We start from the raw sequence: 138,170 nt of genomic DNA, 5'->3' as shown, positions 1-138,170 counted from the left end.
TGTTTAGCACATATTATTATATCAATAACTGTGCAAGGAGGGAGACGAAGCCTAGGGCTTGTAAAGAGCTCCACTCCTTCTAACCCCCAATTCCAACCCTTAATGCTGAGTGCCAAGCAGGAAGGCAATGGGTCCCATTTTTACAGTCTTTGGTATGACCCGGCCGGGGATGTTTGTTCCGATGTCTCTGCTGGGCTGAGAGTAAAGGCTAAGTCATTTTTTTTGCGGGCCGCTTTTAGTCGTAGCTTCTTTCGGAGGGCCATTGGACTGTCAACCCAAATCAATGTATGAGAACCTCCTATTATATCGAGTAAAAGCTACAAAACAAATTGACAAATAACTTGTTTTCAAATCAGATGAGTAAAAACTGGTCAAACATTTAGAAAAGTGAAGACAATTTGCAATTCTACTAATGACACCCGAATTGATACACAACTTGTCTTCACGGGCCGCATCAAATGATGTGGCGGGCCCTATCTGGCCCCCGGCCGGCCGGGCCTTGACTTTGACAAAATAGTAGCAGATTTGTTTCTTTTAATTCATGAGCAAAAATGTTCCGTTTAACTACTTGTAATGGAATTCAAATAAACATTTTGGATTCCCGGCCGGCCTCATCAAATCCAATGTTTTTTTTTTTTGTACAGAAATATCCCATCATGTGGCAAGGTCTTTTGGCACTGAAGAACGAGCAAGCCGCTGTCCAGCTGCACTTTGTTTCTGGCAACACTTTATTGGCTCAGTGCTCACTGCCGCCGCTAGAAGGAGGACCTCTTCTTCGCATCGTTCAGAGGATGAGGCTGGAAGTGTCTCAGCTTGACAGCGTGGCGCGCCGAATGACTGTAAGTCCCTTTGGGTTCAACTATCCGGGAGAATAAAAATGACACTCCGTATATCATCGATGACAGGTGGAGAATGATTACTGCCTACTCCTGGCGCTGCCATGTGGTCGAGACCAAGATGATGTCCTAAATCAAACGCAAGCCTTGAAAAGTGGCTTCATTACGTACCTGCAGGCCAAGCAGGCAGCTGGCATCATCAATGTGCCCAATCCTGGTTCCAATCAGGTCTGTTTGACCCTTTCAAGTCTAACGCTGAGCTGGAATTCCCAACGACTTACTTTGATTGATTCTTAATGCGCTGCCTTGGCTCTTGTTTGAGTTCCTCCCTCTTAACGTGGTGATGTTTGTATTCGCAGCCCGCCTACGTGGTGCAGATTTTCCCACCTTGTGACTTCTCCGAGAGCCATCTGTCCCGCTTGGCCCCAGACCTTCTAAACAGCATCTCCACTATTTCACCTCACCTCATGATCGTCATTGCCTCCGTTTGATTGATTGATTGATTTTTTTTCTAAAGCGAAGCCAACACCAGCTGTTTTTTGCAAACTGGAATTGCCTCATTTTGTAATGGAAATCTCAATTAAGCATTTAAAGCAAAGGTTTTTTTTGGGGTTCACTTCACCAAGTCCTTAATTTACTCAATGGTGTTGAAGTCCAAAAATTTTACTTTTGAGGTACGGGACTTTTCTAAAAGCATTTCTGCTTGAATATTTCAACGTTGCCATGTTTTTGGAGGCTGCGGACTCAGCCTTTTGGAGATTCTTGATGCTTTTCTTTTTTTTCTTTCTCTTCATCAAATGATTGTGATTTTGTTCTTAAGAGAGACGTGAGGAGTCATTGCACTATGTATAAGAAAAAGAAATGTGAAGTCTGTACAGATTTGAGTGATTCATATTAGAGTATAACCCAGACATCAAGAATCATTTTAGTCCGCTGCTTTTGCTCCGTGCTCCAAGTTGAGAGTTGTACAGTTTACAGTCTTAATTTAGTTTGCAGCATCCCTTGTGGGCCATTGTGCAACTGTAAATATGATACATAGTTCAAGACTGATGCAATGTGGAGAGACCAAGTGAATTTATTAGTATTATTTTACAGATGGATCCTCAAATGTTTTCAGTGTTCTTCTAACATTTGACAAAAAGGGTGTCATACACCAACCAGTTTTTTTTTTTTCAATTTTATTTCCGTGCCAAAATGTTGCGCTTTACATGAAACAAAAGAAGAAGGAATCATAATCTATTTTAATATATAACTTTGTATTTTTATTCCTTTTTGTGGATAAACGTTGGGAATTTTCTTTCAACTTGCTGATTTGGTCCCTTAACTGCCCCCAAACTGACAGATGTGCAACGAATGTGACTTGAACTTGCCATCATGCCGCTATTGGATGTGTTTCTCGTCTGTCCCCTGTGGATTTGTCTTTCCCAAGCAAAGCTGTAAATAATTCCACGCGTCCGCTCATATTTCTCCGTGTCGTTGTCGTCTGAGGAAAGGGACTCTTGTGTGAAACCGATGCTGAAAGTAAATCACGCTTGTCAGTCTTGTTTGATGACTGCAAGCTCAATACTGTCATTGTTATGTTGAAGGCACTTACCATGTTTTGATAAAATAGAAGAAGAAGAAGAAAAAACAGTGATTGATACAAAACTGTCTTAATTTGGGTGTATCTTGCTGCTCCTCCATGAGGACATTTTTAACTGTAAAATAATTTTGTTGTTTAACTTCTGAAGATCATTAAATGGTCCATGACTCTGATTTTTTTTTTTGTATATTTTTGCCCAGGCCAATTTGGAATTTCACCCCAGCTCCCTCCCATATTAAAAAATAATAATAATTCATGTTGTTAATTGAGACGTATCTTCCGCTTTCCAGAGGTCAGCGAGGCTTCACCCGGACGAGAAGGACGAAAGATGGATTGCTTCAGCAAGTGCCTGCAGTTCACATAATGGCCAAAAGAGGTCAGTAGCTCCCCAAATGAAGGCTGCTAAAACGTCATTTGAATTTGGGAACTATGTGCACTTGGCAGCCGGCCACTCGCAGGTTAGTGAAATAACCCAATTAGTAATTATGTGACTAAATTGCGTACGATTTGTAAATTGGCTCAAATAAATTTTTTTTGCTTGTATTGTCTCAACCCTCCTTTTGGATTTGTTATTCAGCAACAGCAACAAGGCTTTACTGATTTAGTCACCAAATTCTTGAATACACCAGTTAAATTGATTATTTCAGCCCAGTTTTAAAAGAAATCCGTCCATCCAGGTGAAAAGCGGAAGTGAAGTTGACCTGTGTAGGCCGCATCACAAAAGGCTCAAAGGGATTCACAAGCCCACATTTGAGCAATATTGACGGAATCCTTTCAAACAAAAAGTCAGTCGAAAAACATTTTTACAATCTGACCATGACTAGTCTCAACATGATGATTAATATTGCGTTTATGGAACAAGGCGACTGATCTTTTGTGCACTACCGCCCCCTGCTGTCGACTGAAAGTGACGTCAAACTGTCCACGGATCGCTTTGCACAATTTCCAAAATTCTTACAATAAATCTTCTATTCTTAAATACTCGTGAGCCTTGAACTACATGCCATCTGGCCTTTTTACCGTTGACTCATTATTTACAGACAACTAAGATTAGATTACAATCATAACTACACTAAGACTTCATCCCTTAGTTACTATAGTTCAAAGTCACTATTTTATATATTTATTAATATATAATAGTTAATCACTGGTCAACTAAATGAACGAATTATAGATATTGAACCGGCAACGGGAGCATTTGAGTTGGTCCACATGGACACTCTTTTCACGTGGATGGATCCTCTCCCTCCGTGTGGTGTCTTCAGTAAGAAGAGAGGAGTAGGACTGCTTCTGTGATTTAGTGCCACCACTGGGAATGTTAATTGATGCCTTTTTGCAGGCTGACAAAAAGCAGAGACTGAGCCTCTGCAACTCATGAGAGGTCCTCATCATAGGGCCGTATTTATTTGCCCCCCTATTTCCCATTTGGAAAAACATCTGCTTTTAGCAGAGAATGGGAAAGAATGTTGTTGTTTGGTGTGTGTTTTCTTGTTCCCAACATTCCATGCTGCGCCATACATAGGAACTCTGAGGCAAACAAATTCAGCAGGCTTATTTTGGTACGGTGATTGAACGTAATATTTCTTTGGAGACCGAAAGCCACGTCCTGGGTTGGACTTGAGTCTCCTTAGAACAGCAACATTAACGCGAGTGTTCTGTTCGAACCAATTTCTTTTTTTCTTATCCCCCAAGTTGTGAGCCTGAATGTCGAAGCCTCATTTGTGGGTCAAGCTGAATACTTGTTGAAGATTAGGCAAACGTGCTTCAAGGGCTGTGTAGCTGTGCTTTTCATTTGGTCAATTGCTCTTGGGGCCTCTTCGGTACGTAACCATCCCATCATCAATGATGAATATTCAGTGAAAAGAGTCAAAATCCAGTGTCTGAGTAATGAATAAATGAATAAATAAATAAATAAATAGATAAATAGATAAATAGATAAATAGATAAATAAATAGATAGATAAATAAATAGATAAATAAATAGATAAATAGATAAATAAATAGATAAATAGATAAATAAATAGATAGATAAATAAATAGATAGATAAATAGATAGATAGATAGATAGATAGATAGATAGATAGATAGATAGATAGATAGATAGATAGATAGATAGATAGATAAATAAATAGATAGATAGATAAATAAATAGATAGATAGATAAATAAATAGATAGATAGATAGATAAATAAATAGATAGATAAATAGATAGATAAATAGATAGATAGATAAATAAATAAATAAATAGATAGATAGATAGATAGATAGATAGATAGATAGATAGATAGATAGATAGATAGATAGATAGATAGATAGATAGATAGATAGATAGATAGATAGATAGATAGATAGATAGATAGATAGATAGATAGATAGATAGATAGATAGATAGATAGATAGATAGATAGATAGATAGATAGATAGATAGATAGATAGATAGATAGATAGATAGATAGATAGATAGATAGATAGATAGATGAATAAATAGATAAATAAATAGATAGATAAATAGATAAATAAATAGATAGATAAATAGATAGATAAATAGATAGATAAATAGATAGATAAATAAATAAATAGATAGATAGATAAATAAATAAATAGATAGATAGATAAATAGATGAATGAATGAATGAATGAATGAATGAATGAATGAATGAATGATTGAATGAATGAATGAATGATTGAATGAATGATTGAATAAATAAATAAATGATTGAATAAATAAATAAATGATTGAATAAATAAATAAATGATTGAATAAATAAATAAATAAATAAATAGATAGATAAATAAATAGATAAGTAGATAGATAAATAGATAAATAGATAAATAGATAGATAAATAAATAAATAGATAAATAGATAAATAAATAAACGAGATGTTTAGTGTATTGTAATTCTTCATTCTGGGGGCAATTTAATATGAACAGCGTTAGATTTTTTTAAAAATGCCATTTAAACAGATGATTGCCCAGGAATGGTCATTGGATATAAATGTGGCGCCATTTGCTTCAGAATGTTTTAATCAGGACGCTGACATGTATTAAACGTATTTAAGATAGATAGATAGATAGATAGATAGATAGATAGATAGATAGATAGATAGATAGATAGATAGATAGATAGATAGATAGATAGATAGATAGATAGATAGATAGATAGATAGATAGATAGATAGATAGATAGATAGATAGATAGATAGATAGATAGATAGATAGATAGATAGATAGATAGATAGATAGATAGATAGATAGATAGATAGATAGATAGATAGATAGATAGATAGATAGATAGATAGATAGATAGATAGATAGATAGATAGATAAATAAATAGATAAATAAATAGATAGATAAATAGATAGATAAATAGATAGATAAATAGATAGATAAATAAATAAATAGATAGATAGATAGATAGATAGATAGATAGATAGATAAATAAATAAATAAATAGATAGATAGATAAATAGATGAATGAATGAATGAATGAATGAATGATTGAATGAATGAATGAATGATTGAATGAATGATTGAATAAATAAATAAATGATTGAATAAATAAATAAATGATTGAATAAATAAATAAATGATTGAATAAATAAATAAATAAATAAATAGATAGATAAATAAATAGATAAGTAGATAGATAAATAGATAAATAGATAAATAGATAGATAAATAAATAAATAGATAAATAGATAAATAAATAAACGAGATGTTTAGTGTATTGTAATTCTTCATTCTGGGGGCAATTTAATATGAACAGCGTTAGATTTTTTTAAAAATGCCATTTAAACAGATGATTGCCCAGGAATGGTCATTGGATATAAATGTGGCGCCATTTGCTTCAGAATGTTTTAATCAGGACGCTGACATGTATTAAACCCTTTTAACACGAGTTGTAGGAAGTACTGAATGTGACAGATAACGTGAAGTCGTACATGCAATCAAAGGTCATGTAGATAAATAGACAAAGTAGAACATTCACCAAGGCCTAGCATAACTTTGTACTCATAGCGACACGTCCTTTTTTTTTTTTTTTCTTTAACGCCATGTGCATTTAATTTTATTACGATGTCGCAGGAAGCTCTGGGTCATGATGTGGCTCGGCAAACCTTTTTTTTGCATGCATGTTCACTTTTCAGGGGGAAAATAAGAGACAAGCCTGTGTGTTTACATCTTTCTTGCCATCCATCTATTTTAGATTCGGCCACTTCCCCGTCCGTCTCCACAAGCCAGCCTGTGGGCCGACGTGAATGACTGAGACGTGGGCTGGAGCCTTTGGGGTGGCTGATGTACGTTTGAAAACAGTCCCCATGTATGTGCCTTACTCACTCGGAGGCGGCGCTGGTGGTGTACAAAGAGCCATTATGTCGTGTGCTCTGCCTGCTCAGCGCCCTGGCGGCCCTCGCTCCCACACAGGAAATGATAGGTTGGAATTTAGGGGGGGGAGGTTGGAAAATCCAAAAGCGGAATCAAGGAAATGTAAGAAAACAAAGATGGGCCAAGGACAATTGGGACTGATCATTGTTTGTGTTTAGCACATGCAATACTCTTTGGGTGCTGGACAACAAACGAGATGTTTGCAGCAAAACATCTGGAACATAAAAGTCAACATGAATGCTGACTTTTATTTTTTGACACTTGATTTACATATCACATGACCTCCTCAGGACATCTGACTGATGTGACTTACACAATCGCATGACTTGCATATATCATCAGATTTATACACCATTGAAGTCAGCTCTGATCGCTTCCATGACGGCGCAGACCTCCCTTTTTTAGATTTGCGGGCCTGTGCTGGCATCCAAAATGATCAACACGGGCTCTGACTTGCCTACGCGTAGTTATGCCGCTCCAGATTTACAAAAAACAAGAGGGCTTCATATGTCGTTAGCCCCCCCCCTTCAAGTGTGAAGTCCGAGGAGACTTCATTAATTGTAATGTGTGGGTCAATGCGCAGAACCAGTTAAAGGTGCACAGCCGCTAACGACAAGCAGATGCTGGCTGCCGACTGACCGTTCCGTTCTCGTCAGGTTTCCCTTGAAACCGAAAGTCCGGTGAAACTGTCAAAAGTTTTTGCATTGATTGACATCTCAATAAGTCCCAGACCTGACTGAAGGGAAGTACAAGCCAAACCACAAGCTGGCTTTCATATTCCAAGCTCGACATTAAAACTGTCATCTTCCACTCAATGGCAATGGCATGATCATGTATAGCTTAGCATACAAGTAGCACACTCATGTTTGGGTGACAAAGAAGCTAATTCCATCGAGGAACATGTTAAACCAGGACCAAGACAATTGCTTGTCAATATTGCCAGTGATGACAGTTTCTTTTCACTTGACAGTTTTTTGATGAAGGACTTAACAAGCGATAGCAAGCCTCTCTCTCTCGCGCGTGCAAAGGAGCAGCTGGGCCTCAACTACTTCGCCAGCAACAGCAGCAGCAGCAGGTCAGAGCTAATGGTTCTTATTCTCTAATCTTTCACTTGGGGACTCAAAAACATGAGCAATTTTTTAGTCCTTTCACAAATAAATATTCTGATGAGAGATTAAAAAGAACTTTTTTAGTAATGACTGCGAGCATTTCAGTAGTCTTGTTATTTCAGTAGCTCACGAGAACTTAATGAAGCTTCGGTCGTGTGTTGGAGAGTGTTTCAGTGGTGCGTGACCAAAAAAAAAAAAAAAACTGAAGAAGCTCATGTTCCCACACCTCCACTTAGCAAAACACATCTCCATTTCCTCCCTTTGGTTGTCCTATCTGATCCCACTCCAACCCAGTGGGGTCACGTGGAACTGAATCAACAGGTGGTCCTGGAAGGGGGCTCCCCCCCCCCCCCCCTCCCTCTTCCATGTTGACTTTAGCCCAAGAGTCACCTCTTGTGGCTCCTTCCGCCGTGCTTCCTTAAACGTCCACAAAGGCCTTTGGCACGGCGGTCACTTGATACGGAAGGAGGAGAGCACGGATGCGCCTTGAGGAGAAGCTCATTCTACTTGGCTGAGCAAATGGGAACATCTGCCACTCCTCTTTTTGACCTGCATCTCCAAACACACACACACAGAGCGGCAGCGGAGGCGTCGTCTGAGAATACGAGCATGTTCCAGTTGAGGGCATCGGAATGCTGAGATAAGCAGGGTGTAATGAATGGGCTTGATTTTGGATGAAGATGCACACCGGGAGGGAGGGTGCACTTGAATGTCTCACCGTTTTTCAAACACTTTTGAGCAGCTTTGGAAAAAAGTTGCCTCATAAAGGACGTGAAGGTCAGGCTGTGCTGACGTTAGCCGCTAAGTAGCTAGCTGCTGTTGCTATTCTCAAATGCTGCGTATTTTATAGATTGATTTTTTTTTTTCCCCCCATCTGTCCATTTGAACTTTTAATAGCATTTTTGGTGAGCTGGAGTTGATCCCAGGTTCGTTTTGGGATACACCTTGGACTGGTCACCATGAGGCAATTACCGTATTTTCCGGACTATAAGGCGCACCTAAAAACCTAAAATTCTCTAAAAAGCCGACAGTGCGCCTTATAGTACGGTGCGCCTTATATATGGACTAATTCCTAAATCAAAACTGGCCTGAAGCATTGTCATGAAATCAATCATAAGTGGCCCGCTGAAGACTATGAAGCATGAATCAAAAAGACTATGGATCATTATTTTGTGATTATAAAGTAATTTGTTGCGTCTGATTTGATTTGGATTCAAAATCTGAAATGATGCATTAATGGTGCGCCTTATAGTCCGGCGCGCCTTATATAAGGACAAAGTTTTAAAATGGGCCATTCATTGAAGGTGCGCCTTATAGTCCGGTGCGCCTTATAGTCCGGAAAATACGGTAAGTGGGACATAAAGACAAACAATTAACACTCACATTGCAGCCATGATATTTAAAATGAACCATAAACAATGAAAAATGAAAAAAAAAAGCATGAATTCTTGATTTATTATTCTTAATCCCAAAGACAAAATAGTAATAAAATAATAATAATAATAATAATTTGTCAATGATGCGGTAAAATAATGTCAATAATGACTTTTGTATCATTGTTTGTTGTATTTCATCAGTTAATTGTGTGGGAAATAGTTAACATTTCAACAAACTGGGATTCCACTAATGCGACATATCAAGCATGTTTCCAGTGTTGAACGGGAACCAAAAAATGTAAAGTAAATGTCGAATGACTCACGCACATCTATTCTTCCACGGCAAATCCGGGTTAACCATTCTTAAGTCAAAACAGACATGGCTTGCTTTGTGTGGTTGCTTGATATTTGTCAAAAGTCAGCTAAGGAGGCTTTCAAGGAACACTCCTCCTCCTCCTCCGCAGCTTGGAAATGGAAGAATGTCAATTGATTTGTGGATGGCAGTAAGCACGACACGGAAACAATGAAAATGCCTGCGGATTTATTTCTAAAATATGCCGACATGGTCGAGAAAAGCTTCGGGAGGAAAGTTAACGTTCATCACGCACTATGACTTTAGCTTCAAATCGAAGCGAGAGCACATAGGAACGCTTTCTCGTACGACTCACTCGTTTAGTAACTAAATATACAGAGCGGGGCCACCTGCCTTCGCTCACTACCACATAAATGCTGTAACTCATAAAAAAAAATCTTCTTAACCCATCCTGCCGTTAAAAAGGACTCCTGTTTAAACCGGTCAAAAAAGCAAAATGAAATAATGCAACAGATACATTTGAATACAAATATCAGCTCATTCTTTTTTTAGATTGCGAGTATTTTGTCACATGCATCCAGTTTTGGAGCTTATCTTTAAGAACCGTCCACTTTGGTTAAAGGTTGATCAAGCCCATTGAATCCACATTCATTCAATCAAATTCTCGTGCCCACGAAGCAATTCACCCTCCCACCATGTCGACGACGTCGCATCCAGCGAGCGCTGATTGTTTTGTGGAAATGCTTCCGATTACGATTGCATTGGGCTTCACCGCGGGAGGTCACCATACACAATATGAGGCCGGCCGGCCAGCCAGCCGGGGTGTAATCTCACGTGAGGGCTAATCAGACTAACAGATGATCAGCTTCTGTGTGTGTGTGTGTGTGTGTGTGTGTGTAGAACAACATTTGCCCGGCTGTTTACACTGTGCTGCTGCAGTTGCCTTACACCTGTGCTTTAATGCCCCCCCCCCCGCCCCGTCTGTACACACACACACACACACACACACAGCGAAAGCAGCAAGCCACCTTAGTTCTCATTTTACATCCTGCATTAGCGCTTAGTGCTGCACCACAAAGAACAATCCATATTCAACAGGCGTAGCAAGCGGGATCACGCACATACGGGCCCCCCTAGGGCACGACCTCTTATCGTTTCATTCAAATGGAGCCTATCAAAGAGCCACCCCCTCCCTTTCCCCTCCTCATCCGGAAAGCAGACCCGAGCGGGGCAAAGTGCAGGAGAAAGCTTGTGAGCACCATCAAGGTGCCCTTGAGCAAGACTTTGTATACTGCTCGCCCGCCCACCCGCCTCACTCCGACATCTCTGCCCTTGCGCGGCATATTTGTTTCTTATTCTTTGCTTTGAATGGCGCACCCTCAAATTCCTGCAAGCTCCTGGAATGCGATAACTCCGTCTCCGAGGTCACACACATTTGATGACACAACCATTGTTAAACAAGTCATGTCATCATACAACCTTGACTGTGCGCACAGGCTTTTCAAAAATATTCTCAAATGTCATACGTCTGTAAAAATGAGTCGAGAAAAAATTAAAACGGCACGTGTCATGGCCTGTGTTTCGGCAACTGCATTTTCACTTGACGTTTTGTTTCGTGTTTGGTCATGTCAAGTCTATTCTTAGTTCTTTTCTCGGCAGGCCTGTTCCTCCTGTCAGCCAATCGCTTGTGTCTTGTCCAGCATTTGTCTCCCGATTGAGCCGACGCTGCTACGAGTGAGTTCAATGGAGTTTTCAATTTACCGTTTTTTTCCATGTATAATGCGCCCCCATGTATAATACGCACCCTAAAAATGGCATGTTGATGCTGGAAGAAAGCCTGTACCCATGTATAATACGCACCCAAAATTGGACTCCTACTTAAGTCCGTGAACGTAAAATTATTTCAGAAAAAAGATCATCTTTGGGAACAACCGGATGTGATTCTGCCGGTCAGTATCACTGCGCATGCGCTAGCAAACTCGATAGCGAAGAAATGTTTCGGATTTGTGTAGGGTACATTGTGACAGACAGCAAACGAGCAGGTGATCGAGCAAGCGTCTGATACGAGAGCATTGTGTTCGGATGGAGCGGGTTTGAAGTGAACAGCAGAGAACAAAGCGCATCTGTAATGGCGGCCTCCGTACCATATCCGGATTAAAAAATAATAATAATAATAAATTGTACCCATGTATAATGCGCACCCCAGATTTTGGGACAATAAATTCGTTAAATTTTGCGCATTATACATGGAAAAAAACGGTAGTTTTCTTTTGCATATCGTCGGAAAACGTAGTAGAAGAACTAACTGTATGCTGCTAGTGAGGCAAAACTGTGAGTGGAGGTGACGAGTGTGTGAGGCGTGCGGGGGTTTCTGGGGAATTTAGAGGGTCCTGTGCTTTGGGGTGAGGGGCTTTGTGAAACTGGAGACATGTGAAGGGGGAGGTAAAACGGGGGGGGTGAATGCGCCTATAAAATGTTGCCCCTGCCTGAGGAGGTTCACCTACTTTCCCGCAGTCAGCATCACAGGTGTGTGTGTGTGTATGCGGAATCAATGCCACACTGTATTGTAATTATGGCGGCGAGGGTGAGTAAACACAGCAGTGGAGGCAGATGTCCCAAAAGTCACTATACACTTGTATTTTTATTTTTTATTTTTTCATTTTAGGCATGAGCATTTGACAGCTTTTTGCCTCCATTTGCCAATTTTTGTAAGCAAGCCATTTCCTTCCCCTTGGCTTGTCGACACATATTACAAAGTTGGTTGCACACTGAATCAGGCGTTTGTTGAAGGCCATCAACTTGATCAAAAGTGGCACTGAGCTTTATTCAAGGACAGTTTTTTTTTTTTTGCCAGGCAGGAATTTGTCAACGGATGGGCCAAAAACGGACACCCTGTACTTTATTTTGAAAATCTGCAAATCTCCACTTATCAGAATCCGTCCCTGCACTGAGCAGATCTTGACATTCAGAACCAAAACATGAGCAATCTGTTCTGGGCTGGCAATCATCAAAGGAGTGTTCACTTTAGTAGGATCGTTAGTGTGTTTGAAAAACTGGACCTTGACAAAAAGCAACAATCATTAATCACACTTTTTTTCTTCTGAAATGGAAAAAAAAATTCTTACTATTTTTTTGTAACCCTCACACCTTTATGACACTTTTCCCACCCTTTTTCTATTTCTTTGCTGTTAAAAAAAATAAGAGTGCGGACTACGTTAACTACGATTTTTAGTGAATGCAACAGTTAGCTCATACCAAACAATTTGATTTCGTGCTGTTATCACGCCGCCTCACAGACCAAACTGTTAATTCGGCCTGCATCGACAGTCCGTGATTATCTGTGTGGGTTTGCCTAAACAATTTTTATCAGCTTTAGTGAATGAGTGCCAGCAAATAAATGATACAATTGTTTATGTCTGAAATGTTAACAGCTAATCCTCAACATTCCATTTCTTCTCAACATAGCTGGTGGCTTTTTATAAGGCTTGAAAGTGAAGATTAGTTAGCGTCTTCAACAGAATAGACAATACCGACTTGTTATTTATTACATATTATGATTAAAAAAAGGTTTTGTATTTTCTAATAATGTTACTACTAGCATGTGAAAAGTGAGATGACCCTGATTGTAAGGTTCTCCAGGTGGCAATTATGAAGGCGAAACAAGATAACTAATCCTAATCCCTGTTAAATGACTCGTTTCTGCCGGCTATATGTCAGGCTAATCTTTCTCTGGCGAGGATTTAAACGCGTAGAACATGACACGCGATGTATGTAAGCCTACTTGCTTTCAAAACAGATAGACCATTGCAAAAGCGGCAAAATCATAAAAAGAAACGCATGAGACGTTTTCCTCCAATAACAAGCTGCTAGCTAACTAGCTAGCTGGCTAGCGATAGCATTGCGCCAAAGAAAATGGGTAAAATGGCCTCTACAAATTGACATGTTGCACAATTTATTTACTGAATGATTTGAGTCAACTGATTACCGTTTTTTTCCGTGTATAATGCGCCCCCATGTATAATACGCACCCTAAAAATGGCATGTTGATGCTGGAAAAAAGCCTGTACCCATGTATAATACGCACCCAATTTTTTTTTTTTTTTTTTAAGTGTGTTTGGCAGCATGGCTGAATGCGATGCGCGATTGACAACAAACAAGAAGAAAGGTGATTTCAAGTTTTATTTCGAGGGAGATTTGTCATGTCTCGTCCCCAGTTTTGCTATGTGTCTAGGTTGCCATAGTTTCTGTTGGCGTCGCCCCTCCCTTCCTGTGTCACCTCAATCAATGTAACGTGTTTTGTATTTAAGTCCTGTCTGCCCCTCGCTCACCGACGGATGATGTCATGATGTCTGTTTGGTTTCTGTTCCTGTCTTTGGTAATGTCACCCTGTCTTTTTGTTCCACGACTTTGTCGGTCAGTCCTGTTGTTGCTTTTGTTGTACCATGATTTTCTTAAAAAAATAAAAAAATAAAAAATAAAAAAAAGATTTGTACCCATGTATAATGTGCACCCCAGATTTCAGGACAATAAATGTGTTAAATTTTGCGCATTATACACGGAAAAAAACGGTAAACAAACAAATCGTAATTTATCGGCCCTTATGATTGCTAAGCTTTTAGATCTGTTGCGATTATCTTCCATTTCGCTTAGGCCGCTGCGAGAACAAACGACAGGTCTCAATTGCCCCCCCCCTCCGAGCGATAATTTGGGCTGTGGTGCTTTGCAAGCTAGGACAGTTCTTGCTCATGGCTCCCACGTTCCCTCCTGCCACTGGGTCACGAGATGATGCCTTTTCGGGGATATCTCCCGTAAATTATGACAGGCCAGCTGCTGTTGAGAGCGTCCATTATGCTGGTATGAATCCATTTCTCTGCGCCTGTCACTCTGATTGTGCCTCTGTATGTGGAGACGAGCAAAAGAAAGCTCCATCTCCCGCCGCTGGATCCTTTCACGGTGGCAAACAGTTGCGCAGGCATCAATCCAACTATTGTCCTGGCCATTTTAGAGGAATACTGTACAAAGCGTGCAGTTGGGATTCAATACAAACCTCTCTGCATTTTTTAATATTAAATAATAGTGGGCACAATTCAAGGAAGCGATTTTAGAAAAAGAAAAAACTCTTGAGACGAAGATAAATCATTTCAGTACTTTTCCCACCAACAGGCAAACAACCAGTTTTTTTAATTATTATTTCCAATGAGAGTGGGGGTAAGAAACAAGCAGTTGAAATAATGTCGTTGCAAAAGTGTGCACACCCTATGTGGCTGTTCTGAACTAACCAATCATATTGACACTCCTGTTAAATGAGACTCAGCTCACACCTGCCACCAGTCTGATGACCCCCAATTAAAGTTCAGCTGTTCTAGTGGGCTTTTTCTGCCCATTTGTTGCTTTTGAGCAGACATTGGAAGGTTTTGAGCTGTTAATTAATTGAATCTTTTGTGAAGATTTTGCTGCTGGTGTATGCTAACGCAGTGTTTCCCCATCTTTATCAAGTCAAAGCAGGTACCGTAATTTTTGCACTATAAGTCGCGTTTTTTTCCCCATAGTGGGGGGGTGACTTATACTCAGGATCGACTTATATACATATATATGTTTTTTTTCACTTTTTTGGGCATCTTATGGCTCGTGCGATTTATACTCCGGTGCGACTTATAGTCCGAAAATTACGGTATTTCGCAAAATCTCACGGCGCACCACCAAACAAAAATAATCACAAAAAGTATTCATCCTGAAATAATGTTGATTCTGTCTCAATTTAAACAAAATCTGCCATCACTTGTGAGTCTCCAAGCATATCCTGACTCATCTTGTGGTATGAACTGTATCTTCTGGCATCTAGTTGGAAAGCATTTGATGTTTTTTTTTTTTCTATCCCTATCTCTGGCATTTTTCTGCAGTCCCATTTGAGGCCAACAAGAGCAGGCAGGCTTTTGAGAGGGCACAAACATGACTCCAAACAACATGAATCAGCCCTCACATCTGATAATGAACAAACAACCTTAGTGTTTTGACCCCAAACAATCCACTTTGACCACTTCTCAAGCTAACCACAATAGCGATAGAATCAGCTCATAGGAGCTGAAGCGTTGATAACTCTTGTTTACGCACAGATAAGCAATTTCACCAATTATTGTTGCTTCATGTGAACAATCTTATGCTCTTGGTTTTGTTCCTCACTTCAGCCGCAGGAAGGAAGGGTGGGGGACTGAGTCATAATACACTAGGTATCCTTGGAATGCTGTGCTTTCCACCTCATTAGCATTTTTCATTCATCAGCAGGGCCTTTCATGGTGATTTCATACCATATGAACCGATTGGTTGGCTGTTGTAGTACCAGGACTGACCTGTGAGGGGCAGCAAGGAGACGCAGGGCATCCAGACAGCTGGGGCAGGAGAAATGAAAGTGTTTTTGTTGTAGATCACCATGAATCCCACTGCACAATTCTCGTCGTTTTTTTTTTCTTGCCAGCACTTTAGACAATAATGGCAGCGTGTTGAGTTATTTTGAGGGGACAGTAAATTTACAAGATCACATTGTTGCAAAGTGTCATTGCTTTACTTGCTGTAGCATGGAAATATGATATTTAAAACAGTGTAGAGGGGTGTACTCGACTTTCTTTTGTAAGATACTCAGGACGCTGTTTGACCTCTACAGAAAATAAAATAATATCATACTATATTTCTTTTTGAAAACTTGAAATTGTGCCCCACTTTTGTTGGATCAGCACTTTCCATTCAGTAGTACCAACAGACATGAGGCAGGACGACACCTTGGACTGGTCAGCAGCCAATCACAGGGCACGTATGGGCTCCAAAGTTTTCAATGAACCCTAAGATGCATGTGAGAGGAAGACGGGGTACACGGAGAAAACTCACACAAGTAGCAGCAGATGCAAACTCCTCAGTGGAAGGAGAGAGTCTGTTTTCAAACCAATGACCTCTGAACTGCGAGGCAGATGTGCTAACCAGTTGGCCACAGTAGCGCTCATCTTTTACTATTCTATCCTTTGGTCAGCTCGCTATGACCCCGTGACCCTAATGAAGCGGTGTTGAAGATGGATGGATAATTACTTGGACCCCACTTTGGGGGGGCATGATAACTACATTGCACTGCACTTTTTTTTTTTTTTTAGAATTAACTATTTTACAAACGCATTTGAACTTAAAAAAAAAACCTTTTGTTGAAAAGATTATTTTTTCAACTATTTGAACTTTTTTTTAACTTCACCTACAAATGATCTGGGTCACGTGTGGTTTGAACTATCAACTACAAAACGTTTGACCACCTCTGCTTCTGTGCCACTTTCTTTTGACGGCAGTGACTTGAAATTCCCGACGGTACCTGAATGCAGCAGCAGCAGCAAAGGTTTCTCAGGAGGAGTTTTCCTCCTCCCTCCTCCCCCTCCTCCTCCTCCTCCCACGCACCCACGCGCACATTCCAGCATGCAGGCGTTCCTGCTTTGTGAATGAGTGTGTGCGCGTGCACGTGAGGGAGGGTGTGCATGCAGAGCGGCGCTCCACAGTCAGTCAGTCAGTCGCAGCTCAGGAGCGCAAAAGGAGCGAGCGGGCGAGCAAGTGGAGCAAATGGAATTGATCACAGGAGTCCGACCGTTGTTAATATTCACCTACGTGCTCATTAATGGCATCCTCGTCACCCTGCAAAGCAAAGAAGGTGAGTTGTCAAGTCCTTCTTCAAAGTTTCCCCGGACTCGAACACGCGGAGTACGTACAAGAAAGTGTCAGCGTTTGAAAACGACCTCAAACACTTTGATAATAACATTTATTTTAGTTTGTAATTGACTATTATAGGTTTTATATTTTGTACGAGTTCCAGGGTGACAAAAAAAGAAATGTATTTAAATTGAATTTTGTTTTAATTTTGACATCAATTTTCCCTTCAATAGTATTCATAGCTGCATTATTTTCTCGAACCACTGATTTGAAATGTCTTTTTATATTCGCAATGACATGATAAGAGGCCCATTTGTGACCATACTTTATGATCATCGCAATTTTAAAGGCCTTCTGAGGGAAATCGTAACTGCCATGTGACCCGCAATAAAAAAATAAAAAAAGACCGACACTTATCCAACTTTACAACACATGATGACGTTGCGTGGGTGTCTCCCTCCCTCCCTACACAGAGGTGCTTTTGGACATGAAGGCCACAGGAGGTGAGCTGGGCTGGTTGACTTGGCCTTTCGAGCAAGGAGACAAACCCGGGGTGAGTATCTCTTTCGCACACACACACGTTTTACACACCTGGAATTTGCCCGCACGGAGACTTTGCACAGGAAAGGGCCAAGCCTGGCTTGTGTGAAATATTTGACCATTTGAGGTCTGGGCCTTTTGCGTCAAATGTGCCACTTGCCGGCCGGGCTCACGAGAGGGAAAGGGATTGAAGTCACCCGCCGAGCATGTCTGGGCTCTGCCAAAGCGGAGGCAGACAGAATAGCAGCTCCTCCTGAACTGGGAATACTTGTGGCTTCTTGCGGTTTGGAGGCTCGGCCTGCGCAATTGTATGTTAGCAAGCAATTAACTTTTTCAGGCCGGCCTCTTTTTTTTTTTCTGGGGTTAATGCTCACAGATATTGCTTGAAAAGTGTGTCACGGAAAATTGTCTTTGTTGTTCCGCATATTGTCGTGCTTATTATAGTACCGTTTTTTTCCATGTATAATGGGCCGCCATGTATAAAACGCACCCTAAAAATGGCATGTTGATGCTGGAAAAAAGCCTGTCCCCATGTATAATACGCACCCAAATTTTGACTCCTACTTAATCTCGGTTAACGTAAAATTATTTCAGAAAAAAGATCATCTTTGGGAACAACCGGATGTTATTCTGCCGGTCAGTATCACGATAGCGAAGAAATGTTTCGGATTTGTGTAGGGTACATTGTGACAGACAGCAAACGAGCAGGTGATCGAACAAGCGTCTGATACCAGAGCATTGTGTTCGTATGGAGCGTGTTTGAAGTGAACAGCAGAGAAGAAAGCGCATCTGTAATGGCGGCCTCCGTATCATATCCGGATAAAAATAAAAAAGAAACATTTTTCTTTTTTTTTGTACCCATGTATAATGCGCACGCCAGATTTTAGGACAATAAATTAGTTAAATTTTGCGCATTATACACGGAAAAAAACGGTAGAAGAGGTGTGTTTGTCCTTTTTCACACTAATTGAGCGGTGGTCCAAAAATGACTCCAAATGTGTGGTCCTTCTTTAAATGCTCTTTTTATTCCACTTTGTATACCCGGCCGGCGTGCTCACACACATTTTACGCAGCAACTCTGTGTACACAAATTGCAAACCTAGCTTGCCTTTAAAAAGCCCCGTGGGGCTAGTTGTTCCTCCAGCCAAGACTGTGTTCAAACATGTTGCGGCTTTTCCAGAAATATTTGTGGCAACTTTTAGTGTAGAGTGTAAGCGGCGTCGGAAAAGTGACTGGAAATATTGCGGGATCTCGCTGAGCGTTCTCACGCTGCTTTGCTTCGGCAGAGGATTGGCGTTGGAGCAAAATGAATGAACGCTATTCACTTTTGCGTGTTGGCGCGACCTTAATTACTGCTGTGAAGGAAATGAAATCCAGGTTTAGTCTGTCGTGATTGAACCATTGTAAGTCGTACTAAAGTAGGAATCCGATCCACACCTCAAAATTAGTGCTTGTAATGGAAACGGGTGTCATTGTCATTGAGGCGCTGACGTGACATCAGAGGTGGAACAAAAATGACCTCTGCTATGGAAACACGTCCTGGCAGCTGCTTAAAGGGGACATATTGTGAATTTTTTTTCCCCGCAATTTAAAACCATTCCCAGGTGTCTTAACATGTCTGTGACATGATTTTGTCACAATACCCAAAGAATCACGATTAACTAGGGGTGTAAATGGCGGGTTTTGTCACGATACGATATCATATCGATACAAAGAACTACGATACGATATTTGCCGATATCTTAAAGCCTGCTGCGATTCATTCACGATATATCACGATATAGTGCTCTACGATCGATTTTTATTTATATTTTTTTTAAATAAAAAATATAGAACAATATCCTGATTTATAACAATTCATACGCAAAATCAACAAGGTACTGCAAACTATTTATTTAGGAAATGACAAGAGTATTGTAGTATACAACGTGCTTATTTTAACACTCAACTTTGATGTGGTGTTTTTTCTCGAAATGTGCATCGAGATTTGTGCTCCCTGAATATTTGATCACCGCATGGCAGGATTTACAAACTGCACGTGTCTTGTCCGTTGAGCCATCTTTTCTTTGGAATCCAAAGTGCTTCCAAACGAATGACTCGAAGCCTAAAGGGGAGCAAATTTCCTCGTCTTTTTGGACACTAGCCCTAGCACCAGCCCAGGAGCCGCGTACTAGTTGTCGCCTCCCCTTTCACGTGCGTGCTCTGCTCACAACACAACACGCCGCCGCGCCACTGCTCCCGGAAAGAGGAAGCAAGCAACAATGAACTGGATTCCAAAATAAAGTTGCGTCTAATGTCCGAGGTCAAACACGGCGATATAAATCGATGTTTACGTTTAGCATCGATGCCAATAAATCGTAGAGCATTATATCGATTAATCGATGTGTATCGATGAATCGTTACACCCCTACGATTAACAGCAACATTGCATCGTCGCCGTTTTGAGAAATCGAGTCTAAAATTAAATGTATGGATTAGGCTTTCCGATCAGGATTCTTGGAGCTGATCATCCATCGGTTTTAAAAAGATCACCGGTTTGATGAAAAGATGGACCAATCTAGTCAATTAAAAAAACGACTGTACAGTCGACCTATTGGACCAGGCGTCCCTTCTAAAGTCTCTGCGTTGTCTTCCAGTGGGAGGTGGCTCAAAAGACCCTGAACGGCTCTCAGTTCTACGCGTACTCTGTTTGCAACGTGGGCGAACGCGAGCAAGACAACTGGCTGCGCACCACCTTCATCCAACGGCGAGCGTCCGCCTCGCGGGTCTTGGTGGAGCTCCAGTTCATCGTACGCGACTGCAACTCCTTCGACGGCGCCTCCATGACCTGCAAGGAAACCTTCAACCTCTTCACTTCCGAGTCGGACGTGGACGTGGGCACCACCTTCCGCAAGGGTCAGTTCAAGAAAGTGGCCACCATCGCTCCGGACGAGATCACCAGCAAGAACGAGCTGCACATCAACACGGAAACGCGGGTGGTGGAGAACCTCTCTCGGAAAGGCTTCTACTTGGCCTTTCAAGACATCGGCGCCTGCGTGGCTCTTCTGTCGGTCAGGGTTTACTACAAAACGTGCCCCGCCACAGTGATGAGCCTGGCCTCCTTCCCCGAAACGGTGGCCGGCGGCGAGAACCAGGCCCTGAGGGAGGTCAACGGGAGATGCGTGGATAACGCCGTCAGCGAGGAGCTGCCTCGGGTCTACTGCACCGTGGATGGAGAATGGGTGGTGCCCGTTGGACAGTGCCAGTGCAAAGCGGGCCATGAGAAAATCCAAGACGTGTGTCAAGGTAAGCGCTCGTCTCCGGATGCTGTCCGTCCGTCCGTCCGTCTCTTTGCGCTGACCATTTGGCTTGACTGTTTCTTTGGGTTGCGAAAGCGTCATTTGCCGCCTATGTTTGTCATGGACGTTATTAGCGTCGCTCGGTGGAATTCCCCCCTCGGCTAAGCCGGCCGGCTCCTCCGCGATGGGAGGAATGCGACGTGTTCCGACATCGTCTTTGACCTGGCAGCACAAGCTGACAATGAGGATGTGCGTGCCTTCTGCCCTCGACAAACTTTCATCCAAGTGCAAGTTCTTGGACGACAGAAGGCTGTTTTAGGATCTTCAAATGCACTTTAAAGTAGTATGAAAAATATTTACCGTATTTTCCGGACTATAAGGCGCACCTAAAATCCTCAAATCTTCTCAAAAGCCGACAGTGCGCCTTATAGTCCGGTGCGCCTTATACATGGACTAAATTCCTAAATTGAAACTGGCCCGAAGCATTGTGTCATGAAATCAAGCATAAGTGGCCTGCTGAAGACTATGAATCATGAATCAAAAAGACTATGGATCATTATTTTGTGATTATAAAGTCATTTGTTGCATCTGAAGTTGAAATAGATAAAAGATAAAATGGAGAATGATTTGATTTGGATTTAAAATCTGACATGATGCATTAATGGTGCACCTTATAGTCCGGTGCGCCTTATATAAGGACAAAGTTTTAAAATGGGCCATTCATTGAAGGTGCGCCTGATAGTCCGGTGCGCCTTATAGTCCGGAAAATACGGTATTTGGAGGGAGAGCAAGAAAAATAAGACAAAAATATTGAACCAAAAAAACATCACTATGCACTGATCAGTGCAATAAGATCAATAACAATGCCCAAAGCTGTACTGTATCAAATGAATCTACTATTGCTTTGTGTAGGCCTAAAAAGCACAATGCTTGAGACATTCAATAACCTTTCTAATCTCTTCAGCAAAAATTAGCCTTATCGTCAAATACTTCGATCGTGGGTCGCCATCTAGTGATCGAAAGTGGAATTACATTCCCACCTTCACATGAAAAAATCGCAAAACAAGAGCCCATGGACCAGGAATGGTTACTGGAGCGAGGTTTACCATACAGCAGTTTAGTTTCGGCTGCAAAAAGGAAACCTTCTCATTTTCAAGTGTGCAGCACGAAAGCCTATTTCCATCCCTGGCGTGGGCCGCTGCTTTCAGGTGTGTTGCGCAACCGCATGCACCGACAGGCCTAAACACCTCATGACTCTCATTAGTCCAAATGATTCGTTTTCTCGAAAACCTCGCCTCGTCAATCCTGCTTCCCTCTAATAGATTCACACTTGGTTTGGCATAAAAATGCTCAAGTTTACTACCACTGTATCATTTTTAGCTGCCAGGTGGGATGATGAGGGAGTGGCGGCGTGTCGGAATGAGAGCAGAACTCGACCAAAGTGAGCAAGAGCTTGTATTTAGAGGAGGGCTGTGATTTTAAAACACACTGGAATGTAAAGGTAGGAGAACAATGAGGCGCTGTGTTTCCCACTCACCTCCCCAGTGCATTCCTCATCCGTTTGCCGGAGAGCAGTACTCCTTCCCAGGCAGCGCTCGGTGGCGGTGCTAATGGTGGGGGGGGGGGGATGTCGATGTTGGGTCAAGACCTCCCATAAAAAGGAGTCAATGCGGCAGATCCAAGATGAAGAGCTCCGAGACGCACACAGGAAGTTGGAGACGAGCGTGGAAATGTCTGCTTGTGCTCTCCGTCAGCTCTTCAAAGGTTTGAAGATGGCTCAAGCGCGCATTCGCTCCATAGGAAATCTTTCTTGGTGGGATGATGATAAAAGTCCACCGATCGACCGCCGAGGAATTAATCGCTTTTTATGAACTGTGACTTACGTCTGTCAGCCAAATTGTTTGGAATGAAAACACGCGGCTTATTTTGGATCTTACCATCCGTGACCGCCGCAATGTAGATAAATCAGACGTTGACTAAATGTTTATTAACACTCCTCACAAATGTTTAGCTTTTAAACTTGGCAGCCCCGATCGTCACAATAAATAAAGAGTAACACATCGGAGTTTTTAAAGCTCATTTGGTTACCCATAATCCTTCCTGCTACAATAAAAGCTCTTATCATTTGTGAGCTGGCACATGGACGGGCCTCGGCTGCTGGACTTTGGGATCGCGTTTAGCCCTCCGGGCCCTGGGCTCATCAGCCTCATCACACTTAATCCCCGGTCAAGGTTGTTATCCTGGAACACACGATGAGACCTATTTGGACCGCCCAGCGCAGAATTAGCATCCCGGATGAGTCGGAGCCTTCCAGTAAAGTGATTATTGGTCTCGCCAGAAAGTTCCTGTAAACTATTTTCTGCATCTCCTAATTTTCCACTCAAGTCTCCACGCTCATTCTCGGATGACGCAACGACAAAGTTTGACTTGCGTGGTGAATGATGTGAATAGCTAGTAATTGACTTGGGTGTGTTTGAGTAACTACTGCTTTTGTGCCCCCCCCCCCCCCCCCCCCCCCAAGTCATCTCTGGAATATACCCAACCTCATTTTGAAGTGTCTAACGCAAAGACATGCGCTGGCTGGCGCCTAAGGCTAACAAGCTGCCAAACAAAGTTTGCTGGTTATTTTGGGGCCGGGGTGCAGGAGTCCTGAATATGACACCAGCGGTGTTTGAACATCACTTGTGCAGACCTGATGGGAACATTTAGCGGACTTTTGAAATTGGGGTTATGGAAGGGGGTAGATATTTAATGCCAATTCCCCGGAAATTAGGAAATGTTCCCAGTTGGACACTTTCCATCGCAATTATGGGAATTAACTGGGATTGAGGGTAATTGAATGGAAAGGTATCGTATTCGAGTCGAAAAAGAATCGTATTGTTTTGTCACAAGCAGACGTTTATACAAAATGAGTTGCGGTGTGTCTGAAGCTCACTCGCTTCTTTGTACTCACTTGAGAAACTCACAAATTCTGGCTCGCACAGTGAAGCATAAAAATGATGCGACGTGACTAGTGATTCCAGTTTCCATCCTTGAACATTACTGGAAGCTAGCAATTGTAATCTGATTTATATTTGACATTTTCTCCAAAGTATTTGCGTTTCATAAAGTCACGACTGAACACTTGTGTTGCTTCTATTAAGTTTGAATTTGGTTCGCTGCTACTTCATGTTTTTCTCCCCCCCACGGCTGTTAGCTTAAAGGAAACCAGTATTGAGCAACTTTTTATGAGGTTTACTTCTAATCTTGTCTGAGTTCTGTTTGAGTCCAATTGTTAGGCAAGAAGGAGCGCTGAATGAATGTACGAATGGCTTTGTTAGCTTCTTGTGCTAGCCGTTGGCGAGCTTTGTAGATGCGTGCCGCCTCACAACTGTGATGCCTTTTCATCTATTTCGGTTTCATTTGAGACTTTTGTGACAGTTAATAAAGTTAATTGACCATTTAAATAGTTTGAATACTGAGCGCCATTATGTTCGAGTGAGACGTGAACTTCCTTTTGAGCTTTTTTTTTGTTTGTCCTGTGATAACTGTGGAATTTAAGCAAGGTGTGGTGATTCACGGCCATTTTTTTCTTTCCTGCTTAGTCCCAACTGTGTATTTGTAATCCCCTTAATGGTATAAGACCCAAGTCTTACACCATTTCACTTTATCTGCTCAGGCGTGAACATGGCCAATTGGATTTAGTTGACCTGTGGTGGATGTCACATGTCAAAAAATTGACATTTCTGTCATGGCGCTGGTCATTTAGATGGAGGTGTTTTTTTTTTTTTTGTTTGATATATTAGCACAGTTTCTTCAGATTTGGTGCCAAAGTGGAATCTGGCCGACGGGCGAGGGAGTTCCTTAAATAATGGGCGCTTTCAATTCATGTCATGTTTTGACAAGAGAGGTGAAACAAAGCTGTACACAAGCCAACAGGAAATACTGTAAACTGGTGCTTTTTTTTGTTGCTTTCTAGTTGAGTTGTGTAATCATTCGGAGCTCCAGCGTGACAGAGCAAGGTGTACCTGCATGACTAAGACCGGAAAAAATGTATTTGATGATATGCCATGAACCCACAACAGAGGACCGATGATCTCAATTTGAAAACAATTTTTCCCCCATGGGATATCGTCTCTCTGTTCCTGAACGCTTTATCAACCAGAGTTGCCATGTGTTCCGATTTGTCCATATTTTGTTACAGGCACTTGACTCGATTTGTTCCACAGTTACGGATTAAGTGAAAAATGTTCCAGAGAGGAGTGAGCGAGTAGGTGCTTGACACGTACTTTCCGATTGGCTGACAATATAGCGACTCTTTGGTGTTTGTTGCTTATCTTATCTCGTATTCCTCAGTATAAACAATTGCTCGATTCGGTTTTTTTTTCCAAATATGCCGCTAAGATTTGCAATATATTTTTTTTTATTAAATACCTTTGCCAAAGGAGCACGCAGCCCACTTAAAAATATTTACATCATAACATTTTTCATCAAATCTAATTTTATAATTAAAAAAAAATCACTACAAGTGAAGACAAAACCTGAATCATTAAAAAAAAACAAAAAACAGCACAATTGCTAATTTAGTCTAAATTACATCAGCCGGTTCTACTGATTGTGAAGGCTCTGGGCAGATTAGACTGACATGGCAACACGGAGAGGCTGAAATTCGATTGGACCAAAACAAAACACAAAAATCAAGCATCCATAACTGCAAGCAGTCCAGCCAAAAGAAAATTGGTGTAAACATATATAAAATGACACACAAAACCCCCAAATCCCTCTGATGTGTGAGCTGAGGTTTCACGAGCTTTGTTGTTTTTTTTCTATAGAACAAAGTTGATGTATAGCTGTGGTTTAACCAGTACAAATTATTATTGGCTGTGTTTTTCTGCTAGAAGGGAACTTGGGAATGGTATGTGTATTTGTGGTGGTGTAGCCTGGTTGGGGGTCGGGGGGTTGGGGGGGGGCCCGGGGGGTCACTACAATGTGAAGCGCATTGTGTTCTTCTGTTGTGCGAGGTGAGCTCAGCACTTTCCTTCCCAGTGTGTCATTCATCTCCTCATCTGACAACAGCCAGCCAGCCAGCCGCCCGTCCGTCCGTCCGTCCCTGCCAACAGGACGAGCGGAAACCGGAGGCCACCTAATCCCTGGTTGACTCCCCGACCCGTTTGGCTCAGAGCTTTCTATTGTGGCCCGGCCACACTCAGCCACTTTCATAGATTTTTTTTTATTGGTGCATTTCACCAGGAAGTCGAGAGCATCGGGGGGGGGGGGGGGGGGGGGTGCTGTGTTTGCCACCTGGCTATCCTGCTTGTTGACTTTTCCAAATAAGCAAGAAAAAAATCCCACTCCTAGTCATTTAAATCTAATACCAAAGTTGCTTTCTTCAGCACCGACGCCGTCGCTGCATTCCATGGACAAGTTAGAACGTGTGATTGCCAACAAGCTTGTCTGCTTAGACAAACAACTTTGAAAAGATACTTTGTTATGAAAAATGGAAAAGTTGAGTAACAGATTTACTCTTGGTCGTTATTACTGTTATTTTGACTAAGGCATGGACTGTGTTGTCCCGGTATACAATCCAGTCAGCCTCGACAACTGTAGGTGGCGCTATGTTCCCTAACTCACAACTCTCTGCAATTTGAGCCATTGCTTGGTGGACTTTTTATTCGATCATTTTAAAACAAGCTGGTAGCTGGTTCAAATGATTCATCTCTCGACAGTAATATATTAATATATTAAGATTACCCTGCAACTTTTGCAGCTACTTCCTTTTCCAAGTCTTGGTATGCTCAAAAACTCCCAGAAGAGCCTTAACGAAGGCTTCTCGTCTTACTCTGGTTTGATGTACTCTAGACAAGCTGCAATAGCTTGACCATGCTTGTTAGCTTCACAATGACAATTTCTTTTTGGACCATTTTCGTCAAAAAGTTCAAAAGTCAAGCTTTCGGCCCGCATCAAGTCAGTCATCCTATTGTTTAGTCCGCTTCAAAGGCGACTTAACTTCAGAACCTCTTTTCACTGGGTGGATCTCATCCATCCCCTGTTACCGGTGGTCCGAGAGGAGAAAAGAATGGATTGTATTTGTTAACAGCCACATGAAAGCCCGAGTGCAATTGTGAAACAGATGTAATGCCCTCACAGCTGCTAATCCTTTTGGCTAATAATGGCCGACGGGCCGACCGGCCGGCCGACCCCCTTTCATGCACACGCTTCCGCCGTCCTCTACCTACCTACCTCCCAGCACCTTTTACCTCACCCAACAGAGCCCCCCATTGTTCAAAATGCTAATTCCGTGTTGTCACCCTGCACGGAAGCCGAACATATTGCCGTCATAGTCAAGTAGCTGAAAAACGGAAAAGTCACGGCTAATGATTTACACATTTATTTGTTCTCATTCATTCACTCTATTTTTGTGTCCCTTGGCTATACTTCTAGCCGTTCCTTCCCTCCTCGCTGCTAACATGATTTTGTTTGACTTGGCCGGTGAGTTTCGGGAAGCCACGCACACTTTAACTCACTGCTGCCCTCAGGCACATATGACCTTACTGCCAAACTCCATTGTGCCCCCCCCCCCCCCCAACCCCTACCACTTAGGCCTCAGGTCTCGGGGCCAATTCCCCCCTGTCAAGTCCCCATGTTAGCCATTCATCCATCTATCCGAGCACGCATTCATCACTGTCACCATCTCATCCATCTTAACTTGTGCAGACGCACCGACCGGGAGGGGCACGTCGTGGCTCCGGCTCCTGGACTAGAGGGCCGGGGGGGCTCCCAGAATGTAACCGGCCCCTTGCACTCTGCTTCAATAAACAAACAGAGCGGCTGGAAGTTGGCGGAGGCCTCTCAAATGACAAACAGCACTTCAAGTTTGGAGCGCTAAGCGGGGGAAAATGGGTGCCTTAAGTTCATCACATGTTTGGAGTCTTTTAAAAAGGCTTTTGTTCATGGTCATATCTGGAGTCTTTCATTTTGTGTTGTCGCCAGGTCAACGCTAAGCTCGACTCAAGGCTGGCGCTTCTTGGTCACGCTTACGGTGTTTTCTTACTTTCATTGAATCCTTGACGGAGGAAGGAAGGAAGGAAGCGCTGCGTCAAACTCACGCTTCCTGCCATGTCCCCGAAACAATCCGCCTTCTACGCCGACTCGGGAAGCAACTGTTGTCCAACTATCCTCTTGCGAAACAACTCAGTGGTCATCTCCTGCTCAAAAAGGGCTTGGATAGACAAAGTAGTTAGTAAGAACACGTATTTAAGAGCACAAACACTGCTGTTAAAAACTGATTGCTGGAGTGTTTTGATTAGCGTAGCTGAGACGCTAGCAAGTGTTTTGATTAGCGTAGCTGAGAAGCTAGCAAACGCGTGACATATGTCTCGGCATTTCTTTTGCTTGCCTCATACATTCTTGATATTCCAAGACAAGCTTGTGGCTAAGGTGGTGGAGCAAATTGCTCATGTTGCTACTTTAGTCCGGCAACACTTGCATAAAATGTTTATTTGGTCTGGCAGATTTTTTTGGGGGGGAAGTAAAAAACAAAAACTTCCAGTTTGATACAGCTTCTCATTCTACTCTGTCATCATGTTCAAGCAGCTCTGCGGCTTCCATTTCGGAACGTTCAGTCTCCGTTCTAGCCATGTTTACCTTGACTGAACATTATATTGTTTAGCTTCACCACACCTTGCAGTCAGTCACACCTTGCGCGTTTAAAAGCTCAGCAGTGAAAAGGATCCAGTGTGAACCGGTACAAAATCAAACCCGGCTAACAATAGACAACAATACCTCGTTGTGACGAGGCTTAAAAAAACATCTTACCAAAGGTAGAATGTCAAAGTATTGTCAGCAAGTTGAGACAGAGAGCAATTGCAAAGGCGAGTTACAAAAAGACAGAATTAGTTCATTCATGCATGCATCATCTCAATTTTGCAATTCAGCTACTTTTTCGAGAACAAAGTTGCGAGTCAAAGAAAAGCACTTACCGTAATCTTCGGACTATAAATCGTGGTTTTTTTTCATAGTTTGGATGGGGGGGCGATTTATACTCAGGAGCGACTTATATATGTTTTTTTTCACTTTTTTGGGCATTTTATGGCTGGTGCGACTTAATACTCCGGTGCGACTTATAGTCCGAAAATTACGGTAAGTTCATCTGTAAAATGTGTTGGCCTTTTTTTGAACATGATTACTATCAAAGGTAGCCTACGTACAAATTGTGACAAATCGGAATCTTTGATATCAGCTTCAGCCAACATTTCTCGTCAGCCGGAGAAAAAAAGATTTTGTTTTTGCAAAACGCAGTGCTTGGTTTCATTTCTCGACAACATTGAATTCCACCTCATGGAGACAACCAAGTCAACAGCGAAAGGAACTGAAAGTGTAGCCGTGCGCCTTGTTATGGTTGGGACCTCCTGTCGCGCAGTGTTCACTGGAATGCATTTCCATGTGACTGGAAGGTCGCGCGGCGAGATGCATTGCAAACAGAAAAGCCAGCCTGTCGTTTTCCTGTCTTTCTTTTTTTCACTTGCCATGTGGCATTTGGGTAACTCCCATCCATCCATCCATCCATCCATCCATCCATCCATCCATCCATCCGCAAGACTTTTTCCCTCCTCCCTTAGCACTTGAATGGCGTGGCATTCTCCTCGCCTGCTGCTTGCCGGTGAATAGCAACGTTAATGGCTTAGCTGGGGAGAGGGGAGGAAGGAATTTGGGGATTACGAGTGTGGAGAGGTAGAGCTATGAATGCCACTTGCAGGGCAGCAGCTGCTTTGCCTTCTCAAAAGCCCGACCGACCGAGTCAGGTCTGCCCTGTGTCTTTCTTTTTGTCAATCCTCGGCGGGAGTCTCAGTTTATGCCAGGGCACCTCTCTTGGCCCGGTTAATAAGTAGAGAAGCAGCTGGCCAAGGCAGAGAGGAGCTTCTGTCTTATCGGGAGGCTTGAGTGACACGCCGGCGCATTCTTTTCACGCCAACGAGTCTTTTTTTTTTTTTGTTCCTGTGTCCGCCCTTTGAGTTAATGTACTACTTGACCTCTTGGCAGGAGCTGGTCTGTTCTACGTCAAGGAGTCAATCTTATTGATATGATGCGGAGTGGAGTGGCTGCTCTCTTTTCTGCCTTCTAGATACAATTGAGGCTTGAATTGTTTTTTGGATTTGAGGAGCAATTTAGTCATTGAGATATGGTTTTTTTTACACCAGGCACATAGGTTTTATTAAACAATAAAAATGTCAGGTTTAATTCGCTGACGGAATAACTGTTAAGAGAAGAGCAACAGCAAACAAACCACAAGTGAGACAGAATATTAAGTCTTTTCTCGCGAGGAGTGCAGTACAGATAGCTTCACAACAATCTCACTACACTAAATATCTGTATACACTCCCGCTCTTTTTATTTGGATTTGACCTACCCACAATCGTGAGACAGAAAGCCCCTAAAGGGGAGGGGGAAAGCATGTGGGCTTTGCCTCGTAAGGAAAAATCACTAGGTGTTTCTAACAAAAAATGACAATAAAAAGGAGTTTTTATGGAATGCTATAGCTATCCAATATTTTAGCATTCAGGTATCGTACTGGAAATGTTATAAAAGAATTGTGTGTTTTGGTAAGCTCTATTTTGACTAATAATAGATTTCCCTCGCAGTCATGAACTTTATTTTTGAAATTTCTGTCTAAGGCGCAAAATGTTTGTTTTGTTGTTCATCTTATACTCACTTTATGCGGTACGGCCAGTCATATAAACACAAGTTCACCAGTGAAATGTAGAAATGTGTCGATGAAAACAGATAAAAATGGACATGCAATGAAAGTAAACTATAATAACTCTTGAAGACACAAAACGCTCATTTTCACTCGCAAATTGCAATGCAAAAGCGCTCATTTTGAGCCTTGTCGTGGAATGTGATTTTCAACTCACAATAGCTCCAATTTGGGGAGGAGAAAAAAGATCCCATTCAGCCAATCGGTGGCTTTGTTTTTCTATAAATACGTATATATTTTTTGGTGTGCAACTGAAAAGCAGTATGTCCATTCGTCAATGAGGTTTTATGATTTTTTTTTTTAAGAACATTTAACAGCTGTTCCCAACTTTTTTTTGCACCACTGTAAAAAAAACGTTTGAAAAGACACCTCACCTCTCCTCTGATGGTAGTTCAGTCGGCGTACTGCACAGTTCTCTCGTCATCTCGTGTTTTACACAGAGGACTTTCGACTCGCTCGTCTGCTACTGGCGTTATAGTCTCGCGACGGCAGCAGATCGGCGAGTCAAAAGTCTTCTGTAAACTGGCTGTTTGGAAGACACGCCATGAGTCCAATGGCTTAAGTCAGCTTGACGGTCCTCGCGTTCATTTGCAGCTTTCTGCCACGTGTCTCACGAGTGGGACAAGGGGGCAACGTATGTTGGCTGCCTCGTGTGAACGTGCCACGGTGTGAAGACTCGAGCAGCGGCCGCCATCGCTGCCGCCGCCGCCGGGCCCCATCGTTTTCACTTTTTATGGATGGCTCTCTGGGACATTTCACGCCGTATTAAGTTCATATTTCATCAGGCCGACGCACAGCGGGGGCAGGCAGGCAGGCGGGCGGGCTACCTGCAGTTGTGTCCACTAAAGCCAAACGTGTGAGAACAAGTGTCACCTTATCTGGGCCATACGCTTTCAAAAGCATGAAGAATGTGCCAGAATGTTGAGTGGCCTTCATTCATCACAACTTGACAATTCAGTTGCTTTTCAGATGTTTACAAAACATTTCTCAATCATTCAACAAACAAACAAGTCAATAGTCATTTCACCATCATCATTAGTTTCGTCACAATATGTTCTCGACCAAGTTTTTGTTTTCATGACACCCCTAAAAACGCTGGTTTCAAAACAACCCAATTTGGGAATTTCCTGGGTTGGTTTGCTCGAAGCAACCCAAAGTTGGGTCAATTTGACTTCCTGGGTCGATTCAAGTTTAGACCCAGCGGTACTTTTGGCTTTCAACCGGTTTTGTCCAAGGGACTAGTACTATTATAACCAAGAAGTAACTCGGGGACCAATGCTTTGACGGAATATTATTTTATTTTGCACCAAAATAGGATAGGCCTATACAGGCCATTGATTTGCATCGGTCTATTTTGGCAATCTCAGCTACATTTGACATCATTTGGATGGGAAAATCAAAATTAGCTGGAAAATAAACCAAGTTGAAAGAATAAATCCATTTTCTTTTGAAAAATGTTACAATTATTGTCCAATTTTGCAGACCACTTGCAATACCGCCACGGCCCACCGGTCGACAATCCCCGATACACAGGCTGAGTGTTTCATATAGCACAGATGTCCTCGTCAGATGGAATTGATTTGAAAGTTTCACACGGGATGATGCATGACTGGAACTTGTAGCCTCGCACGGCACTCATCTTGCCGCCGTGGAATGCGGGACGACCGGTTGCCTTTGTTGCAAGCGAGGCAACCGTTTGCCGTGTTACAAGACGTATCGGTGGCAGTCTTGCAGCCGTGGCGAGATGTAATGACTTGAGTCCACACTGCGCAGCCCCTGTTTTCCTTCTCATATCTCTGTCACCTTTGACCTTTAACTAATGAAAGGTTCACCGAAGCTTGGTGTCTCACAGACAAGAGGTAAAAAGTTCACGCTGGTGAAATGTTCAAGGCAGCCGGACCGGCTTGCGTACGTCCCACGTAATGTTTGCCTCAAGTCACACTTGCAAATGTCTTTTTCTTCTTTGCAGAATGTCAGCCCGGCTTCTTCAAAGCGGAAGCTTCCGGTGAGACGTGTCAGCCGTGTCCTGCTAACACCCAAGGCTCGGGCTCCGGGGCTTTAAATTGTTCCTGCATGGCCGGCTTCTTTCGGGCCCACAGTGACCCCCCAACCGGACCCTGTTCAGGTGATGACACCCACGCCCTGATCTCCTTTTTAACAAGTGTGACCTCATAAGTATTGGGACAGGAATTACGGCTCGCTAATGTTTTGTTTGGCTCAGTCTTGCGAAAATAAAAAAATGGAGGCTTATACAAAATTTCTAAATCTTTTTCCAAAAAAAGTTTACATTTTTTTTTAGAATAGTTTTTTTGTTTCAAAAAGTTTTTCCTCCAAGGGTCACAAAGAAAAACAAGTGACGCAATAAGTCGGCCATTTTGTTGTGCGACAGCCATTTTGGGAACATTTCAGGGCTCATTTTCTATTTTGACAAACTCATAATCGAGAAATGAGATCCAATCTGAAGTGGGGGAGTGTCCTGGGTAGATGTTAAATTGTGACATTTTGATCCGCATCAGTGATTCAACTAGTGGTGCCATCGGATTGTCACTAGCTGCAGCAAAATATTCGATTTTTCTTTGCAGAGGATAAAGAATATATGCCTATATGAGTACTGTGTTTATAATAAAGTGACACCAAGGCTAATTCATTAGACCTTCATATCGTTTTGGATTACTCGTTAGCATTAAGTAAGCCAAGTAAATAACTAACTTTAGTAGACGCTGCCGGGCCTTAAATTTGCCAACCCATATTCAGTAATTGAATCTCTTCCTTCCCATGCTCAGGCCTCCCCTCTGCTCCCAAAGACCTCATGGCCACCACCACACAACTATCCGCTGGAAAACTCCTGCTTTCCTGGAGCCCGCCAGATGACAGCGGAGGTCGAACAGATTTGACGTACAGCGTGGAATGCCAACGCTGCGAGGGCGCCACCTGTCAGCCGTGCGGAGACAAGATCCACTACGACCCGTCCAGCTCCGGCCTAACCGACACCAAGGTGTCAGTGAGCGAGCTGGACGCTCACCTCAACTATACCTTCATCGTGGAGGCTCGCAGCGGCGTGTCCAAGCTTGCCAGTCCGGCAACGCCTTCCACCAGTGCTCTGACTACATCTCTGCACTACACAGGTGAGGTGTAGTCATATCATTTCTTCTAGAACTGGGAAAAAAAACTGAAAGTCCCCCCCCCCCCCCCCCCCCCCCGTTTCCTCAGAACCTCCAAAAATCACCTCCGTCCGAATGGTGGAGAGAACGGCCACCAAGTTGTCCATCTTCTGGGACGTGTCCCCCCGACCTCGTTTCCAACCTCGGCCCTTCCGCTACAAGCTGACTTATCGCAAGAAGGTGCTTTGCTTCTTCCATTTCAAGTCACACTATTGCAACAGCACATTTGTCCTTTCAAGTGAAGAACTTGTTTGCAATTTCTATGAATCAAAGTCAAAGGTATGCAGAATAAAGGGGATTATTATTATTTTATTTTTTTTGATGCGTTCAAATCTGCACTACTAAGCACCGCAATTTTAAAATAGGTTAGACACGTTTCAGTAAATAAAGAGAATATGTACTATAGTTTTATTGTGAGTGTGCTTGCTGTATAGCAGGGAAAAAGTCCCAAAAAGTTGAGTGGAGGAATTTTGAAACTACACTGAGAGCAAATGTAAATGTTAACTGGAAATCATTTGTATCATCTTTACCATGAAAGAAGATATCAACGTCATCATGTTAATTATATGTGTCGAAAATGTTTTTTGCAATCCCCAAAAATTCTTAGAAAAATGGGCTAACATAAAACCGGAGTGCCACCTTAAATTGATATTTTTTAAACAATTAAAAAGAAATCTGCTCCAACTATGATAGTGTACACAATATTCAATTAAAATCTTTGACTTGATATTATTTGTGAAGAGTAAAAAACAAGTTCCTTCCAGTTAAAAGCCAAGAAATTCATTATTTTAATTAATTATTAGTCAATTAATATAAATGAATTGAGACGTAATAATACCAACACTTACCAATAAATAAAAATGTTGCAAATTTGTCTGAATTCCAAAAACTATTTTTCTGCTACACGTGTCACCTGCCAGATAAATTGACTTTTGAATTATTTGTCAGACATTTGTGAAGCATATTTGTTGAAAGCAAATCGGGCTTACTTGAATGACTGGGTCCTCCCTCTCAGGATGACAATCTGGATGTGACCACCTACACGGTGCTGATCCTGGAGAAGAGTTCTGTCGAGATCAGCGATCTGGCCCCAGGCACGGCCTACCTGTTCCGGGTGCAGGCCGTCGGCAGTGACGGCAGTCCCGCGGGTTCCAGTGTGGAGGAGCAGTTTGAAACCTCATCTGCAGGTAGTCATCACTCAAGTCGCTTTTGCAACGGCGTGACTTTGATTCATGTTTCTTTTGTCTTTGCAGAACCGCTGACTCAGACCAACCCGGCGCTCATTTTCGGCGTGCCCATCGCAGGCGCGGCTGTCTTGTTCATCCTGGTCCTGGTGGTCTTCCTCCGCAGACGGTCAGTAAGCGTTCCTCTTCCTGGCCGACAGGGCCTCCAAATGCATTCAATGGCTTGTCACCTCTTCTTTTCTTTCCTCCTTTCTGTCAACTATTTGGATCCGTTCCAACCCTCGAGGGAACAAAACCAAAGTGTTGCACGTTCATGGGTTCTATACTCGGCATTGTCGGCCGGGGGCCTTTTCGAAAGGGAATCGTCGGCGACAAGACGGATAGGCCTGTGAAGCGTTGTCGTAGCGTTCTGAAGGTTGCGCTCGTCCACCTTCCTCAACCTTCCTTCTGTCACCTCTTTGAATCAATGGCTTGGGCAAACACGGCCCATCGTTAGCGCTGATCAAAGAGGTGCTTTGTGAAAGCCGTGACAAAGGTTGCTATGTGCCATTCATATTAAAGCGGGCAGGCGGGCAACCAGGCGAGCGGGCCTGGTGTATGGGGAAGCGCAAGATACACCCAACCCCCCTCCAGACACTTAGCTTTCTTATTTTGTACGGCGATGAACGACAGATGACGTACAATGGAATTTATATTATACTTGCACAGTAAAAAAATACAAATTTTAACCCCCTTATAGCCAATGGTTTTCCTTCCGTCCTTTTTTATGAACAATTAAAGAATAGCACGAAGCCAGCACATGTTCTATATTTCGTTATTTACTCTTAGGTGTTGTAGGCACCGGCGGAGTTAGAGGTGGGCTGTGGGGGCACTGCCCCCCCCGCCCTCTGAAAAAAGGCTAGAACCTTCAGGATCCAGGCCAGTTAATTGATTTCTGGTTATTTGCCAATTTGTCAACATTTTCAACATCTATCTATCATATCTATCGTATCTATCGTATCTATCGTATGTATCGTATGTATCGTATGTATCGTATGTATCGTATGTATCGTATCTATCTATCTATCTATCTATCTATCTATCTATCTATCTATCTATCTATCTATCTATCTATCTATCTATCTATCTATCTATCTATCTATCTATCTATCTATCTATCTATCTATCTATCTATCTATCTATCTATCTATCTATCTATCTATCTATCTATCGTATCTATCGTATCTATCGTATCTATCGTATCTATCGTATCTATCGTATCTATCGTATCTATCGTATCTATCGTATCTATCGTATCTATCGTATCGTATCGTATCGTATCGTATCGTATCGTATCGTATCGTATCGTATCGTATCGTATCGTATCGTATCGTATCGTATCGTATCGTATCGTATCGTATCGTATCGTATCGTATCGTATCGTATCGTATCGTATCGTATCGTATCGTATCTTATCTATCTTATCTATCTTATCTATCTTATCTATCTTATCTATCTTATCTATCTTATCTATTTTATTTATTTTATTTATTTATTTATTTATTTATTTTCCATTTTTGTTTTGACTTGAGTCAATCAACTTAACAGGAGGTCCAAAACAATCTTCCAATTAGCTCACGTTCAATTTGTGGTAAATCAAAGTGATCTTTTGTGTGTCTTATTCAGGAAAAGAAATTCTCACTCCAGACAAGGACCGGAAGACGCATACTTCTCTAGCTCAGGTACCCGAAAATAAGCAAAACAATCTCTCTTTCTTCTCACATCCTTCATGTGGTGTGACCCTTGGTGTTCTCCGACCCCTTAGAGCAACTCAAACCCCTGAAGACCTACGTGGACCCGCACACCTACGAGGACCCCAACACAGCCGTACTGAAGTTTGCCACGGAAATCCACCCCAGCCACATCAGTAAACAGAAAGTCATCGGAGCTGGTGAGTGAGTGACGGTCGGGCCAGCACGCTGAGTGATGTCGCAATCCCCAGCGGGGCTGTTTACACATCACCTTTTCCACCAGTTGACTTGTCGACTGACAGCGGCTTAGTTCGCTAAAGATAACAATCTACCTGTCCTGTAATGGCGCCTCTTGTGATACATCGGCCCCTCCCCATCTCCCACGCGTCAGATGTTTATTCAAGTGGGAGCTTGACGGTCGGTTCCCATGGCCGAACCCCCTCCCTGTATCCTCCCACACCACAGGCCACCCGCCGCTTTAACAACACTCAACCTTGAACACATCTCAGCGGTGCAGCCTCGAGCCAACACACACCCTTTCTTTTTTCCCGGCATCCATTTTACCCCAATTTTGAACAGACGTCCGTTTTCTGACTTTGCTTCTATATACGTTGTGTTTGACAGGAGAGTTTGGCGAGGTGTATCGTGGTATTCTCAAAGTGCCAAGCAGGAAGGAAGCGGCCGTGGCCATCAAGACGCTGAAGCCAGGCTACTCGGAGAAACAGAGGCAAGACTTTCTGGGCGAGGCTTCCATCATGGGTCAATTCTCCCACCAGAACATCATCCGCCTGGAGGGGGTGGTCACCAAATGTACGCTTGACTTTTTGCACTTCAAACATGCTTTCACTTGTTTGTTAACATGCTTTTATGTTTGGGTGCAGTTAAACACGCCATGATTGTGACGGAATACATGGAGAACGGAGCACTGGATAGATATCTCAGGGTGAGTTTACTCTCCATTTCCAATAGTATGGTGGCCCGAAAGACTCAAAAATAGCTCCATGCTACACTTTCATAATCCACAGCCATTTGAATTACCGTTTTTTTCCATGTATAATGCGCAAAATGTAACTAATTTATTGTCATAAAATCTGGTTTTTTTTTTTTTTTATCCGGATATGATACGGAGGCCGCCATTACAGATGCGCTTTCTTCTCTGCTGTTCACGTCAAACACGCTCCATACGAACACAATGCTCTCGTATCAGAGGCTTGCTCAATCACCTGCTCGTTTGCTGTCACAATGTACCCTACACAAATCCGAAACATTTCTTTGCTATTGAGGTTGCTAGCGCATGCACAGTGATACTGACCGGCAGAATAACATCCGGTTGTTCCCAAAGATGATCTTTTTTCTGAAATCATTTTACGTTCACGGACTTAAGTAGGAGTCAAAATTTGGGTGCGTATTATACATGGGGACAGGCTTTTTTCCAGCATCAACATGCCATTTTTAGGGTGCGTATTATACATGGGGGCGCATTATACATGGAAAAAAACGGTAGCTTCATCCATTTTCTATACTGCTTCTCTAAAAAAATAAATAAAATTGGCATCGTCTGTTAACGTTTTTGTATTTTCATTTTTCCATCAGGACCGAGACGGTGAGATTTCCTCCTTCCAGCTCGTGGGCATGCTACGTGGCATCGCCGCAGGCATGAAGTACCTCTCCGACATGAGCTACGTCCACCGCGACCTGGCGGCTCGCAACATCCTGGTCAATAACAACCTGGAGTGTAAAGTCTCGGACTTTGGTTTATCCCGAGTGCTGGAAGACGATCCCGAGGGGACGTACACCACCAGTGTGAGTAGAAGTACAGCACAGTACAAGGATGGCTTGGATTTGAAGGCACGTCTGGAAGAGTTTCGTGGCATTTTGATTTGACAGGGAGGTAAGATCCCCATTCGCTGGACAGCTCCGGAGGCAATCGCGTACAGGAAGTTCACGTCAGCCAGCGACGTGTGGAGTTTTGGTATCGTTATGTGGGAGGTGATGGCGTTTGGCGAAAGGCCCTACTGGGACATGAGTAACCACGAGGTGAGATTTTTTTCTTTTAGCCCGCACCTTGTGTCTCGCCATGGCTCGGAGTCATCAGCGGGGCTAAATTGTCCGCAGGTGATGAAAGCCATCAACGAGGCTTTCAGGCTACCGGCGCCCATGGACTGTCCCTCGGCTGTTTACCAGCTCATGCTGCAGTGCTGGCTCCAGGATCGCTCCAAGAGGCCGCGTTTCGGGGACATTGTCAGCCTGCTGGACAAACTCCTACGGAGTCCAGACTCCCTCAAGACCATTGCTGACTTTGATCCACGGTAAGCAATCGAATCGTCCAAATGACATGACATGGAAGGGGGAAAAAATGAACTGTGGCTACAATGTATGAGGTGTGTCTGAAAAGTTCCGGGACAAGTTACCGTTTTTTCCCATGTATAATGCGCAAAATTTAACTAATTTATTGTCCTAAAATCTGGGGTGCGCATTATACATGGGTACAATTATTATTATTTTATTTTTTTAAATCCGGATATGATACGGAGGCGGCCATTACAGATGCGCTTTCTTCTCTGCTGTTCACGTCCAACACGTTCCATACGAACACAATGCTCTCGTATCAGACAAGGCTTGCTCGATCACCTGCTCGTTTGCTGTCACAATGTACCCTACACAAATCCGAAACATTTCTTCGCTATCGAGTTTGCTAGCGCATGCGCAGTGATACTGACCGGCAGAATAACATCCGGTTGTTCCCAAAGATGATCTTTTTTCTGAAATAATTTTACGTTCACGGACTTAAGTAGGAGTCCAAATTTGGGTGCGTATTATACATGGGTACAGGCTTTTTTCCAGCATCGACATGCCATTTTTAGGGTGCGTATTATACATAGGGGCGCATTATACATGGAAAAAAACGGTACTTTTCATCCATCCGTTTTAAGAGTAGAAGACAGAGCCAGCGGCAAGCGAACAAAAATAGACAGAATTATTTTACATCATACTGTACGAATCATTTTTCAAAAATGATTTGGTCAGAGGTGTGTCTCAGCGTCAACCACGCAGGGGTGTCAAAGAATTTTTTTCGCGGGCCGCATCGTAGTCATAGTTTCCTTCTGAGAGCAATAATGAGTGTCTGTCATATATAGGCTACACAAGAAACTGATAACTAGTTTTGAAATCAGAAACTCGTCAAATCTGTTTTTTTTTTTTTAAAGATGAATGGTAATAAATAATCTCTATTTTTTAAAAGTGAAGACAATTTTCAATTTTTGTATCCACGTACGGCCCAAATATAATGACACCGCAGGCCGCATTTGGCCCACGAGCCAGGGTTTGACAACTCTGTTGTCATGTCACAGTAAACTGTTGTAGGAAGTCAGGTCTTTTTTTTTTTTCCTTTGTACGACCGTGAAAAGAGACAAAAGGCCAACTTTGTCACATCTCAATCGTCACTTTTCCCCATGACTGCTCCAACTGGTTCTGTCTCTTTTTCTAATGGGTCATTTACTTTGTTGTTGTTCTTCTACTAACCACGAGATTGACTTCTTGCAGCGTATCCATCCGCCTGCCCAGCGTCAGCGGCTCAGACGGCTCGCCTTTCAGGACCGTGTCCGAATGGCTGGAATCCATCAAAATGAGCCAATACAGCGACAACTTCAGCTGCGCCGGCATCGTCAGCATGGATCAAGTCCTGCAGATGAAGAACGAGTAAGTTGGACATGCGCTCATGTTTGCTGACGCCACATATTTCTTTTTTATTATCGTGGCGGGGGGGGGCGCTTGTTTTCTTTTGCTCGATACGTTCTATTGAGAGAGTGTGTTTTCACTCTCAGCGGGACATCTGTTCCCGACTTGGTCCAAGTCGTTTCTAGAATCTGCTAAATGGCTGGCGTCATTCAGTCAGAACTTGTCAAATGCCTGTGATGGAAAAAGGATGAAGAAAGACGTGGCGGGGTTTTTTCTTTTTTTTTGAGGTCACGCCATTTTTTCGTTCTCTCATCCCTCCCTCTGCCCACAACATTTTGCCCTGAGCGGCGCTTTTGCAAAGCCTCAAAAAGTCACTTTTGGCTGTTGAGGGCAAACTCAATCTGGAGGGAGGCTTTGAAAGGGAAGAGAAGATTCCTTCCAATTTGAAGGTGTAAGAGGAGTTAAGTCTTATCTTCTCACATGTATGGGAACACTTAAATTGATTTGAATGAAATTGCCCAAAGGTTTGGAGAAAAGGCTTAGTCAAGCACATCATATCTGCTTGTTTGGGGACCATAATGAGGGCCAGAGGTTTTTCCAAAGCGGGCGAGCCGCCAAAAGGAAGCCGCAAGTGGCGGCGGCGGCATCTTTCCTGCCTGCTGTACGCCGTTCACATCTCAAGTGGCTGCGATTTGCGATGATTGCCAAGCAGATGACAAAATCCTTTCAAGTGTTTGTCGTGGCCAATGGTGCGATTGCGCGCCTCCATCTGCAAACACTCTCAAGGCCACCGGCAGCCAAGTGAATCATTGTTAAATCATTAAAGCCGCTAATGAAGGCTTTGCCCCAAAAGTGTCGTCCTTTCATGTTGTTACGTTGAACCCCGCTCCGCGTGAGTGGAGGGCCAGCGGATGTTTAATGACTTCAAGGCACGGGAGCGTGAAAAGTCTCACAAAATGTCATGTCGCTCCCATCACAGGGACATCAAGAACATCGGGGTGAGGCTGCCCGGCCATTTAAAAAGAATCGCCTACAGCATTTTGGGCTTGAAGGACCAGACCAGCACGCTGAGTGTGTTTGCGGTGTGAACGCCATCATCACAGAGACTTGAACTCAAGCACTGAAGCTGTGCGCCCCTTTGGACTCCCAAATTGAGCTGGAGCAATACCGCAGGGGGCAGCACCAGCGAAAACAAACATCCTGTACTCGCGCTCGCAGCAAACATCGGCGAGCGATGGAGGAAATACGCAAAAGGACTCAAGTACTCATTCCTTGTTTTTTAAAAAAAAGAAAAAAGAAACAGCACTCATGGAAATGGCTTCACATGCATGGAGCAAACCCAGAAGGTGTGGCAGTGAGGGCAGGAGAAAGGGAAAGGCCCAGCTTCCACTTCCTGTTCATCGGGCGAGGACGTCTGAAAGTAGCTGGAGATGACCGAAACGAAACTAAGCTATAATCTTGTAAGCAAAATGAGGCTTATGTATGAGGTACTCTGTAAATAATCCACTTTCTTTTGTATTTGGGAATTCACCCAAACCACTGGGATTAAAAGAATTTCTAATGTAGCACTTGCTTTGAAAATATTGTGGTTTTTGGTTTGTTTTAAAGTGACAGGAAATGGCTTGTTATGCTTTTAGAAATGAAAAGTAATGGTGCAAATGAGAAGGCACTCGATCTGATCTGCCGGTAATGAAGATGGAGCGGCTAACTAAGCGTTGCCAGAATGCAAAAAAAAAAGATGTCAAGAGGATGAGTCTTGTCGTGGTGAGGATGATTTCCGACTAAATAATAGTTTGCCCTTGTCTATTTTTGTAAACTCCACCCACATTCTCGTGTGCTGTCGTGGAGAACATGGGGAAGAAATGCTTTGACAATGAAGTGCCTGTTTGATTTTGTTTTTGAATTGATGACTGCAAATTATTGTGTTACCGATGTACACTTTTCTTGACTTGAATTTTTCAAATGATCTTTTTGTAGATGATACATGTAGCTTTGGATAAGGGCTTCTTTTGGCGTTACATATTATGATGTCACTTAACAGATCATTGTGTACAGTTTCCGTGATTTCTATCCAAAGCCATTTTAGCTTCCTCTCCAAAAATGATCTTTCGTCAAAGACCTTCCTTTTTTTTTTTTTTTTTTCAAAATGTATTTAATAGTTTATTTATTTTTTACTTCTATTTATTCAGCCTGATAAAACACTGAGCTTGGATTATAATTGAAGGTGGCTCTGTCATTAAAAAAGCTGTGTCGCATATATAGCTGGAATATTCAAAGTTCAGTTTGCTTTCATGCACATGTGGAGCAATAAAGTCTGGAATCCTGATTTTTGACACACAATGCTGTCGGCCTTTTTGGATGTGAGCTTCTTTGCATGTACATAGAATGGCAGTTCGTGAGATTTGGGTCATTGTGGAGAAAAGATTTGAGTTCTGCTTCAAAAGATCAAGTTGATGAGCAGCTCATAAAAAATATTGAAAAATGGTTAAAAGTGTTAACAATTAAACTAGCCCCAAGCTTTTTGTTGAAAAGGAAGCCACTCTGTGCTAAACAAAAAACAAATAAATTAAAATTGAAAATATATTTCATAGCGAAATAAAACAAAAAGAAAAATGCTATTTTAAGAAAACATAAACTAACTATAGCGTAGCAAATATGTCCTTCGTTTTCATCTTTGGCAATTAATTTGATACACGAACTTTTGAGGTCAACTTTAAATGTATTCATTTTTAATCATTTGATTTTTATTTCAATTATATTAGCCGGAACACGAGCAGGTCGAACAGTTTTCTGGGTCTTGTAGTCCTCTTAATGTCTGGCACGGTAGTGACGTCATCAAACAGCATCCAATTAAAAAATATGATGACGACATTGCTAGGAGACGTGTAAGTGTATGCACATTTAGATTTCGGCTCGACTGGCTCACCTGCTTTTGTGATTTAACTCATCTTGAAACGCCACGCGAGGTAACAAGTGATTTCATCATTTTGCTTTATATATTCAAAAGTATATATTCAGTATTTAAAGAAAATAGTACACTGCACACCTGGGTTTCATATTTCTTAATAGGTATTAAATAGGTTAAATTATCTAATAGGTATTCAAATAGGTACACAAATCGGCAAACAAGACATCCTTTGCTTTATTTAATTTAATAAAGTAGGGTGCATGCAAGCATCTATCTAACTTTACATGCAACTTCTCCAAGTGTGCATTGCACTTTTTGTAATTCAAAGTCTGTGGACTGTTAAAAGTGTTCCTGTGTTATCAAAGTATTTTAAAGTCATGTTTTTGTTGAATTGTTACTAGTTTTTAAATCTTACGTACAAATGAAAAACATATAAAACGACACTAATTGTTTTTTTAAACAATCAAAACTAACAAATCCAACATGAAAACTAATCAACTAACTAAATAAAAAAATAAAAAAAATAAAAAGGAACTATAATCATAATTCCCAAACTGTGCATAAAAAAACAGGAGCAAAACAGAAATTTCAGTGCTAGTATCGATCCAATAATGATACTGACTTGATATCAATGTATCTATATTCGGATCTATCCACCCATCGCCACTATTTACTCTCAAATCGCTTGGCCAACATCTCTCGTCGTGGATACTCACCACAGCGCACTAGGCCCCAATCAAACTTTTTTTTTTTTTTCCCCCAAGCGCTCACCTTTTTATTTTTAAACATTAAAAGGGCCTTTACAGATGATTTGATCTTGAAATGGTAATCCTTCAAATTAAAAAAATACACGAGTTACATTTTGACATGCGACTTCTCCAAGGGTGCACAGATCATTCCATATATTTGTTTTTGAAAAGCACAAAAGGCTTTGGACGGTTTAGCAAAAGCATTTGTGTTCAGGTCCTTCTTTGCGATATGAACATTTGACTTTTTTTCCACAAGGTCGATCGGTGTTATCACGCTTGCCGTCACCTTCAAAATGACTGTTTCAAGTACAAAGCTTTTAAATACATTCTTCAGATAAGAAAGAGGAATGTCAATGTTTAAGTATTGAATTCATCCGTAAGAAAGGAGCCTGGGAACTGGGATTTGTCACCAAGTCTCCGGCAAGGCTTTGTCCTTGACTTGGCGCTCTCGCCACCCCCCTTCGCCCCCCTCTGACCAATAGAAGGCCTCAAAATAGTCGCGGCTTTGTGTGGCAGCTCAAAACGAAGAAAGACATTTTCCATCCCTTCTCTCACAGTGGTGGATTTTTTTTTCTTTTTTTCCAGTGCGAGCTGGAAAAAGAGGGGCAGAGGTTTGTACTTTTATGCAAATCCACACGCGAGCGTGTCCAAATCCAGCGCCGGCCGGCCGGACAGAGTTGCGCTTGATGTCCCTGTCGTCGGCCGTAATGCGATTATCCCGGCTCGGCAGGGGCTGAATGTGCGCAACTTTGCATCTTGTCATTAAGGACTGTAAATTACAGCCAGCCAAGCGAGAGAGAGCGAGAGAGAGGAGGGAGCCTCGCTGGCATTTGGAGCCATGCTGAAAGTTTACCCCAGGTCACATTAGCATGTTTGGCCCATTGTGCCCAAAGCGTGGGGACTTTCACATCTTTTCTCCGTGTGTAGGCCAGATGAGAGAGAATGATGGGAACCTTCAAATAAGATCTCTTTCAACTTCTTTTATGTCCTCCTTTGTCAAGACAGACAGAGAGAGAGAGAGGGAAAAAAAAGCCATGCTGTGGAATTTACATCCTGGCTAACTTTAGCTTTGGGTTCCTGACCAGAAAACACATCCTCCAATTTCTGTCTATATTGGTCGTGCTGCGCGTCTCTCCTTCTGGGGATTTTGCACTTTCCAAGCTCCGCCATGGCTCAACGGTCCGAATTGACGCCTTGAACCAAGATGACACACTTTTCAAAAGCTTCCACAAGTTGCCTGACTTCAACTGTGTGTGTGTGTCGTAAAGCAAATATTTGTTTTCTTTCAATTTGCCCACAATCGAGCTGCTGACTGTTTGCAAGATAAGGATTCTGAAACACGACAAGAGTTTTCAATAAATAACTCCCCTCTGATTTATTGACTTAGATGTGCGTGGGCTCCACATCCTTTGCACATGTCCAAATTGCCAAGAAGCAAAAGCTGCTCGAACTATTCTGGTCAAAAGACAGACTGCCAGTACTGCGTCATGATTATTTATTTTAGCCAGCAGGATGTCTATCCACAGTGGATGGATTTTCTTTCCTCACTTTTCACCCCCCCCCTTCATTTCCGCCTGTCTGCATATGTTGTGGAGGCCATTAATCGTCCAACATGCACCCCGGCAGATAATTAGGGTCATTAAAGCAATTAGGGAGCACATGGAGGGCAGGTTTTAGTTAGACCCCGAGGCTCGGCTCGGCTCAGCTCAGCTCTCCTCCATCGGGAGGGCTGAGGTGGTTGGCTCGCTCAAAAGAAGGCGCTTCCTGTTGGTGTCGCAGTTGCAGATCTGAGCAGCTTTGCCTCTTGCACATCCTCTGAAGACTATTTTGGAGCTTCAGCAAACGGGAGGGAAGCAGACGGTGGTTTTGCAGCGTTGAACACACACACACACACGTACGTACGTAGATCACCACGCCTGTCATGTCATGTGAGCCTTAGCCTAATATTATGCTCTCATTGTGTCTGCCGCCTTGGGAGTCCCTCGCAGATGCAAGCCATTCAACAAACCAAACAAGCTTCACATGTGCACGCAAACCGCAGAAAGTTCCCCGCGCTTTTCCTCGCCGCGCCACGCCGGAGGACAAAACGCTTGTCGGTTGCGCGGCCTTTTCGGGACTTTTCCCAGCATCCCTCTTGTTGTCTTTGGCGTCCGTGCGCAGAGAAAATAAGAGGGAAGGGCGGCGAGGAACAAGGAGCTGCTGTTACAGGTCGGTCGGTCGGCCGGCCGGCTTTGAAAGGATGTTCAAAATGAAAGCGGCGGTTTGGAGATGAAGTCACGTTCACGTTCAGATCCAAGATAAAGTGTCGAGGCAAACGTTAACGCCGTCGTCTTTATTGTCGGGGCAAAAAGGCCAGTCGATGTCAATACCATAAATGTAAACTAACTGATTTCTTTTATTTTTTTTATTTTCATGCTTCATGAGAATGTTGATGGCTTGTGCAATCGTGTCCATTGTTCATCATACTGAGAGCTTTTTTTCATTTTATGCTTACCATGTGGTCATGATTAACAATTACGGTAATTAACAGTCATTATTATTGCGAAGCATTAAAAATCTGCCTTTTTTTTTTTTTCTTTGCAGATTGTTTTGTACTTTTTTTTTTGTACGTTCCAGTATAAGATAAACACAATGACTGAAACGTGGCTGTCCCCCCAAAAAATCCTCAAGGAAAAAAAAAAAAAAAGGTAATTTTTGTTGATTTTTCTGTCAGTTGCAAAGTTCCAAGGACCTGAGGGGCCGAAAGATAACAACCGTAACGGCTCACCTGTTTTCTGAGCTGGCTCATGTGATGTTTGCAAGCTGAGCTCTGTGTGCTGGTGGATTTTTGCTGCATAATGCATAGGTAAAAAAATAAAAAATAAAAAAGTTAGACCTGACAACCCACGTGTGGACAGGCCGCTTCAGAGACGACGCGGTGGGATAAACGGTATTCTAGCCACCAGCGGCTTTAAGCAATTACATGTATGCTTCTGACATTCCCTCAACATTTGAGAGTTGGACAACGCCTTGATTGCTCACATTTCTGGAACCTCATTTTATATACTTGTTCACTTATTTTCCCTTTATAGCTATGGCCTTTTTTAAACTCACTTGTAGTGCCATTTTTTCCTCATCCTGATTTTTCCTGCACATTTGCATACTCATGTTTTTTTTTTTAAATAGATCCATAATTAACAAACTGGATATTACGCATATACATTGTCGTATTAAATAAAACGTTTTTGACACTTGTTTAAAATGAAAAAAATAAAAAAAAGGTCATTTGAGGTGGTAGGCTAGAAAAAAAACAGCACAAGCTTACGGAGAGCATGAAGAACTTCACGCAGGAAGGCTGCAGCTGAGATTCGAACTCTTGACATCCCAACTGTCTGTTGATGCAGACTAGCCAATGTTTTTTCTTTTCATTTTTATGATAGGATGACAAAACAAGAATCCCTGTAAGAAAAACTGTAAAATTTACTCTTTGTATATTGTGTTTTAACAAGTTAACTCTTGTAGGCAAGTCCAAGCTTCTTAACAAGGGGATAAGGGTTTCACAAGAACTACTGTTTTCGAAACATTGTTGTTGCTTCCCCCTGCTGGCCATGTGATGGAATTCCGATTTTAGACACTACACAAGCGATGAGTATTGCTGTTTATTCGATCATTTGGCTTGATTGTATTGTATATAGATTGCGTTCAACAAAATGCAGTACTATACATTCTATTGGAAAGTAGTGCTGCAATGTTACCATCCTACCACAAGGGGTCAGACTGGCTCCAAGGAGCCTTCCGCACTTGTTTTCTTGGACGACGCTGGTGCAAGCGTGCCCATATTTGGAAGTGGTTGCTTAGCGGCCTACCAGGAAGTGGCACCAATGCTTTGCTCAACTAACGAGGTCAAGCACAATTATAAAAAAAAAAAAAATTAAAAAAAATACATTGTTAAATTAATTACAGCCAATGACTCAAACGTGGTTATCCTGCATATAAAAAAAGTACTCTATTATTATCTTAATTGCTCTGTTTTTTGACATACTTCTTTTCATTTACAAAGGATAATTTGTTCTCTCTGGAATTATTTGAATATTTCTGATGAATAGGACATGTTGGATGGCTCTAAAGGACAAAAAGACAAAAGCGTGAGCATTTTATTCACACAACTGCTACTATAATACAAGAAAAGAAGCCATTTTGGAACGTGAATGTTTGTCTAAATCTTGATTTCCGTGCGGAAGGTCTGTGCGTGCTCATGTTTGGCCGGTTGTCGCCGCGCCCGGACCGTTAGCGTCCCCTCGGGGCCGAGTGATGATGTCACAGAGGTGGGGTCCACGTCCTCAGGTAGCTGACACTTGTGGGTGAAGGTGTTCATCACGGAACCATCCTGGGCCAACTGTCGATAAAGTGACAAATATTCAATTGGACTGTGTGAAAAGTAAGATGGTAAACTTTGGTATTTGTGATGAAAGTGCAAGAAAGCATTGCTTACTTTTTCCGCACGGACTTCAATTTGGTTGTTGGATGTGGTGACGATGACATCTTCAGGGGAGAAGTCTCGAACGTCCACGGTAAACTGGTAGGAATCTCCGAGCGCTTTGATTTTGCCGCTCCCGCCTACAAAAAAAGGATAATTTTTCGATTTTCTAAATCTTTGTCACGACATAATACAGACCAAACTAATGAAATGTTAATTGATTGTTTGAGCATTTTCTGCATTGTCAACTTAAATTAATTTCCTTTTTAAATATAGGGATAGAAATGTTTATTTATTGATTAATTGGCAAAATAATCGATTATTAATCGTTTTTGGATAGTCGAATTTTCACACATTTTTTTACTTTTATTTATTGCTCTGATCAAATAATATTATTATTAAAATAATAGTTAGAATAATGACTCACCAGAGTGTTTTTTTTTCACTCAATACTTATTTACTGGAATTCAAGTATTTATTTGGAGGACTGTTTTTACTTTTACCCGAGCCTTACTTTTTGAAGTACAATTTTTGGCCTCTGGTCACACCTGCTGGCCATTATTATCATCATCATCATCTATTTCGGCTATTTAGACACAGGCGCGGGAGGCGAGGGAACGCTGTAAATGCACTTCTAAGATCCTTCTTTTATTTTTGCAAAGAGTAGTTTCAGAGTCTGTATGATTTCCGTCCTTACCTAAAGCAATTGAATCTGTACTTCTATTTGTAATCAGTCTATTTTTATTCTTAACGTCATAGTGTAACTACTTTTGCCCCTTCTGACTAGAATAATGTTTAAAAGACAACCCGATTTTAATCTTGTGAAAATACCATTACTGTAAAATGGTTCCCTTTTTATATCGTCAGAAAATAGTTTCTCTTTCCTACTGACATTTCATCCAAGTAAATGTTATGACGCCTAAATGAGTCAAGCAGGCGCATGTCAACAATGATACAAGTGTGGACAGTGTCAGCTGTCTGCATGCGCCATTGTGACCTCACGTCATAGCTATACGACCACGCACGCACGCAAACGCACGTGTATTTGTGTGCACCCCAGTAACCCAGCAACCGCTTGCTTATGCCCCTTATTCAGTCACGCTGATGGTAGGCAGTCCAGCATTCTCCAGTTAGTGTGTCTATTGTAGTGCACCCTGCCCACTCCTATGCTCTTTCTATCTCCAGGATACCAATCATGGTTCCCAAAACAAGTGACACGTCGTCCTGTGGAGTTCATGTCAAGGTCATACGTGCACATAGAAGATACCGTTTTTTTTCATGTATAATGCGCAAAATTTAACTAATTTATTGTCCTAAAATCTGGGGTGCGCATTACATGGGTAAAGTTTTTTTTTTTTTTTTTAACCGGATATGATACGGAGGCCGCCATTACAGATCCGCTTTCTTCTCTTTGTTCCCAAAGATGATCTTTTTTCTGAAATAATTTTACGTTCACGGACTTAAGTAGGAGTCAAAATTTGGGTGCGTATTATACATGGGTACAGGCTTTTTTTCCAGCATCAACATGCCATTTTTAGGGTGCGTATTATACATGGGGGCGCATTATACATGGAAAAAAACGGTATCTATTTTTGGTACATCCAAACATTTGGAGAGATTTTTCAATTTTAGGATCGAGACAAAAATCAAAGTGTGAAACCAAGGCGAAACTCGCAAAGGCTACAGAAATATATTTCACCGTCGTTGATGAGAGTGGGGAAAAATCGATTTTTTTTTTTCATCTGTGAAGTGCATTTCCACATGCTGATGAGGTTGGAGTCACAACCAATCCAGTTATGGAAGTTGCAGATTTGTGTCTACCGTATATTGTTATCGTCAGCGCCAACGAGTTAATTTGTGTGACAAATCCCCCAAATTGATCTATGGAATTCACATGTCACCGAAAACCACCACCAGGAACAAAACATCCATCCTGGTTTTAAGCTCCCTGCCAAGGACAACATCCTGGTATTCTTTGTTCATCCGTACTTTCGATGGGTGACTGATGAAGTTTGAGAAACGGCCAACGTCTGTCAAGTGCGTCATGGGTTGCGCTTGGAAAACCTGACCGAGGAGGCGTCTGTGAAGAATCCTAACCAGATGCCTTCGCTACCTCATCTCGCTCCTTCCTATGCAAAGGAGGTCTATTCTAGGCCCTAAGTAACTTGAAGGAAACTTAATATAACCATAGAGGAGCTTCTTCAAAAGAGGGACCTCAATTTGCCAAACCAGAGATACAGTCCCCGATGTCCAAGAAGATCTAGAACCTTCAAAAACTCCAAGTGGATGGATAATGTAGCAAACTTGTTACACATTGCTCTGTTCATCTGGCCTATTGTCTCCATCTGACATTGCCTTTCACTTACTGGAAAATTTGTCTCCCCCAGGCCTCATGAAGGGGCCAAAGTCCTCGGAAAACATCCCGTGACTCTTCTCCACGTACGGCTTACTGGAGGAGGAGGACGAGGACGACGTCTGATGAAAACTCCGCTCCGATCGGTAGGCAGAAGAGTTGCTCGCACTCATGGATGGATGGCTGAGCTAGCTCTTTCCTTTTTCCACACTTTCCAGCTAGTAAATCTCACAAGACTTAATTTCTTTCTTCTTTATCTCCTCCTCATCAATTTGCAATTTGGTTTTGGAGCATGCAAGGCTTATATTGGCCCTTTTTTGAAGAGCCACTCCCCCCTCTTATGTCCCATATAAGCATCAAGTGCCCTTGTGGGGGCAGGAGGTGTGCACGTGTGTGATAATGCTCTATTTTTATCGACAGACGGAGAGGCTCTGCGCTTGGAAAAGCTCATGGAGAGCGCCTGGAACAGTTGCCATTGCTGCCTTGTCAAGCCTGAAATAGATTGTGTGTGCATCACCCGACTGCTCATAAGTTGGCCAAACATTTTTTTTGAAACAATGATTGACACATACATGACGGGCAAACAAAGCTGTGAGCAGGATGGAAAAAAATCTCATCTCTGAGGTGAAGACGGAAAGAATGCGCTGGAAAACAAAGCTCTCCGGGAGACGGACGGGGACTTAGCCGTGTGGTGCTTTTAGCGCTATCTGCAGCACGTGACGTCTGCACCATGGCATCTCAAACATTCCCGTTTAATTCATGGCTTTGTCGTTAGGAGGTGTTTGCCATCACAAGCTTGAGCATGTTGACATGCTGGGAATGTTTAATGCGGAGTCATTGTGGGCTGTGCAAAGCAGATGGAAATGTATTCATTTGGTGACTGACAGGATGGTTAGAAAATGGCTTGTCGTTTTGGAGTCTTTTTCATTACAACAGTCAAGTCAGCATTAAAAAAAAAAAGGCAATTTTCTCTTTCTCTCCCTCACTCTTTTTTTCTGTTTTCTGTTTTTCTTTTATTCTTTCTTTCCCTCTTGTTCTCTTCTCTCTTTCCCACTCTCCGTATCTTGTCTTTTTTGCTGGCTTTTTCCCTCTTCCATACAACATACCGTAATTTTCGGACTATAAGTCGCGTTTTTTTTTTTTTTCATAGTGTGGGTGGGGGGGCGACTTATACTCAGGAGCGACTTATATACATATATATGGGGTTTTTTTTCACTTTTTTGGGCATTTTATGGCTGGTGCAACTTATACTCCGGTGCGACTTATAGTCCGAAAATTACGGTAATAATATTATCTTTTTTTTGGGGGGTCCATCTTTCGTAGTTAATGTCATTACACCTAAAGTTGTGTCCAATGATGGTCCACTTGTCAATACAGATAAGCAAATCAGCAGGAAGGGCAAGATATGAAAAGGCAACGCCGGAAATAACTCCAATCATCTGATGGAAAGCAAGCTCAAATGGATCTATCACAGCTGCTAAAGTGGCTCGACGGGATGCGTTCATTGAAAAAAATGAAAAAAACGGTAAGCCAGCCTGTCTCAGCAGTGACATTAAATGTGCGTCATGCGTTTGTTTGTGTACATTCCCAACAGACCATGTGTCCCTTTCAGCTGCTGTGCATTACATAAGGCTACAGACAATCAGCCCAACTTGTAGTGGTTGAGAAGCAATACAAGATGATTGTAACTACCGTTTTTTTCCGTGTATAATGCGCCCCCATGTATAATACGCACCCTAAAAATGGCATGTTGATGCTGGAAAAAAGCCTGTACCCATGTATAATACGCACCCAGATTTTGACTCCTACTTAAGTCCGTGAACGTAAAATTATTTCAGAAAAAAGATCATCTTTGGGAACAACCGGATGTTCTGCCGGTCAGTATCACTGCGCATGCGCTAGCATACTCAATAGCAAAGAAATGTTTCGGATTTGCCTAGGGTACATTGTGACAGCAAACGAGCAGGTGATCTAGCAAGGGTCTGATACCAGAGCATTGTGTGTTTGAAGTGAACAGCAGAGAAGAAAGCGCATCTGTAATGGCGGCCTCCGTATGATATCCGGATTTAAAAAAAGAATAATAATTTTGAGAATTTTTTTTTTTTTTTTGCACCCATGTATAATGCGCACCCCAGATTTTAGGGCAATAAATTAGCTAAATTTTGCCCATTATACATGGAAAAAAACGGTAGTTTCAAAACAGGACCAAAGTAGCCTGAATTCAAAATTGAACAAAAGTATAGGGGTGGCTGGACATGCTTGACTAGCTACGGCCCTGCACTGAGCCAGTGATGTCACATGGCCACAGTGTCTTTGCAGCAGAGTGTGAATTGACACTTCATATGTATGATGCATTCATATGCTTCAGCTCCAGGATGCTTTCAAAAGGTACCGGTTAGATTTCAAAGTGAAGCCTCTGCTTTTTACCATGTCAATCTAATCTGCCCAGGGCCTTCAAAATCAGTCATCGTGGCTCATCCAACTCAAATCATATTAATAATTACATGTTCGTCTAATCAGTCCGATTTTCTATGAGTTGCTGGGGGCCAGAATGTTTTTCCTATCCTCCGACTGGTTGGTCAGAGCAAGCTAAGGACCAAGTGCCACTACTGCAACTACTACTGCTACTGGGTTTAATTATTGTTAATCAAAAAATCAAATCGGAGTTCCCCTTTGGTGGAGTGTTTCCATGGAAACAAGTTTTGTAAGTTTCTACCTGTGCATGTGTGTGTGTGCAACTGATGCTTGCAGATCTCAAATCTCTAAAATAGCACAAGCGCTAATTGGAAGTGTGAAGGGGAGGTGGAAATGTGCAAAATCAAACCCTAACTACATTCTTTCCTCAAGGTATGTGCACGTGTGTGTGTGTGTGTGTCATGGGAGTCATGAAAGACATTGTTTACACTCTCCCTTTAAAGGGAGCCTGACTTTGAGGTCTGCAATCAACATGTAAGGTCAAATGAAGGGCATTTCACAATCAACACACTTGCCATTTACAGTTCTACACAATTGAACTTTAGTGTAGACAATATAAAAGATTTTTTTCCAAATGTACATTTAAAAGTGTGACTTTGATTGTGGGTTCTTTTTGTTTTGTTTTAGTAAATGATTGTCTGGTCAGGTCATATGAATGGCCGCTAGCAATCTTTGCAGCTCTCTCAAGTGCGACGGCCTCAATGGTCTTAATGTCCGCAGTCGTACCTGCACGGCGTCTTTCAGGTAAGTCCTTCCACTTTGGCTTTTAGCTTGATTAACCAAGCGGCCACATCCATTTTAGTGACAAGAAGGAACCCAAACATTTCAAGGCAGCATGAGATTCCCGGATGAGACTGGTCAGAGTGCAAGCCGCATGCAGGAGAGAAGAAATGAAAAGGAGAGTAGAACGCTGCTCCGCGTTCATCCAGGGAAACCACACCGACGCTTCCGTGGGTTTCTCAAAGGTTTGACATTCCACTCTGATCGACCTTAGTGCAGTATTAAGATAATTGAGGTCAAGCTTCTTCTTTCACTACAGGATCTAGCATCCATCCATTTTCATCATTTCTGCTCAGATGAGATGAAGAAAATGGATGGATGACAAAAAAAATAGGCTGTGGTTTCGGGCATGTGCAAAATACACACAGCATGTCTTTTTCTAAACGCAAATAACCAGACTGCGGTCGACTTAGAGTGTGGTGAGTGAGGAGAGACAGAAAAGGAAACAAATAGCAAATCCACAATGCTTTAAAGATGATTTTACAGATTTTAATGAATGCATGTTATTTAATTTAATTGCACAGGTTGTCTTATGAAGCTAACATGTTGTCTGGAAAGAATGTGTGCGATGGAATGGTACATCTATGCTGCTCTTGGGATTCTAAGCGCCGTTCTCAGCTTTCTTATGGACCTGAGTGTCAGCAAGCTCCTCACAGGTACAAAAAACACACATTATGATATTATCGTATGCGTGGCAAAAAAGGTTCAGTGTACAATTTTAGAACTAGGAGGATACAAGCATGAAAACCATCAATTCATGTTTTTTTTTTTTTTTTATAAATCCTACAAAATAATATTTGGAGGTCATGAATTTCAATAGGAGGATACAAGCATGAAAACCATCAATTCATGTTTTTTTTTTTTTTTTTATAAATCCTACAAAATAATATTTGGAGGTCATGAATTTCAATAGGATGCAATATATGATGGCGTGTGTACTTGTAGCTCACCAGTGGCTTTACAGCCAGCTGGAGGGCAACAATCTGCTGCAGTTCTTTTGCTGGACTCTCTACCCAGCATGCCTATGTGCCATCTCAGCTTCACTCTGCCACAACATCTGCCCCTTCTCCACAGGTTTGTCATGCAATTGATTGTGATGCTTGCTATATAATCAAATGATAAAATCAAGGTGAAAAGGCAGAATTAACATTAAGCTTAAATAAAAAGACAATAATAATAATACCTTTTATTTATAAGGCCCCTTTCAGGGCACTCGAGGTCGCCGTACCGACATAAAATAGCGTAAACAACTCACGCGCATGTGAATAAAGTTAAACAATCAATAAAATTGTCCATGAATTAAACTGGCATAATGGAAAATGATCTGTTTATATCATTATAATCAGTTCTATCAAATGTTTCCATGATCATTTTGAACAATTATGCAATGGAGTTTGTTGTTTATTACAAAAAAACTAATGATAGTTGAACAAATTACTCAATTTTCTTTTAAATGGCTTATTTTTATTTCGACAAAGAATGGTAGTGCAAACCACTCCTTTTTTTCCCAACATACAGTCACAGTTATAAATGTAATACTATATTAAACTCCTCAAAATCATCTTTATGGATCGCTTCAGTAAATGCTGAGAGAGAATATCCCCGAGAAATATAGATAATACACAGCAAGCGTACGATGCAAGTCTGCCCCCTAGCGGATGGGTGGATCTGAGCCAGCCCTACTTTGAGACTTGCTTGGTGTTCCATCAGGTTCTGGAATACCAGAAGTGAGGACCATGCTGACCGGCATCCAACTACCACATTACTTATCGCTCACCAACATGATGGCCAAGTTCCTGGGGCTCATTTGTACACTGTCAGCAGGGAGCACAATCTTCCTAGGAAAAGTGGTGAGAGGCTTCTTACCTCCTCTCCTCCTCCACATGTGGCTGCAAAATCATTTTGGTGATCTAGTCAAACTTTTTTCTTTCCTAATATCAGGGTCCATTTGTGCATCTTTGCACCATGATGGCGAGCTACCTGAGCAAGCTTTGCTCGCTGCTGCAAAGCACAAAGAAGGTGAATGGACATGTTTTATTGTTTGAATATAATTTTACTTGGGGATATGAGCGATACTACTTAAGAGGGTGAACTCAATTCACTTAACAACAAAATGTGGCATATATTGAACAGTCCAACAAAAAGGCTTCAATTTGTTTCACGTAGCTCTCAGTTGAAACATTAAACAAAGAATTACTCGTTATGTATTTACACAAGTTGACAACACTGACTTAAGAATGTCCTAGCTCAACACCGTTGACTTGCTGACGGTTAGCATGCCGCTCCCATAATTCTGGTAAATGGAATTTTAAATCAATCAGTGTGTGTGTGTTTTCGGTTTTCTAGGAGAAAGCAGACGGAGACATGCTAGTTGTCGCCGCCGCAGTCGGTGTCGCTAGCTGCTTTGGAGCACCTCTAAGTGGTATGAAAAAGAATTATTTTTAAGTTGCGATTCAATTTTTGTCCTCCATCTTCTTTTCCGTGTTTTTATTGTTATCGTGCAAAGCCAGTCAGCTTTATTTAACACATTTCATGAGCCTCAAAGAATTTACAAAGAGAACAGTGAGTGTTTGTTTTCTCCTTTTCTATTCCCGTAGGTGTGCTCTTCAGCATGGAGGTGATGTCCTCTCACTTTGCCATGCGCAATTACTTCCCGTCTTTCTTCTCAGTGCTTTGCGGTGCTTTAACCTTCCGCTTGTTATCAGTGTTGAGTGGAGATGAAGGTAAAACAGGATTACACAGTCACAAATCAATCAAATGTTCTTTCCATCTAAAATTTGGAGTCATCAGTTTTACCTTTGGTGGTCCAAGCAATCTGTTGATCTTTTTTCTTCCAAGAGATTTTCACAGCTCGGAACAATAAGACTCCCACTGAGTCTTATCGCTGGAACATCGGCAACAGATCCTTTTTAATGCTCTTCCGGCTTGGAGGGCACAAATCAATACGTCGAGGTTCCAAAGGCTTCCGGGAAGAAAGCTATTTATAGAGACGATGGAGTGACATCGAAATCCTGCCTGATCTCGGATATTTTAACTCAGCATGTCAAACCAGCATGGCGCTTTTCAAATCCTTATCTGTGTGCAAACAGATACCCACCTTCGAATTGTTTTCATGAGCCTAATCATTATTTTGGATTGAATAGTTCACCCGTATATCAATGGCTGAAAAAATAAAGGTAACATCAATGAGGCGAGATTTAATTTGTTGTGTCCTCCAGAGACTCTTCAGGTGTTGTTTCAAACCAATTTCCCGACGGCTTTCCCCTTCCTCCCGTCGGAGATTCTGCTTTTTGCTCTGCTGGGGTGAGCTCTGACTCTTCACATCCAATTTCCTTCCGATCCCTGCGAAGACGTCCGACCCATTCATATTCACATTAGGTCATGTGGAAACTCTGAGCTGTTATTGTTCCAATTAGCCTCATCATGGCTGCTAATGACTTTGTGCGTGTGTGTGTCTGTGTGTGTGTATCTGTGCCAGGCTGCTGTGCGGAGCTGTGAGCTGCTTGTACCTTTCCTTGCATCGCCTCATGCTCCAGCTCATTAGCACAAACGCCGGCCTCATCAATATTCTGAAAACAGAGTGAGCACACACAATGGTGGAGCCTTTACTTGATGATGAATATAACAATAGTAAGGCAAGGCTGCTTTATTTCTAAGGGGGAGTTACTTGTTCATACGCAAGGTGGCTCAATGTACCGTATTTTCCGCACTATAAGGCGCACCTAAAAACCTCCAATTTTCTCAAAAGCCGACAGTGCGCCTTATAATCAGGTGCGCCTTATATATGGACTAATATTGAGCCACTACAGCAGGCGTGTCCAAAGTCCGGCCCGCGGGCCAAATGTACATATCTTATATATGGACAAAGTTTTAAAATGGGCCATTCATTGAAGGTGCGCCTTATAATCCGGTGCGCCTTATAGTGCGGAAAATACGGTACTCGAGCTGAGATAAATCAAATGAGAATGAAATGAATAATGGTTTTGTGTGCAGGAAAGCAGTGTACTCTGCTGTCGTCGCCTTCTTTTTGGCATCTCTCACCTTCCCGCTCTTCGTGGGTCAACACATGGCTTCCAAGGTGGGTCTTCATCCAAAAAAATAAAAATAAAATAAATAAATAAAATAAAATAAATAAATAAATAAAATATATAAATAAATATATATAAATATAATATAATAAATAAAAATAAAATAGAATTTAGAGCTTTTTGAGTGATCTTAAGGACAGCACAGATTGCGACAAACAAAATATCCAAACGCTCTTCCACTCGATCGCAATCTGTTAATACAATAAAACTTTATTTCACAACGGCAACAGCTGCAACAAAGCACATGTATAACTATTTGTTTTACTTTGCACAGCTTTATTCTTTTCTGTTGAATTCAGTCCAGCATGAAGCAGCTCCTTAGCTCCCTGCTTGAAGAGGCAGCATGGACGTCTCAATCTCACAACGCCTCGTGGCAGCTGGAGACGCATTGGGGCTGCTCTGAGCAGCCTGTCTTCCTCTCCCTGACCGTCTTTCTGCTCATGAAGGTACAAATAAAAGACTGAATGTACCACAGACAAAATGAGTGCTAATATCATGCGATGAGCGGCTGACATTTTCGGAGGACAATGAGCTGCTTAAAGATTATTTAACCTTTGAGGAAGCAGCGTCTTCCTAAACCGGGCTCTGAGAAGTTTTATCGTGACTGGCTTTTCTGTTTCCTTACAAAATGTGGTTACCGTTTATTTCCATGTATAATGCGCAAAATTTAACTTATTTATTGTCCTGAAATCGGGTGTGCGCATTATACATGGGTACAATTATAAATATTTATGTTTAAATATTAAACATGGGGGCCCATTATACATGGAAAAAAACGGTAATGAGAAACCAATCACAGTGATCTTGGTCATGTTGTTACTGGGTAAAACAAACATTTAAAGGCAAAAGAAGATATTCAGCCCATTTGTGAAATTTCCATGTTCGCAAACCTTTTACTGAAGGGTAAGTTGGCAAGAATTCAACTGTCTTCATCTGAACACAATTTCTCTTATTCTGTTCTTCTCCCGATAGAGCACATTTTTCTTCCTCCACTTCCTTATTTCATTTGCGTCCTTTCACTCATGACGAAACATATTTCCCCTCTCTTCCGTCTGTCCATAATAAGCCTTTGTACCGTTCAGCCGCCATTCTTTGCGTTAAATTGATGCGGCAAACGGTGAATTGGATTAGCGAAGCCTGCGGTGAGTCATATTCATGTTGTTGATTCTCTCTCAGCTGTGGATGTTAGCGCTTGCCTGCACTCTCCCTCTCCCGGCCGGGTACTTCATGCCAGTCTTCATTTATGGTGAGTGAGGAAGTAACAATTGCTTTGGATGTGTCATTGAAATAGCCAATTCGGCAATTGTGTGAAAAGATTTGAATTTCTCGTGGCCACTCAAAGATAGCCCTGATTGACCTACCCAACGGCACATTTTCGATTACCGTATTATCCGCCCTATAAGGCGCACCTAAAAACCTAAATTTTTATCAAAAATCAACAGTGCGCCTTATAGTCCGGTGCGCCTTATATATGGATCAAGTGATGAATTTGTTGATCCATACTGGTTGTACACGGTGCTCTGCCAAAATGTTTTAGTACGTTTTAGTACGACTAGTAAATTACAAGGTCGCATCGCTTCCCAACATTACGGTAACTGTAGTCAGGGGGCGTCACCGAATAGCTGTTGTACCCGCGAGGCTATTTCATTTCAAAATAGGCTGCTCCGTTCATGTTTCGAGTAAATCTACGGATCGATATGGAAGGGGAACATAGGTAAGTAGTACCAATGCGTTAGATCGAATTTTAGTCAGTTCTGATCATTTTATAGGAGATTGTTTGAGAAACGCGATTGTTTACACTTTGCTGAGGCTCATGGGAGATTGCGAGCTGAGGCTCATGGGTTTTTGCGGATGGCTAATGCTATAACGATAGCTGCTATACGCGTGCTAACATAGATATACAAATCAAAGTATAGTCATTTTCCGTTGCACAAATTTAACTTACATCAGCAGTTTTTCTTTCTTTTTTTGGAGGGACACATGAATAGTGGAAAAACATGACTAAATGCATTTGAACTGGGAATATTCTGTATATGGAATACTGGTTGTTGGATTAGGAATTGTCACATAAAAAAAAAAAAAGTGCTGTGATTTGTGGAGAAAGTTTGTTAGTTTATCCAGATTGGTTTTTCTTTTGTGTTTTTCCAGGGGCGGCTCTGGGCCGTTTGTTTGCAGAAGGAATCATTTACATTTCCTCACATACGCAGAAATTGTCTTCTATCAATCCTGGGGGATACGCACTTGTTGGTAAAAAGCCGCTTCACTAAACACTTCGTATTGTGTTGAAGTGGAAGAACTCATTTATCTCAAGACTTCACTGTGCATAATTGGACCTCTTGTGTGTAGGTGCAGCAGCCTTCTCCGGGGCTGTGACGCACACCTTATCACCGGCTCTCTTGGCCTTGGAATTAACTGGTCAACTCAGCCATGTTGTTCCCTCCCTCCTCGCCACTGTGCTGGCCAACGGCGTGGCTCGTGCGGGCGGCCGGCCATCTTTCTATGACGCTGTTTCCATCAGCAAGAAGCTGCCACACCTGCCCTCGCTCGTCATGGCGCATCCCGGGTATGACAATGCTCATCTGCAATTGGTGGACCACATTTGAAAAAAGCTCCTGCCGTATTAAGATTAATATCCAAGACTTTTATGACAAGCTTATTGGTCCCTGAGCAAGGAGATGTGAACACTCTTGAAATTCAGGAGGTCACCAAATGATGTCGGGAATATTAGACAGATGGACGATGAGATCAGTTGTCTTCACATGTGTGGCATGATTTAAAGTATATTTCCCTAAAAAAAAAAAACAACCCGCAAGAACTTATCATTTTAATGTCACGCATGATATCTACAGAAGAATCCAAACCTTGCAAATCTGTAGCAGGCTAAATCCCCGCGGAATTGTGGTGACAAATTTGTGATAAGAGCATTTGCCACTGACTGGAAGTTGCTTTGAGGATAACGAGTCTCTTCTTTGACAGGCTTCTCTCCACTCAGGTGGGACACCTTTTGGGAGCATCAAAACCAGTGCAGCTGCAGAAAGCGGCCGGCCCGGAGGAGGTCCGCCAGGTTGTCAACAGCAGCAGCGAGACTCAAATCCCTGTGGTGGACTCTCATGGTGGGCTGATGGTAGTAATGAATGATTAGAAAATGAAAGTTTCTCAGTAATCTTTGGGATATGCTCTTCTCTGCAATGAAGAGACACCAACGTTGCTGGGCTTTGTCATGCGGTCGCAGCTGCTGATGTTCCTGCGTCGATGCGAGAATTCTCAGGTTAAAGAACACACACACACACACGAGAGCAGTATTGAAGCGAAAAGCTTGGATAGGTCATTCAATTTCAAAGCACAGGCACTCACAAAGGGCACGTGCTTGATGAAAGATTCTCCCAAAAGATACAAACTGAGAAGCTGCTTAATAATGGGTGACTGAACGGTATTGTATGACCGTAACCCCCCCCCCAAGCAGAGTTGGCGAATAATAACGAAACTCTAACAGACTAAGAAAGTACCGTATTTTCCGGACTATAAGCCGCACCTAAAAACCTAAAATCTTCTCAAAACCCGTCAGTGCGCCTTATAGTCCAGTGCGCCTTATATATGGACTAAATTCCTAAATTGAAACTGGCCCGAAGCATTGTGTCATGAAATCAAGCATAAGTGGCCTTGCTGAAGACTATGAATCATGAATCAAAAAGACTATGGATCATTATTTTGTGATTATAAAGTCCTTTGTTGCATCTGAAGTTGAAATAAAAAAGATAAAATGGAGAATGATTTGATTTGGATTAAAAATCTGACATGATGCATTAATGGTGCGCCTTATAGTCCGGTGCGCCTTATATATGGACAAAGTTTTAAAATGGGCCATTCATTGAAGGTGCGCCTTATAGTCCGGTGCGCCTTATAGTCCGGAAAATACGGTACAATTAAACCCAAGTACACCTCAACCTTATGAATCCAGTTTAATCTCATTTCCAACTCATCTTGAATCTAGAAATAAGCCGCTTACAGAGGAGTGCCATTTTTTCTTCCTTCATCGACTTTTCTGGACACGCGAACGCCACAAATGAAAAGTCTTGTTTTCTGTGTTCAGAGAGTTGATGGACATTTAGAGAAGGTGTGCATCATTCGACCTTCTTCTGCTGTGTTGTGTCCCCAAAGCACCATTCAGGAGGTGAGCAGCAATGATTGGGCTGTCGATACCATTGTGCCTGATATTGACTGAAGCGGGTTGTTTCTTTCAGGTTTTCAGCATCCTGAGCCTTGCTGGGGATCAGACTGTGTTTGTCACCGACAGAGGAAGGTTGCTCGGGCGGGTCACATGGTCAGAGGTAACTCAGGATTATTGTCCTCTTGGTGTTTTAAAGAAGACACGTGTGTTTTGTCCTCCAGATGAAAAGGATTTTAGAAGATTTGGCCAAAGAAATCTAAGGCGCCCACAGGAGATACAGCCACGTTTGACCTTTTCATTCATTTGCATCTAATGAGAATCATTTGAATAAAGAGCCTGAGCACTAATTGGTTGACTTTAAATTACCGTTTTTTTCCGTGTATAATGCGCAAAATTTAACTAATTTATTGTCCTAAAATCTGGGGTGCGCATTATACATGGGTGCATTTTTTTTTTTTTTTTTTTTTAAAGAAAATCATGGTACAACAAAACCAACAACAGGACTGACCGACAAAGACGTGGAATAAAAAGACAGGAACAGAAACCAAACAGACATCATGACAGTAACACATGCAATGATCCGACGGTGAGCGAGGGGCAGACATACCAAAGACTATAAAAATGGGACCCATTGCCTCCCTGCGTGTGTGACGATCATTGGGACTTAAAAATAAATAAATAAATAAATTAATTAAAAAAAAAAAATTAAAAAACTTGGGTGCATATTATACATGGGTACAGGCTTTTTTCCAGCATCAACATGCCATTTTTAGGGTGCGTATTATACATGGGGGCGCATTATAAACGGAAAAAAACGGTAGTTTGCGGACGAGCTGTTTAAATTCTTGCACTGTGCCCGACTATCTCCATTGTCAATATATTTGACATTTTCACCGTTCCTCAAAGGTCATTGGCCGTAGCAGCTCTCGTTGCGAAGCAACAAATGGATCATAAACAAGAAAGGGGCAGCAAATCATACAGTTGCTTTTATACCAAGATATTTACACAATACTGCACTTTCCATTGGCTGTAATTTCAACAGACAATAAAATAGTTCTAATGTACAATGAATAGAAAAGTCCAGTGTCGCAAAGCAACTATACATTCACAAATGTTGAACAGGACGGAAATTCGTTCTTTTCAGTGACTGCTGGTGTTCAACTTTTGTTCCGATACAGTACTGGGGTGCCTTGAGATACAAATTCAATTTGTTCCCTTTTCACTAAATTCTATGGCATTCTGATGAAGGGGGCGGCCATTTTGCCATTTGCTAGCAACCAATCAGTCATTCTCTTCTGTTGAGTTTGATAGTTCGATTGATATTGACAACTTGCTCAACTTTGTGTCTCCAATTCCACCTCACAAGTCACTTGTACCTCTCGGCACCGCTGTGATTAGAATGTGAAGGTGTTTAATTATAAAACACATCATCCTCAGACAATGAGCTGCTGTCTATGTGTCGCACAGCAGCAGCAGCCTCGCCCGTGACTCCGCTGCATTTATCCTCGCTGGTGGAATTTTGGTCCTGCCGTTTAACGGAGGCCACGCTGGGCGGTTCTGGGGCGACCGGGCCGCCGAGCTGGCTGTCGCCGTGCGTCTCGGTGTGGATGCTGTGCAGGTACTGGGGCGTGGCCATGCTCGCGGCATCCGACAGGAAGTGAGACAACAGGTGGCTCCTTGATGCCCCTAATGAACGTGTCGGAAATGAACTTGATTTGTTCAAAAAAGATAAACGTATTTTGCGCTTGCTGATCTCGTGCTCAGACTCCGGCGAGTCCGTTACGCTTCCACCGTGTCACGTCTGATTTCAAAACTTTTCACCATTTTGGATTATTCCTTTGTTGCCATGACAGCAAATCAACATTCATGCACAAGAACCGAGATGGTGAGCATGAACGGGCAGTTTCTTCTCACATCGATCCCGAAATGGATTTTCCAACGACTTTTGTGTGCTCATTGTTGCCTCCTCTATAGAATGCAATAATTGCCAAGATTTTAATTCGCCAACAGACGTGACAACCAACCTTGCAAGCTCGTCGAAGGTTGCTCAAAGCAGTCGTTGGAGGACCAAAAACTCATAGCGGCCTCAGCCAAGGCAAACTGCTCCGCTACTCCTGCACACAAACATGTTTTTCTTTTTCTTTCCCCCGTGTGAGTCATTGTTCCTGAGAACTGTATTGATTGTGCTCGCCTGAGAACTTCCATTGAATTCCTTGTTGTGTCTGACTCACCGGCAGCAAAGCGAGCTTCCTTGATCTCATCCGTCATTTGAGAGTAAAATTGTTCATCTTCCTCAGGGCCCCAAGTTCCGCCTCCTTGCGCCCAGCCTCTGCTCCGACCGCCGCCCGCCCGGGCCTCGCCGCCGCCGCCTCCCCAGCCTTTCCACTCAATCAGGTGAGCAACTCGCCCTTGAGCCATAGCCGTGGGCTTGGTGATGTGCTCCTTTATGGTGGCCACCAGACCTAAATGGGGAGGGATACATCTTGATAAAGGGAATGAAATAAAGATGTGCAAGCAGAGGCAGGCTGCAAGCCTGCAAGCCTGCAAGCCTCCTCCACTGCCTGCTTCCACATTTGACATTCAGATGCACTCGGCATCCACCCGACCGGTAGACAAGACCTGATTCCAACAAGTTTGAGTCGTTCTGGCAATTCTGCAACGTCAATATTGACGGAATGTCTGTCAATCTCTCAATCTGTCACAGATGACGCGCTCTTCCCGTCACTCGGTTAGACTGCAGCGCATAATCAACCATTCCACATACTAAATAAATAGATGCCAGTCGAGATTCCACGTTGAATATGGACTCTGATTTATTTATTTAATAATTATTCCTTGGACAGCTGTTTAACGTGGACTCCCATCGTGGTTTCAAAAAAAAAAGGCAAGCAATTGGCCTGTCACTCCACAGAAATTTGCGGATGAAATGGACGGTCCCGTCAATCTTATGATGTCATCAGTCAGTTAACAACATGGGCACAAGTGGGATTATTTTGGCCAAAACAAAAATGACCACTCCAGATATTGACCAAACTTCACAATATTACTCCCTTTCCTCATTCAAACTTCAATGTGAAATCTCTTAGAATTTTTTTTTTTTTAAATCATGTCATCAAAAATCCTGTTCTAGTTATGTACATACTTTAATTAATCACAGTAAGTCATGTGATCAAAAATCCTGTTCTAGTTCTGTACATACTTTAATTAATCACAGTAAATGATGTGTAAAAAAAAATCTATTTTGCTTTTAAATCGCTGTAACTCCGTTTGAAACCAATTTTTTCAGTGATTAAAAAGTACATGATGAAAAGAGGGATGCAGCTGGGCATCATACTTGAATGTTTAATGGTCCACTTTTCTTTGAAAAGTCTGCATACAGCACAGAAGAGACAGATAACCTTCCAATGTCACTAATATCGTTTCCCACATTTGTGCATTCATGGTGAAGCTCATCTTGTTTTTGTGTGTTGACAAATGCGCACGCCATCTCACCTAACAAAGAGGACGTGGCAAGCTCGCCAATGTTGTAATGGTTGCTTTTCTCTGCTGCTTGGCCGTTTGATGGAGCCTGCTCATCCTGCACACCAACATCATATTTTCATTACAGCATTTGAGGAAAAGAAAACGAAATATTTCAGTTGAAAAGCGTGCATAGGGTTTGTCAATGAAAACAAAATAACATCATTGGAAATGTGGGATCACTTTCAGATGGAATCACCGTTTTTTCCCATGTATAATGCGCCCCCATGTATAATACGCACCCTAAAAGTGGCATGTTGATGCTGGAAAAAAGCCTGTACCCATGTATAATACGCACCCAAATTTTGACTCCTACTTAAGTCCGTAAACGGAAAATGATTTCAGAAAAAAAGATCATCTTTGGGAACAACCGGATGTTATTCTGCCGGTCAGTATCACTGCGCATGCGCTAGCAAACTCGATAGCGAAGAAATGTTTCGGATTTGCGTAGGGTACATTGTGACAGCAAACAAGCAGGTGATCTAGCAAGCGTCTGATACGAGAGCATTGTGTTCGAAGTGAACAGCAGAGAAGAAAGCGCATCTGTAATGGCGGCCTCCGTATGATATCCGGATTTAAAAAAATAAAATAAAAAATAAAAATAATTTTTTTTTAAAAATTTTATGTACCCATGTATAATGCGCACCCCAGATTTTAGGACAATAAATTAGTTAAATTTTGCGCATTATACATGGAAAAAAACGGTAGCTATTTCGCTAGCTAGCTGAAACTGTTTTTGTTTTTATAAATGTAATAGGCGTTAAAAAGCACCTTTTGGTTTATCTTTGAACGTTGTCACTTTTTGTCATTGATGGTTATCAGTAAATGTTATTATCAGCAATTGATAATAATCAGTCATGGTGTGTTTTGTTTGGTATTTCATCTGAACGTCGAGCGCATTACAACGCTCCTCTTGTATTCAAAATAATAACGGGAAAGATTGATGGCTATGGTGGAAAAAAAAAATGCAATCAAAGGGGGTTTTGTCAAACGCATGAAATGTTCCCAGCAAAGTAGCTGTGGTCAATACTGACGAGGAGACGGCAATTCTTTTCTCTGGCCCCATTTTCATTCACCTGTTTACAACATGCTGAGAATAAAATCGATTTTTTTTTCAATTGGCAGAGAATGAGGAAAAGGGCAAAAGTATCTGGACACCTTTTTTGAAGACTGGAATTATCTTTGGCATTTTCTCAAGTGTGACGCAAGAGCAGATTGAATCTGTTGAGACTCACAATCTGTTGAGAATCACGCTTACCTCACACTTGTTATGAAATGAAGACTTATTGTTTGCAACTTTCAAACCTACATTTAGAAGTAGAACTGGAGTGGATTAAAAGTCTACACACCCCGATTCAAATGCCAGGTTTCCGTACTATAAAAACAGAGACTACCATGATTGTTATGAAAAGAGAAGAAATATTTTCAGGTGGGGAAATATAGATAAACAACTGATATTATGTGCTTGCATAAGTGTGCACACCCGCTTAAATCTGGGCATGTAGCTGAGTTCAATCATACAAATTCATGTTAAAGAGTGCCACAGATTAACATCAAGTAAAGTTCAGCTGTTCTAGTAGGAATTTTTCAAAACAGAAGTAAATTTAGATTTTTTTCTGGTTTCAAGACAACATACACTATTAGTTTTCTGATACATAATAAAAAGAGTGACCTCTGGGGTGCGGGTTGACTCACCTTGGTGGAGATTGGAGGATGACCCTCGTGTAGCACTGTCAGGGGATAGAGCTCTGTGGACGAAGCACACGCTAATTACACGTCTACTGTCTGAGTGCTCATGTGTGTTTCTAAACAGCGCTCAGGCCATTCCTAACTATTACTTCCTTTATTTTTCCAGCCAAAGGTCAAGCAAAGTGATTTCCCAAACATCCCTTGGACTGAATCCTTTTACCAAGATCATTTTGTAAGCAAGGCTCATTGAATGACAAGAGGAAATGACAATTAACATCCTTGAGAAGGTCAGTGGACACACACTTTGGGTTTCCCCCTGAGAGGTAGCGTCAAGACAATTGGCTGTTGCTATGGAAACACTACAGCAACAGGAGGCGAGTGATACCCTTCCATTTACTTAAGTCACTAGAGCGGGAAAAAACTCACACACACACACAAGCACACACCCCTGATTTGCATTACAGATTCAGAAAGAAAATATTGCATTTGATAAGACTTTGATTTCATCTAAGAATGTCAACTCACTTCAGCAACTCATTCATTTTGAAGTTTTCCAAGGCGCTGAGTGAGCATTTCCATGTTAACATCACCTCATAGAATACAAATCACGAGAGGCATTTTCAATGGCTTAGTCCTATCAGGATTTAGTTCTGATCCAAATAAAGCATGGCTGCTCCCGGACTCATGCGGTAATAGCTAGATGATGAAGATAAGTTTTCTTTTTTTTTTCCTAGATGAATTTGTGCTTCAGACTCCTCATTTGTTGGATGGAATTAGGTCATGATTGTATTTTTATTTGTTTGGGGTATTTTTAGGGTCTGCCGCTTCGTGCCCTTGACATGTCACTCACTCTCGCAAGCACCAAAAGATCAGAGTAACTTTCAGACTTGCGGTCATAAGCACACGCACACACACATCTCGACATTGACCTTTGTGACACACATTCACAAACGCACATCTCGAGACTGACCTTTGTGACTTTTACAGAGGCAGCAACCCATGATGTGTGTGGAAAGCCTGCAGGCGGTTATCTGGTGCTCATGGTGGCTAGAAGATGACGAGGGAGGGCAGCTGGCAAACAGGGAGGAAGGAAGAGACAGAAGGAGAGCGAGAGAGCGGGAGCAGAGAGAGAGAGAGAGCAGAAAATGGGGAGAAAGTATGAATGCATGTTTGCTGACGTCTCCAATGAACCCCCTCCCCTCTCTCTTTTTCCTGCTCTCTCAAATGTGTGAGGGGAAAAATCCAGTCTGGGGATGATTAGAATGATAGTGGCAAGAAGGATATAGTTTTTGATTGGAATTATTTAAATTTGGTTCAGATTAGAATTACCATGCATATTAGGCACATGTGCTTCTGCTTCATGATCACTCAGTTGGAATCGAGGCTTGTGTTCAGTGGGTACGTCGCCTTGATCCAACATAGCAAAAACATGCATGTCTTTTTATTTTTATTTTAGTTGGACTCTAGTTGTCGAGGTGAAGCAATTGAAAACATTTGCAATGCTGACCTGGCCGGAGACAGCAGAGTGGTACAAAGCAGAATATAAACAAATAACACCATCATGTGAACTAGTTAAATACTTGGTGCAATATACGATATTATATCACGGCATTTAATGACAAAGACACCATGAAAACACGCAACCATGTATACATCATCCATTACTAACTTTTTAAACTGATCTTTAAATGAATGTGATGAGGTTTATTATTTTGTATAGTGGCGGAAGGGCGCATGGTGAGCAGAGTGATAAGCTCTTATAAACATAGACTACTTCATTGTCTCCACCATTTATTTTCACTCCAACTTCACAGAAATTAGTGAGAATGTTTGTTGGGCTTGGTAATTGACGCCCAAAGTTAGCTGGGAGAGGCTCCGGCTCATTTTGACCTTGACAAGTATAATTCAGAGTAACTTTAATGTATTGACTGCAATTACTGAATCATAATCACAATTATTTTCGATTTAATTAAATAATACTTTCTGGCCCATTTAAGGAAAATTGGAAAATAAACTGTACAGAAAATAACGAATGACCATTTCCAGCATGCCAATGTGAACAATGGTTGGAATCACTGCTGTAGTGTGTGTGTGTGTTTGTGCATAGGTATGAAGTAAAAAACGAATACATTTCTCAACTTGTCACACAGGTACACTCTACAACACACCTGTGGGTCTTTTTAGGGAAACTAAACGCTTGCATTACTACCAGCAACAGCACTCTCGCCTCCCATTATTAGATGAGAAGTCTGTTCCCATAGTAACCAAGCTTCCCCCCCACCTTGCGACATCGGATCTTACAAAGATGTATGTAAAGGTGTGTTACATAATAATCGGGATTGTGGTGTTGATGAAAAAGGGCTAAAGGGATTTTTCAGTTCATAAGAGGGAAAGAAAATGCTTTGTCGGGATATTTTGCAACTTTATTCTGGTCTTCCCAACAACAACAAAAATCGTTGCCGCTAGTGAAATAAAAAAACAAAAAACATCAGGACATTTCTCGTTTAGTCCGTAATTTATAGCAGTTATAATTCTAGATCAATAGATGACAGATAGGCACTAAAATATTTTGAAAGAAGTATTTTTGCATTGAATGCATTTTCATTTCATCAACAACGAAATCATGGAATCTGCTAAATGTCTAGTTTTATCTCTGCTGTATTGAATATTCTGTACTTAGTATCTTTTTTTTGCCGGTACTTAAAATTGAAGTTCAAGCAACTGAGTTTGAGCACAGCCAAGCGGTCAAATACCGCAACTGCAAATATTTCCCACTGCGCATGCTCGTGAAAACACATCGAGCAGCTGAGTTTGAGCACAGCCACGCGGTCAAACACAGCAACTACAAATGTCTTCCACTGCGCATGCTCGTGAAAACACATCCGACTGGTCTCTATCAATCGATCAGCGAGAGGAAGATGGCGCTCAACCAAGTCAACAGCACAGGACCGATCCCCGAAAAACTCGATCGGGTCCATTACTAAAATCAACTTTTCCTGGTAGTAGCCGAGCCGCAGGTTCGAGGACGCATCAAAGGAGCGAGCCTAAACACGCGATTCCGGTGGTAGGTAGAATACGGCGGGGCTCGAGGGCATTTAGGAACAGCTACCGAGCCAGCTTTGAAAATAACAACAAGCGTCCGCCATCTTGTCTGTGCCGTACGATCTCCTCGCTAGGCATACTAAATGCATCCCTGATAACACGACAACGAGGATCGTAGAGCGACATTGTAATCGATTGATTGTACTGTCGAGCCTTCGTCGCCGAAAAGACCGAAAACGTTGAAATGAGTCATTCGCTGTGCATGTAATGCAAGCAGTTGTTTTGAATGGCCTCTCTAAATCCTCCGGTAGCTGAAACGTGAATGTCGAACCGGGATCAGATTGTATTCAGCCAATCGTTTTGGAGAAAATGGATCAATGAGACGTTTCATTTTCATCCAGTAGCGTGACACGACTGTCAGCAAACATAATCATTCACAATAGTATTGGGGATTAAAGCTGAAGCCCATGAATATACATGAAGGTCGATAACTGGTGAGATTTAAGTATTCAGGTTGCCAAAGCTTTCTTTACCCTTGAGACTTTGTCCTTTGAACCAGTTTGATTTAAAAAAGAAAAAAAAAAAAAAAAAAAGAAACCCCACACAAAAGACATTGACAGTCACATTAACATTTAGATGAGTTCTTCAGAACATTAAACATCAAACAAGAAACCATTTCGTTCCACCCATTCCCACTTTTCGAATAAGAAATTGGAACCATGTCTTTGTGCAATTGAAAATAAATACATTCATGTTCTCTCCCATCAATAAGCTGATTGATTTCAATCTGACTTGTTATTGAGAGTCTAGGGCTGGTTTCAGTTTTGTCATTTCTTATCATTATTAATAACTAAATGACGTAACGTTCCGCCCTCAGAATCTGCGGTCAGCTTCTTGCTCATCCAAAAAGCCTTGAAGGACAATGGAGTTCCCCTGGCACAGTGGGAAGGTTCTGGAGCAGTTCAACAACCAGCGCAAGCAGGGTTTGTTGTGTGACTGCACATTTGTTGTGGATGGAGTGGACTTCAAGGCCCACAAATGCGTGCTGGCAGCCTGCAGCGTCTACTTCCGCACGCTCTTCCTGGAACAGAAGGATGTGGTGCATCTGGACATCAGCAATGCTGCAGGTTGTCACGGGGTGCGTTGTTCCACTTTCTTTGCAATTGCAGCCTTTTTCTAAAGTGCTTTCTACCCGTGCAGGTTTGGCCCAGGTCCTGGAATTCATGTACACAGCCAAGCTGAGTTTAACTCCTGAAAACTTGGAGGACGTGATGGGCGTTGCCAATTTCCTACAAATGCAAGAGATTGTAAACGCTTGCTCCTTGTACCAGTCGGTGGCCGACCCGGCTCCATCCCATATCATACTCGATGTTGCTGAAGGTGGGTCCAGTCTTGGTGAAGGATTCGAGGTGATGTGGGAAATTTTGAGAAGACACTTGAATTATTTTTATTTATTTTTTCTTTGTACAAGGAGAAAAAATATGCGAAAGCCCGCCGACAGAGGATGGTGAAAATGACCTGGCTGAGGTGCCATTAGAGGCAGAGCAGAGTTCTTCCACAACAACCACGGAAGACAACAACAAGCTAACAGATGGCCAGGACCAAACTGAGCTCCCTTTGAAAACACAGAAGACAGACACAACCAAAAGTAGTGCCACACAAAAGGAAGCGTTTGTGAAGAACGAGGAGGAGGATAGTGACGCTGCACAAGACGCTACATCGACTTTTCAGGATGACCCTTCTGACGTAGACTACGCCCCCAGTAAGTTCCTGATGAGGAAATGCTATGAATAATTACGCGGTGGCTTTTTTTTTTTATCGAGGGAAGATTCTGAAATGTCACTGTTAGGCTGGATTTGTCAAAGCAGTTCCAAAAATGTCTCTGATGTTTGTTTTTTTGGATTTCTAGGTGCACCCATCAAATCAGTAACCACCCCGATTTTTACCAATTCCCGTGGGAGGCGAATTAGGAAACCTCGACGAAACTTCCCTCATGGTGAGCCGTCAGTGTTTCGCATCTTTGCCGTCGCAATCGTTCAGCTTCACTTGTCCTTTATACAACACAGACGACAAAGGCATAAAAACGGAAGCAGAGAAAAGCACGACGACACCGGGCGAGAACGATGAACGTGAGGAGGTTGGCGAAGAAGACAAGACCGCCGAGGCGCACTCGGACAACAGTCAGTCCAAGGGGGACGGAGGCAACGACGCAGACGAGAGAGCGGCCCACTGCAGCGCTATCAGCGGCCGATCCGAATCGAAGCCGTACAGCTCCATGACGCACAAATGCGAGGTGAGAGGCGCCCGTGTCACACAATACAACAATGTCCCCCGTATGCATACGTTGCGTTCTTCTTTAAAAGGACTGCGGGAAGAAATTCACGCATACTGGCAATTTTAAGAGACACGTGCGCATCCACACGGGGGAGAAACCCTTCGCCTGTCGAGACTGCAACAAGGCTTTCTCCGATGCGGCGGCTTGCAAAGCTCATGAGAAAACGCACAGGTGGGCTTGAACTTTCCGTCTCCTGAGCTCCGAGTAAGCATCCTTCCCCCCCCCCCCCCATCACAGCCCCCTGAAACCATTCTGCTGCTCAATCTGCGGGAAGAGCTACCGTCAGATCAGCCTGCTCAACCTGCACCGCAAGCGGCACACGGGCGAGGCGCGCTACAGCTGCGAGTCGTGCGACAAGCTCTTCACCACCTCGGGGAACCTGAAGCGCCACCGCCTGGTGCACAGCGGTCTGAAGCCGTACCACTGCCAATACTGCGACAAGGCTTTCTCGGACCCCACCGCCAAGATGCGACACTTGGAGACGCACGACGCCAACAAGGGCAACAAGTGTCCGCACTGCGACAAACGCTTCAATCAGGTCACGTGGACGCTGTCATTGACCGCTATGAAATTGCTGAGTCATTGTTTCAATCAGAGATGTTACGAATGGGCGCGGTAACTTTGTTTGTGGTCTGTTCAGCCCGGAAACCTGAAGGCCCACTTAAAAATCCACATCGCCGACGGGCCCCTGAAATGCAGAGAATGCGGCAAACAATTCACCACCTCAGGTAAGAAAGCGCTTTGTTTTCCCGCTCTGTCTCAATTGACCCAAATGTATTTTTGCCACGGGCTTGGCTTTTAAATAAAATATGAAGGATAGCCGTTGGTAAAACGTTGCTGTGAAAGTGGGGAAAATAGGACAACATTATTCAGCACACAAATATTTGAGACATTTTAGCGAGCGTCATCAAGTTCGGCAGGCATGATTTACTTTGGCGGACCGCATCAAACGATGTGGCGGTCCAAATCTGGCCCCCTGGCCTTTATTTGAACACCTGTGTATTCAGGGATCTTTTTTTTTTTTTTTCCACATGGACTATTGTTACTGCGTCAAAAGGACTTGAAAAACATTTCTATTGTACATTCCGTAATTTTGCGTGTGTATCAATCAGGGAATCTGAAGCGCCATTCACGGGTGCACAGTGGCGAGAAACCGTACGTCTGTACACACTGCCAAAGAGCCTTCAGTGATCCTGGAGCTCTGCAGCGCCATGAGCGCATCCACACAGGTAGAATTATTGCAAGGCAAAACCTTTGCCGTCCTCCAGCCTTGACTGAATGCCGTCCGTCTGACAGGAGAGAAGCCTTGCGTGTGTCCCACCTGTGGCAAAGCCTTCACCCAGGCCAGCTCCCTCATTGCACATGTCCGCCAGCACACCGGAGAGAAACCTTACGTGTGTGATCGTTGTGGGAAAAGGTAGGGATGTTCCGGACCACTTTTTTGACACTATTGTGAGCTTTAATGTCGCCACGATCCATTTAATCGATGACATCAAAAGGATGCTAATCACAATATTTGCATCTAAATGAGCACGTAAGAGGATTGACATGGATATGATTACATTAGATCAATGTTTCCTCAGCCATTTAGTTCCTGATGCTAAAAAGGCCACAAGAGGGCTCCTTGGTATTGGCGACTGGTATCATCCGCCATTGCAAATACCCCATACCCTGAAATAGATCCAATATCGATGCCTGTCATCGATACTCGCCTATCTCTTGTCAGTAAAGGTCAGTCATGAATCTATAATGAACACAAAGTGACTTATAATGTACTGCGTCTTTCGTCTCTTCCTGGTAGGTTTGTACAGTCCAGTCAACTGGCCAACCACATTCGCCACCACGACAACGTCCGCCCTCACCAGTGTCAAATGTGCAATAAGTCATTTGTCAACGTGGGCGACCTTTCCAAGCACGTCATCGTTCACACAGGTAACGCGTGCCAGCTTCCCGTTGTCGATGTTTTTCCCACTTGACCGTCGACTTCCTTTCAGGAGAGAAGCCCTTCCTGTGCGACAAATGCGGCAGAGGCTTCAATCGCGTCGACAATCTGCGCTCTCACATCAAAACCGTCCACCGCGGCAAGGCCGGCATAAAGCGGCGGCGGCGGCCCGGCAACGGTAGCGATGAGGAGATGGACGGCTGCGTCGAGGCATCCACCTCAGACGGCGAGCTCAACATTGTCACCGTCTCGGAGAACATTGTTACCCTGGCGACGGAAGCCCTGGCGGCCAGCACTGTGGCTCAGCTAACAGGTTAGCCGTTTGTATTTCGGCGTATTTGTATTTTGCACAAAGCCTTGACGTAGACAAAACATATTCAAACCTATAGGCAATGTCAAAAGTTTTGAGTGAACTCCAAAATGTTTGTTGACGCGTTCGCAGTGTTACCAGTGGACGCATCCGTGTGTGCCGACGCGACGGAAGCTTTGAAAGCGGAAATTACCAAGGCAGTTGAGAAAGTGCAGGAAGCAGGTGAGACTGAAACAGGCTGGATGGATAGTGTAAGAACTCATTTCAAACTCACTTCACAACAGCAACACTTGGGCAAAAGACTTCAAATAATATAATATAATGGCTCCTTTTTTGCTCCCACCCCCCCTTCTGTTTTTAGACCCCAACACACAGATACTTTATGCCTGCGATTCATGCGGGGATAAATTCCTGGATGCTAACTCGCTAGCCCAGCACGTCCGCATTCACACAGCCCAGGCCTTGGTCATGTTTCAAGCCGACTCTGACTTCTACCAGTACACTGCAGTCAGCGGCGCCGAGGGGGACGGCGCCGCAACGTGGCAGACGGCATCCGAGCAGGTGATCCAGGAAGGGGAGCTCATTTTCCGTGGCCAAGATGGAGACGGGAATTTAGAAGAGGGCGTGATTGAGGAGCCGCAAGGGGAAGACGGACTGCTCGATGGGAAGAAGGGGGACGGCGGGCAGATGGAGATGCTGGCTGAGCTCCAGACGGATCGAAAAGTGGAAGGAGAGCTCATCGTGTGTGAGGTTCAGGTGTAGTCATTGTTCTTTTTAAAGGTTCCCACTCAAGCTGTGTTAGCATTTCAAAACACCTTCCAGTGGACGCAATACTTTGGAAGGTAGGCGTTGACGGTGTATACCATTCCAACACTTTACATAACCTTTATTTTTTGCATTGTATTGCTGAACAGTGCATCGTCGATTATGGAAAAAAAGAACATTATGAGCTGTTGTTTGTCACCATTGGATATGTACATTTTCCTTGAAGAAATTATTTTATGTATTAAGTATTTTCCTAGAAAGATTTGTTTGAGCACAGTATACTTATTTTGTCTTTCAAGTCTTACAGTGGTATTAAATATGATCACTTTTACGTTTGTTTTTTTAAGGACAGTTTAAAATGCATTGCATTAAAATTGTCCCAAATTGCATCGTCAAAGTTTACGTTGTGGAGTTCCCCTTTTTCAAATGTAAAATGGTGGCCATATATATACAATTAGAATAAGTTGAATTAAAGGCAATTAATGAATGGCGAGTGATGGTGTTGTTGTGGAATGATTGGTTGTATTACTAATTTGACAGTAGCTTTCGCAGGTGAGCAGTTTTCAGGATCCATTGAGTGACCATTTTGCCAAACGTATCTTTATGTCCACACGCGGAAAAATTGAGTCTGAGGGTGAAACCATAGAAATGTACACCCCAAAAATCCTGAATTGTGGCGTACCTTCGGCAAATGCCTAATTTGTTTGTAAACTGAACCAATTTAATGCCATTTAAAACAAAACTTAAAATTGCGAGACATGCTTTGCGGCGCCACAACGACGTATTCCAGATAAGGTATGACAGGGCGGAAGTGGACTACAACTTGCTTTTATCCCATTGGTGGAAGAAAAACTACAGATGACGCGTTCCTTTCTCTGAGTGGCTGCTTCTTTGGGTCATAGGAAAGTGCCGCACGAACTAGTGATGTGCATTACAGTTCTTTTAAGTGAACTGAATCTTTGGAATAGGTTCTCTCAAAAGATTCGTTCAAACGAATCGTCCCCTCAAAGGTGACAGGTGTCAAGCTGTCGTCCTTGGGGCCGCGTTCCAACATGTTTTCCAAGTGACCCTCGTTAAGCACACCTGCGTGAAAAGTTTTTGGTCACTTTCACGTTCTGCAGGAGCTAAAACTTTTCACGCAGGTGCACTTAACGAGGGAATCACACGGACACTCCATTAGGTACACCGCCATTTTCAAGTGTACCCAATAACCGGCCACTTTATTAGGGAAATATCATGGTCAAAGGTGACAGGTGTCAAGCTCTCGTCCGTTGGGGCCGCGTTCCAACATGTTTTTCAAGATTCCCTCGTTCGCTCACAGATCCGTTCAGTTGGTGAACGGGAAATGCAATTCACGACTCGTTTCGTGAACGGGAACGTCATTTTCTTCTTCGTTTTGTTTTACGGTGAGGTGCCACCAGCTTCAATGCGCATTACTGACACCTACCGGTTGAAGTCATATGAACTGAAAAAAGAATTCGTTCACTCGTTCACTGAAAGGAGTCGGTCTTTTGAACGACTCGTTCACTCACGAGCCAACACTAGCACTAACGCTGACGTCGACTTTCATCCACAGCAGCATAATGGCCGCGTCGATAGCAGTCAAGCAGACCAACCGGGACGTTTTTAGATTGTCTTCCAAAACAGGGATGATTCAAAGAAGGTCCACCATTTTAGGCAGCATTGTTGCTTTATTGCTTTCGCTAGCCTCCTTGATGCACTGTGCTGAGGCCGACGGCAAGACCCTGGTCCTGCTGGAGAACGTCAACATGAGGGACACACATTCAATGTTTTTCCGCAGTTTGTCAGGTAAGGTGTCATATGCGTCTCCATTTTTATGTCTGTTCTCCCTCCTCGTGTAGAAGAACGAGCTCAATCATTGACGGTTGTAGCGCTGTGTTGAGCATGCTCAAAGGATGGCTAATATTAGCCTAGCTGCCTTAACGTTTGCATGATCCACCAATTAAAATCGGCTCACTGTGGCGGCTCTATGCAATATTAGTACACAACGATCAGGAATAATCCTTATTTTGTAACACGTAGCTGCTATTTTGGTTTTTTTTATTCAGAATACTTTATAGTACAATCAGCCCTATGAAATGGTTGTCTATCTCTGGCGCACCCTAATGACGTCACCATTATCGCATAATTTTAAACGTGCCGGATCAATGACAGCTGGTGGAACCTTTTTAGGAACTAGCCTCCATTCCATTCCGGTCCAGTCTTTCGTACTGGTTCTGGTTGTGGTAGTGCAGGAGGCAGAGCAGACGAGCAGTGGTGTTACCCATTCCACACTCAGCCCTCCCTCAATTTGGCTTTGTGCTGGAAGAGATCCCTGCCACATCACAAGCCGCCAAAGGTGAAAATAATAATAATTTAAAAAAAAAATATTATGGAAAAACATGAATACTTATTATTCACATGAGCGTGTATGCTAATGTGGCTAACAGGTGTGGGAACGCTTTGCAGAGGAAAGAAGAAAACATGCACAAAAGTTAACTCCTTAACTGACCAATCAATAAATAAAATAAACATAATAAAGACACTAACCTCGTAAGAGTCCAAGTTAGAAGCAACAAAACAACCGCAGAAGAAATGGTTTTGTTTGAAAATGACAACAACAACAAAAAAAGTCACAGTATGAACGTGTATGCTAATGTGGCTAACAGGTGTGGGAACGCTTTGCAGAGAAAAGAAGGAAAACATTTATTTAGTGAGTTTCATGTTGCAATATAGATCAGTAACCTGCGCCATCCAGATTAAAAATGAAAAACCACTAACTCATTGACAGTGATTCCTTACCAGTATTTGGGAACAAATCAGTTGTTGTGACATTATTAGTTGAGACATCAGAGTGCCCAAGCCTGTTTGATATGTGTAATCTGTCATAATGAAGCCCTTATGTAACAATATAGTTTTTAAAAGAAAACTAAATCGACTTTTACAGTGTTATATATGACCGTGTAGTTTTATATTGAATATTTTCTGGAATTTTCCGTTATGTTGACGTTTCCCCCATATTGTCTTTTCAGATCGCGGCTTTGACCTAACGTTCAAGACTGCCGATGACCCGTCGCTTTCTCTGATCAAATATGGCCAGTTCCTGTACGACCATCTCATCATCTTTTCACCATCTGTCGAAGGTATGTTACTTGTGTCACATTTTTGTCCTGTATGTTCTGAATTGTTCTCTTCCTCCAGATTTCGGCGGCAATATCAATGTGGAGACCATTACGTCATTCATTGACGGCGGCGGAAATGTCTTGGTCGCTGCCAGTTCCGATATTGGTCAGTTGACTTCTACCTGCTCTTTCCGAGGCTAAATATGATTTGGAATGTTCAAATGTTCCGCCTGTTAATCAGGTGACCCGCTGAGGGAGCTGGGGAGCGAATGCGGCGTCGAGTTTGACGAGGAGGGGACCGCCGTCATTGACCATCACAATTTCGACAAGTCTGATCCTGGAGAGGTAATAGAATTGTACCCGTGCCACGTCGCTCCGTTGTTATTCCCAAAGTCATCTGGGTTTTTTTTTTTCCCACCTGTAGCACACATTGATTGTTGCCGACCCAGAGAATCTGCTGAAAGCTCCGACCATTGTCGGTAAAGGCACCAATAAACCAGTGCTGTTTAAGGGTGTTGGGTAAGTAAGACGACATTGAAAGGGGCCATTCCTTTTTGAAGATGAAGACATTTTGAATGTCCTCTAACATGACATTTATGGCCATCATTTATTCGTGTTGTTGTCTTGAATGAGAACATTTTTTTCTCCGCCATGTCGTGACGAATGTGAATCACACGCCGCCTCGATCCCTCTTCCAGCATGGTGGCCGACCCCGACAACCCTCTTGTCCTGGACATCCTCACCGGCTCGTCAACTGCCTACTCCTTTTTCCCCGACAGACCCATTTCCCAGGTAACGACGCGACACGCGTTCTGCAGTTGTGTGTCTGGCAACTAATTTCCGCTCTTTGCCGTAGTACCCCCACGCCGTGGGCAAAAACACCCTGCTGATTGCCGGCCTGCAAGCCAGAAACAACGCCAGAGTGGTTTTCAGCGGCTCGCTGGATTTCTTCAGCGACGCTTTTTTCACCTCCAACGTGCAGAAAGCCACGGCTGGATCTCAGCTGTCAGTCCCCGTTTTCTGGATCAATGTCATAGCAGCGTGTGTGGGGTTTTTTCTCGAAGTGGATATGTGCTGTTCCTCACAGATACGAGCTGACGGGCAACATGGAATTGGCCGAGGCTCTCTCCCGCTGGGTGTTTAAAGAGGCCGGCGTCCTCAGGGTGGGTGAAGTCCGGCATCATCCCGTGGGAGAGGACTCGCCCCCCGCAGCGTACACCGTCACCGACCTCGTGGTGAGTTTTGACAGAATGACGCCCGTGAAGGTTTGAACGGCCGGAAATTGAAAATGCGTGCCGCACGCAGGAGTACAGCATCGTCATCGAGATGCTTTCCGAGGGCCAGTGGGTTCCTTTCGACGGTGACGATATTCAACTGGAGTTTGTGAGAATCGACCCCTTCGTCAGGACTTACCTGAAGAAAGAAGGTATGGAGTTGCGAGCTATCGCCGATTTGATCTTTCGAAGGGTGACTAAGCCCAATGAGGTGTTTTGATTCATTCAAAGATGGCGGATACAGCGTCCAGTTCAAGTTGCCCGACGTGTACGGAGTTTTCCAATTCAAGGTGGACTACAACCGACTGGGATACACACACCTTTACTCGTCCACTCAGGCTAGTCCCCCCCCCCTTATAATCTGCTTCTTGATACTTTTTATGAGGAAATAACCTGACAATAAATGATCATCTGGGCTTTTTTCCGTCACCGTAGGTGTCGGTGCGCCCCCTGCAACACACCCAGTACGAACGCTTCATCCCTACGGCGTTCCCCTACTACGCCAGCGTCTTTTCGATGATGTCGGGACTCTTCATCTTCAGCTTTGTCTTCCTGCACATGAAGGAGAAGGAAAAGGCCGACTAATCCGTTGGAAAGAGGAGTGTGAAATGACACGAGAACTTTAAAAGCAACTCGAATTTGTTGGGGTACAATGGTACTCAAGCGGCTTGTGGATGTTTTAATGCGGGTGTTTGGGCTTTCTTTTACACTTTGAGGCCTGTGAAAAATCTGGATTCTGTTTGTTACTTTATACTTTGGTGTGAAAAAAAATTTGGAATAACGACGACGCGATGCGACAACAGGATATTAAAGTGACCCTTGTTTCACAATGTGGTAGCCACAATGCACTGAACAAAAAAAACTGCAAATGGTAATTTGTCCAAAGCCTTGTTTTTTTTTAAAAACAATAAAATACTGACATTCCACACTGACCAAGATTGTTTTTGCAACATATTACACGTACGCAAATGTCGAATGTTAAAATAGATTTTATACAACTTGTGTTAGTCTCAGCAGCAGTTTGCAACAGAGATAGTAATTGACCGGAAGAGTCACAAAGAAGCAACAAGTTGGTCCAAATCTCTGTTGACGCAAAAAAAAAAAAGCAATATTTTTTATTTTGATATTGTGAGAGTAAAACTGCTTGGGGAAAACATTTGGTTATGCGTAAAATATTTTGTGGGCGGCCCTTTTTTTTTTTTTTGCTGTGACTTTCAGTGACGTATGACGTATTAACCGATAGCCATGCTGGGCAGAAAGTTAGCACAAGTTAGCCGCCCCTACCTAAACTCTATATAACTTGGACAACAGTACTAGTAAAGTAACTCCTTGAGCACTAAGCAATGCTAAGACGTCGCGTTTGCTGACATTATAGTAAGAGACTGTTTCTAGTTATCCGTGATTTCTTTTTACTACCTTCAATGTGTTTTAGCTAACTATCGTAGGACGGTATCAGTACTATTAAGCTTTTCGGATTTTATAAAACCGACAATATTTAATGTGTTTATTGAAGGTTTTGTGAATGCCCCGACAACGCTGTTGCTGGCTACGGCGCTGTTAGCTTTAGCAAAACTAGCATCGCAGGGGCCAGCCGGAGTCAGCTGACAGGCTTCCGTCTGCCGCCGCCGCCGTTGTCAACAAGGGACGCGCGATGGATCAACTCAAAGTCAAGGACCGCATTCTGGAAAACATCTCCCTGTCCGTTAAGAAGGTGAGAGCCGTATTTGGTATTTTCGAACGCGCTAAGGTTCGAGCAGCTATTGGACAACACCTTGCGCCCTCTCCGAATCATTTAGCTAATGTTTCCCCTTGCTTCCTTATTTCCTGTCCTTTCAAATTCAACATTAGCGAGACATCATGTTCGAGTAAACGACGACTGCATCGCGACACTGCGGCCCACGGGAAATGTTGCCCCGGTTCGGGAATGTGAGCACATTGCAGGGGCTAAGTGGTAAACATTCAATAATTGATATCTCAGATCAGTCAACTGTGACAGCCGCGTCATTAAAGCTCAGATGACCAAAAGCGTTATTTAATAACAAAGACACCTTTTTTCTTTATTTTGAATCTTTTTTTATTGTTATTTACATCATTTATATTCAACATATGATTTACTTTGGTGTAATTTGAGGTAAAAAATAAATAAAACAATGCCAGTGAATTAAACCTTTAAATTAAGAAAACTAAATAAAATAATTTTCATCTAATAAACAGTTGTGCTATGTTCTACTTTGTTTGGAAACCTTTGTGGTATGGGGCTGAACAAGACAGGACACATACCACTTAGTTATACCGTTTTTTTCCGTGTATAATGCGCCCCCCATGTATAATACGCACCCTAAAAATGGCATGTTGATGCTGGAAAAAAGCCTGTACCCATGTATAATACGCACCCAGATTTTGACTCCTACTTAAGTCCGTGAACGTAAAATTATTTCAGAAAAAAGATCATCTTTGGGAACAACCGGATGTTCTGCCGGTCAGTATCACTGCGCATGCGCTAGCATACTCAATAGCGAAGAAATGTTTCGGATTTGTGTAGGGCACATTGTGACAGCAAACGAGCAGGTGATCTAGCAAGCGTCTGATACGAGAGCATTGTGTTCGTATGGAGTGTGTTTGAAGTGAACAGCAGAGAAGAAAGCACATCTGTAATGGCGGCCTCTGTATGATATCCAGATTTAAAAAAAAAAAAAATTGAATCTTTTTTTTTTTTACCCATGTATAATGCGCACCCCAGATTTTAGGACAATAAATTAGCTAAATTTTGCGCATTATACATGGAAAAAACGGTAGGTGGTATATGTCGACATATTTATATTGTCTGCCTTGCAATGATATTTGCCAACTATTTATTTTGATCCACTTAATAAGTGTAACACAGCATTAAAAGTGTACCGTGACATCTGCAATAGTTTGTTGAATTTATGAAAATATTTAGGCCAATGGATTCTGCCGTAACATTGCTATTGCTTGAGGAAGTTTGAATCTGCTCACAATGTAGTCACTGGGAAAGCCCCTAATGTTGTAATCAATCAATCGACCCTTTGCCCTATTGCCAGCATAATGCAACATATAGTCATTGTGAAAGTGAAGATAATTTGACTGTTTACTTGTGACTTGTAAAGAAGGCGGCTGAATGAAACAAAGCCTCTGTGTTGGCGATGTAGGACACACTTGGCCTCATTCGACCATATTTATTCATGTCTTTCACATTAGGGATTAGTTGGCAAGCATAACAAATTCAGGACTGATTAGGCAACCAAATCCTCCATTTCAAATACTCATTTGTGCCACAGTTCGTTCCACCAATGTGCTTATCCTAAGTTGCAATAAAACCAACGTCTCCACCATTTCCTGTATTTTCAATCCAACGTGGTCATGTGGTGTTCCTCTAGCTGCAGAGTTACTTTGCAGCATGCGAAGATGAGACTCCAGCCATCCGCAACCACGACCGGGTTCTTCAGCGGCTCTGCGAGCACCTTGACCACGCGCTACTCTACGGGTAAGAAACTTGGCGTCTTTCTACAACAATGTCATAAAAGGATCAGCTTTAAGCATGACCCCCCAACGCCCCACCCACCGCAGGCTGCAGGATATCTCTTCAGGCTACTGGGTTCTTGTCCTTCACTTCACAAGGGGAGAGGCTGTTCGACAGATCGACGATCTCCAGCACATCGCCACTAACCTGGGTCGAAGTGAGTCTTGCGTGCATCCCCGCTTGCACTCGCGCTTCAAGAATCCTTACGGTGACTGTGCTGCTAGGTCGGGCGTGGTTATACCTGGCGTTGAGCGAGAGCTCTTTAGAAAGCTACCTACGCCTCTTCCAAGAGAACCAAGCACTACTACAGAAGTACTACTTCAAGTAAGTGCCATCCAAGGGCCATACTTTTTTTTTTATTCTATTTTGAATAAAGAGGGACTATCATGCACTTCCGCTGTCCCCACATGTCAGTTGGTCACTTGAGGTGTGTTCACTGACCTCTCGCAAAGTAGGACATCTCAAATTTACATAGAAAGAATTAACATTAAAAAAAAAAACTCAGTTTCCTAAAACATTTCATCAGATTTAAAAATTTCTTAGTGCTCTGTATTCAGGTTAAAGGTTAAAGCTGCCAATATGTCATTTTTGTCACATTGCTGAAAACAAAACAAAAAAAAACAACGTATGAATACAGTTTTACCATTCCCACAAACTTTAAACTTTTTAAAATTTAAAACTTATTAAAACACACTTTTTTGAAACTCATTGTATATGTATTTTAATACAAAACAAATGTCAATCATTAAATGAATTAAAATTAAAAATCATTAAAAAAACTAAATGTTTCATATTTGTCCACCAGAGGGCGCTCCTTTCTACATTCAAAGAATGCACTCAAATAATAGACTTGACAGCAAAAAATTGAAGAAGTTGCAGCGCTTTCAAATGGGCTGGAAGTTGAATCCTATTTCTTTGTCACTGTAGGAACGCGCTGGTCTGCAGTCATGACCACCTGACGCTCTTCCTCACGCTGGTGGCCGGATTGGAGTTCATTCGTTTCGATCTGGAACTGGTCGGCATCTCTTTAACGCTCTTCTTCCCACATGATGTGTATCTAACCTTCCCCCGTGCCATGTTTTCAGGATGTGCCCTATTTGGACGTGGCCGCCTACATGCCCGAGTACTACAAACCGCACAACCTGTTGGATTTCGAAGAGAGGCTGCCCAGCTCGGACAGTTTGTCCCTTCACTCCTTCACCTCCTTGACCTCCACCAACCTGGAATGGGATGACAGTGCCATCGCGCCCTCAAGTGAAGGTGAGCTGAACAACATTAACTTTTGACATTTAGCCTTACGACGACGGGGCGCATCACAATGAAGAATTCCATCGTTCTAGCTCCGACTTTTCTTCTTACACTTTTTCGTCCGCATGCCATAATTCAATTTTGATTTTGTATAAACCTCTCGAATGTTTCATGTTATCCATCCTTTTTTTTTGTTGTTTCTTCTATAGATTATGATTTTGGTGACATCTTCCCCGTGTTGCAGGCAATGCCAAGTGCAGACTGGGAAGGTGGGACATTGGTTAATCCTTTTCTCCGTCCTATTCCACCGCACCACTCTTTTGCTTAACCCATGTCGCATGCACAGCTGTGCCATGATAGCAGGCGAAATGGAAAGCCAGTATTCTGTGGGGGGGCATCCTAATCCTTCTTTTCCTTTAGCACGGTGAGACCAACGCGGCTCTTGTCACCATCTTTTGTACGCTTCTTCTCCATGTGTGATACGTGACACTGGCCTAGAATGTCATCAGCAAATGTCCATTTTCTTTACCGCTTCTCCTCATTAATAAGGTCGAGCCTGCGTCAGCAAACTTTGGAGCACAAATAGACAAGTTACAACCATTCGCACCTTTGAATAATGGAGTTGGATTTAGAGTAGTGTGCCAAAACTGCTGTATTTTTAATCATCAGCTCAATTTGACTGATTTTAATGACAATTATTACGCGAGTAATGTGAGATTTCTCCTTTTTTGTAAAGAAATGCTTAAACTAGGCCTGTGGCACGTCTTCCTGTCTGCTACTACTACTTCATGGCTTCCTCTAAATGTTTTGGACCCTGCTGATGAACACCAAGAATGCCGCAAGCCCAAACTCCTGTGTTGTGTGAAGTGGGATGTAGAAATACACAACGTCCACACTGGTCAATTTGAATCCGAGATCAATTTATGTAATATCGTATCATCTAACGGCTCCATTTCTGATGAGACACCGATTTTTCAAACTCTATTGTGTATTTCTACAAGTCCAAAAGCAAACAACGTAAGACGGTTCTCGTCCTAACTCGGTGCCTTCGGTGTCACTTTCCCACAAAAGAAGGTGACCTGACCGACCAGGCCAGCTGCCCGAGGTCCAACGGTTCTGATCCCCTGACTGTCATCAGCGACTCGCTGCTCTTACCCGCCCGCGACGGCAAGATGAAAGCGGGTGCTCGTCTGTCGCCGCCCAGTCCCACGTCCAGATTCAACCCTTTCAATCACGAGTCGGACGCCAACACCTCGGCCGACGTCACGCCGGTTCACGTGGCCGCCTCTCACGTGGCTTGCGCTGGAGACCACGCCGATAACGAGCTGGAAGTCATTCGGTAAAGTCGATTGCTGACTTTATTTCCGACTTTTCTGCGGCAGCGGGAACATTTTGATCTTACTCCTCTCCACATCCAGGATGGCAAGACGGAGGAAATCCAGCAAAAAACGACGTGGGAAGAGTTTCACAGATTCCATCAGCAGCGTCCATAACTCCATATCGTCCGAGCACGTAGAAATGGACAGCAGCTTGCTGAACGGGGACGATTCCGATTCTTTGAACTGCACTGTAATCCACCTCGACAGGACCGGGACAGAGGTGGCGGATAAATGCGCCGAGGACGGCGTGGACCATCTTCTAAGGCTTCCCGAGATGACAGATACCTCCATGGATAGCGTTGGCCAACCCCTCCGGGATGTCATGGACAGACTTAACGAGGAGGTCTGGGACCCGCCCGAGGCAGGTTCCGAGCCTCCTGCTCAGCAGCCCTTTCGAGAGGACTCCCGGGCGGACCCTCCAGACCCAGACTCAAGCCCAGACCTCCTGCAGGCCGCTCAAAACGTACTCTGCCTTACCACCGACGATCCAGACTCTGCTCCCGCAAGTGGTGGGCACCATGACCCTACAGAGCATCGCCAGTCGCAAATATTTTCAGGTGGCCATGAAGATCAAGGAGAGACAAAAGCACCAGCAGGACGGGAAGCCGACGTGAAGAACGAGGAGGAGGAACATGACGCAGACGGCTGTGAAACGACCGCTGCGCAAGAGGAGAAGCTCAGTCCCTCCGAGAGTTCCCACCCTGCAGAATTTAAGTAAGGACACCGCCAGCTGGTCTTTCTAATGACGTCACGTGTGTTTCATGGCCACTTTTTTGTCTTTTAGGGTGGACAACAACCACTTACTACTCCTCATGATCCACGTGTTCAGAGAGAATGAGGAGCAACTCTTCAGGGTGATCACCTTTATTACTTTGTACTTGGCTCTCAAGGCACCACTGGAACTTTTTCCTCATTCATAAGCAGCTGCTGATGTTTTGTCTTCATGATACAGTCCGCTGTGACAGCATTCAACCTTTTCTTTTTAGATGCTGAGGATGAGTACAGGCCATATGGAAGGAGACCTGCAGCCTCTTTATCTGCTACTGACCGACTGTTACATCTACCTGCTGAGGAAAGGTCAGTCAGTCAGTCCGCAAGGAAATGTTGCGTGACCTCTGAGTGCTGGTTTTGCCGCTGTGTCTTGAAGATGTGATCAAACTTCTGACCCCGCACAGGTGCAGCAGAGAAGCCTTACACGGTGGAAGATGCGGTTTCGTACAATGAGCTTGACTATCTCTCAGTAAGATTTTTTTTTTCTCCCTATCCGTCTGCAGTAGATAGAAGAAGTCTACACACCCTGGTTGCCAGCTTTTTGTGATTGAAAATAATAAACGAGACCAATATAAATCATTTCAAAACTTCTTCATGACTTCAGGTGGGCCTCGACCAACAAACAGTGAGCATCGTTTGCACGAACAGAAGACGGAAGTTCCTGCTCGACACGGCCGACGCCACGTTGACCCTGTGAGTGCGTCGACGTGTCTCTGAGTTTCTGTACCGCGTCAGCCGTCCGCAGCAATCTCCTTGTCTCTCGCCTCCAGATGGTTCTTGTCCGTTCTGAAGACGGCTATGGTGAAGGGTTGCCGCGAGCCCCCGTATCCTTCCATCCTGACTGACGCCACTATGGAAAAACTTGCCCTCACTAAGTTTGTCGCCCAGGAATCTCACTGCGAGGTGAAGACGCTCTTGATGGCCTTTTATTTAAAAATGGAGAATCTGATACTGTTAAGCTGAACACCAATCTATCACTGTTAAATACATTTGAGAGCCATCAAATGACCTGCCCAAGGGAATCACTCAAACCCACTTCTGTTTACCTCCAGGTTTCCGAAGTCTCTATCCATCTGTATTCACTGGTCCACTGGGAGGATCCCATGGATGCGACCTTGCCCAACTTGAAGTCCCCTACTAGCGCTAAGGAAGGGCTGATGCAGTACCGGTCCGGTTCCACGTACTTGGGCAAGGAAGTGTGGAAAAGTTGCTACCTCGTCCTCAAGTTCGTATACAAATTGAGTGTTATTGAGCGTTGTTTTGCTTCGAGCTCAGTTGGGTGTATGCAGTTTCACTTTGTTGAATTTCGATGAAGAGTGTTCCAAGCATAAGCATTTTTACCTGAAAATAATAGTTTTTGTCTTTTAAACCAATTGCAGTATTATTCTGGTCGTGGTGTTTTCCGCAATCTAATCACTTGTTCTTCTTCTAGCAAAGGAATTCTGTACCTCTATGCTGAAAGGACTGATGTGACGCCTGTGCTCTCAGTCACTATGGGGTAACTTTTCTTTTCTTTGATTTCTTTCTTTCTTTTTATTCCGATGCCAGCTGATGGTCCCGCGTTCCCTCCCTTCTTATGTCAGGGGTGAATTTTGCGGAGGGTGCCGTCGTTCAAACAGCACCGAGCGTCCGCATGCCTTTCAAGTCATCCTGACGGAGCGCCCCCCGCTGGAGCTCAGTGCCAACAACGAACAGGACATGGCTGAGTGGATGCAGCTGCTCTGCCAGTCTGTTTCCATAGGAGTAAGGATGGACTTTTTTATTATTATTTTTTTACGACTCAACCAAACGTTTGATTACCGTATTTTCCGCACTATAAGGCGCACCTAAAAACCTCCAATTTTCTCAAAAGCCGACAGTGCGCCTTATAATCCGGTGCGCCTTATATATGGACCAATATTGAGCCACTACAGCAGGCGTGTCCAAAGTCTGGCCCTAGGGCCAAATGTATATATCTTCCATATGGACAAAGTTTTAAAATGGGCCATTCATTGAAGGTGCGCCTTATAATCCGGTGCGCCTTATATATGGACAAAGTTTTAAAATGGGCCATTCACTGAAGGTGTAATCCGGTGCGCCTTATAGTGCGGGAAATACGGTACCTTTATGGCACCTTTCTGAAAACTGCAGTAGATAAAAAAAAACTGTTACTGCCGCCATGCTGTTTCAAAGTGGCTAAAAAAAACAACAACACACGAATGAGTGTATATGCTGGGGTGCCAGAAAGATTTATTGGCGAGTTGCGCTCCTCCAGGTCATCCCCCAAGGCACGGCCCCCGCCCCGTGTATCCCGTGTTGTCTGGTTGTGACGGACAGCAAGCTGCTGACCTGCCATCAGGACTGCCAGACAAGCTTCTTCCGCTCGCTGGGCAGCGCCGACATCTGCGACGTGGAGGCCATCAGTCTGGAGGCCGACGTGGAGTACTGTGTCATCGTGAGTGAACATCCCTGAAGGTGTTTCACATGCCTTGAAGATGTCTTCTGCAATAGCTTTCATTCACCTTTGCTGTTTTACTGGGCAGGAGTTTGCTACGGATCGGGATCGCTTCCTTCCACCTTGGGTCTTGTATTTTAGCAGCTGTGAGGAAAGAGACAGACTGTTGGAGGTATTGGACACGGTCTGGAGAAACATATTCCAGGTGGGTCAGGGAGGATGTCTTTCATCTATTCCTTCTCGTCGGGATTCTTGTCCGTTTACCAACGTGCCGATACCGTCCGCAGGTGGCGCTCCCCCACCGAGAGGTGCGCGAGCCGTCGTTGCAGAAGCGCTGCAGCGAAGGCCTGGCTTTAATGAAGAGCGCCTGGCAGCGGGCAGACAGTTTGGCACGAGGCCGGGCGCAGCGCGAGCCTTGGTGCTGACACACGTATATGCATACGATTGCCAGCGGTAGGTCAGCACACTCGTGTACGGGCAAAAAGTCGGAAATGGGCGCTCAAGTCAATCCATTCTGACAACTCCTGCATGTTGAACACCGTCACACATGCTTTGCAGCACAAATAACACACTGCCGACGTGGACCCTCGCATAGGAAGGAAGGAAGGCTGGTCAGACGGCACTCACAAAATGAAATTTCACATTCAACCTTAAGTGGAATCTTTACAGTTGGAAATACATATCTGTGCCCGTTCAGTATTTTCTTGCATTTTGCACAACATGCTTTCCACTGAAAGGAAAAACCAAAATAGGTGTTTGATCCGTAAACGGACTGATACATTGGCTGGTTCAATTCAATCCCAAATGACTTTTACGGCCGTTGTTTTATCATTGACAATCCCGTCAACTATTTGGCCGATTCGTCGGATTTAAGTGAGTATTTCAAACGGGGAGTGCAGAAAAAACACAAATTACCGATGATGATTCAGTTGCTGGTTTGATCTGTAACATTTGTCGGAAAAAAAAAAACAACAAAAATGAAGAAGCAGATATTTTTCACCAGCAGGTCAGTCTGGTCTCATGAACAACAACAAGCAACTCATTTGATAATTGAATAGTAAAGTCCATGTCGGGAATTTGACCGTTCGTCTTGTCAGCAAGTTGTGCAAAAAGTAACGGAACGTCGAACAGGTGGACACGAGGGTTCAAAAGGTCAAATTCAAATCCTCTGTTACGATAAGAGTAGATTGTGTATTTACACAGATACATTTTAATGATTTTAATCTAGTAGTCCAATTCAAAAAGCCGAACTTGAATTCAAAACGGCTTAAAGTACGATTTTGACTGGAGCTCTGGGGAATTGACAATCTCAAGAAATTAATAAAGTGAAAAGTGTTTAATGACTCCATATTCCAATCAAATCAACTACTGACATGAATGAACTTTTCTTAGATATTAAAATCTACTGAGGTGTACATGCGACGACGAAAGCCTTTTTGGCAAGCTTGACGTGAGCAGACGCTTCCTCGCAGACTTGCACTTTGCTTTCCTAACGGTACCAATGAAGCATTTTGTTCAAGTTGCTCTGCTGCTTGTGTCGTAATGCGCCGCTGTACAGTAGCACCAAATCGCCATGATACCATGCACTTTTTTTTTTCTTCTGTCTCTGTAACCCGAAACAACCATTGTGCTTTTATCTTCTAAGTTTGGTTTGTGTCAACAGAAAAGAGTCTTTGCCGTCAATACAGGAGTGGTTTCAAACCCGAGAGAAAACTTTTGACACTATAAATGTGACTAACAACCTGAACGTCATTGTAAAAGTATTTAATTGTTTCGAAAATGGAAGTCAAATGAAACAACTGAGATCATGCGCACCAAAACTGTAGCATCGAAGGTTTACTGCTAACACTGACTGCTATTATTTATTTAATTTAAAGTTGATGATTAGAAATGATGGTTATAAAGTTCAGCCCTGGTTTTATTGAACGCTACTAAATTCACCCACATGCGTTTGTTAAGTTTCAAGTGTGTTTTTGTAAGAAAAAAAAGATTTTGGCCATGATTCCAAAAGGTCATTTTGGGACAAACACAACGGTGGTCGTCACCAAAAGAACGCTATACGTCGGTGTAGCTTTTTTCTTCTCTTCAGCTAAACTTAAGTCTTGTGTCAAGGAGGAGTAGATTATGAAGAGCTACATGTCAAGAAAAGCCCATTGGAACATCTGGGTTTTATTTGAGGTTATTCAGAGGTCTTTTAAATGGTAGCAGTTGTTGGCTGACTCCCACATTGAATAGCCACATTGCCAAAAGGGTGTGCACACTTGTGCAACCACATCATCTCAGTTGTTTGTTTTTACGTCTTCTTAAAACTTTTATTTATGTATTAGAAAGCGATCTAGCTCTCCAGCTAGCTGGCTTGCAACCTATTTAGTAACTAGCTAGCTAGATGGCTATTTCAAATGTGTACAGGTTGTAGTTCACATTGTTTGTGGAAAAGGGTGTGTAGACTTTTCATATGGATTGTTGCTATTTCACTTCCACGTGCCGTCGTATGGAGTGCTTTAATGGTTTCCAAGTGCCACTTGATTGCCTCTGCTGCCCTTTTACAAACCAATCTAATCTCAGGTGAAAAAGGTACTGAGCATCCAAAATTCACCACTTTCATACAACTATTTTTAATCGCTGCTCATTATTTAACTTCCATGTTGTACAATGGAGCTCAGAAGAGTTTTTTTTTTTTGTATGTACACAAAAGGAGCCTTGCATGGTATTGTTGGGAGTGTATAGCGGTCGAGTACCCAAGCGCACTTTAGTTTCCATCATTTTTACACTAAGAGGCCGCCGCAACATTATGAGCACTGCCAGTTTGCAGTCGTGTACAGCTCCTGAGAGTTGTCGCTAACTTTGATAACACAACAGAGTCAAACTCTCCTTCCAATACAATGTGCTTCAAATATTGTTACAGTAATATCTCTCTAACAGTGTTAATCACAAGTGAACTTTATCGATTGTAATGTTGCGGCTGGTTGTTGAAAGAAAGATCTTCTGGGGGATAGAAAAAGTCCTAGAAAGTAAAGTTCAGATGTAGGTCATGTCAACAATACGTCAAACATTGCTGGCCAATGATGGATGATTTTCCTTTCATGCAAGTCAAATGTGTATTCAGTTACGCTGTTTTATTGGGACTGATGAAATAGAAAACGCACATGGCAGGTTTTTTTTGTTTTTATACTCTTAACTGTGCTAATGAGTGGAAAGTAACCCAGTGGCAGATCAGAATAAAGTAAAAAGTTCAAGTTGTGTGTAATGCAAATGATTCTTTTAATGACAGTGTTGTATGGAATAAAAGTATAACATTGAAACAGATGAAGAAGACCCATCCTTTATTGTTTGGCACAAGTCAACTTCGGTTTGATTTAGTGCACATGAACAAGATTGCCCACAATTTGTGTATGTCATGACCGTACAATTTAAGTTGACTTTCTACGTACCATGTAAAACTCTACTTTGGTCGGGCAAAGTGATCTGGGTCGTACCAAAATGTTATTTTTTATGTGTAAATAAAATACCGTTTTTTTCCGTGTATAGTGCGCAAAATTTTACTAATTTATTGTCCTAAAATCTGGGGTGCGCATTATACATGGGTACAAAAAAAAAAAAAAAAAAAACTTTTTTTTTTTAATTTTTTTTTTTTTTTTTTTTTTTAAGTCCCAATGATCGTCACACACGCAGGGAGGCAATGGGTCCCATTTTTATAGTCTTTGGTATGGTCTTAACTAGGCTGGATGTAATTTTTTTTGTTGGCGTTGATTTCTCCGACTGCCCGTAAAAAAAAAAAAAAAAAAAATTAAAATTTTTTTTAAAAAAAATTCATAAAAATTGGGTGCGTATTATACATGGGTACAAGCTTTTTTCCAGCATCAGCATGCCATTTTTAGGGGTGCGTACTATACATGGGGGCGCACTATACACGGAAAAAAACGGTAAAGTGAAAGTAATATTTGTTCTTTTATATACAGTGATGTCTTGAAATGAGATGTTTAGTTCGTGACCACAATGATCAGTCAAATCATCTTTCCCGACTGAAATGAATGGAAATGATGTTTGGAAAGTGCGCAATGTGTATTTTAATAAGGAATAAAGTTTCTCTAACACTTTATTAATATTATAAATATAAATTTCTGGCGTTGGCCATTAGTATGTGTGTGATCATTTAATTACACATAGTTCTCTTTGTTTAATTTTAGTTTGTATCAATAAAAAGGCTGAAGCCTGATTTTTCTTTTTATATTATTATGAACTCAACCGTATACTTTAGTGCAGTGCTTCTCAAATAGTGGGGCGCGCCCCCCTTGGGTGCTATACCTGGGGGGGCGCGTGTGACCCTGGGGAACAGGCTTTTTTTTTGCAGTACTAGAATAAAGTGTAATTGCGCATCTTCCCAGCAGGGGGCAGTGGCGCTCTCATTGTTACTTCTGTGACGTTTGCGACAGTGCAACGTTTTACGACTTACAAGACAAGTTAGGACAGTCACGGTGGGGAGGGGGGGGCGCGAATAGTTTTCTTCTTGCTAGGGGGGGGCGTAACAGAAAATAATTGAGAAGCACTGGTTTAACCGGAGGCAAATCCGGAGGGGTCCACTGCACCGATGTGACCAATGCTAGCCGGACCATGTTGTTCAATATTCACACGATGGACTGGGACCCGGAGCTGTGCAAGTATGACACCTAGTGGTCACCCGTGTACGTGCAACATTAGCTCCGCGACCCTTCACTTGTGCTTTTTCTTGATTCCAATCAGATATTTTGGTATCCCAATGGAGATTCTGCCCCGAGTGAGAAGTTCCTCTGAAATCTACGGCCTCATGGTGAGCCACCGTCACCTTTTTTTTTTTCTTTTTAATATTGCCAGGCCGCTTCCGAAATAACCAGAGCTGTTGCGAGTGCATGAACGTTGACTGAGAAACTCTTGTCGGCATTATTTTTGTGTGCCATTGTCTCCCCTCTCTCACCGGTAGAAAATAAGTTCTAGCTGTCTAAGTCATTTTGTAACTCGCCACTTCCCTCATCGGGCTAAAGTTAGTCACCCGGCCGCTTCCGTTCCGCACGCTCATTTCCAACTTGTATTGCCGAACAAGTTTGAAGAATGCAAAGGCAAAATGTGCCGTTCTAATTGAATGTAAACATTCTTACGCTGCCATTTGGAAATGGGCTGTTTGGCTTTGCTTCTCATGTGACCTGACGCTCGCCATCTTCTGCATGAATAAATCTCTTCACTCCTTCAACGCGCCTCACAAAGGAGTGAAGACATTGATCCATGTCCACTTGAACACTGCTCTGTTTAAAAATGTATCCTTGTCCCTGCGTTTTTTTTTTTTTTTTTTTACAAGATATTTTTGTTTATTTGTTGGACAAGAATTTGTTTTGCTGGGCATTTTCCGAGATATTCCTTGTTAAAATTGAACATTATTTGTGGGGAAAGCAGAGAGCTCATGCAACCTGCGCTATTTAAATCAATATCGCCATAAGGTGCCTTTGAGACGTCACCAAGAACAACCCTTTTCCATTGAACTTCATATTTATTCCATATAGTCGATGTATTACTGTTTGAATTGCATATCGGTAAAACACCCCATTCACTTGAAAGAAATGAATCAATGCACCGCAAGTGGAATTTGCTGACATCCAACTACACACAAATGATGGCAAATTATAAAATGGTGTCTTTTTTCCAAACTCAAAAGTTGTATAACTAAAGAATTGCGATGAGGACACCAGTGGCACCTTATCGGGATATGAAGGTGTTTAATATTGCTTTATGGCAGCTGTTATTTGCCTCAATGTGGTCAAATAATCTGGGCAAGGTGGTTTCACATGAGCACCAAAGTTTTGTGTTTTGAGCATTTTCGCAATAGAATCTACCTGGGTCTTTCATTCAATGTCACCCGTGAATGTGCTTTCGTCTATTATTATTATTAATTAGTGACAAGAAATAAACGACAGTCCACCCAATGAATGTTCTGTGATCGCTTGGCAGAAATCAGGAGCGCTTTCAGGGCTCGAAGCTTATTTTTTGCCCAAGTTGCCCTCGGGCAAGTTGGAGAAAATTTTACTTGCCCGAAACAAAATTTTACTTGCCCGAATTTTTTTGGAGTGGATTTTTACTTGCCCGACACATTTTTGCAATAAAAAAGACAACACTATAAGTTTTGCCTTCATATGCCTTCGTATCCGCCAACCGGAAACAAGCTCTGCTGGTGCGCAGGCGCAGAAGAGCCAGGGACGAGTGAGGGAGCATGCATTTAATTACGAAGCGCTTTGCCGTTATCAATGTATTGCAGACTTACACGAGAAACTAACCGCTCCCTAGAAAACAAAATGTCGGACCAGAAGCGGCAGAAGTTGCGAGAAATTATGCACAAAATCGTGTTTTTACAGCTTGAAAACATGGTATTATGGCAGGGCAAGTTCGGGCAAGTGAGGAAAAAATTCTACTTGCCCGTCTGCCATCGCTACTTGCCCCGGGCAATCGGGCAATGGTTAGTTTCGAGCCCTGGCTTTCCGGCATTCCCATTTCAGGGGTAAGTATTTCTCCATTTTTTTCAGCCCGTGCAAATGGCCGCAAATGTGACGCTTGTGCTTTTCCTCGTTAGTGTCTTGGCCATCAGTCGGCAGCGCTGGTTGGGCAGATGTGCTTCCAGGACGGGCAAGCCAAAAACACGTAAGTGCGCGCGCCATGTAGCTAAGATTAAAAAACTATATATACCGTAATTTTCGGACTATAAGTCGCACCGGAGTATAAATCGCACCAGCCATAAAATGCCCAAAAAAGTAAAAAAAACCAACATATGTATGTATATAAGTTGCTCCTGAGTATAAGTCGCCCCCCCCACCCAAACTATGAAAAAAACCGCGACTTATAGTCCGAAAACTACGGTATATTTTACCCAAGTAGCATGGTTCCATTTTTTTGTTTTGTGTTCTACTAGGTATGGAACAGGCTGCTTTTTGCTACGCAACACTGGCCCCAAGGTGTCGCCACTGAGCCGCAAATGTCTGGAGCTTGTCGTGTTGCCTTCAATGTTGAGCCGCTGTGTCTTTTTTTGCAGCCTGTCATGTCCGAGCACGGGCTTCTCACCACCGTGGCTTACAAACTGGGTCGAGACAAACCCGCCTGCTACGCCTTAGAGGTACAGCACCAGGAAGACGATTGTTCTGTTTTGCAGCCTCGTCCCACACCGTGTGTCGTTCCCGCCAGGGTTCCGTGGCCATCGCGGGAGCCGTGGTCCGTTGGCTGCAGGATAATCTCGGCATCATCGAGTCGTCCGAGGAGCTCGGTATGTCGTTTGATATCGTGTATCGAGACTTTGTCGTACAACCCGTGTAATATTTTTGTGCGCAGAGAAACTGGCCGCATCGGTTGGGACATCCTACGGTTGTTATTTCGTTCCTGCTTTCTCGGGCCTTTACGCGCCGTACTGGGAGCCCAGTGCGAGAGGCTAGGACCCAGTTTGGAACACGCTGAGCCAGACTTTTTGGTGACGGACACTTTCTTCGTGCCACAGGGTCATTTGCGGCTTAACCCGGTTTACAAATAAGAGTCACCTCGCTTTCGCCGCCTTGGAAGCGGTCTGCTTCCAGACACGAGAGGTGCCCACACACACTGGAACCCTTTTGCTCCTGCTTTTTTGAAGTCGAGCGGCCATTTTTTATTTATTTTTTGCAGATTCTGGACGCCATGAATCAGGACAGCGGCATCCCACTCACCCAGCTGCAGGTGGACGGGGGTATGACGTCCAACAGGTTGCTGATGCAGCTACAGGCCGACATACTCTGCATCCCCGTCGGTAGGCCTCGCCTTCGCCCTCCACATCCTCGTCGTCACTCTTTGACCCCAACCGTGTGAATGTTTTTTGTAGCAGAATTTAAAAAAAAAAAAAAAAATTGTCTTTAGTTTCCAAACAATCCCCTTTCTTAATTTTCCCTCAGTGAAACCATCCATGCCGGAGACCACCGCTCTGGGCGCAGCGATGGCGGCCGGCGCAGCGGAGGGCGTGAGCGTGTGGAGTTTGAACCCGGACGACTTGAGCGAAGTCACGTCGGAGAAGTTTGAGCCTCAGATCAACCCCGAAGGTATGTTTTCAAAAAGCCCACCCCGCTGTCCATGACGTGACGTTTTCCCACGTCCGTGTCCGGCAGAAAGCGAGTTTCGCTATGCCCGCTGGAAGAAAGCCGTTCAGAAGTCAATGAACTGGGAGACCACCGAGCTTCCCACCAATGGAAATGGTAGGGCTTCACGATCGGGAGGCTCCTCACCGTGACTCGAACGCTTGTTATCTGGTGGTCAGGTGAATGCAGCATCTTCTGCAGTGCCCCGCTGGGCTTCTACATCATGGGCAGCATGCTGATGCTCATTGGAGCCAATTACATTGCAGGTGAGTGTCCGTCCGTCCGTCCGTCTGTTTTCATCATGAGAGCAATCGGGGAAATTCATGAGCTTTTTCTGTCTTATCTCAAGGGCACAACTAGTCTCCTGGCAGCCAGCGAGGACAAAGACCTACTGTTGATTAAAAAAAAAAAAGAAGGCAACATCTTGAAATAGTCGACTGTAAAAATATGTAACCTAAAATAAATCAGTATGAAAAAGGTCAGTCTAAAAAATTTACGATGGAAAAAAAAATTCAACTGGAAAAAAAAAATCAGCTAAAAATTGCCCACCAAAAAATCAGCTAAAAGAAATCTGCAAAAAACAAACAAATCTGAAACATCTGGGTACTGTATTAAATGTCACTTTTCAGCATCAAAATTCAATGTAAAAAAAAAAGTCAACATCTTGAAATGGTCAACTGTAAAAATATTTAACCTAAAAGAAATTAGTGCAAAAAAAGTCAGTCTAAAAAAACTTAGAATGAAAAAAAAATTAAATTGGAAAAAAAAAATCTGCTAAAAATTGCCCGCCAAAAAATCTGCTAAAAAAAATCCGCAAAAAAAAATGAAACATCTGGATACTGTATTAAATGTCACTTTTCAGCATCAAAATTCAATGTAAAAAAAAAAAAGTCAACATCTTGAAATGGTCAACTGTAAAAATATTTAACCTAAAAGAAATTAGTGCAAAAAAAGTCAGTCTAAAAAAATTCGCAATGAAAAAAAAATTAAACTGGAAAAAAAAATCAACAAAAAATTGCCTGCCAAAAAATCTGCTAAAAAATGTGCCTGCAAAAAAAAGAAAAAAATCTGCAAAAAGAAACAAATCTGCAAAAAAATAAATAAAATCATCTGTATTAAATGTCACTTTTGTAAAAGTTGTGGGACTTCAAGCAAAGTTTCTCCAAACACAGGTAGAAAATTCTCCCCAAGTCATGTCTAGGGCTGACCTCCAGAAAAGGAAACGTTTGCTGGATGAAATCCCTGTAAGTCCACCGAAGATCCCTCCTTGCGCCTACCAGCCTGGTCCTGAGCCACCCCCTCCCCAGGAGTATCAGCTCACATTATTTCAGTGGCAAATCCAACAAGAAGCGCGCAAGTTTGAAGGAGTCGCTCCCGAGTTGCTGAGCAAACAAGATGCCGACGGTGACACGTAAGTACACCTTCATTTTTCTCCAGCCACTTTGATAAGATGCATTCCAGACCACTTTGGACATGTTGTCACTGTTGCAGATGTCTTCACATAGCTGTGGCCCAAGGCAGAAGAGCTCTGGCCTACATGCTTGCTTCCAAGATGGCCGTCCGTCTACGGTGCTTTAGAGGTGAAAGAGCACAATGGGCAGGTAGCGGAGCTCCTCTCGGTCTCCATCAAGTCTCTTCACAATTTTACAAATGTGTGGCTGTCCGTCTAAGTAAAAATGAACAGGTAGGAGTGAAAATATGCATGCCACCTTTTTGTTGGCTTGTGCCTTCAGACGCCGCTTCAGGTGGCCGCGGCAGCCAATCAGCACCTCATCGTAGGTGACCTGCTAGAGCACGGAGCAAACTTGCAGACTTGTGGGGGCGCTCCCCTCTGCACATTTGCGCTGAGAAAGGATTCCACCTCTGTCTTCAGGTTTGGAGTTGATCATTTTGGAAAAATGACTTTTTATATCGTGAAATTTAGGGAATGCCCTTTTATTGACCTGAAAACTAACCAGGGTCCAAAGAGTTGCCTCATATAGAAAACTTTGTCCAAAGAATGTACTCCAAATAGTTGCAACCAAACACCCTTTGCAGATTTTTCCAATATTCTTTTTTTTTTTCTGTTTTAAAAGTTTTTGGAGGGAGGATACTCAGTTTGAAAAATGTTTGTTGGAATGGGTGTCAATTAAATGCAGGTTTATATAATGCATATAAATGACCTCAATTCAATTTTTCCATTAAACAAACAAACAAACAAACAAAAACAAATCCCCCTCTACCAGCCACAAAAAAATCTAAAAACGCTGTAAATATTGAACACAAATGACGACTTGAGTCAATTTAGTTTTCTTTGCGTTTGCGTTGTTGTATTATGCTGCCATCTAGTGGTCAGGTGATATACACTTGAGCTGCAATGAATTAATCATGACACAAATTGTCTAGCTCTTTATATATTGTGCTTAATATTTTTGTTATTTATTAAGTTTGTTATTGAAAGCATTACAAAAATGTTTTATTTTTTTGGAAGCTGGACACGAATTATTATTCTTTTATGTGAGATAATGAAGTGCGAATGAGTTGCCTACACTGGTCTCCATTTTGATGTCACTTTGTTTTGCCTGGGTTCAAAATACTACAGACTTATGTCATATTCATTTAGTGTATAGTTAGGAGGCGTTTAATGACTCAAAAAAATCGGAATTAAGGGGTTTAAATCTCAAAATCGATTTAATAAAATCAGAAAGAACAACGATTAATCTAAATGTCCACAATTGACGAACCATACGCCATGGATGCGTTTTTTTTTTTTTTTTCGTGTCTGTCTGTATAGAACACCTTGTACTTTGTGTCGTTAACCGCACGTCAATTCTTTGTTGACGAAAACAACCATATCGCCACAGATGCGTTTATTTCGTGTTTGTCTGTATAAAAGACCGCGTACTCTGATCTTTGTGTCAGCCTTTAACTAACTTTAATTTAACCGCACGTCAATTCTTTGTTGACGAAAACAACCATATCGCCACAGATGCGTTGTTTTCGTGTTTGTCTGTATAAAAGACCGCGTACTCTGATCTTTGTGTCAGCCTTTAACTAACTTTAATTTAACCGCACGTCAGTTCTTTGTTGACAAAAACAAGGGGCGTCCTCGTCAATCCGACGTCACTAGAACGCGGATGTGGATGTTTGTGCGTGATATATGTATTGATATGAATCAGACCCAAGACGACAGCTGTTGTTTCAGTCACTTTCTGAATTGAACTGCCGCGCCGCGCCTCCCCTCATGACGTCACACAACACAGCCCGACATCCCTAACAGTGGACTGTCACCCTGGTAACAGGCGTCTGAGCAGAGGGCAATTTAGCGTTTTATTTGGTTGCCTTGAACTACTTTTCTTTTGCCATGAATTGTATTGATGAGGTAAGTGATTTTCTCTGTTGGAGGTGGACATCTGACCGCCGGGGTCATTTCACTAAACAGGTCTCTCATTTCTCTGAAACGAACCCTGATCTCTTTTTATTTGAATGTTGCAGAATTAAAGTACCAGATGATTATGGATGCACCCAAGCAAAGCCAAGTAGGTGTTGGACCTGGCGTTCAAATGCAAAGGTGAATATGTCCCCAAGTTTCCTGTTATGTGAAATCGAAGTGAACTAACATGAGACTGTTATTGTTGATTAGAAACATGGGAGACTATGCCGAGGTTCACGGACCCTACAGAGCCAATCGCGGGTATTCAGCCTCGCTGCAGCCTCTCCAAGTCCACAACGGTCTGTCTAATCCACCGCGTGCGTCCACCCTGAGGGAATGTGAGCTCATCATCCGTCAGCTGTACAACACCAACAGTTTACAGTCCCAGCAAGTGAGGCTCACATTTCAAAGCCTTTGCCATGCATTGTGTGTCTCAACTCACGGCAACATTTGTGCGTCTTCCAGATTGTGCGCTACAAGGAGTTGCTGAAAGATATTGGGCTCAACAAGAGAATCACCCCCGAAAACTACAACCTGACCAAAGCCTTCCTTGCGGATGATATTTGGTAAGGTATCAGAAAGCGTCGCCGTGTTAGCCGTGACGTGGAAATGGTACATTTCCAATCGAAGCGATTTGTTTGCAGCAAATTCTCTGACAACACATTTCCGAAACTGGATCTGAAAACAGAAAAAACGTAAGTGATTCTCATTTTATTTGTCCTTACATGTGTATTTGAATGAAGGGATAGGAATTAAAACGTTTTCTTTTTAAATACAATTCTTTGATGAATCAACAAAATAGATGACGTTACTTGATTATCAAAATGATCATTAATTGCAGCCCTACTTGACTATATTTGGTGTCAAACACTTCAATGCACCTTTCCATATCCAAGTGTGGAAAAAAAAAACACTTTGGTGTTTAAAAATATCTCTTAAATACTTTTGTAGACAAGTCAGGTACTATTTTAGTCAAGTGGAAGCCTGAAAAAGAATCAGCGACTGTTTTGGTCTTGCCATCTGCCTCCAGTCTACGTTCTAGTTAGGAATTGTGTTTTTGTCCTCCCCCAGGACCGCCGTTGGCCTCCCGGCGCTCACGCAGGGCCTCAACTCATCTGTGGCGGAGCGCCAGAGACGGAATCGCGCCGTGCACAGAAGCCACGTCAAGGGCACGGTGCGATGAGATGATCCAGATGCTCACCTCTCACCTGCAACTACGGGGACATGCAAAGTCAGTGTCCGTGTGATGTCACAGATCAAACAGCCAATCAAAAAGCCGTGGAAGAACCGAGAGAAATCTTTTCGCTGGGTAGAAGCTTGTAAACGGCAGAGATTTACAGTACCTAATGTCACCAAAGACACATATATATATATATATCATTGTCAATTATTCTCAAAGCATCCCCTGATCTTAAGCCCCCCAAAAGAGCTACGAAAAACTCCCAAAAACCCTACTAAAAAAAATCATTTTATTTAATCGTATTTATATATTTATCATAAATGTATCATTTATTCATATTACCTTACCATACTACCATATAACCCTAACCCTAAATATTTCTGACACGTCACCGGTCCGTAGTTTTCCATTCACTTGTGAGTTACTCCATCATACCATATTCATCCCGGGTATTGAGAGCCAGGCTTCCTTAGTGGAGTTGTTGGTCCTCTGGGATCTCACCCCCAGCAACACGGGTTTCAATTTTGGTGGGGCCTAAAAAAATTATTATGCCCTGCATTTGACTAGGGGTGTAACGATACATCGATACGCATCGATTAATCGATCGTAGAGCACTAGATCGCGATACATCGTGAATGAACCGCAGCAGGCTTTAAGATATCGGCAAATATCGTATCGTAGTTCTTTATATCGATATTATATCGTAGCGTGAAAAAACGCGCGATTTACACCCCTACATTTGACCCATCCCCATGTGATCGAGGCTTCCGTAGTGTGGTGGTTTGTCTTCAGGGCTTTCACTCCAGCGACATGGGTTTGAGTCTGGGTCCAGCCTAAAAAATAAATTTGCAACACAGTTGATCGTGTATTTCCCCATTTAACCATCCACCTCCCTGAAGCTTAGGGTTGGGTTTAGAGCTAAGGTTAGGTTTAGAGCTAGTGTTTGGGTTAGCGTTAGAGCTAGGGTTAGCGTTAGAGCTAGGGTTAAGGTAAGCGTTAGAGCTAGGGTTAGAACTAGAGCTAGCGTTAGGATTAGAGGGTTAGGGTTAGGATTAGGGTTAGAGCTAGGTTTAGGGTTTGGGCTAGGGTTAGGGTTAAGGTTAGGGTTAGGGTTAGCAGACCCCGAGCAGGGGTCGGGAACCTTTTTGACTAAGAGAGCCATGAAAGCAAAAAATTGGGAAATTTATTTCAGTGAGAGCCATATATTTTAAAAGTGAATTCAACTAAATGTCAGTATAATAAGCCTCTTGAATTTATTCTTTTAAATAATGTTGTTATAACACTCATCATTACAGAACAGTTCTTGCCGACAGAGGCATGTCTTGTATCCGTTTCATTATCTTGTCTTCAAAGTCCGCTTTATTGTCAATCTCTTCACATGTCAAGACAGACAAAGAAATCGAAATTACATTTTCTCTATCCCACGGTGACGAGACATATTACACGATAGACATACAAGTAAACGACACAATACAAAAACAAGAAGGCACAAACATTAAATAATAAGAATGTTGAATAAATAATAAATAAACAGATAACACAATAAATAAGAGGAGCAAAACGGAGCCAGTGTGCATACAGCAGACAGTAAGCGTAGCGCAAACGTACAGGACGCTTTGTTCGGAAGATCATGAAAAAATTCATTGGCTACATCCAGCATGAACGTTTTAGCATACTCGCCAATATTTCATTTTATCTGCGAGCCATATGCAATCATCAAAAGAGCCACATCTGGCTCGCGAGCCATAGGTTCCCGACCCCTGGGTTAGTGCTAGGGTTAGCTCGCCATTTTCTCGACTCGTACTCGCACTCTTAGGGTTAGCTCTAAGCCTTACCCTAACCCTAGCTCTAACCCTAACCCTAGCCACAGCTCTAACCCTAACACTAGCTCTAAACCTAACCCTAGCTCTTAACCTAACCCTAAGCTTTAGGGAGGTGTGCCGTTTTTTTCCGTGTATAGTGCGCCCCCGTGTGTAGTACGCACCCCTAAAAATGGCATGCTGATGCTGGAAAAAAGCTTGTACCCATGTACAATTTTTTTTTTAATTTTTTTTTTTTTTTTTAAGTCCCAATGATCGTCACACACGCAGGGAGGCAATGGGTCCCATTTTTAGTCTTTGGTATGGTCTTAACTAGGCTGGATGTCATTTTTTTTGTTGCCGTTGATTTCTCCGACTGCCCGTAAACGCACCACCGCGTCTGATACGAGAGCATTGCGGTCGCATGGAGCGTGTTTGAAGTGAACAGCAGAGAAGAAAGGAACAAGGCAAAGTGTTGTGAAATAAAATATTACCTGTAATACGGATTTAGGTAGAGAACTGAACTCTCGCTCTTTATATAGCTGACGTGTCTTGCGCATCCGTTCTGGGCATCTGTAGTGGCGGCCTCCGTATGATATCCGGTTTGCGGTGACAGAGCCGTCGCTGAAATTTAGAAGATATTTTTAAAGTCCTGATCTAAAATTTAAGTGGACCTCAGTGCGCACTGCGCAGGGAGCTTCATTTGGTGCGGTCGCGCAACCGCAGCGCGCCGGGCGTTCACTGTCGCATTGCTTAAAGAGCGAGCGCCTTTGTGTTTTAGGATGAACAGCAGAGACCAAAGGAACAAGGCAAAGTGTTGTGAAATAAAATATTACCTGTAATACGCATTTTGTTATTTGCTGATTGAAACTGCTAATTAAACTGTGAATTGAAACTAATAGGAAGAAAACAACTCTCGCTCTTTATATAGCTGACGTGTCTTGCGCATCCGTTCTGTGCATTTTATTTCACAACACTTTGCCTTTCTTCTCTGCTGTTCACTTCAGACACTCTCGTATCAGACAAGGCTTGCTCGATCACCTTGGGGGGCGCGGTGCTATTCCTGGGGGGGGCGCGTGTGACCCTGGGGAACAGGCTTTTTTTTTGGCAGTACTAGAAGAAAGTGTAATTGCGCGTTTACTACAGCAGGGGGCAGTGGCGCTCTCATTGTTACTTCTGTGACGTTTGCGACAGTGCAACATTTTACGACTTACAAGACAAGTTAGGATAGTCACGGTGGGGAGGGGGGGCGCGAATAGTTTTCTTCTTGCTAGGGGGGGGGGGCGTAACAGAAAATAATTGAGAAGCACTGGTTTACGGGCAGTCGGAGAAATCAACGCCAACAAAAAAAATTACATCCAGCCTAGTTAAGACCATACCAAAGACTATAAGAATGGGACCCATTGCCTCCCTACGTGTGTGACGAGCATTGGGACTTAAAAAAAAAAAAAAAAAAAAAAATGAAAAAATTTTTTGTACCCATGTATAATGCGCACCCCAGATTTGAGGACAATAAATTAGTTAAATTTTGCGCACTATACACGGAAAAAAACACTATGGTTAGTTATATGGGGCACGAGCCACTAGTGTTGCAAGTTTATTTTTTCGGCCACACCCAGATTCAAACCTGTGTCGCTGGGGTGAGAGCCCAGAGGACTAACCACTCCACTACGGAGGCCTCGATCACATGGGGATGGGTCAAATGCAGGGCATAATAATTTTTTGGGGCCCCACCAAACTTGAAACCCGTGTTGCTGGGGGTGAGAGCCCAGAGGACCAACAACTCCACTAAGGAAGCCTGGCTCTCAATACCCGGAATGAATATGGTTTGATGGAGTAACTCACAAGCGAATGGTCAACCTTTATTTACGCCAGGGAAAAATCATGGCCAAAGCTTAATTGAAAGTGAAAAGTGCCACACCCGCCCTCACCCCCACTTTCTGTTTGATCTGTGATGTCACACGGACACTCCTTTAGGTACGTCGCCATTTTCAAGCGTACCTAAAAACACGTCAGTTCATTAGAGAAAAATGATGGCCAAAGCTGAACTGAAAGTGAAAAGTGCCACACCCGCCCTCACCTGTTGCTGTAACGTCACACAGTTAACCAAATGTCCAATTTTTGCTATTTAAAAACTACTACAAGTGTTACAAAATCAAGATCACCCAAAGAGAAGCATCATCTCCCCGTTGTTGCATCCCTTCATGTATATAAGTTAGCCGTGCATTAAAGAAGTGTTGTTTCAGTGAGTTGTTCTTTCTTTCCTTGGCAAATCGCATTTCGACATTCTGACTTATATAGTTCACGCCAGGAGGGAGACGCAACACCTTCACTGACTAATCCGTTGATGCACAAGAAGGCATTTCACTCCTTGACTCGTCCGCAAAGTCCGGATTCGTTCCCTCACTGATCCGTTCTCGCGATGAACTGGAAATGCAAATCACACAAGTTACGTCACTGACTCGTAAAGTCCCTCCTCCATCTAACGCTCGCTGGCGCTGCTGATTGGCTGATTTTCTTCTTCGTTTTGTTTTACGGCGAGGTAGCACCAGCTTCAATGGGCATCACTTTAGGAAGTGATTCGTTAACTCTCGTTCACTGAAAAGATTCGTTCTTTTTGAACGAATTGTTCACTCACAAGCCAACACTATTTGAAATTTTTTTGACATTTCAGCGAGCTTACCTTAAGAGAGGGAGGAAACGCAGCAAACACCTCACGTGCAGAGGTGCAGGTGTTACCTCGAGGAGGCGGAGCTCGGCAAATGAAGTTGATAGTAATCATACCAACTTTGACCTTGCCCTTTATGTTTTGCCGTGAATGTTTGAAGGAATTCCTTTTGTTTGTAGCGCATTTAGTATTTGCATTAGGTCCATCAACATGCACTGAGAGCTGCACAGCTGCAGCCACAAGGGAAATGATGACTGAAACCTCGAAAACCAAAGGAGCCAGCCACATTTCCTTGTTTTTTTCATCTTCTATCTGGCATGCGATTAGATGGCATGTCATGCTAATTCACTTATCTAACGTGTTTCTTTTCAGCGCCGGTTCTATTGGGTTTTTGGATTTTTTCTTTACACCATTTGTTGGAATAATTTAAGTAAAGCCTTGTCATTGATGAGTTTATGGCTTTCCTTTCATCTAGGTTCTTTCTCTTGAGTGACTTTTGATCTCTGTCAGCCATATGTGTCCTTCCTGTCCTTATGTTATCTGTGTGTTTTTGTTCCTGTAAGAGGTAAACACAGTTTGACGTGGTTGCGTACAAGTTATCCCATATTTACTCAAGTCTTGTTCAAGGGTTTCGGACAAGTCACTCATTGTTATTGCGTGTTAATTTACTAAGTAGATAAAGTCTAGCCAAGGTTTAGTTGCATTGTTCCACAGGAGTTATCTGATCTTGCTCGCGGACGACTCGGCCATGACAACTGTAGAAGAAAAGATGGACAAACTCTGCAGGGGTCACGGGCCGACAATGAAGTGCTAATTCACACCACACTACATTCCTTAGCTAATCAGCGTTGCTACAGACACAATCGCCCCTCCCTTTGGTGTAGCAACGCCTCTGTAACCAGGGCAACCAAAACATTAAATAGAGGAGCACGTGGAGGGAGAACTCAGAATTGATGGAGATTGTAACCGAGTTTCCTCTCTCTATCGTTCTCCTCGCGAGAAAAGACTTAATATTCTGTCTCACTTGTGGTTTGTTTGCTGTTGCTCTTCTCTTAATAATTATTCAGTCATTGAAATAAACCTGACATTCACCCACATGCCTTTGTTAAGTTTCAAGTGTGTTTTTGTAAGAAAAAAAGATTTTGGCCATGATTCCAAAAGGTCATTTTGGGACTAACACAACAGTGGTCGTCACCAAAAGAACGCTATATGTCGGTGTAGCTTTTTTTTTTTTCTTTTCTCAAGGAGGAGTAGATTATGAAGAGCTACATGTCAAGAAAAGCCCATTGGAACATCTGGGTTTTATTTGAGGTTATTCAGAGGTCTTTTAAATGGTAGCAGTTGTTGGCTGACTCCCACATTGAATAGCCACATTGCCAAAAGGGTGTGCACACTTGTGCAACCACATCATCTCAGTTGTTTGATTTGACGTCTTCTTAAAATTTTTATTTATGTATTAGAACGCGATCTAGCTCTCCGGCTAGCTGGCTCGCAACCTATTTAACTAGCTAGCTAGATGGCTATTTCAAATGTGTACAGGTTGTAGTTCACATTGTTTGTGGGAAAGGGTGTGTAGACTTTTCCTATCGACTCGCTATTTCACTTCCACGTGCCGTCGTATGGAGTGCTTTAATCGTTTCCAAGTGCCACTTGATTGCCTCTGCTGCCCTTTTACAAACCAATCTAATCTCAGGTGAAAAAGGTACTGAGCATCCAAAATTCACCACTTTCATACAACTATTTTTAATTGCTGCTCATTATTTAACTTCCATCTTGTACAATGGAGCTCAGAAGAGTTTTTTTTTTGTATGTACACAAAAGGAGCCTTGCATGGTATTGTTGGGAGTGTATAGCGGTCGAGTACCCAAGCGCACTTTAGTTTCCATCATTTTTACACTAAGAGGCCGCCGCAACATTATGAGCACTGCCAGTTTGCAGTCGTGTACAGCTCCTGAGAGTTGTCGCCAACTTTGATAACACAACCGAGTCAAACTCTCCTTCCAATACAATGTGCTTCAAATATTGTTACAGTAATACCTCTCTAACAGTGTTAATCACAAGTGAACTTTATCTATTGTAATGTTGCGGCTGGTTGGTGTTGAAAGAAAGATCTTCTGTGGGATTCCCCCTTTTTTTGGGGGCGGGGGGTAGAAAAAGTCCTAGAAAGTCAAGTTCAGATGTCAACAATACGTCAAACATTGCTGGCCAATGATGGATGATTTTCCTTTCATGCAAGTCAAATGTGTATTCAGTTACGCTGTTTTATTGGGACTGATGAAATAGAAAACGCATATGCCAGGGTTTTTTTTTAATACTCTTAACTGTGCTAATGAAAATAACCCGGTGGCAGATCAGAATAAAGTAAAAAGTTCAAGTTGTGTGTAATGCAAATGATTCTTTTAATGACAGTGTTGTATGGAATAAAAGTATAACATTGAAACAGATGGTGAGCATGTGTGTGAAGAAGACCCATCCTTTATTGTTTGCCACAAGTCACATTCGGTTTGATCAAGATTGCCCACAATTTGTGTATGTCATGACCGTACAATTTAAGTTGACTTTCTACGTACCATGTAAAACTCTACTTTTGTCGGGCAAAGTGATCTGGGTCGTACCAAAATGTTATTTTTTATGTGTAAATAAAATAAAGTGAAATTGAAATTTGTTCTTTTATATACAGTGATGTCTTGAAATGAGATGTTTAGTTCGTGACCACAATGATCAGTCAAATCATCCTTCCCGACTGAAATTAATGGAAATGATATTCAGAAAGTGTGCAATGTGTATTTTTATAAGGAATAAAGTCTCTCTAACACTTTATTAATATTATAAATATAAATTTCTGGCGTTGGCCATTAGTATGTGTGTGATAATTTAATTACACATAGTTCTCTTTGTTTAATTTTAGTTTGTATCAATAAAAAGGCTGAAGCCTGATTTTTTTTTATTTTTTTTAATTATGAACTCAACCGTATACTGTTCTCACTTGGACCGACAGATGGCGCCATAACCGCAATTCAGAGGAGTTTCCCCTATGCATCAAATATCATATATCAACTTTGGAATCACAGCCAAGTTCGAGGTATTGTAATCATGTCACTCAAGTATGTATTTTACATTTGAGCCTATGCTCTGCTAAGTTTCAACATGTTTATGATAATTGGGGAGCAGAGTATTTAGAACGTTTCAATCAGTTGATACATGCATAAAAATGTATGATGTACACCTCTGCATAATATTGTATTGTGATCAACATGTTCCCTGGGGTCACAGGTGCCCCCCCAATTTGACAAGGGGGGGGGGGGGGGGGCACTTCCATATTGGACTTTTGGACCAGTGATGGATATTGTGCTGTCCACTGTATTGTTCATTTTGGACTAGTTTACCAATATATTGTGTCTATAAAACAAATGCTATATGTCAAAACACAACCGCATGGAAATGTGCATAAAGGTCATTAAGGTCATTGTTGCTCTTTCTTCGGACAGGTGCTCAGCTGTAAGCGAGAACATTTCCAGTTAGAGGGAGGAAACTGGAGAATGAGAGAAAATGAGACTGAGTGAGTAATCAACAGTAGCAAGAGAGAGAGAGAGGCGGGGAGGGGAGGGGAGGGGAGGGGAGGGAAGAGAAGAAAAAGGGAGTGAGGCGAGGGACAGACGCAGGCAGGATATCTGCGCTGTCAGTTCCAACCTTTTTTTGTTTGTTTCTCCAAGCAAGCAAAGAGGAGTTATCCAAAGAAGGGAGGAGGGAGGATAGAAGGAAGACAAGGTAGCGATGGACAGCGGAGATCCTCACTCTGAGCCTTGGATGGCCCGCAGGACGCCGGAGCCCATGGAGTCCGTGCGACGGCCGCGTTAGGCTGCTCGCACGCAGCCTTCAGGTATTCCCTTTTCATACATCAATGTGTTTTGGAATTCACCAATGAGAGGATGAGGAAAGGTTAGTTGCTGAAACTTTGCTTCAGTGTCAAATAGGGCTAATTATTTGAATAATCCAGGAATTATTTTGCCCTGATTTCCGTCCCTTAATTAAAAAAACAGGACATTAGTTCACGTTGACCAACATAACTTCATTATGACTGTTTTAGAAAATGGGCAAAAATGTTGAGTACCGTAAATTCCCGACTATAAGCCGCGACTTTTTTCCAAAATTCTGAACCCTGCAGCTTATAGTCAGGTGCGGCTTATATAAGGATTGTTTTTGTGATGACTTGATCACTTTTATACACTGCGGTATCTTGAAGAAAAAAACAAGAACAAAAATACTATTTTGAAACACTACTATGGCTGCTGCTCATTCTGGCTGTGTTGCTTGTGACTATTATGAGCTTTAGTAGGAATGCACGCTAGGTGACCTGCGTCAAAGGGCTCTAAACCCTTCGTCACAGGCAATGTTTAGAAAGACATGTTAAAGTATGTTATTAAAACTTTAAAAAGGCTTTCTGTGAACGGTCTTTCTTTGTAAAAAAATGCGTGTGCGCGTGCGGCTTATAGTCCGGTGCGGTTTGTATAAGAAAAAAACTAAAATATCCCCCAATTTTAGCTGGTGCGGCTTACAGTCCGGTGCGGCTTATAGTCCAGAATTTACGGTATTTATTAGTAGTGTTATAAATGATTATTTATCAGCTTCTGAGATTCTTTTTGGACTGAACTTGGTCAGTTGAAATGAAGTGAATGTGTCCATGTGGTTTGTCAACAGCTCATGTTGACTCTTAACACAGCCCTGTCACTAAACCTCCAAGTTGTCTCAAGGAAGTCTTTTCTTCCCTGATCATAATAACATTCAGGATTATATCGGCTGAGAAGATGCACCAAGGAGGCGTTGCGCATCGGGGCAGGTAAGCGCATGTTTGGGGTATGTTCATGCTGCACCACAGCAAAGTCTTCCATATTCCACCCACCACTTCTGCGTCTGACCTGGGGGGGGGGGGGGAGGCTTGTGAAGGCACCTTCGACACGTTATAGTTGCAATCGCAATTAACACTGTGGACACTTTGACTCATCGGCGGTCTGCCACGAGAGGCGAAATCGAGGTGACTGTCTGCCACGCTGATGACTAAATGCTAGACTAATGTGTGTGTCTAGTCTCTGAAATAATGATTTTCTGTGGAGCTGGCTTCTTCCAGGCTTCTTGCATACATTCATGAGCCATTGGAGTGTTGCCCAACCTTGATTTAATAAAGCAAGGCAAATGCTTTCCATGAGAAAAATCTCAGCGCAAAGCGTCACAAAAAGTGGGCGATGATGGAAAATATCCCAGCTGATCATGCTGTGTGTGTGTTGACCTCATGGGGGCAGTGTGGAGTCGGCATTTTCAAGCAACTCGTTTTTGACAGTAAAGAAGAATACATGCTTTTGAGTGTTATTCTATTTATTAGCTGTAAGTGTGTGCTGCTTCAGAGTATTCATGATTTCAAGAAATATCACTTGACGCTAACATTATCCAAATCTGTCATTTTACATTGACTGCCGGCAATGTTTCCAAGTACAATCTTAATGTGTGTTACTCTTTTGTGTAACCGTAAACCCCAATGTGTGTGTGTGTGTCCCTTTCCTGCTTTCGTTTTGGTTTTAGGGCGTGTGTCCTAAATAACAGTGGTTTATACCGTAATTTTCGGACTATAAGCTGCACCGGAGTATAAATCGCACCAGCCATAAAATGCCCAAAAAAGTGAAAAGAAACAAACATATATATGTATATAAGTCGCTCCTGAGTATAAGTCGTAAACTATGAAAAGAAACGCGACTTATAGTCCGAAACTTACGGTAATAGCAACCTGAGCACATGTGAGCGGTTGCGTTTCTTTGATTGTCTCCGGCCTGGACCCAGCAGTCCATTTGAGAAGAATGTGGGTCTAAAGGCATGTTGGGAATGTGGAAAAGTGTCTGAGAGAATCCCAGGCTCTTATCTGCTGGGGGTGGGAGTAGAAATACGACGAGGAAGAGAACCCTTGAAAATGGACATGAACTTGAAAGCTGGACTATTCAAAGGACCACCTTGTGTGCAACAGTCTAATCGTGAACTTGATTGATTGCTTGATACAAAGATAAATCCATTTTTTTCATTTCTTCTGCACGCCTGAGAACATTTGGCTCACTTGAGCCGCTTAAAGCAGGAGGCCCGAGGCCATGGCTGCACACACCTGTGCGTGTTTCTTAATCTTTGCAGCCAAATGTTGCTTCCTAGCACACACACACACACACACACAAAGAAAGAAAGGAGGTCAGTGCTCCTCTTCTTCTTTTATCTACTGTGTTGAGACTTTGAGGTGTTTATGGAGGGGCTCTTATTCAAATGTATTTGACAGGATGCTGACTGGAGGATTTTATGATGATTCAGATGATGCAATCATGCCAAAAGCTCTTTTGTCACATGGCAGGAGACTTGTTATGGCGAAGGTCGGTCTTGTGGAGCAGCTTGGGGGCAAAGGTCCAGACTTTGTTGGCGTTTACTTGTGAAATAGTCGTTGTTTCTTTCAGACCTGGCAAATACTGTGGTGAACAATTCCTGGAAAAAGAGTCTTTGAGCCGTTTGTCATAAAATAATATTAGTGCTGTACCGATGAGCTCGATACGGATGTCAAAATGTTTTCGCCATCCATTCAGCTTTATTTTTGCCTTTGTTGAACATTTGAATAGATATAGGGGGATGGAAACCCACCTCATGATCTGTTGGCTTAGTTTACCGTCATTTTCGGACTATAAGTCGCACCGGAGTATAAATCGCACCAGCCATAAAATGCCCAAAAAAGTGAAAAAAAACATATATATGTATATAAATCGCTCCTGAGTATAAGTCCCCCCACCCAAACTCTGAAAAAAAAAACCCGCGACTTATAGTCCGAAAATTACGGTAGTTGCATCCACCGGCGCTATTTCTCTGAAAACCCACATGGCATCATGAGGCTAAAAATGTAATTGTTTGAAAAGATAAATTAAGGGTTAAATCATGCCATCCACATGCACATTGTTGCTGGAATAAGACTTTGCACACACGTGCTGCTGAATCATAATGGGATTGTGCGTGTGTGTGTGTACACACAGACAATGCAATTAGTGTGCTGTTGTGATCTCACATGCACACACAACGCACAGACACCAGCAACTTTCACCCCAGTGTGACTATCTGGAGGCACCGTGTTGTGTCCTGGTTGGGCCATCCAACTTGAAGACCACCAAATTGGCATGTCTGGAGTTGCTACCATGATGAGAGACATTCTCTTCTCCTTCTCATGTGCATTCACTTTCTGGTCAAATTGTTAGCTGTCACTCCAAGTTTGATGAGAAAAAAAGGTCACAACATCCTTCAATGAGCGACTAGCAATAAATAGTTGACAAATTGAAGAGTACCGTAAATTCCGGACTATAAGCCGCACCGGACTATAAACCGCACCAGCTAAAATTGGGCAAAAGTTTTTTTCTTATATAAGCGGCACTGGACTATAAGCCGCACGTGCACACGCGGTTTTTTTTTTACAAAGAAAGACCGTTCACAGAAAGCCTTTTTAAAGTTTTGATAACATACTTTAACACGTCTTTCTCAACATTGCCTGTGACGAAGGGTTTAGAGCCCTTTGACGCAAGTCACCTAACGTGCATTCCTACTAAAGCTCATAATAGTCACAAGCAACACAGCCAGAATAAGCAGCAGCTATAGTAGTGTTTCAAAATAGTATTTTTGTTGTTGTTTTTTTCTTCAAGATACCGCAGTGTATAAAAGTGATCAAGTCATCACAAAAATCACGAAAAAAAAATCCTTACATAAGCCGCACCTGACTATAAGCCGCAGGGTTCAAAATTTTGGAAAAAAGTCGCGGCTTATAGTCCGGAATTTACGGTAGATTCGTTTTAGACGGAGTTCTGTTAGTATGGCAGAAAAAGTCGACACACCCCTGTTTACTATAAATGCCAGATTTAATCTTGAATTTCAATCCCAATTTCTAATGGTGTGATTTGATACCTGAGGAATGCGCGGATGGGATCCGATCATTTCATGCCTTTTCAGGGATTTGTTTTTTTTTATCACACACACACACACACAAAAAAATAACGTTTTCTGGCCACTCAATCAGGTTGTGTCATTTTATACAAAATAGACTCCACTGCCACCATATGAGCAGATGTGTGTAAGCGCTTCCCACAAACTCTCAAGTGTCAGCCAGGCTCCAACACGCATAAAGACACCTTTTGTCTGGGAACACACAACCATTTGTGCAAACTACCTACCTGCCGTGTGCGTGGGTGCGTGCGTGCGTGTGTGGGGGGCGGGGCTAAGGCGCGTCAACACCTGTGGCTTTCCAACAGCTGCACATTGCAAACAAATGTGCAAAGAGGAAGTTGAGATTTCATTTCCTGTCTGCGTGGCTGCAGGCAAACACATTTGAAGAAGTAATGGAACGAAAGAAAATCCCCCATGTGTGCGCTGCTGGATTAGATTGTATTTCCTGTGTCCTTCCCTCAGATCTGTGGTGCTCATGCTTCCCGGTTATGGATTCTCTCCATTTCCTGATTTCCACCATCCCGCTTTGCGCTGCAGCGACGACGGTCCCACCATGTGGCTCCCCGGCAAGTCGTCGGCGGCTCTGATCTCTGACCCCCACCACGACGACGACGAGTCTCTCCCTCACCGCAAACACGTGGCCGTGTGCCAGCAGGAGACTTTGACCTTCATCGATCTTCAGCCGTCAGTGAAAGCTCAACTCAATGGATGCGGCGGCTCTCCTGGCTCCACCTACGCCCAACCCCTCGACTCTTTTCGACACTCGGGTCAACTGATTGACTGGGCCAAAAGCTACCTGGGCAAGGTGGATGAACAGCTCACTTCCAATTCTTGTCCTACCAAGATCAAATGGCAAAATAGTCATAAGACGTGTTTACTAGAACATAGTGATGGAGCTGCATCAGGGTGTCATCCCCACCACATCCCTCTTAGTCTCCCTTTGGCCTTCCCACTGTCCCCACTCTACACAAACAGAGACTCCTGGGACTCCCAGATACCTTGCTCTCCATCCCCACCTGAAGGTCCAGATTTTCACAACTTGGACTCCTACCAAGCGCAGAGGCGAACATCCCAAGGTTCGCTTAAAGAGAAGTCCATTCGTGAGTGTGCTGCTCTTCCTTGAGCTCTTCATAAATGTGCGTTCCACTAGAAGTTGTCTTGTTGTTGTTTTCAGGCCGTAAGATGCAGGTTTATTCTCCGGACAGCCTCAGTGACGACTCTCTCAGCAGCCCCGTCCTGGATGGCGACTTCCTCTTCCCTGTGACCTTCACGTCTTTCCTGGAGGAGGACCTCTGTGGACAATCCTCGCAAGATACCAACACCAGCCCTTCGTCCACCGAAGCCACTCCGGACCTGCGTAACCTCAGTCCGGATGATATTCTCCAGGATTCACTTCCAGGCGTGAGAGAAGATAGTCAGGACACGGCAATGGCGGGTAGCAGTGTGCCACGCGGTCGCCAAGCGGACCACGAGCGGCGCCGCTTCTCGGCTTCCGAATTGATTTCCAGACTCCAGCTGTCCCAAAAGAAGAATTCCTTCACCTTGAAGCTGGGAAAGTCACTGTCAGCCCGGGTCGCCTCCAAGGACCGACAGAGTTTGAACCCGGATTGTGAGTCATAGTAACCTTCTCAAGGATGGCGTGACATTTTAATTCAACTAATCATCGTCAATTAGACTCAAGAGATCGTAGCTAAAATGAGGAAATAGAATAATTTATATAATAATTCATTATTAAACTTGTTTTTGCACGTTGTCATTTTTTTGGGGAACACCAAAATGACAAAGCAATATTTTGGTTAATTTTTGGATAATATAATTTATACAGATATACCGTAATTTTTGGACTATAAGTTGCGGGGTTTTTTCATAGTTTGGGTGGGGGGGCGACTTATATACATATATATGTTTTTTTTCACTTTTTGGGGCATTTTATGGCTGGTGCGACTTATACTCCGGTGCGACTTATAGTCCGAAAATTACGGTATATTATTTTTTTTTGGGGGGGGGGGGGGGGATAATATATACAGTGCCAGATGTATGAATAATGTTTTAGTAGCAGTCATCTTAATACATCTGCACTACTTCTAGATAAGTCCAATGCAAAACCACGGGGCTCCTACAATGATAGCGCCCCCCACAGTCCTGTAGGACCTGTACCGCCGCCACTGCCCAGCACTGACAATGGAATGCCAACGCATTGGTGGAGCAGCAAACTTGGGTGAATATAAAATGGTCATATTTTAATATGAATATGTTCCTGTTGTCTGTCATAACATTTCTGAGCAGAAATATGAATCATCACTGCAGCATATTGTGCAATATGTCTTTAACGAGAGAACACGTTTCCAGACGTTTGTTGGCCGCCTGGATTTTGGATAAATGTTTTTGGTTTGAAGTTTTATTTTGTGGAATGTCGAATAAATTCAATCATTCTGAATCGGCTCAGCTGACTCAGGTCAGGCCATCACTTTTACGACAAAGTGATTTTTATGGAAATTGAACACTCTCCCTTTAAGTCTTCATCTTATAGAAAGACCACCCAAGAAATAATAGTAACATAATAATAATAAATAATCAAATACCGTTTTTTTCCGTGTATAATGCGCCCCCATGTATAATACGCACCCTAAAAATGGCATGTTGATGCTGGAAAAAAGCCTGTACCCATGTATAATACGCACCCAGATTTTAGGACAATAAATTAGCTAAATTTTGCGCATTATACATGGAAAAAAACGGTAATAATAACAGTATTGATGTTCTCTAATATCGCTGTCGACAGAATGCGAAAGCGATCCACCGAGGAAGACTTGTGCACGCCGCCCGTTGTGTCTTGCTCCAATCGCTTATCAAGGTTCTTGCCGAGTTGTAAGTGAACTTCTGTCCCAACTCTTGCTCTCCTGCATTTCTTCAATAGCTAGCCCAAAAATGTTTTTCTATTTCCCGTAGCCATCCTGTATCAAGAATACAGCGACGTTGCCATTAATAGAGAAATCCAAAGGCAACAAGGCAAGGAGCCGGGCACGGACGAAGACGGCCTCAGAGACGAAGGTTCCGATGGGACCCCTTCTCCGTCCAGTCTGTCTCCGTCCGGCTCCTTTTGCTCCTCGCGGGGTTCTGCTTTTGCCCTGTGGCAGGACATCCCGGACGTGCGCTCCAGTGGTCAGCTGGACAACTTCAGCAATGAGCAGAGAAAATTACAGGAGGTTGTTTTTGCTCATGAACTTTTGTCCTGCTCAGAGCTAAGAGCCCCACTTCTCCTCCCTTTAGGCCAAGTTTGAACTGGTGACATCCGAGGCGTCGTACATCCGAAGTTTGAGCATCGCTGTGGATCACTTCATGCTGTCACAGGAACTCTCCGAATGTCTCGGAGCTCAGGACAAGCAGTGGCTCTTTTCCAAGCTGGCCGAAGTCAAAGATGTCAGTGAGAGGTGAAGTCACAAACGTGTCGTCCAACACGTTCATCTCGAGGGTGTATCCAACGCTCTCCGTTTCCGCCAGGTTCCTTCAGGACCTGGAGCACAGGTTGGAGGAAGATATACTGCGTTTCGACGTGTGTGACATCGTTCTGGATCACTGCCCGGCTTTGCGCAGGGTCTACTTACCTTATGTAACCAACCAGGCTTACCAAGAGCAAACCTATCAGCGTCTCCTGTGAGTAGAGCTTTTTGTTTCGTTCCCAAAGTTATCGCCTCTCGTTCTTGTTTCGTGGTGATGTTATCGAAATCAATCTATGATACTGCCCCTGGTGGCCGTGTCTCAAGGCAACCATGGGAATTTACTGATTGGTCTGAGCAAGAGAAAAATATCTCATGTCATGGCGCTAAATACCGTTTTTTTCCATGTATAATGCGCAAAATTTAATTTATTGTCCTAAAATCTGGGGTGCGCATTATACATGGATGGGTACAAAAAAAAAAAGATTTTTATCCGGATATGATACGGAGGCCGCCATTACAGGTGCGCTTTCTTCTCTGCTGTTCACTTCGAACACAATGCTCTGCTTGCTCGATCACCTGCTCGTTTGCTGTGACAATGTACCCTACACAAATCCGAAAAATTTCTTCGCTATCGAGTTTGCTAGCGCATGCGCAGTGATACTGACCGGCAGAATAACATGCGGTTGTTCCCAAAGATGATCTTTTTCCTGAAATCATTTTACGTTTACGGACTTAAGTAGGAGTCAAATTTTGGGTGCGTATTATACATGGGTACAGGCTTTTTTCCAGCCATTTTTAGGGTGCGTGTTATACATGGGGGCGCATTATACATGGAAAAAAACGGTATATTTTCTCGTCGACATGGGTGGTTGTGTTGGGCGTGACTTAACTTGTAGTGAGCTGAAGAATTTCTCAAGTGCAGAAATGTTCCTTTGATGCTTAACATGGGCCCAGAGTCATCACGGTGACTTTTTTTTTAGAATCAAAAAGATAATATTTCATATTGTTCTTAATAGTATGAAGTCATGTGAAATTTAAAAAGCACTTGAACTCCTATAAAAATGATCTCTTGTGTTGTCAGGCAGGAGAAAGCTCGCTTTCCTTCCACTTTGGCCCGTCTGGAGGAGGACAGCGTTTGCCAGAGACTACCTCTGACCTCCTTTCTAATCCTCCCATTCCAGAGAATCACTCGCCTTAAAATGCTGGTGGAGGTAGTCCACTTTATATTTACACTTGAAAGCCAATCACGCTGAAATAAAAGCGGAACAAAATTAGGAATTTCCACTGCCCGCATGAAATGTTGACGTGTTGAAAAGAATGTCCAAATGTTTGTAGAACATCTTAAAGAGGACCACACCAGGCTCCAGAGATGAGGACACTGCAACAAAGGCATTCAATGAGCTCAAAAAGGTACTTGCTAGCATTCTCAAAAGACTTGTGGAAAAGCCCAACTTTCATTTCTGTCTCGTCTTAGATCATTAAGGAGTGCAACTCCAGCGTGCAGTCCATGAAGAGGATGGAGGAACTCATCCACCTCAATAAGAAAATTCAGTTTGAGGGCAAGGTGAGAAGTCTGTTGATTGCTACATCTCCCTTCATTTTATTTCTTTCATTTATTATGTTCAAGCATATTTCAGGTGGGGCAGTGCCCCTACGGGCCCCCTTCTTACTCCGCCATTGCTCCCAATCACAAATTTGCTGAATCAACGCTTGTGTAACAAATGCAATGCACATACTTTGTCATTAGTCCAAATCGTTTGTGACGACCATTTCTTTCTTTCTAGATCTTTCCTCTGATTTCTCAGTCTCGCTGGTTGGTGAAGCACGGTGAACTTCTGGAAGTGGACACACAGACTATGAGTATTTCTGGATCCAAACTCAAGCTGCCCACCAAGCCTGTTTATTTGCACCTCTTCAATGACTGCCTCCTACTGTCTCGGAGGAAAGAGTAGGTCATCGTCATTTATTCCGAATGAAATTCAAATATATGTTTGAACTTTTAGAAATACATTGAAGAGATACGTTGAGTGAGATGGGCTCTTGCTCACCTGCGAGCCACAAGAAGCACTGTAGAAAATGTCTGATGATTTTAATTTCAACATGGAAAAAAAAAAACTCTATATGTGGTTGTGTTGCAGCACATGGAAGTTCTTGGTGTTTGTCCACGCCAAGATAGGAGAGCTGAAAGTGAAGGATTTGAGTCAGAAGCTGCACGGCATCACAGGTTTCATCTTCCATCTTCAGTTGTGCGAAGGACAGCAGCTCAAACATCAGATTTTGCTCAAATCAAACTCTGAGTGCGTACCCAAGTCCGAAGTCGACACGTTTCGTCCAAACTCGCCTCTAAATTGTCTCGATTTTATGCGCAACAAGGAGCGGGAAGCAGCGATGGATCGCAGCCATGTTTCCATCCGATCCTCTGGAAGACATCGAGCAAGCCAGCGAAAACGATGGTGAGGACACAGCAGGGTAGAACCGTTTTGAAAATTCATTTCAAATTTCGTTGTACATGTTACAATGACAAGTAAAGAATTATCTATCTATCTATCTATCCATCTATCTATCTATCTATCTATCTATCTATCTATCTATCCATCTATCCATCTATCCATCTATCCATCCATCTATCTATCCATCTATCTATCTATCTATCTATCTATCTATCTATCTATCTATCTATCTATCTATCTATCTATCTATCTATCTATCTATCTATCTATCTATCTATCTATCTATCTATCTATCTATCTATCTATCTATCTATCTATCTATCTATCTATCTATCTATCTATCCATCTATCCATCTATCCATCTATCCATCTATCCATCCATCCATCCATCCATCCATCCATCCATCCATCCATCCATCCATCCATCTCAGTATCGTGAATTTGCAATTATTTTTTTCTCTTTTTCTGATTTAATTTGTATTGCAAGAAACTATCCGATTTATTTTTATTTATGAATGAATCGTTCAGGCCTACTGCACAGCCGTAGCGACGCAAAACCATTTGAATTGTCGCATTCCCTTATCTTCTCATTCCAGACATATCTCAGGTCCAGTGCATTAGAAGCTATCAGGCACAAGAACATGATGAGTTAACTCTGGAGAAAGCCGACATTCTCCATGCCAAGACCATCACAAATGACGGTGAGAAAAAAGCTTTGATTTGTTTTCGCTACGAGGGAGGAACACACCAGAAGAACCCATGTTGATCTTTGGTCCAGGTTGGGTGGAAGGCATCCGGCTGTCTGACGGGGAACGGGGCTGGTTCCCCAAACCCTACGTGGAGGAAATCACCAGTCGCAGCGCACGTCTGCGCAACCTTCGAGAAAATATTCGCATCAAATGTGTCACGCGAAAACTGGAAGGAGAGGACTAGCCACTCAATCTGGATTGTCACATTACAACGTGACAAAGCTTTTCTTTCTTTCTTTACGCTGTCTAAGCTCCGTTGTGGACTTGAACATTTGATTTCGATAAAACGTGTGCACCACTGTCATCATTTTTCAACCACTCTTATTAATATTCTAAAGCTCAATTCACATCAAACATTTCTATCGCCTCTTCCATGGTTGTTTGTAACTTAAATTTGTATTTATGGTCTTAAGCTGTTATTTTCTATGTTAAAAGTTGATGCATTTATCCTAATTTATGTGAATAGGAATTATGTTCAGAATTTACAATCATCCATGTCTATTATTTACACATATTGAATGAGACTGACTGGATGGCTGCCCACTGCTGTAACACAAGGAAATAAATTGGAATGATTCTATTTTGAAGAAGTTCAAATTAAAAATGCTTTCAAATCATATTAATTCATACCGTTTTTTAAACAAGTGTGTGCAGTGCAAATATGCAGCTACAGCGTAGAGATGAAGTTGCAGTATAATTGTTGTCCACGTGGGGTCACTGTTCTCTCGTCTATCCACACCGGCTTCTGATAATGCGGAAATATGGAAGCACATATTTATGAAATGCATATGTTCATCCGTCACTATCACAATAGTACGTGAATTTCTCCTTGATTTATTGCGAAATGTATCAGCGGTAAAGAAAATGGATGGAAGAGTGCGATACACACTTCTTACCAGCAGACGGCGATAGTGTGTCTACGCGCTGTAAACCTCCCTTATTTAAAAGAAGAAGACATTTGAATTTTTAAGCGACCCAAATCAGATGCGTCGCGGAAGGAAAGTTGGCAAGAAATTTTCCTTTCGGAGAGCTACAAAGCAACAAAATGGCTGAGGAGTCCGCCGTTAAAGTTTGTGTTCGAGTGCGTCCGATTATTAAAAGGTGAGTTATCAGCGTTCGTGTAACTTGTTCCGCAAAAATGCTCATTTGATAGACTAAGCTGATAAAAATAACGTCGACGCTTACGTTCAACACAGCGGTAGACTACATATTTCAAATAAAAACATGTATCAACTCTTTTGCGAGAGTTATTTTTCCGTGAATGGCTTGAAGTCAAGTCAAGTTTATTTGTATAGCCCTAAATCACAAGCAGTCTCAAAGGGCTTCTTCACAAAGACAAAAATGGACAATTCTTCTCAAAGCATCCCCTGATCTTAAGCTCCCAAAAGGGCAAGGGAAAACTCAAAACAATGAGAAACCTTGAGAAGGAAGGGACCACAGATGGAAGGATCCCCCTTTCAGGATCACCAGGTTGAAATGGACGCAGAGAGGGCACAAATAATACAATATGAAAATCAAATGTCCATTTGCCGAAGGAGCCCTCAATTGTCCTGGCAGTGTCTTCGAGGAGGTTGAGCTGCAGTTCCCCCATCCTGAATCGGCCCACGAGAATCCAGATAGCTAATGTCAACATGGCTGCCACCTAACCACCTCCCCTCCCTTAAAAAAAAAAAACATTTATCAACTCTTTTGCGAGCGTTATTTTGGCTTTGATGTTACGCAAAGTCATGAAAATTCCACGAAACAACATTCTTCAATGTTTCCTTGCTACAGAGAAGAAGGTGTTCCATCTGAAAAGGCGACGCCTGTTGAAGTTTTCTGGAAATCGGATACGAAATCCATTCATCAGATTGATGATGGGAGCGCAACAAAGAGTTTCAGTTTTGGTATGGCTTTTCCGCAAAACAATGTACTTTGTATGCTGTTTTGAAATCTACAGTCAGAATCTTTTGTACGCAGACCGAGTGTTCACTCCCGAAGAAACAACCAATCAGCTGTACCAAGAAATCGCAAAGCCGTTGGTTGTTTCAACTGTGCAAGGATACAACGGTTAGTGTTTGCACCTTCAAGTTAGATATATACACATAGATATATGCCTTTTTGTTTTTATTTTTTTTGTGTTGTTTACTTGTATGTACATTGTGTACCGTAATTTTCTGACTATAAGTCGCACCGGAGTATAAGTCATATATATGTATATAAGTCGCTCCTGAGTATAAGTCGCCCCCCCACCCAAACTATGAAAAAAAAACGCGACTTATAGTCCGAAAATTACGGTACTATGTCTTGTCACCATGGGATAGTGGGAACGTCATTTGGATTTCTTTGCGTGTCTTGGCATGTGAAGAAATTGACAAGAAACTTTGACATGTTCTTGTGCACGTGTGAGTCGTCACCTTTTTTGCTTGAAACAGGAACCATCTTTGCTTACGGTCAGACATCCTCTGGAAAGACATTCACAATGATGGGGAGTGACCATGTTCCCGGTGTCATACCACTCGCTATTGATGGTGTCTTTGAAACCATTAAAAAGGTCCAACATTTTGTAGATTTATTTCATGGTTTTTTTTGTTTTTTTTGTCAATATCATTTTATCAACAATGTTCTGTTTGTTCTACAGTGTCCAGAGAAGGAGTTTCTTCTCAGGGTCTCATACATGGAGATATACAACGAAACCGTGTCTGATTTGCTAGTAGATAGCTGGAAAAGAAAACCTCTGGAAGTCCGAGAGAGTTTAAATGTAAGTTGTCCTTTATTTGTTTTACATGTCACCTTTGTGACACTCAATGATATCGTATTCTTGGAAATTGGGCGCTGATCGTGTCATTTTCTGCTGGTACCAGGTGGTAAAGAGCAAAGCTTTAAAATGTATTTATTTTCAAGGTCCAAAAGGTACAACATAATCCTTTACATGCATTTTGCTATATTTTTTATCGGATTCCGAGACCGTCCCATCGATGAAGGCAACAATCCCGAGACAGTTGTTAGCTTTTCATTTGTAATTTTGAATCTTCCTATTTCTTATCGACACTGTGCAGAAAACCATCTATGTTGCTGACCTGACTGAGGAACTGGTGACCTCCTCTGCGCAAGCACTGGCTTGGATTCGCAAAGGAGAAAGTAAGTCTGAGGGATTGTCTCATCCGGATATACCGATTCATTCATTGTGTATTTGACCCTGCAGAAAACCGTCACTACGGAAAGACGGAAATGAACGAGCGCAGCAGCCGCTCACACACCGTCTTTCGAATGGTAAGCAACTATTCCAGTTCACGTGAAAATGAATGAGTTGAAAAATAGTCTATGGTTGTATTTTTAACAAAGGACTATTCAATTAATCAATAACCAATGCTCTACTGTGCTTTAGATCCTTGAGAGTCGTCAAAGAAGTGACCTGGGACCAGGGGAAAATGCCGACGGCGCCATCATCGTTTCCCATTTGGTAAGTCGGCATATAGATAGATAGGTAGATAGGTAGATAGGTAGATATAGATATATAGATATATTATATATATATATATATAGATGTAGATATATTATAGATATATATAGATATTCTAGTCCATTTTATTCCTCTATTACAACCCTGTCAACAGTGGCTGTTAACTTTAAAGTGCATGATAAATAAATTAAATTAGATTGTAATTTGATCCTTCTATTTTCTTTTCCCCTCCCTGTCTCAGAATTTAGTCGACTTGGCCGGATCGGAAAGAGCAAGCCAAACAGGGGCCGAAGGTAAAGCACTCGACTTTTGCGCACTTGCTTTAATTATCTGTCGACTTGACATGAATCCACTTGTTAGGTACACGCTTGAAGGAAGGCTGCAATATCAATCGCAGCCTTTTCACACTTGGCCAAGTGATCAAGAAGCTCAGTGAAGAAAGCCAAAGGTATGTCAAATGGGAAGATGTTCTGGATTCTGTCCTAAAATGCTGAATCATTGTTCACTTGGCAGTGTTTCCAGAAGTTTCATCAACTACAGAGACAGCAAGTTAACGCGGATTCTTCAGAACTCCCTGGGCGGGAACGCCAAAACGGTCATCTTGTGCACAATCACCACTGCGACGCTCGACGAGACGCTCCGCACTCTGCAGGTTCACGCCAGTGATGTCATTCAAAACGCTACAATGTTATTTTTGCGAGACCTTTCAATTTGCAGGCAATGATAGTAAGCTTTCAATTGGTATGTTTTTGGAAAATGTCAATTTAAACAATGGTTACATCCAACCACAAACATCTACTTTTTTTTTCCAGCTGAAGATATTTGACCCTTTTACATTTGCTTTAAATGCAATTACATACCTCCAACAAGATGTTCCTAAATCATTTTTCAGGAGTGTGTGATATCCATAAACATGTTGGACTAAGAACTGAAACGCTTTAGTTATTTTTTTACATCAGTGTTGAAATGATCTTTGTATGTTTTCATTCTACAGTTTGCCAGCACTGCAAAGAAAATGAAAAATGATCCACATGTCACCGAAGTTTCAGATGACGGTGCGCTTCTCAGAAGATATCGCACCGAAATCGTCGACCTCAAGAGACGACTTCAGGAGGCATGACGTTTTTTTTTTTTTAAATTTTATTACTCATTCTCCACGGATGGCATATCCGAATCCTTTTCCGTATTGACCAAATGACTCCCACGCTGCAGGTTTCCTCCATCACACAGACCACGGCAACCGAGAAAGAGGTGCTCTGTCAACTTCTCCAGGAAAAACATCAACTTCAAGTGGAGCAAGAGGACAGAATAAGAAACCTCACCAAGCTTCTGGTCACGAGCAACAATCTGACTTCTGTACAAAAGGTCACTAAGAATGAAAATAAGGAAATCCTTCCCTTCATTGCTGTCCTGACCCTTCCGATGATTGTTTTTCAGGTGCCCAAACGTCGGGTTACGTGGGGAGGGAAAATGCTCCGCTTGGCCCAGCCGTCTCCCGGCGAAGACTGTCTGTCAGAGCGTAGCTTTGCTGCGTCTGTCAGCCGGAAGAGGAAACTTCATTCCTCCTCTGTGATGGAGCAGATTGAAGGTAAGGACAAGAACCTCTTAGTCATGCATGTTCATTGTTTGTACTGCAAGGTTGATAGTGACGCTCATCATTTGGGATTTTAACAGATGAAGACTTTGACGGTGACTGGGAGATTCCCGACGAGTCGTCAGATGACACGAGCCAATGTCAAGACTTGATGACTTTCCAGAGCGGGTACTTGTGCAGTTCTAATGATCCTGTCATGAGTTTTGCGGTCTATTCATTTTCTTGGTGACCGTTTTAGGGCAGCTGAAAGAGTGGCCGAGCTGGAAGTTGAACTTCAAACCGTCGGCCGGCAAAACCAGCAAGCCCACGAACAAATCGTGGCAATGGAGCGGAAGGCAGCCGAAGTCGACCTCAAGCTCCAAAGCGAAATGCAGCAGAAATCCCAGGCCGTCGACAAAGTCCAGTTGCTGGAGCTCCACGTGACAGATCTAAAACTACAACTTGAGGAACAGCGGTTGAACTCTGCTCAACAAGTGCGTCCAGAACTGAATTCATAGTCTCTTGTCCGCCGTGCTTCCTTTTATTTTTACCTCATTTTTTTTCTCTCGCCCTAGCTGGAAGATGATCAGCGTGATGACATTCTAGCCACTGAAATGGTAAATGTGATTTTCAATTCTACTGTTGGGGAAGGAAACACTTTGGCACTGCATAAACAGCCATGTCTGCGCGAAAAATAATAAACCGTGACCTAACGAGTTCTCGTTGTTTGAACGTGCTTCTAGGATATGCTGGCATCTGAGCGAGATTATTTCAAGCAGGCGCTGGACCTTGCCCTGGAGCGGACTCAAATACTGGAGACGGAGAAAACGGCACTTTCACAGGAGCTTGGGGAAAAAGTGGAATTGCAGGAATTCATGTCTCTTGAGGAGAAGATGAGAAAAGAACAGGAGGTATAAAAATAAATAAAGCAATTGGCTGCCCTGTCAATACCTGTGTGGATGGATGGATGGATGGATGGATGGATGGATGGATGGATGGATGGATGGATGGATTGCTTTGTAAATATATGTTGACATTTGGCCATTGTTTGTGATCTCGCAGTGCGAGTTGGAAAATACAATTTGCTCATTGAAGGAAGCTATGGAATCCCGAGAACTTCAGTACTTGGAACTTCAGGTGAGGAGGCTTTTTTTTTTTTTTCCCAGCTAAATAGGACTAAAATGTATGCAAAGTAATTTCAACTGTTCAATTTGATTTAAAAAAAAAAAGTTATTTTATTGCTATACACTTTTAAGTCCCGGCAGCGCATAAATAAAATCAAATGTTTTTGTTTTCTTTTTTTAAAAGACAAATTTGGAGAGCGTCTCTGAAGAGCTGAGGAAGAAAACCAAAATTGCTGATGATCTTCAGAATATGGTATGGAGTACTTATATCTAGTCATAGTTCACATTTTATAAAAATATATATATGTATTTAACTGCAAGCAGTAATTTTATCTGGATTTCTTTTTTTTTTTCTAGTAGCTCACCTTTACACATCTACAAAGGGATGTTTTGTTTCCTTCTTTTAGTGTGGTAAAGATTTGTCCAAAGAAGTGACAAAGCTTCAGCTTTCTCTCGATGACTCGGAGGCCCTCGGCAGAGAGACAAAGAAAGAATGGGCAGTTCTGCGCAGCGAAAACATTGCCTTGCAAGAGTTGAAGGTAAGAAAAATAGGCAAAGGAGGTTGAACTTGAATTCCTCAGCACCAATCCCCCTGGAACTAGATTGTTGTTGGTGAGCCCACTCTACCTGTCGTCCTCCTCTTCTCTTCAGACGACCCTGACTGACAGCCACGCAAAGATGGAAGCTGAAGTCAACAGCCTGCGTCTTCAACTTGAGGCCGAAAAATCACAGTTCAAGAAGATGCAGGCGGATCTCCAGAAAGAGCTCAACGTCGTGTTTAACGAGAACATGAAGCTAGCCGGTCTGCTTGATGGCAAAGTCCCCAGAAGTAGGTCTTTACAAGATGGGCCCTACTAATCCCGACAGCGGCGGATTTTCAGGTTGATGGCAATGTTTTCCGTACGCAGATGTGATGGAGAGCGTGGAACTTGAGAGAACAGTGACCGACCTGAAAAAGGAGCTTGCGGCATCTCAAGAAGCTGAGGGTGTCCTGAGAGCTCAAGTGGAGGAACTCCAGTCTCTTCAGGCTCCCACATTTGAAGCCAACAACCCAGAGAAACCGGTTTGTTTATGAACCAAACTTCAATACACTTTTAAATGGATTATTTGGTGGCCCGCAAAGGCAGGTGCTTCAAAACCTTCTTGTCTCATGTGCAGAGTTCTTCTCAACAGTTGGAGGAGCTAGAATCCGTTGTGGCGACTCTCAGAGCGGAGCGAGACCAGCTCCAGGTGGATCTGCAAGAAAATATCGATATGGTCAGCTTTTGCCATCTCAATATCTTTTTGGGTGTGTCCAAGGCCAGAGCCTCATTGCTCGTTCCATGCGTCAAAACAGATGATCGAGCTTCAGGAGGAGCTCAGGACGGAACTCGGGAAGAAAGGTGTTCTGAAAGAACGGATCAAGCAGCTGGAAGAGTCACAGACAGACAACTTGGAAAAGCCTTTGGATGACTTGACTGCAGAGCTCGAGACGTTGCAAACGCAAGTCAGTTGAAGGCCAAATTTGCCATATCTAACAAAAGTCACATTGGATTCAAAAGAAGTTACTACTTTTTATTTTATGTTGTGTATGTGAATCGAGTCGGTTCAGATTTCAGCCTTGTCGGCCCCTCGGAAGTCTCCACATCCAGGCATGTTTTCTTCTCCCCGTTTCAGAAAGAGCAACTTGAGGCGACGCTACAAGTAGTCAACGAGCAAAAGGACCAACTAGAGGGAGAGCGGCAGCAGTTTATTGATGGGGTGAGTGAAGCCTTTGCTTTTCCACATGCCAAAGTCCATTTTTGCAGATGATGAATTGATTATGGTAAATACATTTTTTTTTCTCTCTATATAACTGAATTGATCCACTTTTTGGGGGGGTCAAATATTAGGCTGCAGAGAATCAAAGCCTTCTACAGTCCCTCCAATCTCAGCTTCAGAAGCAAGTTGAGAGAAATGAGGATATCGAGCAATCGGCCGGAGAGAAACAAGCTCAGCTGCAGCAGCAGGTTTGTTGAAAGCACCTTAAAAAATTGGACACATTTTCATAAATACCCGAAACCTCCAGTTAATTGTTTCCTTTTTTTTTTTTCTCCTTTTTAGGTTGAAGAGTCTCAAACTCTTCTCCTGTCCCTTCAAGATGAGCTTGAAGAGCTGAAGCACAAGAACAATCATCTTGTCAAAGTCACTGAGGAGAAACAAGCTCAGCTGCAGCAGCAGGTTTGTTGAAAGCATCTTAAAAAATTGGACACATTTTCATAAATACCCGAAACCTCCAGTTAATTGTTTCCTTTTTAGGTTGAAGAGTCTCAAACTCTTCTCCAGTCCCTTCAAGATGAGCTTGAAGAGCTGAAGCACAAGAACAATCATCTTGTCAAAGTCACTGAGAAGAAAGAGTTTGATTTCAAGCAAAGTGTAAGTTTTGTCCTCGCGATTTGTTTTCTATCCACTGGTGCTTCTAAAATAAGCCTTCTTTGAAACAGATTCAGATTTTGAGCGAAGAGCTCGAAACCGCAAGAGCAAACGGGGGCGACCTGCGTTTCAACGAGGACACCGGACGTCAGACTGAAGAGACTCGGGAGTTGCTGTCCAGAGTGACGTCTCTCGCTGAGGAGAGGGATCAGCTGCTTGAGACGGTGAAGCACCTGAGACAGGACAAGATGCAGCTCAGGACAGAACTGGAGGAAAATATGGAGATGGTAAGGGAATGTGCACATAGATCAATGTGGCTTAGTCAGCCATCCATTTATAATGTCTTAGATTATCGAATCTGATGCATGACAAAACTGCAATTTTCAAAATTCATGACTGCTCACGAAAAGGAGCATGTCATTTTCTTTATGAATTGCGGCTCACCCCAGTTGGAGATACAATTCAAATGTGGATCTGTTTTAGATGCAGTGTGGGTTGCAGCAACGGTTCAAGTCCGATCTGCCGTTGCTGAAAGAACTCGAGGGTCAACAGAATGCACAGGTAAGGTTCTGCTGACACTGGAATCTGGCCAATTTGTGATCTACCAATTGACCAAACTGCGAGTCACTGAAAAAGTTGTCTGCTCTTTCTGGAACATCTTAACACGCCACCAGATGGTGCCAAAACAGCTGCTTAATCGGAAACGATGACTACGTTCAATAAAAAGAAATCCTCACTAACTTGCTATTCCTGTTTTGGATTAATGTCCTGTGCGAGATTTCTTGTCGAGGTGGAAGGTTTGCCTTTCATCTAATGCACGTTTACGATAACTCATTAAGGAGTAAGTGGGCCTCTTGAAAAGCGTACTCCAGCGTTATCATGATAAGGAGTCTTACCTGTATGCGCTCCAAAAACAAAAATGTTCCGTCTATGGTTTTATATCAGAACACCGCGTTTGTTCATGTCGGGAATTTTCAGACTGCTGAGACTCAAGCAGAGCTCACAATAGCAGAAGAGAAGATCCGACGTCTACAGGAACAGCTCGACCTGTTAATGAATGAAAACAAATGCCAAGAACTTCAAAATCAGGCAAGAACTAACGTTCTCAATATGGCTATGGATTTCTTTCTAAATAGAGCTTAGCTCTTGTGTGCACAGTCGTGGTCATTCCAGTTAAGTCTCACGTCCTCGCAGGTTCAGACGCTGTCTGAGGAGCTCGAGTGTGCCATGGCAGAGCGAACCAGCCTCCAATCTGAGATGGAGAAACTGCTTTGTCAAGTGACTTCTCTCGGCGAAGAGCGACATCAGCTGCGTGAGCAACTGGAGGCACTGGGACGGGAAACGAGCCAGCTCAGAGCTCAGCTGCAGGACAAGGTGAGCACAGCACAGTTGTCGTGTCGAATTGGAATTCCAGGCCAGTGGCTTGACCAAATGATCCTTGAAGGTCTCCACCATGCAAGAGAGCGAGAACAGGCACAAGCAGTCCACGCTGCTGCAGCAGGCCGAGGCCAGGAAATTGGAGAGCGACCTTCGACAAGAGGTGGAGATGCACGTCAAAGCTCCATTGTGGCAGAGCACAAAGAATAAAGGATTTTTGCATCGTTTCTCACAAATACTTTAGGTGCAGCAGCTGGAGGAGCAGCTCCAAACCATCAAGGCAAATCAAACGGTGGTTCAAACCGAGGCGACCACGTCACAGCAGGTTTCTTTTTTCCACTTTTCGTTCTGCAATGTATCTGTCCAAAAGAAACTATTATTGTTGCCATGGCCCAGAAAAGAGTCAGTGCACTTTTTTGAACCTAGCTCTTCTGTTGCTTTTCAGTTGCTGGCGGAAGCAAACGCAACCGTGGCCGTGCTCAATGAGAAGCTTCAAAGTTGCGAGCAGGACTTGACGGCCTCCAAGGTGACGGGACAAGCCAGGCTGCGCGACTTAACCTCGCAACTTGAGGTAAATGCACGGGGGAGGAAATCATCTTGGCTTTTGTTTTGACATCACAAGGATTGTCCAACCATGGTTATGCCATTCACAGGAGTTATTTGGACGCCTGGAGGAATTCATTCACAAAAGCGGCCAGCTTCAACCCGCATTCGAAGGCGACAGCCTAAGGGCGGAACTTTCTGTGACCAACGAGGAGTACAACTCCTTTCCTCTAGCCACGCGGAAAGTCGCCAACGCGGTCTACAGGCTGGGAGCCCAGAATCTTAACACGCTCCAGTTTATGCTTGTAAAGAACCAACTGTTCCTTCCATGTGATCATTTCGCCAAGTCCACGCAGGATTTATGAAATTCTCCTTCCCCCCTCAGGATGCCCTTCAGGTAGAGGCCAAAGAATTCAAGAGGATTTTCCGGGAGTCGATCCAAATCGATGCGACCATCTTTGAGGAGTGGCACTTGCAGGATGTGTTGCGCTGCAAAGCCGACTCTCCTCCAGACCTGGACTATTCCTCAGAGCAGACTCGCAGATTGGATGAACTCATCGACAAAAGACAGTTCTACGTGCAGGCGAGTTTTATTTTTCTTGCTGCAGATTTACCGTAAATTCCGGACTATAAGCCGCACCAGCTAAAATTGGGGGATATTTTAGTTTTTTTCTTATATAAGCCGCACTGGACTATAAGCCGCACGTGCACACGCATTTTTTTTTACAAAGAAAGACCGTTCACAGAAAGCCTTTTTAAAGTTTTTATAACATACTTTAACATGTCTTTCTCAACATTGCCTGTGACCAAGGGTTTAGAGCCCTTTGCCGCAGGTCACCTAGCGTGCATTCCTACTAAAGCTCATAATAGTCACAAGCAACACAACCAGAATAAGCAGAAGCCATAGTAGTGTTTCAAAATAGTATTTTTGTTGTTGTTTTTTTTTCTTCAAGATACCGCAGTGTATAAAAGTGATCAAGTCATCACAAAAATCACGGAAAAAATCCTCATATAAGCCGCACCTGACTATAAGCCGCAGGGTTCAAAATTTTGGAAAAAAGTCGCGGCTTATAGTCCGGAATTTACGGTACAAATTCACCGACAGTGTTCCCAATAATAATAATTAAGAATGGGGAACTAGTTGGTAATCTTTTTTTTTCTTCAAGCATCTCTTCAAGTCCCACATAAGATTTCTTTTTCTTAATTGCAGTTTAATTTCGCCAATTCCACATTTGATGGCTGATGCTTTTAAAAATGACAAACATGCCTTGTTTTACAGAAAGTTGGCCACATTGTGGAGATCCTCGATGCCTTCTTGGATTCTTACCACAATGAAGTTTCTGCTGAGGGCAGAGAGAGGGCAAGGTTCTCAGGGCTGGTGCAGGAGGAGCAGAGCAGACAACCTTCCGATGCCAGCAGGATGCACGGCCTCTTTAGCGCTGAGGCCGCCAGCAGGTGTGCGGTGCTGCAAAGCAGGAAAATGCTTTTGCGGGTAACTTTTGTGCTCTCCTTTTCCTCACCTAACTCTGGGGAAAGTACTCACTCCACGTCTCTCTGAACCCCCCTGCAGAGCGTCTTTACCGAACGGGATGCTCAGTATCAGGAATTGCGGCAGGTGACGGCGCGGGCTCAGTCCCAGTTGCAAGAGGAAAAAGGCAAGCGTGTCTCTCTGCGACAGAAGCTGGAGGAGATTCCAGAGCTGACTTTGCTCTGCAACAACCAAGAATTTCGTAGTCTCCTCCAGCAATCTGAGGAGAAAGTCAAAGTAAGTCTGATAACTGAGAAGGGCTTCAATCAGTCATCATGTTCTCCGTTTATTTGAAGCACTTCACGTACGTATGGATTCTCAACTTTGGTGACGTGTAAACGGACATGTTTCCTTTCTCAGGCTTTAGGTCTCAAGAACAAGGAGCTCGAAGAGACTCAACAAAAAAACAACGCTTGCATCTCTGGCTACAAGGCGACCATTCAGCAGCTCGAGACCGAACTTGAGGAAAATCGGGGCAAGGTCGAAGAACTGAAGAACGACGTGAAAATCCTGCAGAGCCAATTGCACGAATCTGAGGTTGGTTCCAACAACGCCGCCTAAAAACTACGAGGAGCCGTCGGGAATGTCATTTGGGGATTACCGGAATGAAATGCTTCCGACTTTTCACCACTCCCAACTGAAATGCTCTTGTCCGCTAGGAACGTTCGTCGCCTTCGGTTGCCGAGCTGCAGAAAGCCCAAGCGCAGTTGTACATGAAGACCATGGAGTTGAGCGTTGCTTCCGATAAACACCAGCAAGAGTAAGGAAGGACCGGCCACCACCGGTACCGTCTTTTCTTCCCGCTCTTCACATTCTGCCCCCCATTTTATCTTTCAGGATCCAGAGGATGACCGCTGCCTTGCAAATGAAGGAGGAGTCGGTGAGGAAACTGAAGGAATCGCTAAGGGTGTTGCAGCAGCAAGGAGCCGATCCAGGTAAGACGGCGGCGGCGGCGGCGGCTCTCGCATTATCGTGCCCGAAATAAATATTCGGTTCCAATCCCAAATAAAGTAGCACGGTTTGCCCAAGTCGTCCAAAGCGAGGCGTATTTTTCGGAAGCCACTGACAAATGGGAAATAATAAAATAAAGCCGCTTTTAGTCGTTCCAAATGAAACTGACAAGAAAATTCTCAAAATAAAATTGCATTAAAATTTCAATATCAATACTCTTTAAGGTTAAAAAAGAAGCTTTGACCAAATGTAGTTTGAATATCAATCAATATTTTATTTTGCATTCAAGTGTATTTTAAAACAATTGTTGAATCACTTCTTATTTATCGATTTAGCGAAAAATCCTTTTCTACCTCGCGTCTTTCTCGAATGCTTCTTTAGTCCTGAAGGGTGAAGAGCTTTGTGACCGTTTCCTGAACCCGCGGGGTGCGGTGATCAAGAGCAGCGCTATGCTCCAAAACACCAAACTGGAGGAGGAAGTCAAACGGCTCCAAGTTAAAATGGCACAGCTCGAAAGGTAAGACAAACGCACAGACGCAGCGCTCGGGTTTCCCCTCTTGACGTGCTTGTGTTCCGCCTCAGCGTCATTTCCAGTCAGCAGGCGGACCTCAGCAAATGGAAGAACAGAGCGCTCAAGCTGAAGTCAATGGTCAAAGCGGACATGAAGCCTTCGCCGCCGTGCACGCCCACCAAACGTGGACTACTACCCGTGTGCCCGGAGCTCCTCCCTCAGTCACCAAAGAAGTTGCTCCTTGCGTCCCACAAGGTCCCGGATTCCCCCGTCAGGCAGTCGGATGCCCCGCACATCCCGCTGCTCAACTCTCCAAAAAGCCGATTTTTTGACGGAGACGCAAACACGGATCTGCTTTCCAGAACATTTCCCAGAAAGTTCTTCGACAACTCCAGCCTTGGACTCGGCGCAGGTAAACCGCCATGAACAAATCTTAGCTCGCACTTGAGCTGCAATTTAAGGCTGTTTATTATCTCCGTCAGAGGTTGCCCATGCTCCCGTCGAAACGGATGCACAGACCGGTCGGTAACTGCCGTCGGTCCGTCGGTCCGTCGGTCGGTCACATTGGCGATGTCGGCACTTTCTGAAAATAATGCTTAGTTAGAAGGTGCCACTTTTCATTTGACTGCACTGACACACTGAAGTGGGTCTTCCTTTTTGGCTGACTTTACATTTCTCCACAGGTGTTTTTTTTTCTTTCTTACACCTCTGTGATTCCAGACAGCCAGACGTGTAACACATCGCTGGCATTGGGCAGAAACCCTCGTATCGCCAAAACCGTCATTTTTCCGGCGATGCGTGTTCAACCCTTAACGTGGCATTGGCAAAGAGAGCAAGCCATTTTCCACACTTTAGATTGGTGCAACGAAATATGACATTTACCAAATTGATTCAACATATGATTAAAAGACGTTTCAGCCCAACGCTAGCAATGTTGTTAATAGCATGGGTGTCAAACTCGAGGACCGTGGGCCAGATCCGGCGCGCCGCATTATTTGATGTGGGCCGTGACAATAAATCATGTCTGTCAACTAACGCCAAAATGTTGGTTGAAATATTAAGTATGCAATATATCGGTCCAGAGTGCTTTTCTGAAAGGCAAAGTAATTGATCAGTTGCAAAACAAACACACTGGGGGATGTTTTAAGCACAAAGTTATGAGTCAAATTGAAAAGTGGTGTATTTCCACCAGCACTTTGGGGGTTACTTCCAGAACACCAGTTATTCATACGTGTTTTTTTTTTGTTTTTCCCTTTTCTTTGCAGATGCCACCTCGGATGCGTGTGCCTCTCAATCGGCGGACGGCCCAGATTGTATCACGCAGTGAACGCAACATTTTTTTTTTCTTTCCTTTTAAATAGGTATTTTTAGAATTAAATAAAGAACCGAGGTCTTGTCGTTGCCATTTGACTGAGCAACTTTTTGCTTTTTCTCTTCTAGTGAGAGCGCGCTCTCATGAGAGGTCAAATTTTCAACAGACATTTAATCTTAAACGTCCCATCATGTAAGATTTTTTTGGGGGGGGGGATGGTTACCATAATAAGCTATTGCAGTGTCACCTTCAAGCCAACAGGGGGCACACTGAGCTCAGTTACAGAATTTTATAAATCGAATCGTTGAAAAATGCAACAGATTCGTTTATTTAAATAAACAGTGTCGTGGGGGAAAAAAAAGCCCCGGTCAACTCCTTTTATCCCTTGCAACCCCTTTTACCACTTTAATGTTTGCTATCACCAAACAATTATAGTTATCAGGTGAATATTAAAACTGTGGATTACTTCTCGGAACGATGCCATTTTTCTCTAGTCTCTTCCTCAATGTTGAGTCAAGAAAACTAGGTTTCGCTGAAGCGAGGGTGGATTCCAGTCAGTTGTTCCAATCTTTTGTGACCTCCCGGGCGACTCATTGCTTTGCTCTCAGAGGTCAATTCTTACGAACTAGTCTTTTTTTTTTTTAACCAACTAGCTGTTCACCACTGTTCTTCGTTTTCCCCATTTGTGGCTAATGGCATGTTTTGCTAAAGCTTGACTTTGTTACCATTTCTAGACTGATGACGGGAGATGAGTCAAACAATAATAATAAGCCAAATGAATTGTACAATAGAAGAAACCAAAGCATCATGTTTGTAAACCCAGGTGAGCAGTGTGCCAATCCAAAATACTGGCTCCGGCAATAATCCCGTTTTTAAGTTTATCTTTCAGCCGAACGAACGGTTTCATTTGTAGACTGACTTGTGAGAAAACACACTTCAAACATGTCACCACGAATGGGGGACCTCTGAGTCCTCCCCCCATCTTCTGCCCCCATCAACATGTGACAAAAAAAAAGTTTAAATTTGCTTTCAGAGGATGAACATATCAGTGCGTCGACGTTCCGCTGTCAGGTAAAATGACAGATCGCTTTCACTGTATCGTGACTTTGAACTCTGGGACGTTAAGGAGACGGATTGTTTTTGTCAAGCAGAGAGAGAGAAGAAAAAAAAAACGACCTTGAACCTTAAATCCTTTCACAAATGTGAACAATCTAAAAATATTCATCCCCCTTTCAAAAGTGAAACTGATGGAATTTAAGAGACCTGATGTCACCACTGGCTAAGAAGCATAGCCACAATATATATTTTGGACTTTTATGATTCAAAGAGAGCTATCATTTTCGCAAGCGTCGTGGTCCAAAGGTGAAATGGGAATATTCGAATCGCTGTATGAAAGGCAACGTATGAAAGGTGCCTCTTGGTGTTGTTTGATTTTTGCTTCTTTTGTTCATTTGCCAATGTTACATGTTCTGGTGCTAATTATACAAGCTCGCGAGTCTTGGCGCCTTGAGAACGATCCAAACACGACCGTTTTTGACATGTTCATTTAACGTTCCAAATCACATGTAAATATGCATAGAAAGTCCCGATGGGATTACTTTGATATGCAAATTGAAAGTGCAAACAAAGGTAGGGGAGACATTTACAGAAAAGGGAAAAGAAACGGCTTGTAAATTTGACACCTCGCA

The 138,170-nt window shown here is 42.9% G+C and overlaps 11 protein-coding genes across 20 annotated transcripts in view; 9 read left to right on the top strand and 2 right to left on the bottom strand.

Moving 5' to 3' along the window:
* Positions 1–2,591, top strand: part of spen (spen family transcriptional repressor) — a 22,562-nt gene extending 19,971 nt beyond the window's left edge. The window contains exons 13-15 of the mRNA XM_061272838.1: positions 645–839; positions 906–1,064; positions 1,196–2,591. Coding sequence (XP_061128822.1) covers positions 645–839; positions 906–1,064; positions 1,196–1,327 — 486 coding nt within the window. The 3' untranslated portion in view covers positions 1,328–2,591. The remainder of the gene's footprint in view (positions 1–644; positions 840–905; positions 1,065–1,195) is intronic.
* A 14,499-nt stretch (positions 2,592–17,090) lies between these two features.
* On the top strand, positions 17,091–42,918 carry epha2b (eph receptor A2 b). The gene is given in 18 exon segments (XM_061264415.1): positions 17,091–17,144; positions 17,146–17,275; positions 17,748–17,827; positions 20,451–21,099; positions 32,795–32,950; positions 33,609–33,950; positions 34,036–34,166; positions 35,002–35,173; positions 35,240–35,339; positions 36,836–36,891; positions 36,975–37,100; positions 37,525–37,710; positions 37,782–37,843; positions 38,494–38,703; positions 38,788–38,937; positions 39,016–39,209; positions 40,444–40,599; positions 41,558–42,918. Coding segments are annotated over 18 exon segments (3,048 nt in total). The 5' UTR covers positions 17,091–17,105; the 3' UTR covers positions 41,667–42,918.
* Positions 42,919–48,354: 5,436 nt separating this feature from the next.
* Positions 48,355–51,340, bottom strand: hspb7 (heat shock protein family, member 7 (cardiovascular)). Its single transcript, XM_061271323.1, has 3 exons — positions 51,058–51,340; positions 48,707–48,831; positions 48,355–48,610 (listed from the first exon to the last, which is right to left on the bottom strand). The coding sequence occupies exons 1-3, from the start codon at positions 51,215–51,217 to the stop codon at positions 48,431–48,433; spliced, it is 465 nt and encodes a 154-aa protein (XP_061127307.1). The 5' UTR covers positions 51,218–51,340; the 3' UTR covers positions 48,355–48,430.
* A 101-nt stretch (positions 51,341–51,441) lies between these two features.
* On the top strand, positions 51,442–63,852 carry clcnk (chloride channel K). Its single transcript, XM_061271324.1, has 22 exons — positions 51,442–52,569; positions 53,796–53,891; positions 54,147–54,263; positions 54,350–54,484; positions 54,824–54,955; positions 55,245–55,373; positions 56,010–56,149; positions 56,241–56,318; positions 56,646–56,721; positions 56,897–57,022; positions 57,518–57,602; positions 57,778–57,879; positions 58,293–58,377; positions 58,687–58,833; positions 59,564–59,633; positions 60,536–60,634; positions 60,734–60,950; positions 61,364–61,500; positions 61,582–61,655; positions 62,478–62,558; positions 62,629–62,715; positions 62,777–63,852. The coding sequence occupies exons 3-22, from the start codon at positions 54,221–54,223 to the stop codon at positions 62,813–62,815; spliced, it is 2,082 nt and encodes a 693-aa protein (XP_061127308.1). The 5' UTR covers positions 51,442–52,569; positions 53,796–53,891; positions 54,147–54,220; the 3' UTR covers positions 62,816–63,852.
* A 114-nt stretch (positions 63,853–63,966) lies between these two features.
* On the bottom strand, positions 63,967–69,394 carry fam131c (family with sequence similarity 131 member C). 2 transcript variants are annotated; one of them, XM_061271322.1, is made up of 6 exons: positions 68,734–69,382; positions 67,770–67,822; positions 66,048–66,132; positions 64,787–65,017; positions 64,580–64,669; positions 63,967–64,241 (listed from the first exon to the last, which is right to left on the bottom strand). In XM_061271322.1, the coding sequence occupies exons 1-6, from the start codon at positions 68,762–68,764 to the stop codon at positions 63,967–63,969; spliced, it is 765 nt and encodes a 254-aa protein (XP_061127306.1). In that variant the 5' UTR covers positions 68,765–69,382. The 2 variants fall into 2 exon arrangements, with proteins under 2 accessions (XP_061127306.1, XP_061127305.1); XM_061271321.1 differs by having other exon boundaries at positions 64,580–65,017; positions 68,734–69,394.
* A 1,266-nt stretch (positions 69,395–70,660) lies between these two features.
* zbtb17 (zinc finger and BTB domain containing 17) lies at positions 70,661–76,650 on the top strand. 2 transcript variants are annotated; one of them, XM_061271318.1, is made up of 15 exons: positions 70,661–70,827; positions 71,683–71,932; positions 72,006–72,185; positions 72,277–72,567; positions 72,715–72,801; positions 72,872–73,098; positions 73,169–73,311; positions 73,378–73,678; positions 73,781–73,868; positions 74,253–74,369; positions 74,437–74,557; positions 74,942–75,072; positions 75,135–75,395; positions 75,525–75,614; positions 75,754–76,650. In XM_061271318.1, the coding sequence occupies exons 2-15, from the start codon at positions 71,728–71,730 to the stop codon at positions 76,152–76,154; spliced, it is 2,643 nt and encodes an 880-aa protein (XP_061127302.1). In that variant the 5' UTR covers positions 70,661–70,827; positions 71,683–71,727; the 3' UTR covers positions 76,155–76,650. The 2 variants fall into 2 exon arrangements, with proteins under 2 accessions (XP_061127302.1, XP_061127303.1); XM_061271319.1 differs by lacking the exon at positions 70,661–70,827 and having other exon boundaries at positions 71,692–71,943.
* Positions 76,651–77,685: 1,035 nt separating this feature from the next.
* Positions 77,686–81,485, top strand: ddost (dolichyl-diphosphooligosaccharide--protein glycosyltransferase subunit (non-catalytic)). The gene is made up of 11 exons (XM_061297077.1): positions 77,686–77,966; positions 79,190–79,300; positions 79,359–79,445; positions 79,521–79,624; positions 79,704–79,798; positions 79,978–80,071; positions 80,136–80,284; positions 80,367–80,514; positions 80,585–80,705; positions 80,785–80,886; positions 80,984–81,485. The coding sequence occupies exons 1-11, from the start codon at positions 77,741–77,743 to the stop codon at positions 80,986–80,988; spliced, it is 1,242 nt and encodes a 413-aa protein (XP_061153061.1). The 5' UTR covers positions 77,686–77,740; the 3' UTR covers positions 80,989–81,485.
* Positions 81,486–81,769: 284 nt separating this feature from the next.
* Positions 81,770–93,230, top strand: plekhm2 (pleckstrin homology domain containing, family M (with RUN domain) member 2). Of its 3 annotated transcripts, XM_061297058.1 has the most exons (22): positions 81,770–81,927; positions 82,067–82,264; positions 83,952–84,058; positions 84,142–84,251; positions 84,319–84,418; positions 85,022–85,109; positions 85,180–85,354; positions 85,552–85,611; positions 86,414–86,681; positions 86,761–87,435; positions 87,506–87,575; positions 87,708–87,798; positions 87,897–87,961; positions 88,097–88,185; positions 88,263–88,395; positions 88,545–88,717; positions 88,925–88,990; positions 89,076–89,235; positions 89,747–89,926; positions 90,015–90,131; positions 90,214–90,379; positions 90,485–93,230. In XM_061297058.1, exons 2-21 carry the CDS (start codon positions 82,205–82,207, stop codon positions 90,349–90,351), a joined length of 2,925 nt encoding a protein of 974 aa, XP_061153042.1. In that variant the 5' UTR covers positions 81,770–81,927; positions 82,067–82,204; the 3' UTR covers positions 90,352–90,379; positions 90,485–93,230. The 3 variants fall into 3 exon arrangements, with proteins under 3 accessions (XP_061153042.1, XP_061153033.1, XP_061153050.1); XM_061297049.1 differs by having other exon boundaries at positions 90,214–93,230; XM_061297066.1 differs by lacking the exon at positions 85,552–85,611 and having other exon boundaries at positions 90,214–93,230.
* A 1,012-nt stretch (positions 93,231–94,242) lies between these two features.
* On the top strand, positions 94,243–106,674 carry LOC133166806 (glycerol kinase-like). The gene is made up of 20 exons (XM_061297090.1): positions 94,243–94,584; positions 94,667–94,733; positions 96,519–96,586; positions 96,855–96,897; positions 96,975–97,055; positions 97,124–97,202; positions 97,268–97,364; positions 97,431–97,515; positions 97,592–97,712; positions 97,855–97,998; positions 98,065–98,151; positions 98,214–98,300; positions 98,384–99,445; positions 99,526–99,635; positions 99,768–99,907; positions 101,509–101,584; positions 101,657–101,837; positions 101,912–102,012; positions 102,091–102,141; positions 102,518–106,674. Exons 1-13 carry the CDS (start codon positions 94,538–94,540, stop codon positions 98,392–98,394), a joined length of 1,017 nt encoding a protein of 338 aa, XP_061153074.1. The 5' UTR covers positions 94,243–94,537; the 3' UTR covers positions 98,395–99,445; positions 99,526–99,635; positions 99,768–99,907; positions 101,509–101,584; positions 101,657–101,837; positions 101,912–102,012; positions 102,091–102,141; positions 102,518–106,674.
* Positions 106,675–110,715: 4,041 nt separating this feature from the next.
* Positions 110,716–122,347, top strand: arhgef19 (Rho guanine nucleotide exchange factor (GEF) 19). 4 transcript variants are annotated; one of them, XM_061272113.1, is made up of 17 exons: positions 110,716–110,973; positions 111,880–111,930; positions 115,554–116,191; positions 116,266–116,700; positions 117,180–117,309; positions 117,874–117,959; positions 118,041–118,297; positions 118,362–118,522; positions 118,593–118,745; positions 119,613–119,742; positions 119,867–119,941; positions 120,006–120,095; positions 120,316–120,479; positions 120,670–120,828; positions 120,905–120,984; positions 121,578–121,682; positions 121,760–122,347. In XM_061272113.1, exons 2-17 carry the CDS (start codon positions 111,899–111,901, stop codon positions 121,912–121,914), a joined length of 2,850 nt encoding a protein of 949 aa, XP_061128097.1. In that variant the 5' UTR covers positions 110,716–110,973; positions 111,880–111,898; the 3' UTR covers positions 121,915–122,347. The 4 variants fall into 4 exon arrangements, with proteins under 4 accessions (XP_061128097.1, XP_061128099.1, XP_061128098.1 ...); XM_061272115.1 differs by lacking the exon at positions 111,880–111,930; XM_061272114.1 differs by lacking the exon at positions 110,716–110,973 and having other exon boundaries at positions 111,597–111,930; positions 115,554–116,167.
* Positions 122,348–122,692: 345 nt separating this feature from the next.
* On the top strand, positions 122,693–136,580 carry cenpe (centromere protein E). Of its 3 annotated transcripts, none has more exons than XM_061272431.1 (46): positions 122,693–122,831; positions 123,504–123,616; positions 123,690–123,779; positions 124,145–124,263; positions 124,351–124,470; positions 124,769–124,850; positions 124,915–124,982; positions 125,098–125,172; positions 125,414–125,465; positions 125,533–125,620; positions 125,686–125,824; positions 126,167–126,286; positions 126,385–126,537; positions 126,610–126,760; positions 126,847–126,934; positions 127,005–127,239; positions 127,321–127,362; positions 127,489–127,656; positions 127,808–127,882; positions 128,054–128,122; positions 128,277–128,408; positions 128,521–128,698; positions 128,778–128,932; positions 129,043–129,126; positions 129,206–129,355; positions 129,526–129,609; positions 129,741–129,857; positions 129,952–130,068; positions 130,147–130,263; positions 130,332–130,547; positions 130,744–130,821; positions 131,239–131,349; positions 131,455–131,634; positions 131,705–131,800; positions 131,882–131,962; positions 132,083–132,208; positions 132,291–132,485; positions 132,566–132,763; positions 133,460–133,672; positions 133,751–133,945; positions 134,069–134,245; positions 134,368–134,468; positions 134,546–134,643; positions 135,041–135,176; positions 135,242–135,582; positions 136,436–136,580. In XM_061272431.1, the coding sequence occupies exons 1-46, from the start codon at positions 122,776–122,778 to the stop codon at positions 136,495–136,497; spliced, it is 5,841 nt and encodes a 1,946-aa protein (XP_061128415.1). In that variant the 5' UTR covers positions 122,693–122,775; the 3' UTR covers positions 136,498–136,580. The 3 variants fall into 3 exon arrangements, with proteins under 3 accessions (XP_061128415.1, XP_061128414.1, XP_061128416.1); XM_061272430.1 differs by having other exon boundaries at positions 129,028–129,126; XM_061272432.1 differs by lacking the exon at positions 129,952–130,068 and having other exon boundaries at positions 129,028–129,126.
* Positions 136,581–138,170: the final 1,590 nt, after the last annotated feature.

The sequence above is a fragment of the Syngnathus typhle genome, linkage group LG2 (genome assembly GCF_033458585.1).
Source record: "Syngnathus typhle isolate RoL2023-S1 ecotype Sweden linkage group LG2, RoL_Styp_1.0, whole genome shotgun sequence".
Lineage (NCBI taxonomy): Eukaryota > Metazoa > Chordata > Actinopteri > Syngnathiformes > Syngnathidae > Syngnathus > Syngnathus typhle.
Note: the sequence above shows the minus strand (reverse complement) of the source record. Positions and strands in the feature narration are given on the sequence as shown.

What these genes read in the sequence shown, in the direction of transcription:
- zbtb17 (XM_061271318.1), top strand. Translation starts at nt 71,728, where the DNA reads ATGGAGTTCCCCTGGCACAGTGGGAAGGTTCTGGAGCAGTTCAACAAC. An exon ending in GGACATCAGCAATGCTGCAG is followed by an intron (nt 71,933 to 72,005) that starts GTTGTCACGGGG and finishes CTACCCGTGCAG; the next exon opens with GTTTGGCCCAGGTCCTGGAA. An exon ending in CAAACAATTCACCACCTCAG is followed by an intron (nt 73,869 to 74,252) that starts GTAAGAAAGCGC and finishes TGTATCAATCAG; the next exon opens with GGAATCTGAAGCGCCATTCA.
- fam131c (XM_061271321.1), bottom strand. Translation starts at nt 68,764, where the DNA reads ATGGGTTGCTGCCTCTGTAAAAGTCACAAAG. An exon ending in TGCCACGTCCTCTTTGTTAG is followed by an intron (nt 65,018 to 66,047) that starts GTGAGATGGCGT and finishes CTCCCCATTTAG; the next exon opens with GTCTGGTGGCCACCATAAAG. An exon ending in ACCTTCGACGAGCTTGCAAG is followed by an intron (nt 64,242 to 64,579) that starts GTTGGTTGTCAC and finishes CACGTTCATTAG; the next exon opens with GGGCATCAAGGAGCCACCTG.
- LOC133166806 (XM_061297090.1), top strand. Translation starts at nt 94,538, where the DNA reads ATGTTGTTCAATATTCACACGATGGACTGGGACCCGGAGCTGTGCAA. An exon ending in TCTGCTTCCAGACACGAGAG is followed by an intron (nt 97,516 to 97,591) that starts GTGCCCACACAC and finishes TATTTTTTGCAG; the next exon opens with ATTCTGGACGCCATGAATCA. An exon ending in GCCTCAGATCAACCCCGAAG is followed by an intron (nt 97,999 to 98,064) that starts GTATGTTTTCAA and finishes CGTGTCCGGCAG; the next exon opens with AAAGCGAGTTTCGCTATGCC.
- plekhm2 (XM_061297058.1), top strand. Translation starts at nt 82,205, where the DNA reads ATGGATCAACTCAAAGTCAAGGACCGCATTCTGGAAAACATCTCCCTG. An exon ending in CATCTACCTGCTGAGGAAAG is followed by an intron (nt 87,799 to 87,896) that starts GTCAGTCAGTCA and finishes GACCCCGCACAG; the next exon opens with GTGCAGCAGAGAAGCCTTAC. An exon ending in ACGTGGAGTACTGTGTCATC is followed by an intron (nt 89,927 to 90,014) that starts GTGAGTGAACAT and finishes TTTACTGGGCAG; the next exon opens with GAGTTTGCTACGGATCGGGA.
- hspb7 (XM_061271323.1), bottom strand. Translation starts at nt 51,217, where the DNA reads ATGAGTGCGAGCAACTCTTCTGCCTACCGATCGGAGCGGAGTTTTCAT. An exon ending in TGGGGGAGACAAATTTTCCA is followed by an intron (nt 48,832 to 51,057) that starts GTAAGTGAAAGG and finishes CTTTTTTTGTAG; the next exon opens with GCGGGAGCGGCAAAATCAAA. An exon ending in TTGAAGTCCGTGCGGAAAAA is followed by an intron (nt 48,611 to 48,706) that starts GTAAGCAATGCT and finishes CTTTATCGACAG; the next exon opens with TTGGCCCAGGATGGTTCCGT.
- ddost (XM_061297077.1), top strand. Translation starts at nt 77,741, where the DNA reads ATGGCCGCGTCGATAGCAGTCAAGCAGACCAACCGGGACGTTTTTAGA. An exon ending in CGCTGCCAGTTCCGATATTG is followed by an intron (nt 79,446 to 79,520) that starts GTCAGTTGACTT and finishes CCTGTTAATCAG; the next exon opens with GTGACCCGCTGAGGGAGCTG. An exon ending in GTGCTGTTTAAGGGTGTTGG is followed by an intron (nt 79,799 to 79,977) that starts GTAAGTAAGACG and finishes TCCCTCTTCCAG; the next exon opens with CATGGTGGCCGACCCCGACA.
- clcnk (XM_061271324.1), top strand. Translation starts at nt 54,221, where the DNA reads ATGGTCTTAATGTCCGCAGTCGTACCTGCACGGCGTCTTTCAG. An exon ending in TGGGGGATACGCACTTGTTG is followed by an intron (nt 60,635 to 60,733) that starts GTAAAAAGCCGC and finishes TCTTGTGTGTAG; the next exon opens with GTGCAGCAGCCTTCTCCGGG. An exon ending in CCCAAAGCACCATTCAGGAG is followed by an intron (nt 62,559 to 62,628) that starts GTGAGCAGCAAT and finishes TGTTTCTTTCAG; the next exon opens with GTTTTCAGCATCCTGAGCCT.
- cenpe (XM_061272430.1), top strand. Translation starts at nt 122,776, where the DNA reads ATGGCTGAGGAGTCCGCCGTTAAAGTTTGTGTTCGAGTGCGTCCGATT. An exon ending in AAGTCCGAGAGAGTTTAAAT is followed by an intron (nt 124,471 to 124,768) that starts GTAAGTTGTCCT and finishes GACACTGTGCAG; the next exon opens with AAAACCATCTATGTTGCTGA. An exon ending in TGATGGCAAAGTCCCCAGAA is followed by an intron (nt 128,699 to 128,777) that starts GTAGGTCTTTAC and finishes TTCCGTACGCAG; the next exon opens with ATGTGATGGAGAGCGTGGAA.
- arhgef19 (XM_061272113.1), top strand. Translation starts at nt 111,899, where the DNA reads ATGCACCAAGGAGGCGTTGCGCATCGGGGCAG. An exon ending in CAAACCTATCAGCGTCTCCT is followed by an intron (nt 118,746 to 119,612) that starts GTGAGTAGAGCT and finishes TTGTGTTGTCAG; the next exon opens with GCAGGAGAAAGCTCGCTTTC. An exon ending in CATTCAATGAGCTCAAAAAG is followed by an intron (nt 119,942 to 120,005) that starts GTACTTGCTAGC and finishes GTCTCGTCTTAG; the next exon opens with ATCATTAAGGAGTGCAACTC.